General features: G+C 46.3%; 2 protein-coding genes across 7 annotated transcripts; both read right to left on the reverse strand.

The window, feature by feature from the left end:
- Positions 1-3369: 3369 nt before the first annotated feature.
- On the reverse strand, positions 3370-61140 carry LOC149369617 (dietary and metabolic glutamate transporter-like). Of its 6 annotated transcripts, none has more exons than XM_089559097.1 (13): positions 60873-61140; positions 60529-60657; positions 59878-59979; positions 55421-55671; positions 41109-41258; positions 39873-40028; positions 36969-37152; positions 35661-35800; positions 27534-27686; positions 20041-20170; positions 18868-19023; positions 14944-15029; positions 3370-12304 (listed from the first exon to the last, which is right to left on the reverse strand). In XM_089559097.1, exons 3-13 carry the CDS (start codon positions 59885-59887, stop codon positions 12038-12040), a joined length of 1683 nt encoding a protein of 560 aa, XP_089415223.1. In that variant the 5' UTR covers positions 59888-59979; positions 60529-60657; positions 60873-61140; the 3' UTR covers positions 3370-12037. The 6 variants fall into 6 exon arrangements, with proteins under 6 accessions (XP_089415223.1, XP_089415217.1, XP_089415205.1 ...); XM_089559091.1 differs by adding an exon at positions 60236-60336 and having other exon boundaries at positions 60529-61140; XM_089559079.1 differs by lacking the exon at positions 60529-60657.
- A 25835-nt stretch (positions 61141-86975) lies between these two features.
- Positions 86976-115170, reverse strand: LOC149369618 (uncharacterized). The gene is made up of 6 exons (XM_089576021.1): positions 114908-115170; positions 98432-98560; positions 94051-94123; positions 91991-92150; positions 88311-88666; positions 86976-87564 (listed from the first exon to the last, which is right to left on the reverse strand). The coding sequence occupies exons 1-6, from the start codon at positions 115168-115170 to the stop codon at positions 87175-87177; spliced, it is 1371 nt and encodes a 456-aa protein (XP_089432147.1). The 3' UTR covers positions 86976-87174.
- Positions 115171-144179: the final 29009 nt, after the last annotated feature.

Here is a 144179-nt window from a genome sequence, read left to right on the forward strand (position 1 = left end):
CAGGCGTCCTTTTGCGTAGCCCAGAGGGTGATGCCGTCGGCGTACAGCGCGTGCTGGACCCCTTCGACCGCATCCGAGCAGGAAAGGTCCATGCTCTTGGTCTTGTATTCGGAAGTAAGACAGTCTGTCCGTGAGAAACTGTTTCACGTACTAAGTGAAGTTATTGGTGCCGCAGTGAGTTTGACTCAAATGTGTATGACCACGTGAGTTACGTTCTCGAACGCTCTTATCAGATTGAGCGCGAGGACAGTTTTGTCGTTTTGGGGGTGTGTGATGAGGTTCAAGATTTCGCGGTAGAGTTGGAGCAGGACATCCTGTGCGGATCTATGTGGGCGAAATCAGAGCATGGTGTCCGCGATGGTGTTGTGTTGTTCGAGGTACTCGGACAGCCGATCACGCACCATCGTCTCCATCAATTTGCCCACACACACCCTTCGGGATGAAGGTGACAATTCTTCCAGTCAATGGGGAGGCGGTTTCCCCCGTCCAGATCGCATTGATGTATTCTAGAAGGCTGAATCACTGAATCAGGAATCAGGAAGGTTCTCCAATTGTTTGACGGTGACCTTGTCCCGGCCCGGCGTGGTGCCCCTCTTCATTTTGGCCAGGCTGGCCCGCAGGTCGTGAAGCTGATGGGAGGGCTTGTCCAACTCCGAGTTTTCCTTGCCTGCGTAAGAGTACTAGGCCTATCTGCGGGCGTCCTGAGTTGTGCACAGGTAGCGATTCCGTAGCACCTGTGCCAACTGCGCTGTATTTCCTCAGAATGAGTGCATGGCTTTGTGTAGTTGCTTCTGCGTTTCTGTGCAGGTCTGTTTTGGGTTGATGAGGGCTGGACATCTGCCTCGCCGCTGTGTTGTAGCGGTCCACCCAGTTGGAGTCAGCGAGTTGGGCCCTTACTCTGCTGCCTGCCGGGTGAGGTCCGCAATGCGCGCTTTGAGCTTCTTCTTGTGTTCTTCCGCGGCGCGCTTCTCAGAAATGGAGGAGGTAGCCGTCCACGTCCGTGACCACCTCTGTGAGCTGTATCTGCTTCTCGTGTGAGCGAAGGGCGTCATGACTGACCGGGACCAGTTTGTGTAGCCCTGCTCTGTGATGTTCGTGTTGGCGTCGGATGGGAATCGAAAGGGGCGCCTTAGGGGGCATGTACTACACATGAACTGGTGTTGAGGATGCAGTGGTCGCTGCTAAGGGCATACTCGTTCTTGATCCAGTCTGCGTGTTGCGAATGAAGGTGAGGTCCGGGCATGTGCCTCGGGTCACCGAGTTGCCTGCGCGTCCGCGCCATGCGTCCGCGCACTTCCATAGCTCCATAGCTGGCTAAGGGCGTTGAAGTCGCCCACAATCTGCAGGGGGTCGCGACCCGCCTCTTTAAGTGCATGGCTGGCTTCTCGGATACTCCATGTTGGAAGGGCTTGGCTCCGGCGATGAAGTCGGTGGAATTTTGCCGTGCAATCTGTCAAGCCCATGGGGTGGGCTAGTCCACAGGTTGAGTTACACTCATGTGGCGCAGGGCCGTCCTGCGTCACAGTTTGGCCGCAAAGGCCACACTTGGGCGAGTTAGTGGGGCAAGTGTCTGCGTGGTGTCCCACGTACATTCCTTGGCGCAGCCCCGGGAGTCCGCCAGCGGGTTGGACATTGTGCCTTCGGTTCTAAGCCACATGGACTCCGTTTTCACCGACGACGACCTTACTGTTACCGAGGACTTGTCTGACGAAGTTGCCGGAAGCGTCGTGGACGGGACCACGGTGGACAGCGCCTCCGACAGCGATTGTAATAACGCTGGTTCTGCCCCAAAGCCAGCGACCGCCGCAGCGGCCATCGCAGCAGTTGACAATGCGCATGTTCCTCGGGAGTTCGACCAGAACTTCGGTTCGCAGTAGGACGGCGTGGAGGCCGCGATCCTGAAGTCTGCACTCACGAAAAATGTTCTGGGAACGCTGAGGCAGTTCTTCTAGCGGCTATAAATCATTTGCCGATATCTGTATTTTTCTTTCATAGTGCAGATATAACGAAATAGTGGATATAGCGAAGCGATTTCCGATTCCCGCCGACTTCGCTATAACCGGGCTAGACTACGCTAATTTTAATGTGATGTTATTGTGTGCTAGTAAACTGGTAATAAGGTTAGAGGCCTCGCTTTTAAAGTACCTTCGCTGCGGCTTCGATGCGAAGCGCGCTATACTACGGTGCGTATTCCACCAGTCCCCAAGACGGGCGTGTGGCGCTTTGCAGAAACGCGCCGGTAGCGTGGGTCTACCCCATTCGCCAATGAGCAGCAGGGGATATCACTCCGATAACACTTTGTCCTTTCTACTGCGGACGCCGAGCATACAAGTTAGCACCGCTCAAGCTCCGTGTGTTCGCGGTTCCAGACAGAGTCGAGCACTATTATTGACACGCGTACGTGGTCGTAGCAAATGTTGCAGGCAGTTATCGCATCTTAGCACCCAGCGGAACATACTGCGCAGGCCAATTAAATTCTGCGCACATGAAACAATTTCGAACTTATTTTTCCAGCTATCGGCCGCCAAGTAGGGCGGTGTGGCCCTTACACGAGTATATACAGTAGCCTGTCAGATTCAAATCCTAATACCCTAATTGTTGATCAAAAACTAAGAAATGCAGCAAACAGGAACAGCCCATCAGTTTTATTCGATACATTAATTGCCTATCAGTTCTCAATAAGCAAATAGGTTATTAGTTCTGCTAATCGAATTTCGCTAGGGTTTCAATCACCAGCTGCTGCTGTTTAATGAGAATCGAGATCGCACGGTGGCCATTTTTTTAGACCTAACGGGAGTGTTATTTTGCCATAATTTACAAATTATATAACTCATTGCAACCTCTGAATTGTTTTAGACGTTCAAAATCCTTTAGTGCAGTGCAGTGAAACAAAAAAACACACCATCACCACAGTGGTGACCTTATACTGCAATGTTTTCTGTGCTGAAGCGAGTGAAATCAGAAATATGCGCAGCAGTGCCAGTGCACACTCGGGACACTAAAAACCTACACTCCTGTCAACTTCCTGTGGCAGGGCTAGCTAGGCATCCAGGGCCATGAGGAAAGGGAAGGAGACGCATTTGTCCCCATGGCGTGGGAATCGAGTGGGTTGGTCATTGTTCGGGCTAGAGGTGTGGAGCGCAGAAGTCGGAGAGACTGTGCGGGGTCGCTAGGGCTAGAGGTAGCTCACTTCCCATGGCACAGTGACAAAGGCCCGTCCCTCTGCTTTCCTCCTAGCCTCTGCTGCAGTGCCATAGAAAGCCGATAATGAGTGTAGCAGCTGTGCTCCAACTTTGTATGTTGACAGCCACCAGAGGATGTGCACGTGTTATGCATGCCCATTAGAATACAAAAAAATGTCAACAAAGCTATCTTAAATACAGTGCCTTTATTTACAGTTCCTTGTGATGTTCTGCAAATTCGTGACACATTTTGTACATATACAGCAGTTTAAAAACATGGAGAAAAATGTAGTCCTGTTTGTGAGAAACGCACATCCAACACATTTTCCCTCACGCAACATTTTTATTTCATTCACCAGGCTCACATCAGTGGGATAAAACCCCATCAACCCATATCAATGAAGCCAGCAGCTGCTAATAGTAGATCCCCAAAACACTTCCGGATGACGAAATTCCGGTTTTGTGACTGGGTGTCTTAATTCGTGCTCATGCAGGCATGAGCATGCAATCAGGGCTTCCCATTTCTTGTATTCTTCACCTATTTCAGATTTTGAGCGAATATTTCAAGCAGCTTGAGTGTAAAGAAAAGAAACATTACCAAGTCCCCAAATCTGGCTGAAATTTTCCACTGCGCACTAACAACTACAGCGAACCAGAAGAACAGCAGGAAACCAGTTCATGTGTGAACATCTCAGGCTTTCACTTTTACACAATTTTTTAGGCTCATCAATGCTCTGTTCTAGATAAAAAGGACAATTCCTATCTCGACAGGCTAGTCCCTCAATATACCAAGAACCAAGATTCCGAAAAAAATAAAAAGTGGTGTATGACAACAGCATGAAAACAAATGTTAGTTGAGCTTGCATATATTGAACACAGATTATCCCCTCGCAAATCCTGTGCAAAAGTATATAGAAAAGTATCGCAGTATATTGAACCTCAATATCAGTAATTCGATATATTGAACTATGCACCGTGGCCCTGCAAGTGGCACTCCGCTGGTAGTGCTAGCACTGTAAATCTGTGTGACAAGGTGAACATGGGCCATGCTTGAGGATGGCCTTCGATCTGTTGCACTCATTTTCCACGCCACATTGCTGCCACGTGGTTAAATCAACCCAACTAAAGCCTAGCAGTGGCCCTGCCCTGGCACAATTCACTGCCAATGGCACTGTGGAAATAATTTTAACTTTAATTTTCATGAGAAATTTGCTGGTCACATGCTTGGACATCTTATATGATAGGCAGTGGCTAGTTCCAAACAGCTCTCCACTGCGGCTTCGATGTAAAGAAGGTTAGGCCTACCAATGCCTATACTCCATCTCATAAGTTCCTTACAGTGCTATGGAAAGTAGAGACCTCCTCAGCCAATCAAAAGAGCACATTAAAACGTATTTCTCCGCGACTCATCGTCTGCTTGCGGCGTACACAGATACGGTTAGAAAAGAGCCTAAATCGATGCTGTCTGCATACCATAAATGTATGCAGGTTTACGCATGCTAAACGCAAGCATCCTGAGAGATGGTATGCCATCTGTCACACTAGTAATTTTAGTTCAGAGAATGCAAACAAAACGCAATGATAAGCTCAGCCCAGTGGTGCCATCTGGTAGTCAAAATGGGAACCATTTTTGTCAACAAACCAATGCTCCTCTTAGGGCTATAGTGCCAGGCAGCAGAATCGTTGCTCTAAGTAAAAAATAAAGCAAATTTATTGCTCATATGTTTTGTTATGATGGGAGGTGATGAAGTGAAAGCCCAGTGGCCCATTTAGGGCCTGTGAACATACTGAAAACAGTAGTAACGACAACTTCAATCCAAGGTGAGGGATCCTGCTTCAAAGGGGCCGCCATTTTGGAAACAATATTTGAGCGTGCGCAAGAATCGTGCACTCAGGAAGTTGCGTATGCAACGCTAAATTCGGGAAATTGCGTATGTAACATGAGCGTACAATCAAGGATAGGGTGACCGCAACTGGCAAAGGACAAGGTTAATTAGAGCAACATGAGAGAGGCCTTTGCCCTGCAGTGGATGCAGTCAGGCTGATGATGAAACAGTGTTCGGCACATGCGCACATTAAAGAACGCTAGTCCTTACACCAATGTGCCCATTTTATACTGCCGCTACATTCCGCAGAGTCATGACGTCACCTCTGCACTCATCGCAGCTTTGGTAGTGCTGCAAGGAACTACTGGGATGGAGTATAAGCAAGAGGTGCGTGCTGCTAGCATGCCGGTGGCTGGCACATAGCTGCAAGACATGGCTCACTATCGTGAGTGCAATGTATTCTTGCTTCTAGGTTGTAGGTAAGGATACTTACCGCCATTTTTTTTATGTATCGAACCACTGATACATCGAAGTACTTCGCGATCCGCTTTGAGTTCGGTTACTGTCTTTCATGATTATTTGCACTGTAGGCAATTTTCGTTTTGTGTCTAATTGGTCATTTTCCCAGAAGTACTGGCATTATTTACAGGAAATATTTAAATTGGAAAGCTGCAGTCGTATACTTCCAGAACACCATTCATTTGAAAAATCTAAATCACGTGAAACACAAACATATGCCTTAGAATCATGGCTGTGTGCAACAGTGAGCCACCATGACCAGTCAAACCTGCTTTACTCCTCTGTATTGTGAACGTGACAGGGTAGCCAATACTTCCACTGCCTGCAATGCTATCACCAGCTGCAACTCCCAGGTGGCCAGCCTCAAAGCAGTGGTGTAAGCCTTGACAACTAGATTTAGGCATGCTAGTGATGCAGGAAACCGCGCTCTGCACACAACATGACTATGAACAAGATATCTTTGGATTCATGTTTTCACCATGCTCCACTTTCTGTAATATCTTGGTTCATGTTAAGCTGTACAGTCAATTGTACAGCCTTTGTCAAAAGTTTAGAGCCCAAGGGTTTGTTTCTGAGCCACATCATTAGGCTCGAAATGAACTCCCAGCATTCTAAACCTTCCGAAGATAAGATTTCTGCTCCTGCCCCATCTGAAGCGCAAGACTTCCATGAATGCTAAAGATGCCCCACTACATGGATTAGAAGCAAACCCCCTGGACTCTAAACTTTTGACAAAGGCTGTACATACACAAGGCAACTTTAACGTGGCTTTTACATGACCCAAATGTTTTAATGCTTCACCTCTAGAGCTTCAACTACCAGGCACACCACTCCTGTAATCATTAAAACGTCTGTCCCTTTCTCTCTTGTAGCTTCTACAACATTTTGCCAGGAGACAGCTTTTCACCACGCCAGCAGTTCACCAAAATGGTCTCCGTGACAAAACAAGAGAAGGCAAGTTAAATGCTGCACAAAGTCCATCCAGTGCCTTGCAGTCTATGAGCAAACAATTTGGTAAACTGTATACACACAGAGCAATAATTATGCAGCTATGATTGTCAGCACTGCACAAAATGCCAGGTGCAAGAGGAAATGCTATCTCCTGGCTTGAGCAATAACGCTTTCCTTTTTTCCTTTTAGGGCCAAGAAAATGCACAAAACCAACAAGAGATCAGAAAAATGTAACTCTAGGATTGGACAGACACTAAAAGCAAAAGCCTTGAAGATGCACTGCATGGCCACCTTAGTGTAAAAGTGTAAAATGCACTGCCACAAGGTCATCCATCAAAACTAAGTATTTCCTTCAACACTCAGCACTGCTTGCACGCTAACAGCTTGACGTTACTGGCAAAAAAATGACACACTGCAAAACAGCAGCCATCAAGTGCACTCTTTCAGAAGGTTCCATGAAAGTTTTTCAAAAAGATGCATCAATGATTCAGCAGTTTTTTGTGTATTACAGAGTGACTGTAATATTCATTATGATAGAAAACTTCACATGAACTGACACATCAACTGAAATCCCTTGGTGGAGAGAAGTTAAAATATGGACCCCAAATTGTCTTCATTACGAAAATTCGGAGTCCTAAATCTGCCATTACAATATATATGCTTTGATCCTTCTTTTTACTCTATAAGATTGTCACCAACAGTACCTGTGACACACATTAAGCATCAAATAGAAATCGCAGTGCTGGAAATTCATTGACTCAGATGTACTCCAAGTTTTCTGTCATAAACAGCAAAGAGCAAATTTTACGCTATTCATGCACGATGTTTTATAACAGTTCTGAAATGCATTCCAAAAACATTAAGGCTAGCGCAACTCTCCACACATTGAGCTAAACTGTGCTAAGGCACTTGACAGTGTGTGATGACTAGCAATACAGCCTCAACAATATATACAGAAGCAAGCTAGCATGCATCGTTCACAGCTTGCCTTTTGTGGGTGCTACACAGTTAGCAAACAAAGTTTTGGTCCTGGCAGGTGCTGACTGGGATGCATTAAAATCACCCCTCCTCACAACAGTTTCCAGCTGATAATAAGTATAATTGCACAAAACTGACAAGTAGTATATGTATAAATGAAGCTTTTTTCCCATCCAAATGCACGTAGGATGCAGTGCACATTGAACCGAATGGGAGAAAACTTCCTTTACGCATCCTTTTGGTTCAGCAGAAAGATGTGGCAAAATTCCATCACGATCAACTCTACCTAGCTATATACCATAGTCGGAAAAGACGAAAATCAAAATCATGAGCAAATGCATGACAAGCCTTCCAATTTGCACGTGGAACGCTGCAGGTACAAGCTAGCTAGACTGAACAGCAGTGCTTAGAGTTCGCAGCTGAGTCGACAACCAAATGGCACAATGAACACGCAGAGCAGGGATTTATGTTGACACTCACAAAGCACCCTCAAACACACACCTTCACAATTCAGAGAACATTGCACAGGTTATTGCATAGCCACAACAAAAAATGGCTTTGGGCTTGTCTGACTTGTTTGATGAGACAATATATATAGGAGCCCATTCGTTTCAATATATGTACTACCCCGACCAGAAATTCACCGGAAGATAAGATTTATAAGCTTTTGATGACAATACATATTACAGATAAGCCTGCGCATGGTTTTTCTCAAAGGGCTCAAATAATGGTTCAGACCATATTTTAGTCATTAAGTGCATCTTCATGGGTGGTCATCATGTAAATGTTACTCCCCGTTTACGACCACAGTTTAAATCATCAGCCCGTTGTAATGTATCCATAAACCAGTTGAAGAATGAAAGGTGCCCGAGTGTTGAAAGGACACAAACAAGACAATATACAGAAAATAACTCAAAAGTATGATTCCCAACTAAAACAGAGAGGCGGGAGTTACAACAGTGCATTCAGTCAATGGCTGCAAAACAGAATATCGTAAAAAAAGACAACATTATCCAAGGCAAACAAACAACTCCATGATTTGACGATGAGAACAAAAGAAAACTTTGTCAGAAACGAAATATTCCAACTCATTTTTGCATGAAAATGACATGCTCGTCAAGAAGGGCAAATGAAGAAGTGGCACTGACAGCAGAGATCAAGGCCAAATTAAAATGCACAACAGCAGTATGAACACATTTACAGGAGTACAGCTAAACACCCGAGACTAAAACCGGTCAGCTTGCACTGAATGCTCTTAGGAGGCATGAAAGGGTTTCACGTCTCAAATGCAATCTTTGCATTTCATCTTCACGGACCAACACAGGAGAGAAAGCCATAGCAAGTGAAGATTCAAGATACTCGCATGATTTGAATGAAGATGTTGACACGAAAATTTGGCACTGTGTGCAAAATGGAACACAACCCACAAATGCTTGCGATTCCTTCATAGAAGAAAAAGCATGGAAGCTAGCGCATTGAATAAGGGTTTCAAAAAAATATGGAAGCATATTTATGGTTAAGGTTTGGTGCAGATAAAAATCTGCACAATGAGCACAACGTACCATTCTAAAACAACTTGCGTACTTCTTTTGACTCTTGCCCGAAAATTCCCTCTTATAACATGCCAGTCTACGCTTTGACAACTTAGCAACCAGCAGAGCTGTCAGAGCTGCTTTTCTGGGGCACTAGTAGCAGACTATTTTGGACAGCACAGATCACCTTTAAACACAAACACACTCCAGACCTGCCAGACTGTTAGAAAATAAAACGAAATGCTTTGCAGTGATCTGTTGCAGTGATCTGGAAACTTTTTCAGGCACAGCCTAAACAAAACAAAACAATGAAACTCCCAACAGTACCAAAGGGAGGAAGTATAGCAGAATCTAGAAAAATCACATGAAAAAATTCAGCCTGCCTCACACAAAAAAATGTTTTCAGGTATCACGTCAACACATCACAACAATCAACACACTCCTCTGACAACTTCAGCTCGCCACTGGTCTGAGGCTTAGCTGCTTTGAGGAGCTAAGCATTTTGTTACAAAGTGGCAGAGAAATGCTCAAATAAATAAACAAACAAACCACACTTCTATCGCTGCTGCTTGTTTTCTGTAAGCTACCAGTCAGCAATGGCAGCGAGACGTGATGTTTGGCAATAACATGATTGTACACTTACTTCTTGGCACTCACGCGAGCATGCTTCGCATCCCCGTTACAACCGTTTTCCTAAATGCGAGAGAAAATAGTACTAGTTTTCTTTTTCTTTAAATACTTGGGTCACTGTGTATTAGACATTTTCACAGCTGTCACAGTACCCCAGTTCTCCCATCAGACAGAGCTCACAGTCAAAGCAAGCAGCAACACTTACCTAGTTTCACATTTTCACAACAGGTGGCAGCACCTACAGGTGTTACCACACACTGCCCAACATAAGAGAGACAACGAACAGAAGATGACTGGCATATGTGGCAGCAGTTCTACATTACACATAAGCCAAGGATATACCAAGAAGATACTCGAGAATTTTTTGAGCTTGAACAGGTGGCCAGCTTTAAACACTGATATAAAAAAGGGACAACGTAGAAGCCACAAGCTGTGAATGACGTGACATTGCAGAAAAAGACATTTCCTGCCGAACAAACTGCCAAAAGAAACAACAGCTATACTCTGCGACAACTTTTCTAGGCAGTGGAGCCATGGCTGCAGAGCCGAAACATGGCTTTTACTCCTACGTAGTGAATATTGTCCCTTCTTGCGGTCACCAGTTCCCTCTTAACGTATATGTTGGTAACATGTGTTATTTAAGGCATATTTCTAACATAAAACGTGCATTTTCAACATTAGAGGGTCACAGAAAAAAAAAATTGATTCCGAGTTGCGATCATAGATGGCACCAGCTTCTCCAGCAGCACAGCGAAAAAACAATTAGCATGCGAGGCGGCCGTCCAGTGGCTGACTATTGGCACAAGGACACAGAGGCTCCGCCCCTGTGCCTTTCCTTCCACTGCCAAGAAAAGCTATTGCCAAGCATAAATTAATCATGTGGCACACTATAGGGTGTCTACCATACGTCTGGATGGCAAATCGGACCAAAACCCTTGAAGAGAATATGACTGCTGCTACAGATGCAACGTGTGCCTCGAAAAAGTTGCCTTATGGCTCAACAAGAAGGCTCATAAGACTTGCGGTCTGTGATTGTCTGTCTTTTCTGTCTAAGACTAGCACAACTCACCCAATGAAAAGCTTTGTTGGAAAGGACACACCATGTCTGACTCACCACTCTGGGGGCTTGCTGCACACAACCTACTGGTGTGCCTGTAAATTCTTGTGACAATAACGTAGGCAAGCACATGCGCCAAAGGTCAATGACAGTAGGCTGTCGATGTTTATCACATCTTCTCTCTGCAGTCTCCGCAGTTACTTTGTAGTGCTCCCCAGTCCATGATACCGTCATCATTATCATCAGCCTGACTGCGCCCACCACAGGGCAAAGGCCCCTCCCGTGTCTTTCCAATTAACCCTTGTCCTGCGCCAGCCGCGGCCACCATGTTCCCGCAAACTTCTTAATCTCATCCACCCACCTAATTTTCTGCCGCCCCCTGCTACGCTTGCCTTCTCTTGGAATCCACTCCGTTACCCTTAAGGACCAGCGGTTATTTTGCCTTCGCACTACATGCCCTGCCCAAGCCCATTTCTTCCTCTTGATTTCAACTAGGATATCATTAACCCGCGTTTGTTCCCTCACACACTCTGCCCGCTTCCAATCTCTTAATGTTACACCTATCATTTTTCTTACCATAGCTTGCACTTAACGTCTCGAAGTTGCATGTGGGCTACGAGAGACACGTTAATGGAGGGCTCCAGTGTAGTTACAACCCCCTGGTGTTCTCTAGCGTGCACTGACAGCACAGGTCATGGTGCGTCTGAATTTCGCCTCTACAGATATGTGGCTGCCGTGACTGGAATTCAATCCCCTGATCTTCAGCTGAACACCGTAACCACACAGCCATCATGGCAGGTTGCTCCCCAGACCCCTGGACCGCATGACTGGGGGATTGCATGTTCTCGAGACTGTCCACTGATTGGCCAACATGTTCCTTGCAACTCAGGCCCACCCAGGCGAGACTTCCTTGGGAAGCCAGTAACATCGCAGTTTATGGTTACAAAATACTACAATGCGAACACCAATGCTGACTCCATTTAACCTGAAGAAAACCCCTCACATAGGTAGAATAAAAGCGATGCGAGACAAAGCGAGGCATCAGCAAAGAGGCACAGCGGATACAGCCTTTTGCGATATATCTACACGCCTGTAAAAGACTTACACATGCAAAGAATACAACAAACAGTAACATATGTCCACTTCGAAGAAAGCAGATGAGGAATCCTATGAGATGACTGAAATCCACACTCTTGCCTTGCCAATGCCGCTGCCTCTTTGAAATGACATAGTAGCAGACAAGATGGAAGAACGAAATATGAAAGCTGGCTGTCCTTTTGATGCTTTTTGCCCTGCCTCACTTGTGTTGGGCTGTGTGCAGTAAGCACCTCAGTAAGAACATCAGACGATAAGAAGTGTTCTTCAAGAGATCGTGTCCTTTGAGCTGGGAGAAGCTGGCGACCCCAGCAGTGCAACGCTGACTTCCGTAACGCCCTCCTCGGCGGCTGCTGCTCTGCTGCTGCTGCAGTCCCTTGCAGGTATGGGCGGCCCCTTACCAGTGGTGCTCACGGGGTCTGCCCAAGGTTGCCGCTTGGCTGAGCCAAAGAAGGCAAACACAACACCACCGGCAAAGCTTATGGCTGCTGAGAGGTAGAAGATGCGCGCCCACTCCACGGCCTTGTCACCTTTCTGAAAGAAGGAAAAGGAACAGATCATGTATGACTGTGCGAAGAGTTGCTAAGTAACATATGAGGTATGCTTCTAAAAAAAAAGTCGCAGGGTTTTAATGTAGTTAAACCGAGAAGCGTGCGAAAGCATTGTTTAGTCTGTTTAGCTCATGGTTTTGCTTTGCTGGGTCCTTGTCACGTCTAGCGACGATACTAGTTCAATGGCAGCATTAGCTGAAGAAGACGATGATGTTCAATGCACTGCGTGACAGTCTGTTGCAGTTTAAGCCGAGGTGTGATCGGCTGCGGTGATAGCATAGTGCTCTCGTGCAGTGGCCAGGGGCTAATCTGTTCATGCTGCCACAGGTTCGAATCCAAGTCGTGGTAATATTTATTTGATTAATTTATTTATGGTTTGGCCTAGGTCACACTCAAGGTCAAGCTTCACACAAACTCAGTGAGATAGTTAGATCTTGTGAAGTAAAGCTTTCGCACTAAACATGAACTCATGCCTCAGTGTGACACCTTGTTAACACTGGTTATGGATGGAAAATGGGCCACAGTCGTATCAAAAGGCCATCAGGTCGGCTGAGGTTACTATTTATTATCAGAGGCAAATTTCACCAACGAAAAGGGCGCTGTTTTTATAAGTTCAATAGCATCTTTTTCGGACTCTGTTAAGGTGTACGCTTTTATCAGCTGAGGTCTGAGGATTGCTTAATTTGCCACATGCACAATACAAAAATGAAATCCTCTCGAAGAGAAGCATTACACTCGTGTGCATTTGTTTAAAAAGGTAGAGACCCCAGAATTTCTGCTCCAATTTTTTTTTACAGCAACAGCTGTTAATTAAGGCCATGTTTTCCTTCATCGGTGGAGTTGTAACACATGACATTATGACAATGCGCCACACTGACGGGCCACAATGGCAATCAGTGACTGCGAACACAACGAAGATACTCATGATGTCAGCAGTTCCCAGTCTCCCTCCTACGCTTCCGAAACAGCGAGTCGAGGCATCACAACAGGGCAAGTGATCATGTAAAAATCCCGTCTATTTTGCATATATTTAAAACACGCGGCTCATAAGTGGCTGTAATGGCGTCCGTGACAATGATTGCAGGGCCCCTGTCACTAGGTCGAAAAATAGCCTGGCCTCATAGTTTCAGTTCCTGAGCTTCTTCGCTCAGCCGCGACGACGGCAGCTGGCGGCTTGCAAATCTGGTGCGTCGTTGGTCATTTCTTTTTCAGATGCAGTCTCACCCTTCCAACACCAATGAGCATTCACCTCGCTTACGTCCGCATCGTTCTTCAGATGCCAAAATTGTGCGCTTGTCACAGGCTTCAAGGTTTCTCATATGGCTTCTACGCATTTTCAGCTTTTTTTTTTTTCTTGAGCGGGGGAGGACGCAGGGCATTTTATAAATCGACCTTCGAATAATCTGGCCTTTTCTTCCAGTCCATAGAACTCTGCATCAATCAGGTTTTACTAACCATCAAGTTATTTTCAGTTACCACTCATGTCATTTTATGGACTTCATTTTGCATGGTCACATAACAGGTTGGATACTGCTATGCTGTCTAATCAAATAGCATACATTGCTGTGCATACCACGTTTTTTGTTATATGGTGGCAAGTCAGTCTAGGTTTGTTTATCTCAGTTACACATACCCTACACTATTCTGAAAAAGATAACAGAGATAGCATTTACCTGTGTACCGTTTCCTGAAGATTTGATATTTGAAGCCAATTTTTCTTCATATTTGTACTAGAAAATTTCAGTTTTTGCACACCCCTAGATAATAAATATGTTTCCCAGCTGCGTAATTATTTTTTTCCATGGTCCCACAAATAATGCAATAGCGGCGTTGTACTGTATTGCCACATATCATTGCAGTGTCCGTTCGTTCACGCAAGGCCACAGGAAAGGCGTGTTATCATTTTTGTTCGTGACGCGAGAAGCGACCAGACTAATCTCGATTGATCACAGCCATGACCAGCTACATCTACGTGTTTCCAGATTACTCTAGATGATCTCGACCTGTTAACTCGAAGTTTCCTTGCCGGCTTTAAATTGAACGATGCCGCGAGCAGCGGCCATTTATAGTTCGACGACTGACGAGCACGTTTGTTGCTTACGCGCGCTGCCGTGCTGTTTAGTTCTTTTGCGGGCGCAAGTCAGCCCAAATAAAGAGCTTCATTTACAAGACTTGTTGGTGTCTTCCTGACCGCTTGACTGCCGTCAGTACAACGTGACAATATTATGACCACTTCACTTCGGGCAAAGATGGAAATAAACGAACAGCACGTGACGGTCACGGTCGTTGTAAACTGACTTGGCTGTATCTGTATATGCACACTGAAAGCTTGACAGCAACTTTACATTTAGCATTCTACCTTCCGAATGACGAAAACATGCTGTGTGTGCTCTTACCTTTCTACCAGTTATGGTAACAAGTCTAAATGTGGCTGTTAGGAGGCGCCACTTGTTCTTCCCATTTCAGGCACCACAAATTTGTCTTCTTTCATACAACTTCCTCAGCAGCCTCTTACTGTGAGTCTGAGTAATAACCCTGGTGCCACTGTTCATAAAAATTTCCTGCCGCAACAAATTAGTTAAAACAACACAGATCAAAGGACTGACCGAGCAACGCACTCACCGCAGATGACGATATCAGTCCGGCAACCAGGGGAGCCAGCACCCCTGTGGACTGCCCAAACGTTGTGATCATCCCATTTAATGTGGCTGCAATGCAAAGAGAGTGGAAAGTCCCGTTACGCCAGCTTGATCACCGCAGCCGCCATAAGATAGATTGCCGTGCATCAGATTCAAGCATTGCTTTTATGGATCCTGGTACGAGTACTAGTTAAGTCACAGCTGCAAAAAATGTAGTACACAATGAAAGAACTTCTGCACTAACGCTGATGCGGATTCTTCCTTCAAAAACACTCAAGACTGTGCAATGCGAGAATGGGAGTATCAGCACGATGATACCAGCACATTCAATCGCTGCATGGCACTTGTGAGTTCACTCAGGCAAGTAGGTCAACTGTTTACTGTAAAGATCGAGAAGGACAGGAATCACTGTGCATTGCCACTCCTCTGCACAACAAGTAAAACTGGCATCGCAAATAAACAGAGCATGGTGCAAAAATTAAACAGCACCAGCCTTGTAACAGTTAAAGGAGTACATATACAGTCCAACCTCGTTATAACGAAGTCGCATTTTGCGCGGAAATTCGTTCGTTATATCCAATATTCGTTATAAGAATATGCACTCAAATTCCCGCAGAAAAGGTCGCTAATAAACCCAAGTAAAGAGTACTTTAAGATGGACAGCACAGGGTTTAAAAAATGCACTATTTTTTAATTGAACGCGTGGTACAAGCATATCAAACCTCGCCTTGCATTTCGTACTGAAAGCAAGAGCGAACTCACAAATGGGGATGCATGGCCAGGTGCAAAAACTGATTTATTTAAACAACGACGTAATCTCCGTTCGGCGGCACTATTTGACAGGTTATATTTCTCGACGAAATCAACACAGAGCAGCGCTTTCCCGATGGCAGCTGATTTGGCCATAGGTAGGTTCTCGAGGTATCCCCTCAACTTCCTGGCCATGTCAGCGGCCTCTGCGCTGCTGAGAGCTCGCACTTTGCCATATTCACATGCATTGCTGTTTCTAGCATCATCTGCAGAAACCACCTGATCAGCAATTTCTTGGTCGGTCAGTTCGGGCGCCACAGCCAAGTTGTCATCTGCACAGATGAATTCCTCGAGCGTAACATTCGGAACCGCCAGCTGACACCATGTCGTCTCGCCGAAATTGTCCGCTTGCCTCCCAGTTGCATGCGGAAGCTTTCTGCCTACTTCTCGCAGTTCTCGGCGCCAACGGCTGCTTTTTCGCCAGACAAGACGTGGCAAGCAATCCGATGGCGGTCATTAAACCGCTGCAACCAGCCACTGCTTGCATGAAAGTCATTGTGGCCTCAGACGGAAGTGAGACTTCTCGCCTTCATTTGAAGGACGGCACCAGACACAGGCAGGTTACGCTCTATAATGTCCTTGAACCATGCAAACAAGGCATCTTCAACATCCTGTCTTGCTGTCATTCTTCACAGCGCCTGCAGAGTGGGCGTTTGCAATCTTCTGCCTTGCGCTCAAGATGGTTGATAGAGTGCTAGGCGCAACACCGAAGTCCATGGCAATGACTTTTCCTTGTGCCCGCTGTCAACTGCCCTGAATATCTTTATCTTAGTTTCAAGCGAAACTGCTGTTTGTTAAGACGCATTCCGCGACAGCGTCTACAGATTGAACTGCAGAGATAGCGCGCGCGGGTCGGAAATTGCGACGGCGGGGGTGGCCGGGGAGCGGGCGTCGGTTCGATCACGTGCTAGGCAGCTGTTGATGCTAGATTCATTCGCTCTCCCTAGATGGCGTGGTGTGCGGAAGCGCGGGTGATTCAAACACATTTTAGGTGCGGGCGCTTCAAAAGATCAAAATTTAGCGTGTTTTGAAATTTTTTCCTACTTGTTTGCGCATTTTGAGCCCCATGAATACAAAAACTGCTTCGTTATAACCGATACAGTGTCAAATTTTGAATTTTTCGTTTCGTTATACAGATAGAACTCCCATAGAAGTAAAGCATGTCCAACCAAACTTTTCTTTCACTTCGTTATATCCGATAATTTGTTGTATCCATGTTCGTTATAGCGAGGTTCGACTGTAGCCCAAAATTTCCACTTGCCTGCTTTCTTCTAGAAATGGTGCATTAGACACTAGTATACAGAGATCATCACCACCCTGTCATATTAACCCACCAACTGCTAAACTGAATTTCTTCTTGACGTTTTTTCGGTTTTGGTTTCGACAACCCAACGACGACTGTGACATGTAAAGTGCATTTAGGTCCCATGAGGCATAGAAAAAAACTGCAATATAATCGCTGATACATAGTTTCAATTCACTACAATGCTTAAGGCCAACCGGCTTCAAGAGCTGGAATGACACCAAACAACATATCAGCAGTTATGTTAGTTTTTTACATGCGTCACATGATCTAAGCAGACCTTGCCGGTCACAGCCTTCATTCAGTTGATGAAATCGAAACAGTGCGAGAGAAGTTCAATTATAAACTATCGTGTGGCAGCAGGCGAATGCCACATGGTGGCCTATGTATTTTAACATATCATGCACCAGTACAGAGACGAAAACATGCAAATAAAATAAGGTGTCTATAATCCTTAAAGTGACACACTGTGTCCATGTGTGAGCATATGAGTGCCGCTTTGTATGCAAAAATACCACTGCCCTGAACCTACAATATGCCAACTAAATTAAGCACTGTCTTGCATTTCATTCTGATGTAATAGTACTTCACAATGCCTTTTCACGTTGTAGTGGTCACTGTAATAAAAAATGGAGGGGACACTTAAACTCCACCTTAATGGTATGACATGACCGCATTAATGGGTTCATGCCCGTACATGCGGAATCAATCATTCTCTACTTTACATTCACAAATCATGGGGGAGTCCTCATGCGACTCCTGGTACAAAGGTGCAGCGGTTAAAACTGCCAGATGTCACGGTGGGCAGGTTGTGATGATGCCATAGAGTCACTTCGCTGGGGATTTCCCACTCATGCCACTGCCGCCGACGTCGTGTCTCCCACCAAAACGGGACCTTTAATGCTTTTGTGTTAAAAGCTTCGTAGCAGTAGTGGTGCCAGTTTTTTTTTTTTTTTACGACTAGGGAATCGAGCACCTTCGTCAACCTCTAGTGCTTCTGTGCGTAACATTAACAGCGAGAACTCACAATGGTCACCCAACGTAAACAGTGAAGACAAAATGGTGACCTTCAACGACTCTCTTTCCTGCCTGTGTCCTCCAGGTTAGCTCTCACGCACTACTGATCAAATGAATCCTCATGAACTTAAACCCTTTGGCAGTTGGCAAACCACTCTGGTGCATCAATATGACTAATCATAATGAACACTACAGTGGTAGCTTTCCATTGGGCTGCACCACACATTTCAAGACCTCAATCGGCAAGAAGTGTTCACGTGAACATTGTATCACATTGCCTATGTGGAGGCCAGTGTAAATATGTGCAATCCCTGTCAAGAGTCTTCAGGTCACTGGGCTTTTTTATCTGCCATGCATTGGAGCATTCAAGGCATTCAAGAACTGTAAACTTCTCCAAGGTGAGGAGTATCCTTGTTCCACCAGCCTTTCAAGGCCCTTTGGTTTTTAAGGGTGGCGGCGTGAGGGCTTCACTATACGGCACAAAAGCAGACCATGTGGCCTGAAGACGCTTGACCCAAGATCGTACGCGTTTCTTTTTCTTAGCACCTTGCCACTTTGGAAATTTCTCAGCTTTTGGAACTTTCTAATCCTCTATGTCTTTGAGTGTGGAAATCAATGAACAAATTGATGAGCGAGTGAGTTAATGAAAGAATGAATGAAATCTTTGTTACATAAGACACACAATGCCTGTGCAGCCATTACAATGCAGCGACATGTGTACAATAACTGCGCAAACGAAGAAATAAATGACATTGATAAACAACTGCAGTCACACACCTGAGTACATGGGGGCCACATCGACAACCGCGGCGGCGTTGCCCGCAGTGAAGGCACCCAGGGTGACCTTGCCCACCACGAGCAGCACCAGCACAACCCAGCAGTTGGTTCCCACCACGGTCAGGCAGAGAAGGCACAGCGTGGGACCAAAGTTGGCTGCGGGAGTCGCATATTGGACAAAACTCTTAGGTCAAGCATCCTGTGCAATGCCTGAAATATGCTGCAGAGTCACAGCTTGTCTGATCAGTGGAGTAACACTGCTCTACAAACATTTTTGAAGACAGTGTGATTTACGTTATAAGAGGATTCTGGTGTGGGCTAGCTGGTTCATACTTTCAACGAAAAACATTAACACAGCGCAATGGAACGAGGGCATTCTGTTCCTCGTTCCGTTGCGCTGTGTTAATCTGATTCGTAGAAAGTGTGATTTAAGAAATCTTACCCAGAGCAGCCTTTGTGCTTTGCTAAACAATGCAGTTAGCATACAAAGTTCTTTGATGAACATTAGAAAAATGTATCTCAGAGAAATGGCTGACCTGAATAACATGTCAAGAGCTCTGGCTGACGAACGAGAAAGACAACCACAAAGACCAGAACAAAAGAAAAACAATTAAAAGGAAAACAGACATTTTCAGTGTGGGCACACATAACACTTTTGAGGCCCCAAGGCAGAGGGTTTGTGATTCGAAATTGGTGGGCTGCATTTTTTAAACGGTGCTCGACCATCTTCTCACCAAATATTTTATGGCCCTAAGGTTGTGAGGCATTATATCAAGGACACATATCCGCTAAAATTTCTCCCAACAACGGTGTGCTGGGTTTTAGCACTTTGCAGAGACGGAAAAAACGCCCGTAATTTGAATTTTTGCTACCGGAAGCAATTTACATTTCAATAACCAATGTTTTTTTACACATCCTGGTGGAAACAGGCACCGGAATGGGGTGCGTACTACCCACGGCTCGGGCAAAGCCATCCTAGACCCTCTAATTTCAGATGGTCGTTTCTGTCAAAAAAGCTCCACTCATTCGCGACAATACACAGTAACACAAGGTTAAAACAAACTTGAACGACGCAAGTTCTGTTGGGCCACACATAAGTCAGCACGTAAAACCTCAATGCTCTCATTAGCATGCCTGAAGGTACGTGGCATTGCAGCCAGAGAGTCCCCTCACCAGTGAGCTGAAAGATTTTCCTAACGAGGGTAGTCTCCAGGCCACACCGGAGCAGGCAGTCCGCAAGCACTCCGGAGCCCAGCATGGACACAATGGTGAAGGCGAACACAAGAGAGCTGAAGTTGGCATTCTGGGTGGATGGAACAGTTGGCGCAAGCCAGGTCAGGTCACAACACGTGTGCGGAGGAGAGAGAGACAACAGTGCCGAGAGCTGGGCCAATCAAACACACTGCCACGCGTCACGAAAAGAACAGCAGACATGCCCTTGCACTGCCTGGTGACATCACACCTTTTCCTCCAGTTGCTGCCAAAACGAAACAACTGCCTTTGACAGCTATAAGTATGCCAAGATGTTGTGCGCCCTTAACCCTTTCAGGCACTTTGTACACAATTGTGTAAGCGGCAAACTTACAGCTTTTTCTGAGAAACTGGAGCACTTACAAGTGATTTCATTACTTCACGCAAATTGAAAACCCTTCTTCATGCAAATAAGTTGCTTTTTTGTACCATGTAGCGAATGAAGTAAATAATATTTAACATTAAAGTGAGCTAGGTAGCACTTCGTCCGCCGGTTTTGTGCAGACAGATTTTGCCGCGAGCGAGAACATCGATGGTTTTTGCTCAATTTGGAGCGTAATGTGAGTGTTCGAAACACAAAGCGATTCAACGATCCCTAGGGTGTTTACCTGACACATGAGAACATTTCAATGTTATTATTTCTAACAAATCTGACACTTTGTACGGAATTCTCCACATCGTTGTAAACATTTACCGGCTGGTCTTTCACGTTCAAAAACGGACAAATTTCCTTTCTTGAGGCCTGAATATACTACATAGGTGAAAATATAATTGATTTCAGTAAAAACGAAAAATTGCGCCTGAAAGGGTTAACAAGAGAACCAGTTGCGGGGCTACATGCATGCAGTGATACTTACATGCATGGGGGAATACGTTTTTTTTTTTTGCTGGTCCAGACAAATCGAAAATCGGTTATAATGATCGGATTTTCCGGTTTTCTCAATATCATTATAGGTGGAAGACACTGTACTTGAACTCCAATTGAATAGTACATCTCTTCTTTATGAAACAACCCGCATTTTTCAAAAAATTAGCATAGAATGATAATATTAAGGCACAAAATTATACACACCCTGCTTTGTAATAACGATTGGCAGGAACAGTCCGTAATAATTTATAAGAGGCTGGCGGAGCCTTTTAATGGCAGACATAATGTAACACCTAGTTATCCCTAATCAGAATTAAGGCAGAGATATGAGCAAAATGCATTTCGGCACACGACTCGCTGCAATCACAGCTTGGCCAGCAGTTTGGAGCAATACTCCATGCATGGACACCTGTACCAATTGGCGCTCATCTGGACTGTTTTTGCACCAGTTTCGCTGCCAAAGGTGTAGCGGAAATCAGCCGCACCTTCACTTTAACGTTAGATTATTGTGCCGTTAACAAGCTGTCAATAATTAGACCATTTACGATAAAAAAAGGCTAGTTCCAGAATGGTTTCCGCTCCAGATTCGGCACAAAGCACATTAGGCCACGCAACATCGAGCAAATAGTGCACTGTAAAAACGCTGCCTTACACAATACCCGCAGGTAGCACGCCATCGCAAGATGCGCTCTGCCTGCATAGGTGCAATTTAGTCTTGCTTTTGCTTTTCCACAACAAGTGAAAATTGTGATAACGCTTTTGTCCTTTCTGATAAGAACATGTAGGACACGCACCGCTGCATAATGATGAAGCCTTCAAGTGCCAATAGTTAAAGGTGGAGTCTGAACAGAACTACTTTATGTTAGCAGCATGGTTGTATAACATCATCATCATCAGCCCGACTACGCCCACTGCAGGGCAAAGGCCTCTCCCATACCTCTCCAATTAACTTTGTCCTTTGCCAGTTGTGGCCACCGTACCCCTGCAAACTTCTCAATCTCATCCACCCACCTAACTTTCTGCTGCCCCCTGCTACGCTTGCCTTCTCTTGGAATCCACTTCATTACCCTCGAGGACCAGCGGTTATCTTACCTTCGCATTACATGTCCTGCCCAAGCCTATTTCTTCCTCTTGATTTCGACTAGGATGTCATCAACTCGCGTTTGTTCCCTCACCCACTCCGCCTGCTTCCAATCTCTCGATGTTACACCTGTAATTTTTCTTTTCATAGCTCGCTGCATTGTCCTATATAGTTGCAACAGCCCTATTCTGACACATCATCCAAAAAATCAACTTCAGTGCACGTATGCTCCTACTTAGCACGCAAGAATATGAATGTATTTACTTGTTTTGCTGACACTGCAATACTTCTTGGCAGCACAGTCTCAGTACAGATTCTCACAGCATCAAAACACTAGGCTGCTTTTATTAAACAAGGGAAAAAATATAAAGCAAAACCCTGCGTTATGTTCCCAGGCGCTGCATTTTCCCGGCTACTGCTTTTTTGTGAGCCGCTCCTGCTGTAGCTTCTATAGAAACCGATGCGATACAAGCTAAGATGTTAAACGGCAACTCTACCAGTGTTTTCGCAGGGTATATCGCAGATATTACCTCGCACTGGTGCTTTGGGCAGCGTGAAATTTTTTGCAGCTGTTTGTGTAGTTTCATTGCTGCTGTGACACGAGTACAAACGACGAAAAACGCAAAAATGTAACTACACTGCAACAGACAGTGCTTGGGCAGTGCTGTATGAGGTGCAGTTGCATTGGCTGGCTCCGAGGCTTTTGTTCTGTCACCCGCTTTATTCTCGTCACTACACATTACGCAACGCAATTACTGTGCAGAATTAAAGCGGCTGCCGTGAAGGTAGTGCAGAAGTGTGCGTGCCGCAACTTCACCTGCTCTGTGCATTCTCCCTTCACGCTACTATATCTCCTTTCCAGCGACAGCTACTCAGGCAGACAGAGAGCCATTGCAGGGCGTTTCAGATGTTCTGCACATGCAGACCAACTGCAGGAGCCACAAAGCCTTGCAGACCGCAGAAAAGCATGTTGCCCTTTTTTGGCTGGGATGCGTTTTTTCTGTGGTCCCGAGAAAAACTTAACAGCGGGGTTCTACTATATTTTTACGCTCAAACTAGAGGGTTGTTCACATTGTGCCACCATTATGCACGATTTCCAATTTATGAAGCATGAATTATATGACAGTTTTACGAGTTTTTTTCTGTGGTCCCGTGACAAACTTAACAGCGGGGTTCTACTATGATTTGATACTCACACTACTGGGTGTGCCTGTCACACTGTGCATCATCATCATCATCAGCCTGACTACACCCACTGCAGGGCAAAGGCCTCTCCCATGTCTCTCCAAAATTAACCCTGTCCTTTGTCAGTTGCCGCCACTGTATCCCTGCAAACTTCTTAATCTCATCCGCCCACCTAACTTTCTGCCGTCTCCTGCTACGTTTGCTTTCTCTTGGAATCCACTCAGTTACCCTTAAGGACCAGCGGTTATCTTGCCTTCGCATTACATGCCCTGCCCAAGCCCATTTCTTCCTCTTGATTTCAACTAAGATGTCATTAACCCGCGTTTGTTCCCTCACCCACTCCGCCCTCTTCCGATCTCTTAACGTTACACCTATCATTTTCCTTTCCATAGCTCGCTGCGTTGTTCTTAACTTAAGCTGAACCCTCTTTGTTAGCCTCCACGTTTCTGCCCCATAGGTGAGTACCGGTAGGATACAGCTGTTGTATACTTTTCTCTTCAGGGATATTGGTAAGCTACCATTCATGATCTGAGAGAACCTACCATATGCGCTCCACCCCATTCGTATTCTTCTAGTTATTTCCCTCTCATGATCCGGATCTGCGGTCACTACCTGCCCTAAGTAGACATATTCTCTTACTACTTCCAGCACCTCGCTACCAATTGCGAACTGCTGTTCCCTTGCTAGGCTGTTGAACATTACTTTGGTTTTCTGCATGTTAATTCTTAGCCCCACCGTTCTGCTCTGCCTGTCTAACTGATTGATCATGCTTTGCAGTTCTTGTCCTGAGTGGCTTAGCGAGGCAATGTCATCAGCGAATCGCAAATTACTCAGGTATTCTCCATTAACTCTTATCCCCAACTGTTCCCATTCCAGTCCCCGGAATACCTCCTGTAAGCAGGCAGTGAAGAGCATTGGCGAGATCGTGTCTCCCTGCCTGACCCCTTTCCGTATTGGAATTTTATTGCTGACTTTATGGAGAACTATAGTAGCTGTGCAGTCGTTATAAATATCTTCCAATATTTTCACATAACACTCTTCTACACCCTGATTCCGCAATGCCTGCATGACAGCTGAGGTTTCCACCGAGTCAAATGCTTTCTCGTAATCAATGAAGGCTATATATAAGGGTTGGTTATATTCTGCGCATTTCTCTATCACCTGATTGATAGTGTGAATGTGGTCTATTGTCGAGTATCCTTTACGAAAGCCTGCCTGATCATTTGGTTGACTAAAGTCCAAGGTTGTCCTGACTCTATTAGCGATTACCTTAGTAAATACCTTGTAGGCAACGGACAATAAGCTGATTGGTCTGTAATTCTTCAAGTCCTTCACATCTCCTTTCTTATGAATTAAGATAATGTTAGCGTTCTTCCAAGCTTCTGGTACTCTCGAGGTCACAAGGCATTGCGTATAGAGGGTGGCTAGTTTTTGTAGCACAATCTCTCCTCCGTCCTTCAACAAATCTGCTGTTACCTGATCCTCACCAGCTGCTTTCCCTCTTTGCATTGCTCCTAAGGCTTTCTTTACTTCCTCCTTCGTTACTGGCAGGATGTCCCATTGCTGTGCTTGACTGCCTCCCTCAGTAACTTGATGATTACATTCGCTACTGTATAGATTTGTGTAGAACTCTTCGGCTAATTCAACTATCTTATCCATATTGCTGATGACATTGCCCTGTTTGTCTTTTAGCGCATACATCTGGTTTTTACCTATGCCCAGTTTTCTCCTCACTGATTTTAGGCTACCGCCGTTCCTTAGAGCATGCTCAATTTTCTCCATGTTAAACTTTCTTATGTCGGCTACCTTGCGCTTATTTATTAACTTCGATAGCTCTGCTAGTTCTATCCTGTCTGTGGAGTTAGACGTCCTCATGCTTTGGCGTTTCTTAATCAGATCTTTGGTCTCCTGAGATAGCTTGCTGGTATCCTGTCGAACCATCCTACCACCTACTTCTGCGGCGCACTCTGTAACGATAGCTGTAAGATTATCATTCATTGTTTCAACACTGCGGTCGTCTTCATCAGTTAAAGCGGAAAATCTGTTTTGCAGCGACATTCTGAATTCCTCTACCATCCCTCTTAATGCTAACTCGTTAATAGCCTTTCGCTTCACCAGTTTCCTCCGTTCCCTCTTCAAATCTAAGCTAACACGAGACCTTACCATTCTGTGGTCGCTACAACGGACCTTACCGAGGACCTCCACATCCTCTACGATGCCAGGGTGTGCGCACAATATGAAATCTATTTCATTTTTAGTCTCACCATTGGGGCTCTTCCAAGTCCACTTCCTGTTTGCTCGTTTGCGGAAGAAGGTATTCATAATCCGTAAATTATTTCTATCTGCGAACTCTACTAATAACTCTCCCCTACTGTTCCTAGAACCTATGCCATAGTCACCTACCGCCTTGTCTCCAGCCTGCTTTTTACCTATCTTTGCATTAAAGTCGCCCATCAGTACAGTGTACTGTGATTTTAATTTGGTCATTGCCGATTCCACATCCTCATAGAAGCTTTCAACTATCTGGTCATCATGGCTTGATGTAGGCGCGTAGGCCTGCACCACCTTCAGCTTGTACCTCTTATTAAGCCTAATTACGATAGCTGCCACTCTCTCGTTAATACTGTAAAACTCCTCGATGTTGCCAGCTATATCCTGATTAATGAGGAATCCCACACCTAGTTCTCGCCTATCTACTAATCCACGATAGCACAGTACATGCCCGCCCTTTAATACTGTATACGCCTCTCTGTCCTCCTAACCTCACTAAGCCCTATGACATCCCATTTAATACCGGCTAATTCCTCCAATAGCACTGCTAAGCTAGCCTCACTTGATAAGGTTCTTGCGTTAAACGTTGCCAGGTTCAGTTTCCAATGGCGGCCTGTCCGGAGCCAGAGATTTTTAGCACCCTCCGCTGCGTCACAGATCTGACCGCCGCCTTGGTCAGTTGCTCCGCAGCCGCTGGGGACTGAGGGCCGAGGGTTAATTGGTTTGTTCATAGAAGGTTGTGGCCAAGTACTACACCAGGGTGGCCAAATCCTGTTCTGGTGAGGAAGTGCGTTGTCGGTTCTGGTCACCGAAATCAGGCCGCACTCCAAGCCTGGTTATGCAATTCCATCGACACGCAGAGTTTTTTTTTTTTTTAATCCGGTGGAGAATTGCGTGGCACCGGGATTCGAACCCCGGTCCTCTTGCACGCGAGGCGGATGCTCTACCTCTACGCCATCGCCGCATCTGTGCAACTGTGCATCTGTGCACACTGTGCAACTACCGTATAAACGCACGTAAGGGCCGCACCCGTGTATGGGCCGCACCCCGTTTTCCCGAAGGAAATGTTTAAAAAAAAATAAATTCGTGTAAGGGCCGCACCCGAACTTTCCATGACCCAAGCGGGTATCAAGAGCTTCCAAAAACTGTCCATGGATGGCGCGCGAGGCAGCAGCCATCATCATCATCGTCAATTTTTTTTTTTCCCCGCGTCTTCCCGCTATCTACATCGGCATCAGTATCGCCAGCTCGACTTTTATGGCGTGTTAGCGCGTTCTCCGTAGTTGTGGCTTTCGCGTGCTGGCGCTGAGTAATGCAGTTTTAGCACGATGGGCAAGCACGTTATCAGCTACACGGCTGGGAGTTAGCTCTCGAACGCGGCAAGCGTGCGGCGGACAGCGAATTCAACGTGGCCGAGAAGTGCGTCCGATGATCGTGCTATCAAAAGGGTGCATTGAGAAACACAAGCTGCAAAAAGCGTGCTTTCCGAGGCGAGCCGTGCGAGTTTCCCGAACTGTAACAAGAGCTGCTCTGCTATGTGATGGAAATGCGGAGCAACAGCTACGTGCTGACAACGGACATGCTGCACGACTTCTTGAGGGATGAGCGTGCACCAGAGCACAGCACCAGCTCAGAGTCGAAATACTCCGCGAGTGACGATTGAACGTAGAATAAATGCCGCTCATTCCCTGATTGGTGTGTTTTTGCTTTAAAAATTTTTTTTTTTTTTCGTACGTCGCATGTATGGGCCGCACCCCAAAAATTGGCCCCCGAATCTCGAAAAAAAAGTGCGGCCCTTACACGCGTTTATACGGTATTATGCACGATTTCCAATTTTATGATGCATAAATTATATGACAGTGTCGTGCGGTCCCCTTAAAGTAGTATGACAGGGGTTCTACTCAATATATCCAAAACCCTGAGTCCCCCTCGTAGGCGAACTACCTCTGAGCGGGTGCTGCAAGCGGCTAAGTGCCTCTCTGCTCAATTTCAACTCGAGTGAGCTCGGACCTGGTGCAGCGAGAGCCCCAGGACGCTCTGGACATAGGCGGGCAGCTTGGTGAAGAGCAGCATGGAGACCCACATGTTGGTGAAGCGGGCCACCACCAGGGCCCAGACGGGGGCAGAGGTCAGCACGGCTCGCCACGGCATGGGGCGCTGCTTCTGCAACATTTGCAGGCCACCACATCCCATCAGAACTTTGCAGCCCCAGTCATGCACTGACGCCAGAATAGCGTACAGTGGGACTGCTGTCAGGCACCTGCTTGAGTAAAGATTTAGAATGGGGCTACTGAACCTATTCACTTTTTGAGAACCTCACAAGCTTTGAAACAGTGTCGACAAATTGTGTCATCCTTGCCCCAGCGTAGACAGGCATCTAATGGGGAATGCAGGCCTACAGCCCCTGAAGAAATTCAATTTAATCCAAATCAGCCGCTGCGGTGGTTCAGTGCTTATGGCACTCTGCTGCTGACCCGAAAGGCACAGGTTCAATCCCAGCCGCGGTGGTCGAATTTCAATGGAGGTGAAATTCTGGAGGCCCATGTACTGAGCGATGTCAGCGCACGTTAAAGAATCCCAGGTGGTCAAAATTTCTGGAGCCCTTCACTACGGCGTCCCACTTAGCCTGAGTCACTTTGGGACGTTACATCAACATAAACCAATAAACCTTTAATCCAAATAAATTCAGCTTATTTCTCTCAAAGTTGACTCGATTGCCTTCTGGGCTTTTATGAGCTGCTCAAGCAGCCTGATAAAACGGACTCAGTAGACAACCACATGGATGCGTGTTTACACCAGGACAAATTTACAACACATTTTGCACCAGTAATTGCAAGTTGAAGGACAAGTCGACACAGCTAGGACAAAAGAACATGAACGAACACTGAAGTAACAACATGGATCAACCACTGCACACCGGAAAATTGCAGCGCAGCAGTAACAAGGACGAGACGAGAAGGACGCAAACACAAGCGCTGACTAACAACTGTGTTTTATTGCTCTGAGCCAGCCTATATAAGAACTAGGTACAAAACAACAAAACAGAAACCCAACACATCACCTCACGCATTCTTGGCACAATTATCGGAATTGTCTCCCGTTCCTCCAATCTTTCGTCCTATCTTTGGCGTTCAGAAATGACATTTCTTTTTCACTAAGGCGCACAGAGGGGTTGCTGACACACTCATCTGCGCACTTTGATATTGCCAGAGCTTCTGCTATAAACCTTGTGGTGGTGTCCCGACACTTGCGAATTATAACCGTTCTTTCAAGGGCAGGGGTGCAGCCCTTGGCACTGGCTACAGTGTAAGGCGAGTTCCCCTGAGTTTGGGTCCCTTAGGTTCCTTTTGTGCTCTTGTAGCCTTGTGTTCAGGCATCTCCCTGTTTGGCCTATATAAATGTTGCCGCACGACAGGGGAATTGAATATATCACATCTTTTTCGCAATCAATTCCCCTGTCGTGCGGCAACATTTATATGGGCCAAACAGGGAGATGCCTGAACACAAGGCTACAAGAGCACAAAAGGAACCTAAGGGACCCAAACTCAGGGGAACTCGCCTTACACTGTAGCCAGTGCGAGGGCTGCACCCCTGCCCTTGAAAGAACGGTTATTATTCGCAAGTGTCGGGACACCACCACAAGGTTTATAGCAGAAGCTCTGGCAATATCAAAGTGCGCAGATGAGTGTGTCAGCAACCCCTCTGTGCGCCTTAGTGAAAAAGAAATGTCATTTCTGAACGCCAATGATAGGACGAAAGATTGGAGGAACGGGAGACAATTCCGATAATCGTGCCACGAACGCGGGAGGTGATGTGTTGGTTTCTGTTTTGTTGTTTTGTACCTAGTTCTTATATAGGCTGGCTCAGAGCAATAAAACACAGTTGTTAGTCAGCGCTTGTGTTTGCGTCCTTCTCGTCTCGTCCTTGTTACTGCTGCGCTGCAATTTTCCACCAAGATCACAATCCCAAAATACTGCACACAAAAATTAAATCAATACAATACAGAACAATAGAACAAACTAGACAAGATACAGCATTTTTCCACTAAAAAAAAAAAGACCTTCGATCTCATTGCTTTAAGCCTACCCGGTGCGGATGTGAGCTGATTGAGTATTAATGGAAGATTTTGCCTGGAATCAATAAATCTGGGCTTACAGAGTGTAGCAGTTGGTTCCTGAAACAAAACAGGCTCATGATTATAATTAGGGGTGTGCGAATATTCGAAAGCTTCAAATACATTTCGAATATTATATTTTTAGTATTCATATTTGATTCGAAATACAAGTATTCGTGTTGTTCTGAATATTCGACCCAACGCGAATATTCGTATCTAGCCGAATATTCTATTGCGAGCACCGGCGTTCCTTTCGGTCCGCAAGTCCTATCGATAGAGACATAACAACATGGCGGCGCCCAGAGCAATGCGTAACGTTGGGCCATGACGTAGCTGACTGCACTGGTTAGCTCCTTTGTGGGTGTAACTGCGAAGCTGGTATAGTCAGAGCTGTCGCACGAAGTACCTTGCAATACGTGCCAGGTCAGTGCCAACTGAGAGGGCATTTTCTGGGGCTGGAGAAGTCGTTTCAGCTAGAAGCGAACTACTTTGGCCTGACCATGTGACGCGGCCGATTTTCCTTCACGACAACCTTTTATGTTCATCCCAGCAACGCGCTTTTGTACTTATGGCAAGCTAGCCTTAATCAATGCTGTGAACTAGCCATCTTCTCTGATATTTCCACTCTTCTAAGAATAATGTTCAAGACCTGGATAGTTTTTGTGTAGCCACACACACCTTTTGAGTTCATTTAATCATCGATAGTTGAACTGCGATGTTCTTCGGTGCTCAAATAAATGTTTTGTAGTGGTTAAATGCGTCTGTCCTTGATTATTCGATATTCGGAAGCAAGTATTCGCATTCGATTCGTATTCGAAAATTTTTATATTCGCACATCCCTAATTATAATATTGTTGTGAAAATAAAAACAAACAAAAAAGAGGTGCTCGGTATGTGGGAATAACTTGGGCTACGAAACTATGAAATCCAGGTCAAGATCTCGCTCTGGACAGCAAACAGCCCTGTCCTTCTTGCATAAAGGGCCAGTCAAGAGCGGAAAGTGGTATGCGTGCCCCATAGCAAGCTCCATGATTGTGTGCATAAACTGGCCCATGTGCAGAGAGCCCCCATTAACTCGCACTTGCACCTCTCTCTCAAAACGTCGGTCAAGCTTCATAATCATCATCATCAGCCTGACTACACCCACTGCAGGGCAAAGGCCTCTCCCGTGTCTCTCCAACTGACCCTGTCCTTTGCCAGTTGCCGCCACTGTATCCCCGCAAACTTCTTAATCTCATCCGCCCACCTAACTTCCTGCCGCCCCCTGCTACGTTTGCCTTCTCTTGGAATCCACTCCGTTACCCTTAACTCTTTCGCTACCGCAGAAAAATGGACGATTTGGAGTGTACGGAAAGAAATTTTTTTTTCACAAGAACTAATACACCCAGCACATATTGCAATGCATGAATTTGTAGCTTATTAGTTACACTTCTGAATGAAACAAACAGAAAACTTGTGTGTGCGAAAGTAAATGAACATTTATTTGTGAAATTAGCTAAAAACACAAAAAAAGTATATAGCAAAAACAAAAATTACCGGCTGCACTAAGCCAGAACTTGATTAGAGAAAAACTGGAATATACAAACTGTTGCACATGTTTATAGCTGTCATTATTCACAGTTTCAGCTATAAGAAAAATTTACTGCACTTTCTATGGCCTGTCAAGTCAGGGGTCATGACTGTGGTGCCACTGTGAAGAGCAATCAGGGGTGAAGATGTGAAGCAGAGGTAGACTGACAGGTGCTTCACATAAGGCTTTATCTTTGTTCCTCCCTTGTTCTCTGATAGCCGAGCTTGCAGTTTCTTCTCTTTTTAATTTTTTTCGGTTGGTGTTGAATGGATTCTATGGGAGGATTGGGGGCGTGGACTTCATTTCCCTCATCATACCCGAAGATTTCTCGAATGAGCTGCTCCCTGAAAGCCAGCTGATAAAATTTGGCATTTTAGGCAAGCTCTAAAACATCAGAATCAATGAAATAAGTTTTAGCGATGTGGTTCGAAAGCCAGGACACTTTCCAAGTTTTGCCAATAGATGCTGCCGCCACTGAATCATCCGGGTCCGTTACGTGCAAAAAAACAAACAAAAAAAGCGAAAAACCAATTTTGAGAAATGATTTTTGATAGCTAGAATAGATTATTCTGGTATTTCAGTAGAAATATAGTCGCGGCAGGTCAACAATTCCAATGTATATGATGATTCCAATGAACATCAGCATCTCCAACAGATTCACATCTTCCCATGAGCCGTCACGCCGAACTTGCTGAAAATCTTCATCCATGCATACTTATTAGTGTTTCCGCACACGGTCTTCATCATTTCCGCCATGAAGAGCATCAAAAAAAAGTCGAGACGTCGAGCTAATCTCCGAGCGCAGCTCCGCAGCGATGTGCCGATATGGACACCTAGCTGTCGTCTTGGTTGAAAAACGCGACGCAACCTTGAGCATTTGGCAAACTGCCTTCGCCATACGTTGTCAAGACCCTGAAGCACAAAAATAAACCACTCTCATCAATTACAAACCGTATGAACCGCAGAAAACTCACAGCGAACGAAAACAGAACTTACATGCAAGTACGCGCTGACATTCCAGGCTCCCGAGGCGAAGTCTCGCTGTCGAAACCGAAATCCAATGTTTGTACATTGTTGCCCGACTAATAACCGCTGCTTTCGTCGCAAAAAACGAAACCGAAACCAGCCGACGTACTCGGTGTCAGCTTTCGTTTTCGAGGAGCGCGCGGCGACGCGGACGCCATTTTCTCCGGCTGACGCCGCTGCGGCCGTTCAAAGTTTTATTTTTCACGGCGCCCCCTCATGTCAAAACACTGAAACCAAGGCTGCAATCGAAAGAGCAGTTGTTGAGCTTGCTAGCTAGATGGCGGAGCACGTAAACGATTCTCCAAAATGAGCTTTTTTGTGCGGGCGATTTGAATCGATCATATGCGATCGATGGCCTATGGCGCGGTAGCGAAAGAGTTAAGGACCAGCGGTTATCTTGCCTTCGCATTACATGCCCTGCCCAAGCCCATTTCTTCCTCTTGATTTCAACTAGGATATCATTAACCCGTGTTTGTTCCCTCACCCACTCTGCCCACTTCCGATCTCTCAACGGTACACCTATCATTTTCCTTTCCATAGCTCGCTGCGTTGCCCTTAACCTAAGCTGAACCCTCTTTGTTAGCCTCCACGTTTCTGCCCCATAGGTGAGCACCGGTAGGATACAGCTGTTGTATACTTTTCTCTTCAGGGATATTGGTAAGCTACCATTCATGATCAAGGTCAAGCTTACTGGAGCATGAACTCCACACGTAAACCCCAAGTTTGTCACTGCTTTTCTCGAATGTTCCTTGAGGTGGATTTTGGATGTTGTGAAGTCAGTCAACTTACATGATCACTACAATGCACAAAAATACACAAGCTGCGTGCTAAAAGTTTCAGTACCTCATTTTTCATCTGTATTCTTTGTTCTGAAAGTTTTTCTCCATATATGTCTTTCAAATTTCAAGTTTATCCACTCAACACAGAATTTAAGGGGGGACCCTGGTCTTTGAAAAAAAATTTTTATTAATGAAGTCACAGTTATGAAATTTCCAGGCCACATGTAGTTTTGTGCGCTCATTCTGGATATGTCATTTAATTTCGTGTAAAACAATTCCTTGAGCACTTGTGCAATTTTTATGCAAGTATTTTAGGAAAAATTTTGCAGAAAATTTGCTGCAGGAAACTCGCTGAAATGCATGCCATTGGGTTCTCTTGACACCAAGGAATGCAATAAGGGTAAAATTATCATCCTGGCTATCATAGAACTTGAGTTATAGAGTTTTGAAGTTGTTGCTTCAGAAATAAGAAAAGTGTGTACTATTCCTGTTTGTGAAGTGGCAGCTTCAGTACCCTGTAACTCAAGTTCTATGATAGCCAAGATGATAATTTTACCCTTATTGCATTCCTTGGTGTCAAGAGAGCCTAATGGCATGCATTTCAGCGAGTTTCCTGCAGCAAATTTTCTTATATGCTCTCTCCAAAAGACTTGCATAAAAATTGCATAAGTGCTCAAGGAATTGTTTTACACAAAATTAAATGACTTATCTAAAATCACACACAAAAATACATGTGGCCTGAAAATTTCATTACTATATCTAGATTAATAAAAAATTTTTTTCAAGACCAGGGTCCCCCCTTAAACAAACAAAGAGGATGGTTTATGTCCTCACCACAAACTTGGGAACAAAAAGAACTGTTTTTCCAAATAGTGGTTACATAAAGGTCAGAGTTTCCGTCTCACTCACTGTGCATTTCGGAACACACATGAATATGGAGAAACTAACTCCAGCTGGAAAACCACTTTTCCGGCTGCAGTAGAGTAGAATCTCAATGACATGAATCTGACGGGCTAGCAAAATACCACACAACTGGTGGCTGCAGCATCAGTGATGAGCAGGCCATCCTTAGTGAGCACTCTCAGGAGTGCAAGCATGGCGTCTTTGATGTCTTCTATGTGCAACGAGAATTTCTATGATAACCACAGACTCGCATATTTGTTGCAAGTGGGTAGAAAAAAGGACACACACACACATATATCTGCTTAAACCCACTACTATTGCATTGTTTAGTGAAATTTACTCGCAAGGCCCAGAGAAATAACTCGACAAATAGGTGAATTACTACTTCAAAGTGGCTATCACTGCCTTTCAGATTAGGCAAAGAGTTGATGACGTTGTGTCTGATATAAATTTGATGCCTCTCCTATTTTTGCCACCACAACCAATATTTTTGGAGAGAAGGATAGTGCCATAATCACTGCATACTAAACAAGTAGACTCCCTAAGATGAACTTAAGGGGACCAAGATATTCGTCTTGCCAGAAGCACCCCCAAAAAGAATAACTGACCACACTGTCAAAATATTTGTTAAGTTTGTCTTAAAGGGACACTGAGGAGAGCACTATTAACATTTTTTTATAGTAAAATCCGATAGTTCGGCATGTCATGGCTTTGTTGCCACTTGGCCGGCAGCGAAAGATGCATTTATTCTAAGAAATTTGGATTCGAAGTTGAAATAGTTTTTCCCGCCGCTCTGATTCAAACTTGGGATTCTGCTATGACGACACAGAACTAAGTGACGTGAAACATGACATTCACATGACGTAACGCAGACTCCGTGATTTCTGGTGCCAGCAGTGCGGCCTAGCAGCAGCCGAAAAGAAAGCTACCGCCGGCCGCAGTTGAAGGAATCTATCGGCTATTGCGGCCGTCGCTACAGTCGCTTCGATTACGTTTGCACTGGCGTTTTGCCAGCGTTACGATGGATCTCGTTCTCGAAGTCGTCAACGAAGTTCTCGCAAATAGACACCTTTAGCATACCGTGTACCTTGTTACCGCTAGCGGAATACCGGGAGCCCGCCTACCGCCGGAAAACGGGCGCTGATTTGTCCCGATGCTTCAGGAGCGCGCATAGTAGCCGGGCACGTGGCGCCATCTGGCGACATCAAGGAGATTTGCGCATGCATTGGCTGCGCCTCAGTGATGCATGGTTTCTCGGTTCCTGGTGTTGCTAGAACCATTCATTCTAGCAACACTGTTTTGTTCTATGATCTCATCACGCTTGTACTTGCGAGTTTGGCCTGTGGCGGCGATACCTGTATTTTGGTTCTTGCTCTTTTCTACGTTACAAGAGCTTTGTTGTCAGTATGAGTGGCGTTTTTGTAATCAGGAGCTGGTATTCTGTCGATACAAGCCAACTTCAATTTCTCCTCAGTGTCCCTTTAACGAGAGTCCTCTGTATCTTGACCTATCTGCCAAACAATGCTGCTCTCCTTCTCTCTACCAATTTGTGCCCATCGCTGTGTGGGTGATCAGGAATGCAGTGAAGCTATACTGTCTTTGTCACTGAAGCCCGAGTCGAGTTTCTTTCGTTTTTCTTTTCCCCAACAACACACTGAAAAGAACAGGAAACAAAAAGAGTGCCACTGCAAAACACACGACAGCGCGAGAAAAAAACAAGTGGTAAAAGGAAGGCCGCTCCTCACCACAGTGCTGGCCTTGAGTGGGGCCGTGCCATCGCCTGCTCGGATCTTGCGAAGCTCCACGGCTGTCACCTTGGGGTCGCAGGCGGGGTCGTCGAAGGCCAGGAAGTACCACAGGGCCAGCCACAGGAAGCCCAGCAGCCCTGTGGCAAAAGCAGCGTAGTCACAACAGTCATTCCCCTTGCTTACGCCCACTACTACCAAGCAGTCACAACGTGACCACACCCTCATTCCTACAAGGCATGCATGTGGTATCAGAATGTTTTGCTGAGAAAGCAACACTACTGGAGCCTAGCTCGGCTCGTCGCGTATGCTCGTGGCGGTGCGACTTCCAAACGACCTTGAGTGGCCGTTGCCCAGCAACGTACGATCTTGTGCCTTTGCCTAGCAACCTGAGTTACTACCCGAGCTTACACGGGTTACTCAGGTAAGCTTGTGTAAGTTCGAACGAGCGTCGTGCCATCTGCGCGAGAGGGTGCTTGGGAAGAGCAACACGGGTCGCAAAATCCCGACGGGTGGCTGGGATAGAAACAGCCACCTGCCAGTGCAGTGGCGCATCGCTTAACCGCTGCGCCACTGCGCTGGTACAGATATATGAGGACTCACAACCGTCTAGGAATCTTAAGTAGGAATTACCGATTCAGCATGCATGGACATTAACCCACTGAAGATACCATGCCACACTCCTGAGGCGGAGTTTAAGTGCCCCCTCCAACCAGAAGAATGAACACCTGCCGTCGCAGGTCTGCTAGATTTCACTATGTTAAGCCCCTATCATTTTTTTTTGAAGTGAAAAGCTTCACTACGCTAGTCAACACCACGCTTCGCGTGAGCCGGAGGCCAGATTTGCCACTTCTGCACATGCCAGAAACCGAGCGACGCCACGCATGGCGCAGGTGGCCGCCGTCGCCGCCGCTGACCTTTCGCTGCCGCCACTTCTCCTCCTCACCACCGTTTGACCTTTCACTGCAGCTGTGCGCAGTGCGCATTTGAAAGGAGGGGTATATAAGGCGCGCTTGCCCATAGAACAGGGGCAGACACTCGCCACGGAAGGAGAAGAAGAAGCAACAGTCGGACGGCGCAGAAACACAGATCTAGGAGTGGTAGATTGGGAGTTGGCTGAAAAGCACCGGGAGCTTTTCGCTTTCAGATATTTAGGCTTAACCTTAGCTAAGCCACAGCCAGTTTTTTCCTTAGGTCAGAGATTCTCAGCCTTTCCACAATCGAACTGGAAGCCAAGCCCACATGTCCCGTCAAATTCCGCTACTGCCTGTACAAATAAATGCTGGCCTCACTCCAGACGGGGCTCACCGGACATGTAGAAGGCAAAGGGCCATCCTCCGGCCACCGACAGGGCTGACAGGTGACCAAACATGAGTGTGGCCACCACGATGCCCATGTACCGGCCACAGAACAGCAGGGCCACAAATGTCGACCGTTCCCGCTTGGGCGCCCACCTTGCCACCAGGGCCACTGACGAAGGCATGCTGAGGCCCTGGACAGAAGGCAGGCCACTTCAATCAACCCCCCGCCCCTGACCGTTTTGTTATATTGTCACCGACAAGCGCAGCAGGAAGCGTGAAGCACAGCCGTTTTCTAGGACGAGGCACGCTGAACCGCCAAGCTCATGCAAGACAAAGAAGACGCTCGGCCACGCGCTGGGAGACAAGGTTCGGCCACCAGGTGGCGCCGGCAGAGTGTCAGCAGTGTGGCAATATCGAGAAATTTATTACCAAAAACGGCTTTCGGCTTTCACTTCAGATCCAATGTTCCCAAATGGCAGTTGTACGGATAGTGATAATGGGTTAATGTCCGTATATGCGGAACTGGTGTCAATCTCTGCATTTGTACCGTAAAACCCACTTATAACAATATTGAAGTGAAGTGGAAATACCATTGTTATAACCGGTAATTGTTATAACCGGGCTGTGCCAAAAGAAAGAAAAGATGACAAACTTTAGAGCATTTATTGACAGGAAGCACCCGGAGGAACTTGATGGTTCTAATGGCTGTAAAAGCTCGTCGATTCGAATTTCAGGGGCCCGGAAAAATGTTAAAACTATCGAATGACCCTGAAAAACTAACAAGAACCCATTGCACCACGGTATTTGTTTGATGAACGATTAGACTATGGTTGCTAGCTTTTCAGATGAGAATGGCGCGACGATTATTTATTTAATTTTTTTTTTCACATTTTCACAGATGCTTTATTGCATGCATACTGTCGGGAGCGTCGAAGGAGAACCGCTACTGCGTTAAACCTTCGCAAGTGGCAGCGTCGCATGTGAGGAGGCTTCACTGCAGAAGCAGCACATGGCATGTGACAAGCGCGCAGTTTCGGTGCACTGGAAGAACCGAAGAAAGAACCACGTGAACAAATGCGATCGCGCCAATCAGCGCCCGGAAGGGCTGGTATCAGGGCTCGATGAGCTGGCTACTACGAGCTTGCGCGAAGCTCAGAAAAGAGAAATGGAAACTGCGCGGTCTGACTGATTTCGAGAAGGGGCCGTATGCTTGAGTCAGGCCTGGCATTGTACGCATGTCTCAGGTGCACGGATCAGCCTGCAGCATAGAATTCAAGTCTGAACAGGGCTACTTGGTCGATCACTTGCTGTGCCAGTCATGTTTGGACGCACGCACCTTTCGAGAGCACGTTTGAATTAACTGGTAAGAGACCTGTAACGTCCGAATTAGCGAGCGTACGACAGCATAGACTTACATGGGCATGCACCAGGAATGTGCTGGCAGTTCGAATTATCCGGATTTAAAAATTAATGTACGTTAAATGACAAGCTTTTGCTATTATATTACAACTTGCAAAGGTTCCTGTTTGTAGCTGTCCGCACTGGTGACAGCTGTCATGATAGCCTCGTCAGTGAGGTCATCATCTGTCACGACTGCATCGTCAGAGTGCAAGAATTCTTTGCAACCATTACCATGCATCGATGACCAAAGCACCGTCATCACTGCACCAGGTATTTCACAGATGGGGTCTTTGCTAACAACTGCTAGCTTAGTCTATCTTGATAGTGCACTGCAAGACATAATGCTCAAAATGAGCATAAGTGAACGGGATCAAACCAGACTCATCTGGCTTACCCCTTTGACTCAAGCATAAGTTCTGCTAATGATAACGCTGATATTGTGGCCAGATTACATAAAGGATCACCACTGCTTAAGTAAATCAGCTTAGGTTTTGGCTTCATGCTTTTTACTTTTTTATTTTGTCTTGCTCAGTTTTTTGAAACACCACCCAAAAGAACTGACCTCTGAGAAATATAATGGCATCATTAACTAAAAGTGCTCAAGCAGCCTTTACAATGAGCCTTCAGGGAAGAGATTAGGAGGGACATCCGTGTGCCACGTGGGAACAACATGCTAGATGATGCCACCAAACTCCAGCTTCAAAACACAGGCTACGCTGCCACAGTAAAGGGGCTTCCGCCATGTTCTTTGTGGGCCAATTAATGTCAGTGCAAAAATGTAAGCATGGGTTTAACACACACGGTTCAACAGTTGATCACCCAGAGGTGAGATAAGAACTCTGGTGAGATAAGAACACCGCCATTTCTGCCAAACAGCAGCAATGTCTGGAGCATGGGCAGCTTTCTGCAACCTCAGTCGTTAGTTTGAATTTTGGGTCGAAAAAAAGTGGTCCCGTTATTGTGGTGCTCCGTACTGTGCACCTGCCAAAACCGGACAGTGCATCACGTGAAAATACCCGCCGCGATGGCTCAGTGGTAAGGCTCTCGTCTACCGAGCCGGAGTACCCGGGTTCGAACCCGACTGCGGCGGCCGCGTTACGATGGAGGCGAAACCCAAGAGGCGCCCGTGTGCTTTGCGATGTCAGTGCACATTAAAGATCCCCAGGTGGTCGAAATTATTCCAGAGATCTCGACTATGGCACCTCTTTCTCGCTTTCTCCTTTCACTCCTACCTTCCTCCCTCCCCCTACGGTGCGGTTCAGGTGTTCGGCGTGGTTCAGGTGTCCGGCGCGGTTCAGGTGTCTGCCGATATATGTGAGACAGACACTGCACTATTTCCTTTTCTCAAAAAACCAATTTACAATATATCACGTGAAAGTGGGAAGTATATTGCAAAATGTGGTCGTTACAGAACTTGGCTGCATGGCAGTTTGCAGTCAGGGAGAATGGGAGCATTCTGTCTCCGACACTATCAAGCTCCAAGAAGACAAAGAACAGCCTGACGACTCACGTGCACGAGGCCCAGGAGTACACGGTGCACGACCAGGGGTGCCACACCCAGTGTTGCCACCCACGGTGTGGCCGAGGTGAGGCCGGAGGATGCGAGCAGCCCCACCAGCAGAGTCCACTTGGCACTGAACCGCTCGGCCAGCCGCCCGCCCAGCACCTGTGCGACATGTGACGGGGGACGACTGACCCGTCAGCCAACAAGGCAAGTGGTGCCACGTCTCGACCTCCAATAACAAGAGCACTAAACTTCAGGCTGAAGATGTATTAGTGCAGCGCATTTTCTCAATATACACGGTACATTTCACGCACAGTATTGGCAGTGAAGATAGCTATGAATTCGTTTGCCCTTAAAAATACCGCACAGCCGATTACATAGGCAGTGCAACTCCTTTCGAGTTATAAATTGTGATGACAAAAAAAAAGACACGCTAACTAAACGCACAGTCTGACATATGCATGCTTCAGTGACGTAGAGTGGGGTGCTGATGCCAAAGGTTCGCCACACATCAGTGATGTGCCGGAGGTTTGCACCAGAGATTTTTGAGTCAATCCAACCACTAGCTTCATTTGCCCGAGTTCTCTGTATGTTAGAGTACAGCATAGCGGGTACTCTGTGGAAATAAAGAATGGTCCTAATAAATCAATATGTTATTCCCCACACAATGCAGCAATCAAGATAAACACCCATTAACCAATGAAAATGAAAAGATAATCCTCTCAACTGTTTCGAGTTAGGTAGCGGGCCTATTACACAGAACAGGCAGCAGGTAGGCAATTACTGTACATCGTATATGGAGTAAAGAAAGAAGAATATATAACAAAAGTGCAATGCCAGAGACTTCAGTGCCTGTATGCAGTGACAGCCTTTAAATGCAGATTTCTCAATACGAGAGGAAACATCAGAGTTGTCTCAATAAATAATTATTAACGAATGAGCTAAAATGACAAGCACGGGTGCCCAGACGTACGACATCCCATTAGTCTTCCATGCCTCCATGACTTCCATCACATCCTTGCCATACTGATTCTTCCCCCCTACCCTGCCTTTCCCTCCTCCGTGTGGGACTGTAAATAACACCCTAATATGCTCAACATGCCCGCATTTCTATTCTTTTATCCAGTCTCGTGCCTTCTTTTCAAGAAATAATTTCTATCCTTGGCGGATGAGTGTTTCATCCCATGAGCAGCTCCTCACATACTAGCTTTTTTTTTTTTTCACAAAGCCACACAAGCTCACCTGGGGTGTGATTACTCCGTAGAAGTACGCTCCTAGGATGACACCTTGCACTGAGGGTGACCATGAGAATACAGGTGCTCCTGCACCCTCCTTGCTACGCCCGCCTTCTGAGGGTGAGGCAGGCATGATGGTTGTGAAGGTGTCAACAACCTGGACAAAAAAAAAAAAAAAATGGTGAGATGATCACTTCATAGAACTATTAGCCGCTCACTCATTAACGGTACTCTTGCTACATGCACATTCATGGTGCACTTGGACAAGGTCCTGTACATATCACATGCAAAGTAATCAAGTTTATAAAGCACCACATCATTAAACACCAGAACCACTTCCGACGCATTATCCCCAACTTAAGTTCTCACCCACCCCTGAAGACAAGGGATCAATGTCATCCTTGCCAGACAACTTAGCTACATTTTGCTTGGTCGTAAACACACTGCCTACTGACAGTGAGGCTAATGTTAATATTCCATAAGCAAGGTACTACTGAAATCTAACAGGCAACAATTTTCAATACACTGGCACTGTAAACATGAAGGCACAGAAATTTATCCATTATAAATGCTGAGAATCACACAATTCATGCATATGAAGTGTGTTCCCATAGCATGGACTGTTTTAACAGCAAATGACAGAAAAGAACTGCACCCTGGAACAAGAGAAAATGAAATGTTTCCATCTACAGTTAAAAAGCAAATTGAATAAATTTACGCGTAAACACCATGTCTTACCGGTATGGCAGTTGAATGGTGAAATTAATGCCGCAGTCATTAACCACACTGCTCAACACTTTCTCAGCCATCAATGTCTTCCTTAAGCAACAAAGGTACGGCAGTACCAGTATGTACAATGGCAGGCGCTGATCAGGTAAGTTAAGCAAAAAGTGCTGTTGCAAAAAAAGCAATGAATTTAGCTACAAATGCGCAGAGCCTACTAAACAGTGGGCAGAGATTGGAGAGCAATACATGTGACAACAGTGGGAGTTCATGAAGGCTCCAGAAAACAGTGCAGCACTAGGGCGGTCCCGCATGCTTGCAGAAAAAAGTGTAGTACTGGCTCTCCACGTACATGGATCAAATTTAAAACTGAAACTTGAGGAAACATTTAAGCTCTGTAATAAGGGTATGTCAGCAATAGTGACAATGGGTCCCTTCAGCAGCCTGGGGTTCTTTTTTCATACCACTTTGCCTAGGTTCTGCCTACATGCCCGTATATGCGGAATTGGTCATTCTCTACTCTACATTCATAGATCATGGGGAGTCTTCATACCACTCCTGACACAGAGCTGCAACGGGCGAAACGCCACTGCCCCACCTGTGGCTGTTGCAAACACAGCTGGGGCTTATGAGACCCAGATTGCTCTTCCTAGGCAACCAATTGCGATCAATTATTAATTTAAGAGTCACCTGCCATGATGGACAGTTTGCTCACAATCTAGTGGGCATGCTGCCACCTTCCAGGGTGAGCAAGTGGTGATGATAGTCACAGGATCACGTGACCTAGGTGGTAGATGGGCCACCTGCTTTTTCACTCATAACGTTGACAACGATGACACCAACAACACCGGATTTTCTGCAGAACAGGAGTCTTTACGCTACTGCGTTAATATTAAAGCTGCACTTCCTGCGCAATAACAATTATTTCCATGCTATTTTTCTGCAATGCTTTCAAGTCTTCCCAAAAAAAATTTAGCCACGCTGAGTGGCTATAGTAAGCAGCCCATAATGGAGCAATTAGAGGGGCACTTAATCTCCACTTTAAGGGTAAGACGCGAAAGCTAACGGGTAAATGTCCATATAAGCCGAACTAGTCATTCTCTAACATTCACAGACCCCTGCAATTCTTCACACCACTCCTGGCGCACAGTGGTGCAGCGGCTAAGCCTAACGCCACTGCCCTGCGATGGCAGGTGCTGGCACCTGTGAAACTTGTGCAATCGGGGTTGCTACTGCCGAGCCACCTTTCGTGACCAATCGTCAATTTAACCGCCACCTGCTACGGTGGGCAGATTGCTCACAATCCCATAGAAAGGTTGCAATGACGCCACAAGCATTAAGGATAGTTGCCGGGCCAGTTGGTACATGATCTCACCGTAAAACAGCGCGCTTACACGGGACGAAGAAAGAAGACACGCACACACACAGCGCTGAACTTGCAACTGCATGGTTTTATTGCATTGCTAGTAATAAATACCAGAAAGGAATACAAAAAACAAAACAAAAAACAAAGGAAGGCGAGGAAGATATCCTCCTGTCGCATCATGTCGTCAAAGGTTATTCAAGATATTGAATCTCTTTTCTTGTCAGTGCCATCGATGGAGTGCTAACGCATGACGCGCCTTTTCTATCTATGATGAATGCTTCATATAGTTCACGTTTGTGTTGATGATTATACCGCCTCAAATCTGGCTTCGTCCAAGGTTAGGTGTGCAATGACAGGCAGATACGTGTTTTGCCAGCGTGCTGCCGTATCCCGTGTGGATGTTAATGGCGTGCTCTCGTAGACGGTCGTTTATGCAGCGTCCACTTTGGCCCACATAAGATGCGCCGCGTGACAGCGGTATCTCGTAGATTACCTCCGTGTCACAGGTGGTGAACATTTTTTCATGGTTCTTACTGCACCGCCCCGGTTTAAGGGCATCTTCGTTCACCATTCTGCAAAGCATATTGAGCTTTCTGGGTGCGGTTAGGATCAAATTCACTCCAGCACGCCCTACTATCTTCTTCAACGAGTGGCTGATCCCGTGCAGATACAGCATAACAGCCATCTTCTCTCTTTCTTTGCGTGGCCTCATTGGGAGGCTAGATAGGCGGAGATCTTTCAGGAGCTTGAAGCCGATCCCTAAAATGAGGGCATCCGGGAAACCCGCTTCGCGTAGACGGTTCAGCTGAGATTCCATGCTAGCTTGCTGTCGGTGATGACACGATCTTTTGAGGGCATTGTTCAAGGCGCCCAAAGCTATTGCTCGTTTGACAAGCTTCGTATGCGCGGAAGAGTAAGGCAAAAGGCATTTCTTAGACCTCGGAGCATAGCACCAGCACAGATGGTCCTCCGAGGTCTAAGAAATGCCTTCTGCCTTACTCTTCCGCGCATACGAAGCTTGTCAAATGAGCAATAGCTTTGGGCGCCTTGAACAATGCCCTCAAAAGATCGTGTCATCACCGACAGCAAGCTAGCATGGAATCTCAGCTGAACCGTCTACGCGAAGCGGGTTTCCCGGATGCCCTCATTTTAGGGATCGGCTTCAAGCTCCTGAAAGATCTCCGCCTATCTAGCCTCCCAATGAGGCCACGCAAAGAAAGAGAGAAGATGGCTGTTATGCCGTATCTGCACGGGATCAGCCACTCGTTGAAGAAGATAGTAGGGCGTGCTGGAGTGAATTTGATCCTAACCGCACCCAGAAAGCTCAATATGCTTTGCAGAATGGTGAACGAAGATGCCCTTAAACCGGGGCGGTGCAGTAAGAACCATGAAAAAATGTTCACCACCTGTGACACGGAGGTAATCTACGAGATACCGCTGTCATGCGGCGCATCTTATGTGGGCCAAAGTGGACGCTGCATAAACGACCGTCTACGAGAGCACGCCATTAACATCCGCACGGGATATGGCAGTCTGCCTGTCATTGCACACCTAACCTTGGACGAAGCCAGATTTGAGGCGGTATAATCATCAACACAAACGTGAACTATATGAAGCATTCATCATAGATAGGAAAGGCGCGTCATGCGTTAGCTCTCCATCGATGGCACTGACAAGAAAAGAGATTAAATATCTTGAATAACCTTTGACGACATGATGCGACAGGAGGATATCTTCCTCGCCTTCCTTTGGTTTTTTGTTTTTTGTATTCCTTTCTGGTATCTATTGCGAGCAATGCAATAAACCATGCAGTTGTAAGTTCAGCGCTGTGTGTGTGCGTGTCTTCTTTCTTCGTCCCGTGTAAGCGCGCTGTTTTACGGTGAGACGCCACAAGGTCATGTGGCCTAGGCAGCCCGACTGGCTCCTAAGTTGCTTCTCTGAGGATATTTCATAGATTTTTCACTCACGGTCAACAACGACAGGTGCATAACCAGCCAACCAGAGTGTGCGTTATTGGCCTGTTGTGTCAGCTGTGCCAATGTTGATGTGCAGTTCGTATTTACGCTACGTCATGGTGCCATCAGCAATTTTGCATGGTTTTCATTGTCTCTGTGCGTGCGTGATGGCAGCCGCAGAACCTCTCCTTTTCCATGAAACTGGAAGTTACCAAGCGAGTTGAACAAGGTGAGAAGAAACCTGCAGCCACAGCAAAGTACAAGATTTCGAGTAGCACGCTAAGTACTATTTTGAAGAATAGGGCTGACGTTCGGGCTAGCCGAGGAGACCTGCCACTCGCGACGATGGACTTGCATGCACAGCTGCGTATGAAGATGTTGGGGCGGCTGTGTACAAATGATTTCTCCACGTTCGATCTGAAAGAATTCCCATTTCCAGTCTCATGATTGAGCAGCAAGCGAAGAACTGTGCTTTTTTTCACTACATACCCGACTTCCACGGTGGTTGGCTGCAGCACTTTAAAGGATCACTGGCGAAACCCATGCCTTGGATGTTGACGCTGTGAGCAAGCGGACTGAAGAAACTTTGGGTGACATCACAGCAAGGTAGCAACCCAGTGATGCTTTCAACGCGCAGATAAAACTGCATTACTTTGGCAGATGCTTCCAAACAAGACGCTGATGCGTTATGATGATAAGTCTTTTGGTAAAAAATTGAACAAGGCTAGAATATCAGTGCACGCTGCTCGCAACCAACATGGATAGATCAGTAAAGCTTCGACCACTTGTGATCGAAAAAAGCAAGTCCGTGCAATGCTTGCAGAGCGCACTTTCGGTTCCAGTCCAACTGAAAAGTGTGCATGACCTGTGTACTTTATGTCAAGTAGCAGAAGTCTTTGAACGACGACCTGGTAAGCCAAGACGTCTGGCACTCCGTAGACAACCGCTCTGCCCACAACTACAGTGCCAGTTTCAGCAACATTGAAGTTCACTTCCTGGCGACGACCGCTACATTGGTGCAGCCCTTGGATCAGGAGATAATCCACACGATGAAGGCCGGTTATAGAAAATATCTAACCAAGAGGCTCCTACAAAACTTGAGGACTGGAAGAAACCTACAAACCGACCTTCTAGGCACCGTGCCTATGATGAGTAGGTTGTGGAATGATGACAAAAATGACACCATACAGAGCTGCTTCTAACATTTGGTCACTGCTTTCCTGGAGAAGATGGAGAAAATTCTTTGTCAGGTGAGCTTGACGAAGCCTTCGCAGGTGTTAATGATTTATGCACCAAGTTGTCTGAATTTCCACATGCTATTTGTGATGGGACAGCAGCAGGCAATGTTGTGTGTACAGACGCATGACGTTAGGAGCTTGCAAACGAAGACATCTTTGTCGAAGTCACGGATAACCAGGTCACCACTGATGCAAACTGTGATGAGGACTTCAGAGAACCTGTGCCCAAGTGCTCTGACTAGCTCTGTGCACTCAGCATGCTTCAACACTAATGTGCATCAGTAGAAGGCTATAGTCTCTGCTGTTTTGCATCCATCGATAACATTGCAAAATGTTTTCTCTACAAAGCAATAAAGATGAACAGAAAAAATCTCATGGCTATTTCTCTCTGTAATCTGCACACAGTAAGTGACTATCATAGAAATACATTTCTCAATCTCAATGTGTTTGCACGTTATTAAATTTATGGCTCCTTTAATCGAATTGCACACTGTATCGAACTTGTAGGCGATTTGGATATACGCGGGCTTCACTGTGGTGCTGAACTTTCAATGTCCAATCACCAGGCACGTCACAGATAAGAACAAAGAACACAAAGATAAAGCAAACGGCACTTCCTTATGTTGATGATGCTTTTAGTTTTACACACAGCAGGTCCCACAAACATGAATGGCCTCATAAAACTATATTTTGCCAGATAAGACATTCGCCTTTGCAGAACGCGTTCTTATCTAGGCTTCAAGGGGCGCAGTAGATGTGCCGCACCTTCGAGCTCTTGACAATGAAGACATAACCTTGAAGATATATATGGTGCAATTTGCATGAAGTGACCATCACTTGAATGGTGGCAGCTTACGTTTGGTAGTGCCTACCACACATCATTTAGAGGGGTACTGAGGCGGCAATCTTCATCCAAATATGGTTCTCCGTAAAAACTGATTTTCTGCCTCTTTCTGGCCATGTTGATGTTTGCCCGGCAGTAATTAAAGGCTGAACTCCATGTACGCGAAAACTCACGCGAACGCGACAGCGGCAAGCGACGAGCGACGCCGTCGCGCGAAGCGAAATACCCGTGTCGCTTGTCGTGTCGCTCGGATCTGCACTCACAGAAAATTTTGCTCGTCGCCCGGAAGTTGCCAACGCGATTAGCCAATAGCAGCTAATCTGGCAGCGTACGTCACTACCGAGCCTCTTGCCGGCTATGGCAAAGATGGCGCTGGCTCTGGCCGGGAATCTTGCTTCACCACCGATTCGTCGTTGTCGCTACGCTGTGCCCCACGTTCACGGCAAACTAAATGCGCACGAAGCTTTCTCTTTGTCTGAACTTGCCTCAACCACAAAATTTTAGCGCCAAAACACCGCAGATTTTCAGATTGCTTCTGTGTTTGCAGTGCTGCTAGGCTTAGCGAGTATCGGTCGTTTGACATCAGAAAGCGCGCGAGGTTCAAACAGGTGTGCGCCCCACGTTCAGGCAACACGGCGGCGCCCGTGACAATGACATGCAATGACAAAGCTGTAAACACATTTTATTTGGCATTTTTCTGCCCAAAATTTTAATCCTTGCATATAATGTGACTCTTGTTAGAGGCGCAAACAGCTTTGCGGTGTATTATGCCAGCAACACTGATCGTCGTCTCCATTTCACGTTCTCGTTGTCGCAGCGCATGAAGCTTGGCCGGTGGGCGACAGAGCAACAGACAGCCGTCGTCGCCGCGCCGCCTCGTCGCGTCACTTACTTTATCGCGTACATGGAGCTCAGTCTTAAAAGGAGCATTTAGTGACAAGGAAATTGGATTTAAAAATCTTCCCAGCAGCAGATTCGAACTCGTGAAATGCCTCTGGGATCTGGGCCCAAAGAACGGCCTACATTTGACTTGCAAAATTTGACAGTGATGGCGTCATTTGTATTTTTTTTGGTCTTTTCCAGCTTATAAAACCTCCATTCTTGGCGAGAGTGCTCCCTTTGTGATTAGAACACATACCAGTACTCTATCGATACAGGCCAATATGAATCTATTTGTCCTAAGTGTCCCTTTAAAAGAAAAGCACAGGCAGTTTCAAAAATTGTTCGTTTATTTTTGAAACATTATATATTTGAAACGTACTTGTTCATGGTTTATGGGGGTTTAATGTCCCAAAGCAACTCAGGTTATGAGGGACGCCGTAGTGAAGGGCTCCGGAAATTTCGACCACCTGGGGTTCTTTAACGTGCACTGACATCGCACAGTACACGGGTCTCTAGAATTTCGCCTCCATAGAAATTCAGCCGTGGCCGGGATCGAGCCCGTGTCTTTCGGGTCAGCAGCCGAGCGCCGTAACCACTGAGCCACCACGGCAGGGAAAACTGAATACCTACAATCACTGCACATTATGCACATCTAGGTGCATTTGTTTTATAAAAAGAAAAGTATCATCAATTAGGTTTTAAGAATATTCATGTTTTCAGCACCACGGGAAAGAGCATCAGCAACCTCATCAAATAAAGCATGATACAGAAGCTTTTGAGAAACAAGTTTGTTCTTTCTTTTTAGTAAGCGAGGGTGGCAAGTTGGAAGGTGGGCTCATACATGGTAATATACCATAACTTTAGCGTCTCTTTGATTAACAACACCTACCACTAAATATTGCCACAACGCATTACTGGCGCCACCTAGTAGTCGCGCTCAGGAGGCTGGCACGCGCTCTTCTTCGCCCGAGAGGAGCTCGCTAGTCGGTTCGCTGGCCGGGCCGTTTCCGCTGGCGCTTGGACGTTGTGGCAAATATAACCCTGCCTACCTGCTTCTGTGACATTTTGGTGGAGCTTGCTGGGTACATCCCATGTCCGAAGAGCTTCTGGGTGCCTCCGAAGCCCCACTACACACCGTGGACACACCTGTGCACAAGGCCAGCCGCCGCTTGAGAGGCTTAGCCCCCGAGTGTGGTCCCCTTCTTTCCTTACCGCGAACCATGACGACTACAGAGGCAAGCCAGCCCGTTCACCTTCCAGTAAGTGCCCAGCCGCTGTTCTTCCATGCTCCGCGTATGCCCACGCCGTTCCATGGCGACAAATTTGAGGATGTTGAGGACTGGTTGGCCAACTACGACCGGGTCGCTGCGTTTAATGCGTGGGACGAGGAGCGAAAGTTGCGGAACATTTATTTTTCACTTGAAGACGCCGCCAAGATGTCGTTCGAAAACCACGACACTACCGTCACCACCTGGCAAGATGGTGCTGAGCGGGCTTACGCCAGTCGCACCCTCTCTTGTGCCGAAGCGAATTACTCTACTACCGAAAAGGAGTGCCTTGCAATTGTGTGGGCGGTGACAAAATTTCAGCCGTATTTGTATGGTCGGCCGTTTAGTGTGGTCAGTGATCACCACTCTCTCTGCTGGCTAGCCAACCTTAAAGATCCTTCTGGCCGCTTAGCCCGCTGGAGTCTCCGCTTGCAGGAGTTCGACGTCACTATTGTGTACAAGTCCAGCAAGAAACACAGTGACGCTGACTGTCTATCCCAAGCCCCTATCCCGTGTTCTTCACTTGAAACAGATGACTCCGTTTTTCTCGGCGCTCTCACGACGCCTGATCTCGCTCAACAACAGCGAGATGACACCGAACTGCGGCCCCTCATCGATTACCTTGAGGGAACCGCCTCATCGCCACCTCGCCTTTTTACGCGTGGCCTGTCGTCGTTCTGCTTGCGCGACGGCGTCCTTTACAAGAAAAACTACGCTTCCACAGGCATTCAGTGCCTGCTGGTGGTCCCAACGCCACTCCGTCCCGACGTTTTGCAGGCATGCCACGACGAGCTTTCTGCCGGCCATCTCGGTTTCTCACGCACCTTGGCTCACGTACGACAAAAGTACTACTGGCCCAAGCTTGCTGCTATTGTCCAGCGCTATGTTAAGACGTGCCGTGATTGCCAACGTCGGAAGACGCCGCCTCTCAAGCCGGCCAGTCTGCTGCAGCCTATTGGTCCTCCTCGAGTACCCTTTCACCAAGTCAGTATGGACTTGCTCGGGCCGTTCCCTACGTCATCATTGGGCAACCGCTACATTACAGTCGCCATTGATTACCTCACCCGCTATTGTGAAACAAAAGCTCTTCCCAGCGGCACTTCTCCTGACATTGCGAACTTTTTCATCTTTAACCTAGTCCTTCACCATGGTGCCCCTGCGGTCGTTTTAACTGACAGAGGCACTGCATTTACTTCAGCTCTCACCCAGGAAGTTATGCGGCTCAGTGGCACTTGTCATCGCAGAACAACAGCTTACCATCCTCAGATGAATGGCCTTACTGAGCGACTCAATAAGACCATCGCCGATATGCTTTCAATGTACGTCGACGAAGACCATAAGAACTGGGACCAGGTACTACCGTATGCAACATTTGCGTATATAATACCGCAGTCCAGGAAACGACCCGCTCCACACCGTTTCGTTTGGTGTACGGTCGCGAAGCCGTTACCATGCTGGATGCAATGTTACTGCCCGATGTCGCCCTCCCATCAGTTGCCGGCGCTGACCAATTCGTCCAGCATGCTGAGGCCACCCGTCAGCTAGCTTGAATGAGACTCCGGACGCAGCAGCTTAAGGATGCTCAATGCTATAACCTTCGTCACAGGGAGGTAATTTACAACCCTGGCGATCAAGTCTGGGTTTGGGTTCCTGTTCGCCAGCGGGGTCGCTCCGAGAAGCTTCTGCGCCGCTACTTCAGCCCATACAAAGTGCTGCACAAACTCAGCGACGTCACCTACGAAGTGATTCCGCAAGGAACTGTTCGTACGTCCCGACGGCAAACACAGTCGGAAGTCGTACACGTTGTCCGGATGAAGCCCTTCCACGCCCGCTAGGTCAAGCCTACGGTTCTGCTTGACCTCGCCCCGCAGCATCGGGACGATGCTTTTTCCACCGGGAGGGGCAATGCCGCAACGCATTACTGGCGCCGCCTAGTAGTCGCGCTCAGGAGGCTGGCACGCGCTCTTCTTCGCCCGAGAGGAGCTCGCTCGCTAGTCGGTTCGCCGGCCAGGCCGTTTCCGCTGGCGCTTGGATGTTGTGGCAGATATAAACCTGCCTACCTGCTTCTGTGACAATATTCTTTCTCTCTTCACCTATCCAGTGCTTTGTCCATCATGAGTTAGACTTTGTCCTTCTTTAGAAAGTACCAATCATGCTGGTGGCGGAGCAGGTCCACACGTTTACTAGAAGCAGTTTACTAGTAAAGCTTACTAGTAAGTAGTTCGAGTAAAGTAGGTTACTAGAATGTGCTGCAGAGAGCAAGGCCAAGGTAAAAGTGGTATTGCTCAGCTTAAAATGCACAATTTGGCTAAGCTTCTGCATAACTCACACAGTGCCCATGAGATTCATTTAAAGAAAACACACCACAAGTGGTCAAAAGAATTAAGCTTCAGCTCCTCAAAAAGCAGGACAGATGCAGAAAAAGGTCTTTTTCTGTGAGAGAGGTCATTCTGATCAAAAGATGTTGATCCCGAGATAAATTTATTTATTATCCTTTTGATTTTATTATAAAAACATAATAGCAGTCTGCCCATTCAAAGAGACAAAGTAGGAGAACCAAGTATCCCACTTAGGAACCAAGCTAGTTGTTTGATAACCAAAGGCATATTGAAAAAATGTGCATGTTTTCTTTTTCTCAATAAAAATGCCATGTTGGGAGCTTTCCTTAGTGTCAGGTGTAGGTCGCCCTTTGCTTTCTGCATTCATACATTTTTCCTACCTTCACAAATTTCTTCCACTTATACAGTCATGCCCCATTGATATTAATATGATTAATATGAGTCTGCATCAGGTGACACTGAACAAGCTTGTGTTTCTAACAATAGCGCTGCAGCAGTGATCTTTGGAGCCCTAACTCCTGCCCAGCGCAACACACCAATGACTCATTGGCAAAACGAGCTTGTTTGAGTCACGAACAGATGGCAATACCAACATTGAATGAACGCTTTTCACGGGCCCTTTGAAACTTACTGACCTATACCATGATTTCATTGCGTGATTCAATATTTGTAGCCGCACAGCTCGAATATGCGACATGACCCAGCGGTGACCCACAATGCAGTAACTAAAAGGGCAAAAGGTGTAATTACTAAAGTGTCTAGTGTTCTATTTTAAACTCTGTTCTATTTATATCATCATCATCATCAGCCTGACTACGCCCACTGCAGGGCAAAGGCCTCTCCCATGTCTCTCCAATTAACCCTGTCCTTTGTCAGTTGCCGCCACTGTATCCCCGCAAACTTCTTAATCTCATCCGCCCACCTAACTTTCTGCCGTCCCCTGCTACGTTTGCTTGCTCTTGGAATCCACTCCATTACCCTTAAGAACCAGCGGTTATCTTGCCTTCGCATTACATGCCCTGCCCAAGCCCATTTCTTCCTCTTGATTTCAACTAAGATGTCATTAACCCGCATTTCTTCCTTCACCCACTCCGCCCTCTTCCGATCTCTTAACGTTACACCTATCATTTTCCTTTCCATAGCTCGCTGCGTTGTTCTTAACTTAAGCTGAACCCTCTTTGTTAGCCCCCACGTTTCTGCCCCATAGGTGAGTACCGGTAGGATACAGCTGTTGTATACTTTTCTCTTCAGGGATATTGGTAAGCTACCATTCATGATCTGAGAGAACCTGCCATATGCGCTCCACCCCATTCTTATTCTTCTAGTTATTTCCCTCTCATGATCCGGATCTGCGGTCACTACCTGCCCTAAGTAGACATATTCTCTTACTACTTCCAGCCCCTCGCCGCCAATTGCGAACTGCTGTTCCCTTGCTAGGCTGTTGAACATTACTTTGGTTTTGTACATGTTAATTCTTAGCCCCAGCGTTCTGCTCTGCCTGTCTAACTGATTGATCATGCTTTGCAGTTCTTGTCCTGAGTGGCTTAGCGAGGCAATGTCATCAGCGAATCGCAAATTACTCAGGTATTCTCCATTAACTCTTATCCCCAACTGTTCCCATTCCAGTCCCCGGAATACCTCCTGTAAGCAGGCAGTGAAGAGCATTGGCGAGATCGTGTCTCCCTGCCTGACACCTTTCCGTATTGGAATTTTATTGCTGACTTTATGGAGAACTATAGTAGCTGTGCAATCGTTATAAATATCTTCCAATATTTTCACATAACACTCTTCTACACCCTGATTCTGCAATGCCTGCATGACAGCTGAGGTTTCCATTGAGTCAAATGCTTTCTCGTAATCAATGAAGGCTATATATAGGGGTTGGTTATATTCTGGGCATTTCTCTATCACCTGATTGATAGTGTGAATGTGGTCTATTGTCGAGTATCCTTTACGAAAGCCTGCGTGATCATTTGGTTGACTAAAGTCCAAGGTTGTCCTGACTCTATTAGCGATTACCTTAGTAAATACCTTGTAGGCAACGGACAATAAGCTGACTGGTCTGTAATTCTTCAAGTCCTTGACGTCTCCTTTCTAATGAATTAAGATAATGTCAGCGTTCTTCCAAGCTTCTGGTACTCTCGAGGTCACAAGGCATTGCGTATACAGGGTGGCTAGTTTTTGTAGCACAATCTCTCCCCCGTCCTTCAACAAATCGGCTGTTACCTGATCCTCACCAGCTGCTTTCCCTCTTTGCATTGCTCCTAAGGCTTTCTTTACTTCCTCCTTCGTTACTGGCGGGATGTCCCATTGCTGTGCTCGACTGCCTCCCTCAGTAACTTGATGATTACATTCGCTACTGTATAGATTTGTGTAGAACTCTTCGGCTAATTCAACTATCTTATTCATATTGCTGATGACATTGCCCTGTTTGTCTTTTAGCGCATACATCTGGTTTTTACCTATGCCCAGTTTTCTCTTCACTGATTTCAGGCTACCTCCGTTCCTTAGAGCATGCTCGATTTTCTCCATGTTAAACTTTCTTATGTCGGCTACCTTGCGCTTATTTCTTAACTTCGATAGCTCTGCTAGTTCTATCCTGTCTGTGGAGTTAGACGTCCTCATGCTTTGACGTTTCTTAATCAGATCTTTAGCCTCCTGAGATAGCTTGCTGGTATCCTGTCGAACCATCCTACCACCCACTTCTGCGGCACACTCTGTAACGATAGCTGTAAGATCATCATTCATTGTTTCAACACTACGGTCGTCTTCTTCAGTCAAAGCGGAAAATCTGTTTTGCAGCGACATTCTGATTTCCTCTACCTTCCCTCTTAATGCTAACTCGTTAATAGCCTTTCGCTTCACCAGTTTCCTCCGTTCCCTCTTCAAATCTAAGCTAACACGAGACCTTACCATTCTGTGGTCGCTACAACGGACCTCACCGAGGACCTCCACATCCTCTACGATGCCAGGGTGTGCACACAGTATGAAGTCTATTTCATTTTTAGTCTCACAATTGGGGCTCTTCCCCGTCCACTTCCTGTTTGCTCGTTTGCGAAAGAAGGTATTCATAATCCGTAAATTATTTCTATCTGCGACCTGTACTAATAACTCTCCCCTACTGTTCCTAGAACCTATGCCATAGCCACCTACCGCCTTGTCTCCAGCCTGCTTTACCTACCTTTGCATTATATTATATATGATCCATTTACTTTGCAAGCCTTGAGTTGAAAGCCATTTTCAGTGCATTATACACGAGCTGTGGTGAATTCAGGTCTTTACATTGTTCTCAATGAAGAAAACGATGTTTACGCCTAAGACGTGAATAAAAGGAGTAAGCACAATAAAAAAATTTGAGAAAAAGTTTTGCCGGAAACAGCCACAATAGTATAGCAAACACAACGAGCAAAATACTACCTCCGGGCATGCAAGATATTACACATCGCAGTCCTTATTCGCGTGATGCCTTGTCAGCAGATGTTTTCTTTATTTGTGCGTTTCATTGAATACACTCGAGCTCAGATGAGTCATCCAATGGTTATCTACTGAGCTTACTGTACAACAGAGACAAAGTTTTGAGGTTAATCTAACATCTGTTAGTAAGAAAAGTAAAAATAAAAAAACTACCGGGTTTGTTAAGGATAAGTGCGATCACAGAGGACATCAACGCATGCAAGTGGGATGCATGCTGACCGCGCTCTCACCTTAGACTCCTCAACGTCCCTTTCTGTGGCAGTGTCAGATGAGATCGGCTGTTTTACGGCTGTGTCGTTGTCGTCCTGCAGCCAAATGTCGTCACCAGGAATGAGAGCAGTTGCGTTAGTTGCATTATGCACGGCTGTTGCCCTGTTAGTCATAGCCAAAATGGCGATGCCCAGGTCAAATTTGTGCGTCGACAAGATGGTGTTGCCGACAAAGAGCAGGGCAACGAGAATGTAGCGCCCCGGAACACGACCTGTTAGAAAAATAAAAAAGGCCATTCACAGCACCATTACACACTGAAATGCAGAAGTGAGAAACCAGGAACAGTATAATATAACGATTACAAAATGATTCAGCTTCAGTTTTGTATTCAAGCACTTTGTTATTGTCTGAAAAGGCTTCATGCTGCTACAATCGCTGGGTCTGAGGCAAGAAAGAAGCGCCAACACGCAGAGGAAAGCCCAGTGTACAGTGACACTAGGGATCCTCAACAGTTGTTTATTACATTCTCTACACATATGATCTGCCTTTCTAGCAGCTAGCAAATGTTTATTACTGGCCCACATAGGCTACCTACCATGCAGACCTCCTTTCCTCAATATACGGATACACTGTCATGCAAGAGCTGCTGTATGGTGTACTATCACACATGGAAAAAGTATCCAGGAAAATCTGACCCCTCACTGCTGCGTGTAGGTTGTGTTGCTCAAGAGAAACTTATGTACAACTGCATACCTAGAAGGCTATAGAGTGAGAGGTTTCTGGGATTTATATATCTACTCTGTGCCAAAAAAAAAAATTGCCGAATGATTATAACACAATCTGACTGCCAGGTTATGGCAAGCGAAGCAAATGTTAGTTCAACGCCTTTGTTGTTTGGCACATGCTGCGTGAAAACTCCAATGACACAAAAAGCACTCAGTAAAATAACATACACCACAACAAAGAAGCTCATCAATACACTTCCCACTAGCTTCATTAGGAACAAAAGAAAAAAGAAAGCTCCACAAAAATTTATTTTTGCATTAATCTGAAAGCACTTCGTGACTTCAATTCTACATACATTCCAAATGATTACAGAGTAACATTGGTACAAAGAGGACGTTACACTTAAGAACAGTATTTAGCTGCAAATAATACGCAGCTGACACCAAAACAAGCTGTACATGCAAAGTTACATCATTTCTTTCAGCTCTTGGCAGACCAAAAAATGTCCTCTACTGCACAATTTTGCTGCGATGAGAAAGGAGGACTGCTGTAAGCAATGAACTCTTATCCTTCTGAGGCCAGGCAATGGAAAATGTGTCCAACATACTGGACAAAGGAATCCCAAGTGTGGCAGCCACGGAAACAGGTATGGTCCTGCAGGGTGCGGTTTCTCAACTGCTTTTAGAACCTGTGCAGCCATCTAGTGAGTATGATCAAAGTCGTGCCATTAAAAGAATGTAGACACCGAATTTTTGCTCGCGTGTTTTCTTCATTCAAGTGATGTGTCAGGCAGTAGCATACATGGTACCTACATGATATTCCCCTACAACCACTCAATAATTCGTAATTAAATTTGTTCTTGACCCTGTTTCAGTTTCAGTAACTGAATGATGGCTGCAACATGTAACAATGTCTAGGTCACGCGCAAAAACTGCAATATGATTACTGATATGTAGTTTTAATTCACTACAATGCTAAGCCAGCCTGTTTCAAGCACTGGAATAGTCAGAATCAATGTATCAGTAGTTACATTGCAGTTTCATTCATGCCAAAACACTCCTGACACATCACAGCTATTGTTCGGTTGAGACCGAAACAGCACGAGAGAAGGAATTCAATTATAAATTTTCTAGTGATCATAGCGGAATACCAGATGGTGACCCATGTACTCTAATCCCGTATGCGGCACTACAGAGAAGAAAACATGAGCTAAAATGAAGTGTCTATATTCTTTTAAAGGCCCCAACCTTCTGAGGAGAAAAATTTTAAATCTGGTAAACTCATAACAATCTGCAGTGTTCTACAGGAACATAACAAACAAACAACGAATATATGGCTAGCTGTCAAAAACATTCCCCACATACTTCATATGTAATTTCAGTTTTATTGAAAGGGGACAAAGCCGCCGCGGTGGCTCAGTGGCTATGGTGCTCGGCTGCTGACCCGAAAGACGCGGGTTCGATCCCGGCCGCGGCGGTTGAATTTCTTTGGAGGAGAAATTCGAGGCCCGTGTGCTGTGCGATGTCAGTGCACATTAAAGAACCTCAGGTGGTCGAAATTTCCGGAGCCCTCCACTACGGCGTCTCTCATAGCCTTAGTCGCTTTGGGACGTTAAACCCCATAAACCAGCCAACCAACCAAAGGGGACAAAGCTGTACAAAAGTTTGGCATCTGCCTATTGCTCACTTTCAGTCCTGGACGGCTAGTACTCTATAAGAGGAAGTTCCCAGAATGGATGCTGGCCATCAGTTCAACTAAAGACATTTGATGCGGTGGCATAACAGTTCAAATCAGGATCAAAATCCGCCATCCGATGTTACGGAATTCGCTGACTAGTCTAGGGAGGCCATGTGACCTTGTAATGTCATTACAACCTGCCCTGATGGGACATCCTAATTGGTTCAGAGTGGTCATGTGACCTTGTGACGTCATCGCAAAATGGCCACCAGATTGTGCACAACCTGCCCACTGTGGCAACCCAGTTTCTAGATAGCAACCTAGAACCATTAGAGTCCACATCAGGAGCAACCCAGGACCGTCTGATGTCATAAACTTTGCTAACTGGTCTACAGAGGTATGACATCACGAGGTCCTGTGACCCCTAAGGAGCCAATCATAAGCTGCTAGCCAGAAGAGGCAAATTCAAAAATGAACGAAATCAATAATAGATACATAGTGTATTATTAATGATTAGTAGACTGATCAAGAATGATAAGTTGTGGGAATAAGACGGAAATAACAGATTAGTGGTCTGTGAACAATGGCCATCACGCTACTACCACCATCAGCAAGAGAGAAAGAAGAACTGCATAAAAACCTCAAGGCGTGCTACAAGCAAGCGCATTGAAGTCGCAAGCTGTGACAAATGTGAAAAAACTCTTAAGGTGATATAAGTGTCCCTGTAAGTTTATTTTTTCTCTCATCACTCTTAATATTGCTTTCAAAAGGCACCAATATTGGGACATGCCCCAAGGTAAGATGTGAACATGCCACTAGAGCCACAGCACTTTACGCGTTCACTTGCTCAAGTAGGAGCGGGAGCAAGCTTGTCACGGCATCAGCAGAGCTTTTTTTTACCGAATTTTGCACCAGATTCTGGCTTCAGAAGAAGTCAGATGATTATATAACCCCTTCCCATAACTGTGTTGTTCCTACTGATGCCGGCAGCAAAAAGAAATAAACAGCGAATATGGCACATACAAAATTCCATGGAAAATGTGGATGTGCATGAGTTTTCACAGGATCATGGAAAACTAGGTGCCCTACTCATTAGTTATTTAGTTATTAGTTATTAGCACGTTTCATGGTGCTGGTCAACAACACAAGACAATTCACCTCTTGGCACTCATAACAGTGCAACACATGGAAACACCCATTCGAGCAATGAGGGCTCTAACTTTAGTGTGTGCTGTGTACTGAACATTGATTAGCACACAGGAAAAGTTTTAAGCAGCAAAAAATATTTCAGTCATGTGTACGGCAAATTTTGAACACTTTAAAACAAATCATTGATGTAATCTCGAATGCCAGGCCCCACAAGCATAGCATTTTTACCAGTGGAACATTACAGACAAAATTTCAATCAGTTGCTGTTTAAACCTGTTTTTGAAATCAAATATGATCACGCTTTTCAAACAGGCACACCCTGCACTCTATATATATATATATATATATATATATATATATATATATATATATATATATATAAATGTATATATATATAGTTTTAAACACAAGCAATAGGAATAGGAGATACAAAACCCTTTGTTACGCTTTAAGAGACCGGATGCAAATCCCCATTCTCACCCCACCTAAAGAAGCAAACTGTGGCCCGTTTAATGTCAAAAAGACATCTTGCTGAAAATTCGTCAAGTGGCATATAGTTTTCTAATAATGAGTAATTTGCTGTCAGCGTTTCCATCAGTCAAAGTAATTCAAACAAACCTAAATTTTAAAATGGCTTCTAAAGAATTCAATTCCTATCTCTCATATATGATCAAAATAAGGTACTTAATTTCTATGCATCAAATGTGCAAACATATAAAACACAAAATGCAGGGCCCTAATTCAGCATGCTGGCGGATTAACAAGCAGAAGCATCAATTTTTTTCACAAGCTGCATAGTGCAGATTAATTCGATTACACTGAAGCTTCGAAAGAACTGACAGCTCTGTACAAGAACAACGGTAACGAAAGAAGCATAAACAAGAGCTAATTGTGCATGCATAATGTCACAGGTGCATCAACTTACATTTTGCCATTATAGAGTCGCGCAGGTTTCACATGTAAAACAGCGGACGCTTGCGAACCCGGATAGACGTCGCGCACGAAGCAGAGGCAAGTCATAGGAAAACTGCAAGGAAGAAAAGATCATTCTTCATGCACGTACTCCTCTGACGCACCGATGAGACCAAGAAAGAGGTAAGCCTGACGAATTCGATTTGTATTTTTTTCCTCTCCCCACAACGTCTCGGTCGGTTTCCGTCTTTCTGAGCCGACACTCGGTTATCTCAAGAGCGGTTCGCGGAGATAAAAATTACGCAAAAAGCGACGCACCGACCGGGGTCAGTCAGCTATAGACAGGCACAAAGAGCGTTAAATAACATCACCGGCTGTTTTGGCTGCCGTCACTGTCGGCGTCCAGTAAACGAAAGCACGCGCGCGGTTGATCAACCTCCGCGACGGCCCCAGCAACACAACCGCGCTCGATCTGTAAGCGCGCGCGCAAAAAAAAAAAAAAAAAGATTCTGTACTGCACGTACACTGCATCACCTTTCCAGGGAAAGGTGATGCGCTACACTGCGTCATTCTACACGCGCGCAGCTAGCAAGCAGGAAAATAATGCAGAGTCACACACCGCAGGTGCAAAACCCGTTGCATATAATAACGCGCGACCGCGTACCAGATTAGACGGGAAGCAGCTGAGCGGCTGAATCGCTTGATAGAATAACCGCCGTCGTAGCGGTGTCGACAATCACAGCTCCGTCCGGTCCAAGGCGGCACACGCGGCCACAGAGCGGCAGTCGCTCGGCTGACGGGATGAAGCGAGGCAACAAAACGTGTCAGGCAGGTTGGAGTTGGCAGCTGCTGCTGCCGACAAACACCACGCTTCTTCGTAGGCTGTTATCAGGCCGCACGCTCTTACATTGCACCAAGCCAAATTACCGCGACACGGCTATCTCGGCAAGCAGGCCCTTGAGGCCGTCTTGGACAGCACGCTTTGCACTATGACCAAAGCTTGCTCACGTGCGATGCGTTGTTATGAATCCGCGCGGGCGACGGTTTGTGGCCCAAGCTTGGCAGTCAGTTTCCGTCCGTGCGTCGATAGTAGCTGGACAGTGAGTGAAGTGGTCGCGGCAGCGGCGAGTGTCGGGAAACGCGACACGCCATGAAGCTGCCTCCAAATATGCACCGCGACTACGAGCCAAGAATGCTGAAATCGGAATTCAGTCGCACCACTCACTCCGCTACGGTCGACAACACCACAAGTCACCAAGTGTGCCCATGAGGAGTACAAGGGGAGGGAATGAGAGAGAGACAAAGGGGATGGAAAGGGGTCTAACGTCACCATCACCCCCTTTTGCCACTAGATGACGAAAACGAAACCGAAACTACCGTTCAGGTCGGTTTCGTTTTTTGTGCGTTTCCTGCAAGTTCCGTGCAGTGTTTCGGGAGGGAATATGTTTGTGCGGGTCAGACCATCATCACACCGGCCTGACCAGGGAAATAGTTGAAGCGTCACTTATAGCACGGGTAGATGATGGTTGTGCTAGCAAACCGTCTGAGACACAGAGAGAATTACGATCGGAAGGTCAGGAAGGTTAACTAGGCGAAGCCCAACAGGCTCTATCAAAGACACAAGCTGGATTTCTTGGCGTAGGTGGTACGTAACAATTTTGTCATTTACTTTTTCTTTCTTTCCACTCGTGAACCAGAGGTATATTTGTATGCTTTGATACAGAAATAAACCTTTGTTGAAAGTAGTCCCTGTCCTCTCCTCTTCCTCTGTTGGTACTGCTTTTTGTGTACCGTGTTGTGTGTCGTGTTGTCTTTGGGGTTGTTTATAGTGTGAGTATAATGTTTATGTGTTTGCGTACTGCATGGAAGGAATTAAATGAGAACTCCTGCTATGAAAAAACCAAGTGGATTATAGTTCTAGTTTCGCTTGTGCAGCCTCATCCAAATTAACGGCTGCAGCGTGATTCGTAGGAAAGGAAACGGAACTGGGGCAATGGTTACGCATCCTGAAATCATTCCCAGTACTTCATATCGCCACTTTATCCTTCTTTTCATTCTACCACTCCGCACCGACCTGTACTTACCACCATTAATCGCCATTTTGCGCCCTCCTTCCCCCTTTTTTTAGTTGTTTAATATATGGTACTACTTTTACGTTATGCCCAAGCGAATAAGGTAAAAGCAGTTGCATCTCCTGCTGCGGCGGTGGCCTACACGGACGCCTGTCTCACGGAAACCGCAGGCTCCACAGCAGCCTTATTCCTCCCCCCTTGCCTCTCTACAACCAGCACTCCCACAACAGGTCCAACACCTCCCCACCCTCCACTTTCGCCCTAGAAATACACGGGATCGCCGATGCCATCCCACACTTTGCCACCCTACCTCCCGCCCCCGCATACGTTGTCTATACAAACTCGCAGGCAGCTCTCCGTGCCTTCCACGAAAGAGCCCTCCCGATCGGCATTAGATGCCGCCACGCCCACGACCGGTGACCCTTCGGTGGATCCCATGGACGAGCCCACCGACGGAGCAAGCGGTCAGGGCTTACAAACGCACTGTCGACGAATACTACACGACGCAAAAATTGGACTTAGCTGATTTACCACCGCCACACCCATCCTTATCGATCCGTGAAGCTCGCATTCTTCGCCGAATACAGTTTAATCTCCTACATACAATAACCAAACTTTATCTGTACCGGTACACTTCCACACCGCAGTGCCCAAACTGTCCACACACATATGCAGACATAAAACAGTGCCTTACACAGTGCCACGCAGCCTTCCAGTCATCCGCCTATACTTTCCCCCCACACCCACCGTGGCCCATCTGGCTCGTCTCCCTAGATCTAAAACTGCAACGTGCCCTAGTCACCTTAGCCCAGGACCTATTGAACGCCTAACAGAAAGGCTGTTTTAATAAAAGTGTCACACCACCACCACCTGCTATCATTTCTCAGGAACCCTGAGCTCTTCTCCCTTCCTTTCCCGCTTTCTCCGAACCCGCCCCAATTTTCTTTTTATTGCGAAAGCAATACTACTCCCAAGAACGGTCTTTCGCGCAGCGGCGGCCACTTGGCACGTTTGACATTTACAATGACCCCTGACGTCATACTATGCCTAGTGATATCACAGCGTGACGTCATACCAGGAGCGAGAGACGGGCTACCAACTCGGCTCGTCGGGTAATGGCGGCCGCTTGGCACAGCGCGCCGCGCTCCTCCCACTAGAGGAGCTGCATATACAGTATAAAATACCTGCTTTCGCAACCTACCAGGCTTAACCAAAGCTAAGCCCCCACCAATTTTTTTAACTTGTATATCTTTTTTAATCCCCTAGTTTTTTGTTCTGCTATGCTGCTTAATCTCTTTATCCGAGTTTTTCAGGTCAACGCAGGCAGTCATACTAAGCCACTTAATTGTCGCAGCTGGGCACACAGCCTTTCAAGCCTATGTTCGCCATCTCTCAACGCTCCATGCCCCCGGATTTGTTTAGTTGAGCTGGCCTTTTTCAGAGCGAAAACTCTCCTCCTCCCGTACAAAGCTGAAGGTCATGTGGCTACAAAATTTGACCTTCAAACCAGGAGGAACAGAGGCTTGGCTCTGACGTCATGCCACGTGACACGCCACAGCTGCGCCCTTTAAGCCGACGGCGCTCGCTCCCCTCGAATCACGTGACTCTCGAACTATCGAATCACGTGACTCTCTGCGCCTCGCCACAGCTGCGCATGCGGAGCCGAAGTCACTCGTTCGTCTTATTAGGTGCAGCCGGTTCGAACCACTGCTATTTTTTAGAGCGCAGCTCTTAGGCGCCCGTTTCTACGTTTCCCCGCGTCGCCGTCGCCGTTGTCGTAACCAGTAGTGGGCAACCTTTAAGCTGCGATGGAGCGAGAGCTTGGAAAGGAGAAAGTAAAAGCGCAACCTCCTCCCCCCCTTAGCAACTGGCGCGCCAGTGGGGGGCGCACCTTCGCCAGACGTCTCGTTGGAGTCGATTAAGTGAGACGCATGGCTCCGAAGCGGCCCAGTGATTCCGCGCCAAACGGTTCGGGGATGGTGGTGGTGGAAAACATTTATGTACAGGTATAATACAGGAGGTTATGCATGAGCTGACCCAGAGGGGGCCAGCCCTTACAAATACTAGGTGGAGGTCCCTAGTTCGGGACCCCAGTGGCATCGGCCGCCGCCCAGGCTCGCGCGACCAAGGCCCGTTGGGCCTGCAGGTCAGAGCAGCCGAGCAGGGTCGCCTCCCAGTCCTCCCGGGTTGGGTTGGGGTGAGGGGGGATAGCAGGGTTGGAGGGGCAGGCCCACACCATGTGGTAGATGTCCGAAGACTTCTCCGCACAGTGCGGACAGCTGCCCGAGAAAGAAGGGTCGAAGTGTTTCAGAGCTGCCGGGCACAGCAAAGTATTAGTATACAGGCGGAGCAGAAGCCGCTCCTCCGCCTTTGAGAGACCTTTACACGGGCGGGGATAAAGACCATGGCCAGATTGATAGAGTAAAACGATGTCTTTGAAGGTGTAAGCTGGAATAAATTCGAGTTCCTGATCGTCAGGGTCGGAGGGGAATGTCCGGTGAGAGAGCGCGCGGGCGGCGGCGTCAGCTGCCTCATTTCCCTCAAGGCTCATGTGAGCGGGAGCCCAAACGATACGCCGGTGCGCGGGCTCACCGGTGTAGACGCTGTTTTGAAGAATGCGGTAGGCTCGATACGGTACCCAGCCCTGCTCGACGTTCCGACATGCCCCTCGCGAGTCGGAAATAATAGCTTTTGAATTGGAATCAGATGCGGCCAACGCAATGGCGACCTCCTCCGCGTGTGTTATGTCACGGGCTCGGAAAGTAAGGCCGTTCACTGTTTTGAATTGGTGGACGACTGCGGCTGTGTACCATCCCCCATGGTGGGGGCCTGAGGCATCCACGTAGAATACGCCGGGTTTCGATCCATAGTGGCGGGCCAGGGCTTCCGCCCGCGCCAGGCGCCGGCCATTATGGTCCTCACGGTTCATGTTCGCGGGAAGAGGGCGCACGTGGAGGGCGCATCTCCACTGGGATGGAATACGTACGCGCTCTTCCATGAGAGTGGTGTGTTGGATGTGTAGTCGGGCAAGGAGGCGGCGACCCGGCGATGTCTTCGAGAGACGTGTGTATTGGTTAGTCAAGTGGGCTTCCCGGAGCTCCCGAAATCTGTTCACCATGCCTAGCGGCAGTGGGTTGACCAAAAGGCTTTCGCCAAGCACACTTTATAACTTGCAAAGTGTCTTCGGTACTGTTTTTGAGGAAAGGAAATGCGCAGTAACTGTCTCCCACAGCTGCAAAACCAGTAGAGCGGGTGGGGGGGGGGGGAGGGGCTGGAAAGCAGAGGGTAAAATTTTAAGTCGGTTTTTGATGAGAGGAAATGCGCGGTATCTGTCTCACACATCTCGGTGGACACCTGAACCAGAGGGAAGGCGCATAACTTCCCTCTTCTACGTGGCGGTAGCGACAGATGTGCGCTGCATGCTTTGGCAATGACAACGTTGTGCCAGAAATGCTGCCACCTGCCAGGATGGCAGGGTGGGTGGGGACTTCAATGTAGATATGAGGACGAGCGGGAATTTTTTGCCACTTATGCGGGAGAACGTCCCGTTCCTCTCGCTCGTAACGGCTCCCACAGCTGTGACAACCTCGCGAAATACTTGCGCGGACCTCGTCTTTGAGAACCAGGCGTTGGTGCAGCAAGTCGAGCATATATCCATCTATTTCTCCGTCCACAGCGCTTCCTTCGTGACGATAAGAACTGTTAGTGGAGTGTTTCTTGAAGAAGGAATATGTGTGAAAAATTGGCTGGGGCTTAGAAGCGAAAAGTTGCGGTGATCCGCGGTAAACACGCGCTTGTGGCGATGGATGGATGGATGGAAAAAACTTTATTGTTCATAAATTTCTAGTGTTTTTGACCCTCACGGGTCACTGGGCGCCGTGGTCGATCCTTGGTCCAGGATGCCGCACTTGACTGCTGCCATCGTGGCTTGGCGTACAAGAAATCGTTGCGCTTCCTCGTCCTCGCTGGCCAGCAAGTGCTCCCACTGCATCACACTCGGGTTGTTTATTCTCGGCTCTAAGTCTGCCATAGGGCAGGTCCATGTGACATGCTCTAGTGTAGGTTTACCCTGACACCACGGACATTCGTCTGCATATTGTGTAGGGAAAATCTTGTATAGTTTGTGCAGGTGTGGGTAGGTACCTGTTTGTAGTCTGCGCCAGTTTACCGCCTCTTCTTTGGTGAGCCTTTTGTGTGGGGCTGGGTAGCGAAATTTCCGCTGACCCCTGTAATGATCGAGTATATCTGAGTACGTGGGGGTAACTGGGCCAAAGGTGCCTGTGGTGCAAAGTGCTGAGTCTGCTCGGTTGACGTACCCTCGAGCTAACTCGTCTGCTGCCACTTTGCCCCTCATCCCCTTATGTCCGGGAACCCACACTATACTATGTTTAGTGTTTTTTGTGTCTTCTCGTCGTGTGTAGAATATGATTGGCGATGCTGTCGATCCTGCCTCTTGTGTAGTTTCTACATGCTTGTTTGGAGTCCGTCACTATAGTGAGGTTGTGTCCTGTTGCGTTGCCGTGCGATATTGCCAGAGCAATGGCGGCTTCTTCAGCAGCTTCTATGTTTGGGTTGTTTATCGTTGCGCTGGTTATTTCTTGCCCTCCTTCGTCTGTTACAACGGCGATCGTTTTGCGTTGGTATCGGTACTTTGCTGCGTCCGTGTAGACTACGTTGGGATTGTCGCTGAGTTCCCTGGTGAATGCTCGGACTCTGGCTCGTCGTCTTTCATGATGTATATTGGGATCCATGTGTTGAGGTATTGGTCTTACCCGGATGTTGTTTCTGTCTTCATTATTAATCTGTTCCTTGTCTCTTTGTGTGCCTAGAGGTAGCCGTAGTTTCTCCAGTAGGTGTCTTCCCGTTCTGGTTTGAGTGAGTCTGTCTAATTGCGCACTACGTTGCGCTTCTCGTAGTTCGTCGAAGGTGTTCGATACTCCCAGGGCCATTAGTTTTTCGGTTGGTGTGGACATTGGAAGTTTGAGTGCCGTTTTGTACGCTTTGCGTAGTATGGTGTCGATTTGCAGAGTCTCTTGCTTGTTTAGTTAGCGTGGTAGGGGAGGCTGTACGTTACCCTGCTCATGACGAGGCTGTCTATGAGTCTTAGGGTGTCCTGTTCTCGCATCCCCTCCTTTTTACTGCTGACTCTTCGCACGATTTTGGGGAATTGCTCTGTTGTATTCTTAACAGAGGCGATGGTTTTGCTGCATCGTCCTATGTTTTGCTGCCATATTCCAAGTACCCTGACTTCCGTTTTCTCAGGTACTGTCTCGTTTCCGAGTTTCAGGGTGATTTGGGAGTCGTATTTTCGTGTACCTTTTTTGATTCTTACGTATTCTGATTTTTCTGCTGAACACGATAATCCTCTGGCCCTGGCGTATTGTTCAGTATGGTCGATCGCTCTTTGTAGCCGCTCTTGTTTAGCTGCTAGGGAGCCAGGGTTTGTCCATATTGTTATGTCATCTGCATACATTGCGTAGCTGATGTTTTTTTATCTTGTCGAGTACTTTCGTGAGTCCTATCATCGCTATGTTGAATAATAGCGGTGATATTACTGAGCCTTGCGGGGTACCCTTGTTTGGCACCGTGAAGCTCTTCGATCTTGTATTTCCGATGCATATCGTAGCCGTTCGTTCCGTCAGAAATGCTTTGACATAACGGAAGGCTCTTTTTCACGTTATTGAGACCTTCCATGATGGCCGCATGTCCCACGTTATCGAAGGCTCCCTTTATGTCGAGCGCTAGCACTATGTGTTCGCCGATTCTTGGTATTTCAGTGAGGACATCCTCCTTTAATTGTAGGAGTACGTCTTGCGTGGACAGTCCCCTTCTGAAGCCAAACGTGGCATCAGGGTAATATCCCTCGTCCTCCATGTAGTTTGTGATCCTTTCATTAATCACCCTCTCGTATATCTTCCCTAGACAGGAGGTTAGGGAGATTGGTCTTAGGTTTTCAATTTGGAGTCTTTTACCCGGCTTGGGTATCATAATTACCTCTGCATGTTTCCATTCCGCCGGCACGATTCCTTTTTCCCAGATATCGTTTAGGTACTTGGTAAGCTCGGCGATGGCCGTGTCTATGTTTCTAATGGTAGCGTTATTTATTCGGTCCTTTCCGGCTGCCGTATTCTTTTTTGCTTCCCCTATGGCTGCCCTTACTTCCTCCTCGATGATTGGCCTATGCATCTCGGGGTTGTTTTCGCCGGTGTATTCTTGGTCTTGCTTTGGGTGCCTGATTGTGCCGTAGCATTTTCCCCTCAGTGCTTGTGTTAGTTCGTCTTCCGTTCCAGGGAAGGTGGGGAGTAGTCTTTTCATGGACTTGCCGCTTTCCGTTTTGGTTTTTGTGGGGTCTATCAAAGCTCTTAGTATATTCCAACTTTCGGGCCATGCCTAGTGTTCCTCTAAGTGTTTCCGTGAATTGTTGCCAGTTTTGCGTTTCGATGTTGTCTGCGTGCTCTGATGCCTTCTTTGTCAGTTCTGCAATCTTAAGCTTGAGTTTCCTGTTGTGTTTTTGCTGCCTCTATCTCCTGATAAGGCTTCTTCGCGCTTCCCATAGGTGAAGAAGGTGGCTGTCTATGTCTGGGTGTTGTTCCGTGCGAACGATCATCTTCGTGTATTTCTGTCTGACCTTCGTAAGCTCCGTGCTCCACTCTTCTATGTTGGTTATCGGTTTTATTATTTCGTCGCTGTGGTTTCTGAAGGCTTCCCAGTCTGTGATTTTGGCAATCCCTAGGCATCTCTTCATTTCTCCTGCGGCTATTTCTAAGTTAAGGATGAAGTGGTCGCTCCCTAAGGTTTCCATTGTATTTTCCCATTGGATATTCTCGTTTTTTGAACGTCAAACGATGACGCATAGCGCGCGGCAGCGTGCGCCTGTTCTATGGGCAAGCGCGCCTCAAATACCCCTCCTTTGAAATGCGCACTGCGCTCGGCTGCGGCGAAAGGTCAAAAGGTGGCGAGGAGGAGAAGCGGCGGCGCACATGCGCAGTAGCCTGCGCCGTACGTGACATCACTCGTGCTCCGACATACGCCGGCTCACGCGGAGCGCGGTGTTGAGCGTAGTGAAGCTTTTCGCTTCAAAATAACAATTAAGTTGTCTGTAATTGTACATACATGCCTTGCTCGAATTCTTTGCCTCAGTATATCGACAGCTGATGAGCTGCGCTCAAATTTCGCATTAGGAAGTAACGTAATCGTCGGCAATTTTTTTTTCTTCTTTTTACTGTTTTGCAGGCCAGCTGGACAATCCTCTTCACGCCCTCCTGCACCTCACAGGGCCTTTCTGGTCGGATGGAAGACCTTATTTAAACCTCGCCAGTGATGAACGCTTCCCAGACGAAAACAAGTCCTCTTGTCGAAACATTGGCAATCACCCTGAATCTCTTTCCTCCCTTGTTCACTTTGTGATCATCGAGAACCATGTGACTAACCACTCTCTACCATGGACTCGTTTGAAGCGTCGTTTTTCGCCAATTCTAAGGCACATGACCACTGCTACTGATATTACAGGGGGCTCCAATTCAATAAATGCAGATCTAGTGATATGACAGACTATTAAGAACGTGTAAGTCGGATACAATTTAAGTCGGCAGTGAACCTCGGCTCGCTTTCAGGGCTGCCGAGCAGAATTCCCCAGTGACCAAAATTAGACCGCTGCTAAAATTTTCTTGTTATCTGAACAAAAAGGTAATCTCGAGACGAAATTATAAGCTCAACTATTTTTGATGGCTCTGGATTATTCCATACAGTAGGATATTAAAAAGCTGATTTTGTTCCCTGTCGGGATTGGCCAGCGGAGTAAGAGAGGACGTCGTGGACCGTGACCCACTGTTACCAAGTGCATTTTTTCTGAGCTGTAGTTATTTTCCAAAAATATTCTTTAACCACGTGTTCATTTTGTAAAATGACCTAAATTGAAAAGCAGACATCTGTTATCAGTATAACATTTTTACGAAAAGTGTGTTTCAAATGAAATCAGACATGCTCATCTGGTATGTAACAGTGGCGCCCTGAACGAAAATTTATAAAAAAATGGCGCGAATTTCTAATATTTTTGTTGCAAAGTGAATAGGAATAATAACTGTTCTGAGGCTTTAAATAAATGAGGAGGGAGAAATCGTTATTATAGAATCATTTATAACTACCGTAAGCTTTATTTTGTAGACTGATGACTAAGGGCAGCTCTTTAAATACAATAATTGCATTCAGTAAAGAAGTTCCAGTACTGCAGTTTGACTGAATGATTGCTACAACCCTAGAACGAGGCGGCTTTTCCCCGACAAAGGGCCCCTTCCAGCCAATGAAGTCGTCCGATTCTCATGAATCTGCTAACGGGGTCTAGGTGCACTGAGGGGACTATCCCTTTCATATGCCGCTTCCTTCACTGTCAGGCTTACAAGCTGATGAGATTCATCCGACGCCATTGACTTGGAGGGGGTCCTTTGACAGGGAAAAGCCACTTCGTTCTTGAGTTGTAGACGACTATAGCACACAAAAAACGTTTATTCTAGACATAATGGATAGAAAGGAATTTTCGACCAAAATAAACGCTTTCAAGAGGCCCTTTACCGTCAGGATTCGATCTGTCCTAATGATACACCTAAAGGAAGACTTCAGAGGGCGCGTCCCATCTCTGCCCTCTGAAAGGCGTCTTGAAGGCGATTGAAGCTTTGGTGGGCTTTATGGCCTCGGTATGGATACATGGCAGAAGAGCTGGCTTTATTGTCAGCCCTACTTAAGACATTTCATTGCTGACAGAAGTTTCTGCGGGAAAGCATCCAATTTTGGAGGGCTTTTCAGGCTTGCGGTGTACGGGGCAAAAGACGGGTTCTATTGCTGCGAAAGAGAGAGAGAGAGAGAGAAAGAGAGAGAGAGAGAAGTAGCTCTTTCATTAAAAGCAGACATTTTACCCACGCGTGAATATTCGCTGACATGCTACTCTGTGTAGGGAAGGGAATAGGGGAGTAAAGATGGAACAAGGGTGGTAGAAGAGAGTGCGGTCATTGAAGAGTGTTAACGCAATATTTCACTGCATGATGGCTTCTTTGGATGAGACGGAACTCATATTCTGTGCATGTGCAGCGGGGTGATCAAGCGTTCGGGAAACTCAGAGTTTGTCTAAAACACCAATAGCGTCTAAATAGGCAAATAAGAATATCATTGCACGTAGCTACTGTCTGTGGCAGCCTAAAGGACCTAAAAAATTAAGGCGGCACTTTGGCTCTATAAAGTACTGCAAGGCGAAAGCTTTTACTGGCTCCGTTTGTTTGTTATTTATTTCTTTATTTTTCATATTTTCTTTTTTTCATTGTGTTTTTGGTTTATTTGCTTATTTCTGTTTATTTTTTTCCATATTTTTTATTTTATTTTTATTTTTGTTCCTTTTCTTATTTTCATTATTTTTTGTTTCTTTTCATATTTTTATTTTTATTCCTTTTATTCTATTCATGAAACCCATGCATTCACTAGATGCGCCTTTATTCATGGTCAAACCTTGAGCCTTCGTGGCGGAGTGGTAGCGTCTCCGCTACAAATGCCAATGGCCCTGGTTCGACTACCAGCCTCGACACCGTGTCTTTTTAAGTAGTGACGCCGAAACGCGGACAAATCTGCCGACACAGCTGCTAACGACAGTATGAGGCTTTAAAGGCTTTCGCCTTAAATAGATTCCACTGTGAGTGGCACTTGGGTGACGGAGTGCATGCATTGTTCATAGTGAGCACGTTCGTTGGCGTACGCTGGACAAGCAAAGATAATATGAAGTACAGTCTCAATTGAGACGCAGTTGTCACAATACCAGAGCTTAAAGTCTGCCTCCATTGAAGGGGTGGTCTGTAGTGATTCAAGCACAGCTTCACAGGAAAATAAAGAGAGAAAGCGGCTGGTGGCCTACTTACACATCGTTTTATACAAAGGGGAGAAATCATTTTTAAAGGTCGTTGTTTGTCCAATTTATAAAGCACAGGAAACAAGCGATCCACATTCTCTGCAAGTGTGCTCGTTGTTGTTGGCTCGGTGTTGTGCAGCTTTTGAGCCGAGTGACCAGCACTGGACTGACTTGTGATGTAAGCCTATGAGCTTCCCTTTTTCTTCCAGCCTTTGTGTAGTGCTGCCCACTTTTATTTTTCTCCGTCTCGAGTTTTAGAAAACATGTTCATGATTGTTACTAAAAAATCACAGTGAAATTTTCGAAGCGATAGAGTAGGAATGTTCTGATCCCTCTGACAAGAACAAAAAAAGGTTGTCCGCTTCAGATTCGTGCAGTCTCTGTAATACAGTACAGAGGTCTCAGACCCCTTGCCAATGTTGGTGGCTGGTCTGAGACCCCCTGCGAACCCCCTGACCTTAAGCACTGCACAATACGGACTGCCTGCTTGCTTGAAACGGTATCGTAGACTGTTCGTAAATGCAACGCTGAGATGAAGGCGATGATAAATTGTTTCTAGATGACGCGGAAGTCCTAGTGGTAATCTTGATTTGAGCTGTAGGTCGATGGAATGGAGAAAGGGGAAATGATGACTTGGGGTGTTCCAGCGGTGGTTGTTTTCATCCTGGATATATCGTTTTGGTGAGTTGGGCCGCGTCTGATTTTGTGAAAATAACGCGCTCATAGTTACGGTGCGGTAGACCTTTCCGGGCTCCTTCGTCTGTTCTCTCGTTGGTCAGAATGTCGCTGTGAGCTGGAGTACATTGAAAAATGTACAGTGGCCTTCAGCAACAGAAAGTGGGTGCAGGTGCCCAATTCAGAAACTGGCTGGTGATTTGTCTTCTCCAGTAGGTTGGACAAGGTGTGTAGCGCTGCTTGCGAGTCCGTGAAGGTTACCCAGCATCCTGGGTTATGTCGCACGATACAGGAGACAGCTTCTTTTATTCCGTATAGCTCTGCTATGGTGGAGGATGTCCTACGCTTTAACCACCATGAAAGCATTTGGCCTGATGAGGGCACATAAAGGCCCCATGATGAGGAGTCGGGAGAACTTGAGCCATCAGTGAAGATGTGTGTGTCTTGCGAATACTGCTCGGCTAAATAGTTCAGGGCAGCTTGTAGCAGCGCAGCGTGAGCATGCCGTTTTTAGCTGTGACATTAGGTATTAACTGTTTGATTACAAGAGGGGAGATGTCCAAGAAGGAAAAGTTGTAGCCAGTAGCAGTTTACGTGGCTGATTGATGGCAGGAAGATGCAATAGCTGCACAGCTTGACCAAAGCCGGAATTGCTGTGGGTTATATGGAGTTGGTGCAGGAAATATTTATTCCCTTGAAGTACGTGACGTAGATGGGTTAGAATCGTTACCTGAGCGGCGATGACTTCGAGAACTGTTCCCGAGGTGGAGGAGCTGTTCGGGAGGCCAAGACAGATCCGCAGGCAGGTGTTTCGCGCTGCCCTGTTTAAGATTCATAATAGATGACAGAGGTTTCTGCAGAAAGGCATCCAATTATGGAGGGATCATTAGGCTCGTCGTTTTTCTCAGTGGGCAGTTGCTTGCAGGCGGCAGCCCCTTCATCTTTGCAGCCGCAACGGTGCACGCCCGAAACGGCGTGCGCTGTCTTCTGAATTCGTGCATCGAGCATGATCCAAAATGTGCAGGTCTATCATTGGGGTGCTAACTTTGGGGGCCCCTGAGTTCGCACGTAACCCTTGCCGCTCGTCTGCCGTGTTTCAAACGCGGATCCCTCGTCAATTGTTCAGCTTCTCTCCACGACGGCCATCGGGGTATGCGTGAGCTCGTCCTGCTCTTCGCGGCACCGCTATGGATGAGTACCCTGTGGACCTCCCCTCGTCGCCCGGTACGCAGTAAAGAAATTTGCACCCTTAAAGGTGCTAATGACTGCACTTTTTCCACACTCTTATTTTTCTTTTTTTTTTTAAAGGGTGCACTGAGCACGTCAGCACTTTTAATGCACTCATGCACCCTTTAATGGTGCACGGGTGCAAGGGTGTTGCAGCTCCTTCAGGTGCAAGGGTGCATAATTGTGTACCGGTGTTCTTTGAGTTGCCGAACAACATTGCATTTGATCAATCAAGCGTGATTTTAAAACGATGTGAGCTATTCGAGCTTTCCATTGAATGACAACTCCAGCCTTGATGCGGCAGCTATGACTGCGATTTGCGCCCTCATAATGCGATAATTAACTAAATAATTTCAGGTGAAGTGCTACGCATCACTGACTCCAAATAGGGGTTCGGTGAACTGGTATATATATAAACTTAGAGAAAGTATGCGCTGTCAAGTAAGTACTGCGGGTAGCAGTGGTGTCTTTTGTGTTGAACACTGTCCCCGCAGCAGCTTTGTATGACTCATTCTAGTTAAGCTTACACCTGTTTATGTTCCTTTTGCAAAAATATGAGCCACATTATAACATCGCGTTACTGTGCGAGTGAGTTTGCGGAAAGTTAGGCTCCTTTAAGAGGCTGTTTTTTTAATATATTCAATAAAATCACGCAGTGAACGTCAAGCAGACTTCACAAATGTGACTCCAAAGCATGCGTGTTCAGAAACACCGTGAAAGACACATCTAGATATTATAATTATTTTTGGAGATGCCTTAACTATAGTGCAAAGCTAGACATGTCGTTGGAACCTTTTCGTAGAAAATGTTTGGGTTCCCTTCAAGACTGCAACCCCCCCCAAAAAAAAATTGATCAGTGCCTTTTAAAGCAATACAAACCTATAAAACTGTAAAGCAGCCCGAAAAAGGGTGCAACTCTAATGATCCCACCCTTACTATGGCTGCGACAAGCATACTTTGCACCCTTTTGGTTAGTCGGAAAAAGGGGTGCAACTGTAACGATCCCACCTTTACTAAGGGTGCAACTAAGGGGTGTGTGCTAACACAAACTATAAACAGAGCCCTCCACGACAACAAGATTGTTATAGTTGTGTACTTAGATGTAAAAAAGGCATTTGATACAGTTAATCATGCAATTCTTGTGGATAAACTCTTCAAGTATGGGTTTAGAGGGAAAATATCAGAATTTTTCAATAGTTATCTTTCAAACAGAATACATCATGTGGTAATGAATAACGTTATCTCTGAGGCGCAGGTCGTGTTAAGCGGAGTCCCGCAGGGATCAGTTTTGGGACCAATTTTATTCTCGTTATACGTGAATAATTTTCCTACCATATTAAAATATTCCCAAGCATTAATGTACGCCGATGACATAGATTTAATATTTATAGGAGACACGATAAACGAAATAAACAATAAAATAAATGAAGAACTAGAAATTCTCCTTAACTGGTTCACTAAGAATAATATCTCCGTCAACATTCAGAAAACTAAATACACTGTATTTAGCTCAAGGGGAAAAAAGTTAAACTACAAGGATGTTGCATTGTATTTAAATAGCGTGCCACTACAAAGAGTAAATAATTTCAAATATGTTGCTGTACATTTTGACTATGACATGCACTGGAAAAATCAAGTAAAACAGGTTTGCACAAAGTTAGCTTATGGTTGTCGTGTTTTACTGCAAGCGCGAGAATGTTTCGATTTTTCAATCCTTTGCTTTTATACAGAGTCAACTAATGTATTGCATACAGTCATGGGGTAACACGTATCCTACATATCTCGAACCTGTAATTCGATTACAGAAGAGAGCAGTAAAAATTATTTCTTCAAAATTATCTGAATATAGCAAACCCCTCTTTAAAACAACCCGTACTCTGCCTTTTCATTCCATATTCACTTTAAAGGTAGCGCAGACAATTCAGCAAATCTTACAAATTAATGACCCACTTCCGCAAAGCCTATTTATCAGACCTAAAAGGGAAACTAGGGCGGCGCCAAACATTTCAACTTACAAGTGTGTCGCAATAGTTACGGGCAAAGACTAATAGAGTTCAGTGGAGTTTTGATTTGGAATGGTATACCTGACGATATTAAACTGAAAAGAAACTTTGTGCAATCTTTGAAAACGTTCCTGATGAATATGTAAAGTTATGGTGTATTGTTTTTCTTTTTGTGAGGATGTGTGTATTGTGCACGCTCGTTCTTGTTTATCTCTAAATTGGTGAGAATGTGACTTTTACTTTATGAACGCATGTGTCGTGTTCGCGTGCCGCATTTAAATTGTACATTACTGTGATGGACCTGAAACTAGCCTCTGGCTATGGGTCCTATAGCATTGTGCGTACTGTACCGTTGTAAATGGATTTTCGTTTGAAAAAAAAAAACTACCATTCTTTGAACCATTTTGGGAGGGTGCAAGGGTGCGAGCTATAGTCACGGCCATCGCCCAGCGAGCTCGCGCTCAGCCCTCCTTGCATCCTGCGCGCCGCAGCTACGCACGGTAGCGACACAGTCCACAGTCTATGTCAACCTGGTTTTAACTGTTTCAAGCGAAAATAAATCATTATGCCAGCTGTAAGTGCTTAGTTTAACATGAAAGTATCAGATGCACTTTGTTTATTGTTTTTATGTTGATGCTTTGTTAATTTTCAAGTTTAGGAATTTAGTGGTTTGTTTGGCCACTTGACGTTGCAGCCGCTAGCGCTTGCTTGCTACGCGCGCTGTAGTCGGATACAACTTAAGTCTGCAGTGAAGAGGAGTCTGAACTCGTCTTTTTGCCGCGGGAACTCAATCTACGCGTTCCGAGCATTCTTAGAAACCTCGACTTATTGTCCTGTGTGGCCAATTTCTTAATTAAATCGAATTAACGTCCGGCTCCCGCCTTTATTTTTTGAATTCTCCCTGTACGGTGGGCAGAGTAGACCAACGCATGGAGTGCCTTTCAGCCTGTTCCGTGGAGGCTTTGCTTTCGCTTTATTTTCTTTTTTAGGTTTCCGTGAATAAATAGTTTCATTCGCAGATGATACAGCCGCAGAATAAGCCCGCAGAAATAAAAATACGCGCTGACTATTTGCTACTACGGATTACTACGCATTACTCCACCGATGGCAGAGCGGCAAGCCGCCACGGGACTGGGTGAAAGGCACTCCACGCGTAGGTCGACTCCACCCACCGTACGGGGAGAATTAAAAAAATAAAGGCGGGAGCCGGAATTTCATTCAATTTAATTAGGGAAATCTGCCACACAGGGCAATAATTCTATGTTTCTAAGAATGCTGGAAATGTGTAGATTGAGTTCCCGTGGCAAAAAGACGAGTTCAAATTCCTCTTCACTGCACCTTTAAGTCTGCAGTGATGCTCCGCCCATATTCACGACCTCCATAAAGATTTCCTCCCCTGCAAAAAAAAAGGTAGCCCTTTATTAAAACTTTTTTTGCCATCTAAACAAAAAGCTCATCACAAGAGAAAGCTATGAGCTCTAGAATTCTGACACCTGGTTTATTTAATTTAAACATTAGAAAGTTGATTTCGTTTATTATTGCGATCGGCCAGCGGAGTAACACAGTACGCCGCGGACCGTGGCCCAGTGTTAGCAACCGGTGTTTTTTTTTTTAAAGTTCTATCCTATTATAGTACCCTAATCAACCTATATAGTACTATTCACGAGCGCGAAGTGAACGCTGGGAACGTTATTTCGTGCTCTTTGCTCCACGCTGGTTGGTTCTTCACGCTGCTGTTGGGAGTTTCCCCGCGATACCTTTTAATAACAGCGCTACCTTTTAATAACAGCGCTGCGCTGAGATGCGAACCTCGTTTTCCTCAAAAGTACGCCTTCCATTTCTCTTGTGCGGAGAAAGCATCAGCCTTACTGTGGCTAAGCTGCTAACGCGCCCAATTCAGTCGTCGGCTAGCGCATCGCTCCTTTGGTTTGCAAATCACAAAACAGTGTCAGCAAGTGTTTTACTGACCAAAGAGTAGCGTTGAATGTATTAAACAGGGCGTTGGCATCCGCCTGAGCTTCCGTTAAGTGGGTACAGCTAGGTTGCTCTCGCTTAAGAGCTGCTTTCTTTACGAATTCATAGTTCTGTGGCACCCCAAGGACAAGGACGTAGACGGAGTGACAACAACATTAGTGCTCCCCTTTTGCACTTTTCTTTACGAATGCGGTCAAGAAATACCCTAGTAAAATCCTGTCATCACATGTTCTGGCAGCGTGACAAAGCTTCGAAGCATCCAGCTTTGTTTAAACGGAAGCGCAGATTTTTTCCCTAGACATTGATTGAAGTCTGTGCTCGATTGCATTCTGGCCGGGTTTTGTTCTTGCCAAGGACTCTCTCTTCTGGTCACTTGAGTGCTCCTAGTCTCCTTGCTGTGATTGCCATCTGTGACACTCGCGTTAAAAAGGCTTTGGTTACCTTACAATTGCGGAATGAAATCTGCAGTATTCATTATCAAGAAGTAATGATAAAATCCGTCGCGATGGCTGTGTGGCATTGGCGTTCGGCTGCTGATCCCAAGGTTGCAGGTTATGGGTTATTCGATGCCGGCCGCGGCGGCCGTACGTCGATAGAGTAGAAATACAGAAACGCTCGTGTGCTGTGCGAAGTCAGCATATCTTAAAAAAAAACCCTGGTAGTGCAAATTAACCCGGAGACTTTCACTACGGCGTTCCTCAAAGTTAGTGTGTCGCTTCGGGACGTTAGACCCCACAATTTAGAAGTGATCATGAAGCGGAAGTTCTGCTGCTTTTATAAAATTCAATGACTGCATGCATAAACCAAGCAAACCACTCAAGCAGTATATAGTTATATGAAGCGGAAGTTCTGCTGCTTTTATAAAATTCAATGACTGTATGCATAAACCAAGCAAACCACTCAAGCAGTATATAGTTGCTGACTTGTTTTTTGGAGGTCATGATGAAAATATGGAAGAATACTTTGCGGAATAACTGTGATTGCTTGATTTTAATTGACTTGTGCGGAGCTGCCCTGAGCTATTTCTTCTGATCTGTGGCCTTTTAAACGCCTGACTGCTAAAAGTTTGTGGAAGCTTTGTGATTTGCCTGAGGTCTGTGGTTGGTTCTTGACCCATAGGATAAAAAGGAACTGAGGGAATCTTAACAATTCGGGTGTGTTGCTGCACTGACTCGCCGGGCTTTTTGTTCCATTACGATTGAGAGACCCGGCACTGAGGAAGTATACTCGCACAGGAATCAGCTGACTCGAGAGGTTGTTGAGGCGAGGGAAATTCTTAGGTGTGGCCCTAGGTGCGCGAGCGCGCCACCATCAGCTTTACTAGATAAAGAATTGAAATTATTGTATTGGGAGCTGATATGACAGTCGGATTTGTTTTTCGGCACGTGTGGCATTTCAAAGTTTCTATTTGTGATGTCTTATCCTTATTGTGAAAGCATATATATTTCTGCTGATCACAAAAAAATCCATTTGAAGTTTGCGCCTGTGTGTGTGTCCCCCTTTCATGTAATGTCTTGTGTCTACGCAATTATTTCCAAAAAGGTGTGCCCGATGCGGCGAGAAGGACGTCACAAGAGGACGAGGGATCCCGCAGAGAAGTGAACGTCCCGATGGCGGCGGTCGTACTTCTCTGCTGGGCTAAAGACGCAGGGAGGCGGCACAGGCAACCCGGCGCGCCACGTCGGCTAGTGCGCTGGCGTCTTGTGCGCACTCTGTGGTCGAGGTGACAGCGATCTGTGACGCTATAAAGAGCACGCATGCGACTGATCTCTCGTTGAGTCTAGCGCATTACGCGTACACGTTTTAAACTACTTCGGCTGGGTTCCGGGTGATGACGTCCGGTTTGAGCAACGACTGCTTTCAAAGCTGGCCAGAAAGTCGGGGCATACGTCATTAGGGTTAGGGTTGTCATACCTACCCGCCACGGTGGCTCAGTGGTAAGGCGCTCGTCTACCGAGCCGGAGTACCCGGGTTCGAACCCGACCGCGGCGGCCGCGTTTCGATGGGGGCGAAACGCAAGAGGCGCCCGTGTGCTGTGCGATGTTAGTGAACGCTAGAGATGCCCAGGTGGTCGAAATTATTCCGGAGACCTCCACTACGGCCCCTCTTTCTCTCTTTATTCTTTCATTCCTACCTTCCTCCCTTCCCTTACGGCGCGGTTCAGGTGTCCGGCGAGATATGCGATACATATACTGCGCCATTTCCTTTCCTCAAAAACCAATTTATTGACAATTTTTTATCATACCGACTGTGGTCAGGCCCGCATCTATAGCGAGTGAACTCACTTGATAATACACCCATTTCCGCGCAAGGCTACACAGCATGGTCCCAACAGCTGCTGGCACACCTTTCCTCGCATGAAAAACACATCCAGCTCTCAGAGGCGGTCACGGACGTGGATAACCACCTTCTACACCTCTGGGAAGCACGTCGCAGCCTCGTACGCCGTTGGCGACGCCAGAAACACAATAGGAAGCTTAAAGCTCGAATTGCCGAGCTTACCTAGAAAGCGGCAGAGTACGCGGCCCAACTCGCCGACTCCAGCTGGGTAGATAGATGCAACACGGCCGCGCGACAAATGTCCAGCCGAAACACGTGGCGTCTCTTTCTAGCCCTAATCGACCCAACCCAAACACGAACCGAAACACAAAAACATTTGCAGCGAGCCCAGCACGCTTTTCCTGGCAACACGACTCAACTGGCACAGAAACTTCGGGACCAGTATCTGTGTACAGCCCAAGACCCCCGTGGATCTGCGTACTATTATGCAGGCAGAGAGAACACGGAGCTGGATCAACCTTTCCAGCTCCATGATCTGCGGGCGGCTCTCGCCAAAATGAAACGGGGCACTGCGCCAAGACGGGATAAGGTCACCGTCAAGCTTTTGACGAACCTGCCCGACTTGGCATACCAATCCCTCCTGGAATACGTCAATGCGATTTGGCGCGGGGTCACCCCCCTGTCAATAGAATGGAAAACGGCTTTGGTCACTTTTATTCCTAAAGCTGGCAAACCAATTGACACAGATAACCTCCGCCCCATCTCTCTCACCTCATGTGTGGGCAAACTAATGGAGACGATGGTGCGGGATCGGTTATCTACATATCTTGAAAACAAACAAGACTTTGCGAGCACCATGTTCGGATTCCGCCTACACAGATCCGCACTGGATGTCCTCCTGCAACTCAATCGGGAAGTCCTTGACCCCCGCGAATGCCCCCATCATGACCGGGTAGTACTCGCCTTGGATCTTGAAGGGGCATTTTACAATGTAACACATGAGATCATACTCACTAACCTAAGTCACACCGACTGTGGCCTCAACACATTCCGATACATAAGCCAATTTTTAATGGATCGTCAATCCTACATTCGAATTCAAGATAGAGACCATGGTCCTTACCTACTCGGCACGCGGGGAACCCCTCAAGGCGCGGTACTTTCCCCGTTGCTCTTCAATCTGGCCATGATGCACCTGCCGGCCCAGCTGGGTGGTGTCGCCGGCGTGCAGCATGCCCTGTACGCCGATGACATCACTCTGTGGGCCACGCAGGGCAGCACAGGGGACATTGAAACCAGCCTGCAAACAGCGGCGACGATAGTAGGCCGCTACGCCCGCCGCTGCGGTCTTCAATGTTCCCCTCAAATTTGTGCACCTCCGCCCCTCACAGAAGTGCACAACTAAAATATCTCTCTCTCTTGAGAGTGGTCCCATACGCGAAAGTGATGAGATACGGGTACTCGGACTCTACATCCACAAACACAGGCGGCCAGACACTACATTGGCCAAACTCCGTAAGGTGGGGGACCAGGTGTGCCGCATGGTCCACCGGGTTTCCAACAAACGCGGAGGGTTACAAAGTAAGGATGCCTTGCGGCTGGCAAACGCCTTCGTAACTAGTCGAATTCTCTATTCGACTCCTTATCTCCACCTACGGAAACAAGAGGAGGACGCCCTTGAGGTCATCCTTCGCAAAATTGTTAAACGTGCCCTTGACCTCCCCATCACTACTTCAAACAGCCGGCTTATGGCTCTTGGGGTGGTGAATACTTTCCGGGAGCTCCGGGAGGCGCACCTTGCAAACCAGTACACGCGCTTGTCGCTAACGGAGTCGGGTCGCCGCCTTCTTGCTCGACTCCATATCCAACACACCCCTCCAATGGAAGACAGGTTTCGCATCCCGGAACTGTGGAGACGTGCCCTCCAAGTGCGGCCTCTTCCAGCAAAAATGTCACATGACGACCATAATGGTCGGCGCCTGGCACGAGCGGAAGCGCTAGCCCGATATTATGGCAACAAAACAGGTGTATACTACGTGGACGCCTCCGGCCCTCACCACGGGGGATGGTACACGGCCGCGGTAGTTTACAACAGCAACACAGTTAACGGCCTAACTTTCAGAGCCCGCAGTGCAACAGAAGCAGAAGAGGTCGCGATTGCTCTCGCGGCCTCACATTCCAATTCAAAATACATAATCACCGACTCGCGAGGGGCCTGTCGGAACGTCGAACAAGGCTGCACTCCCTTCCTAGCCTATCGAATATACCAAAATTGCATACGGGATACGGACCCCGCTCACCGTTACCTCATATGGGCCCCTGCTCATCAGGGGTTGGCAGGAAACGAGGCGGCAGACGCAGCCGCCCGAGCGCTCTCTCACCGGGCTGTTTTCTCCTCCCCATCCGATCAGGAACCCGATTTTAATCCGGTCTATACATTCAAAGATATTACAACATATTATCAAAATTGTCATCGCCTTTACCCTAGCCCATGTAAAGGCCTGAAGAAGGCGGATGAGCGGCTCCTTCTCCGCCTTCTCACCAATACATTGCCGTGCCCGGCAGCGCTAAAACATTTTGACCCCTCCTTTAGCGGCAGCTGCCCACACTGTAGTGCAGTGTCTTCTGACACTTATCACATGGTGTGGGCCTGCCCCTCCAACCCCGCTATTCCCCCCATCCCCAACCCAACCCGGGAGGACAGGGAGGCGACCCTGCTCGGCTGCCACGACTTACAGGCCCAACAAGCCTTAGTCGGGCGCGCCCGGGCGGCGGCAACCGCCACTGGGGTCCCATACTAGGGACCTCCACCTAGTGTTTGTAAGGATCGGTCCCTTACAGGCTGATCCAAACATACCTCCTGCTCATTCGTAATAAATGTTTTCACCACCACCACCACCACCGCCACTGATTGCAGCATGTGTTTTGCGGAATGCTCAAGAGCTCGCATATGTGCCGTTGGTGCGCGGTGATGATAAGAAGGAAGCAGCTCCCGAACTATAGACAAACGCAACGCTCAAGAGTGAGAGCTGGAATGATGTAAATGGAGGACGGTGTTATTAGTTTAATCGCAGGAAAACACTGCATCTATGCACGTTATGGTATTAGTGAGCAAATTTCTGCTTTTCCTTGCTTTGTGCCTTTTGTGCGATAGAACACAGGCTTCTTCGTTTCTTCCTCCGCCTTTGGTCCTTCATCGCGACCCGTTTGTGAGGCTGTTTTTATGTAGAAGCGCTTTGCGTAGGCGTCTACGTTACTGTCCTTGTAGTACAAGCCTTCGTTCCCATTCTGGAAGTTAAGCCAACGTGCTTTGGTGCAACGCGGGTTCGATCCCGGCCACGGCGGCTGAATTTCGATGAATACGAAATTCTAGAGGCCCGTGTACTGTGCGATATCAGTGCACGCTAAAGAACCCCAGGTGGTCGAAATTTCCGGAGCCCTTCACTACGGCGTCCCTCACAGCCTGAGTCGCTGTAGGACGTTAAACCCCATGAACCAAACCAAACCACAAGTACTCTAGTCTGTGAGCTAGGTGGTGCTTTGGTGCCAATCATTTGTGCAAAAGCAGGTTCGGGCCACACACCAATGTGCATAGACAGGGCTGTATGCTTTGGGCTGTGGAGTTTCATTGCGCAACACCGCCGTCCTATTGAGCCTGCAGCACTGAGGTTACAGAGGACATCAAAGTCCCTACAGCGGTGTAGTTTCTCGGTTGCACGTGTGTGCGTCCCCAAACAACAGTGACGCCCCGCGTACGTGGCTTTGTTGTGGAAACGTTATAGTTGTTTTCGCTTTTGCGTGGTGTTGTAAGTTACGCCTCCGTATTAACACGCAACCTAACGCAAGAGTGGCATTCTTATTGGCAGGCTGCAAGAAATTCATGATGATAGTCGTTTAATGCCTAGCGCATTTCTTCCTTGCTAACGGTATCACCGACAAAAAGAGCGTTCCTTTAGTTAAGTGGCACATGTATGGCTTCAAGGTAAGCGCTGATTACCTCAAGTACTGTTGCAAGCAGCTTAAGGTGATCTACAGAGTGCTCAGTGACGCCTACGCTATTATGCCGGTAAACGAGATAACTGCCATTTGAGGCCTGCCAGCACCGCGTCAACACATACTTGGACATTTCTGCTGCTGAGCACAGCCTGAAAGGGACAACCGTTACAGCCAGGTGTCCGTCGAGCGTGATGAAGGCGATCTTCCGTCTATATCGTTTGTCGACTTTAATTTGCTATTAGTTGGTCTTGAGGTCTACTGACGAAGGACACTTAATTCTGCACGGACACTCTAAAATGCCGGAGAACCTTAGAAGGGGTAGGTATCTTTCTTTTTTATGCGAGAACTCTTGCGGGTACAGAGCAGTGTGCTGTGGCGCGTTCATTTCCCTAACCTGTACGTCTCGGAATTCCTGTTTGAAAGTGCTATTGCTGAATTTAACTAGACATGCACTCTCTAGTGCTGGGAAAGATAGAAACAAATCGCTGACAGAATTGCTTTTCGTGCTCTTTACAATTGCTACCGTTTGTATAATGACAACTGTTTTTTCGTTAGTCCCGTATTTTTCCATTTATCTTTGCATTCATACCGACTACTCCGGATCGTCCAATATGTACCTTGCATTGTTGTTATTTTTTGCCTGTGAATTTTGCCTTTTAATCACCTTTTGTTTTTTTTTATTTTCTTGAACTAAATTTTGCGTTCTATTTCTGTATTTATTACTTTGGTAATTCTACCATTTTTGCCCCTTACTCAGTTACCTCAAGCCCTGTAACGTAGTATTTTGAGTAAATAAATAAATGAGCAGTTCTGGCTGATTGTGAGTAAAGTTAGCTGTACATTTACATAGGCGTGTTCAAATCTCTCCACAAAAGGAAACAATGTGGTACAATGTCTGCGCCCCCTCTTCTCCATGGTATCTAGGGTGGCCATTGCCAACCTTGCTCCCACACCTCCACTGCACGCGTCTATGAATATTGGTAGAACCTCTCCTGGCGTTTTTTTACCATCCCCATTCTGAGGAGCATCATGTTTATCAGACGATGTTAATGCTATGGCAAGTTCTACAGATAAAATGTACAGAAAGTGATGAATCTGCACCATTCCACCAAGAGACAAGATCCTTTAAAACTGCATTCATGATGCCGTTTGAAAATGAATTCTTCTGGTTTTATTGAAGCTCAAACCATTTTTATTCTCGAACAACCATTCAGATATCATACACACGGTTACAGCACACAACGAGTACAGTCGCCAAGCGGCACACAACGCATTCTCCACAGCTCTTGGGGTTGGCTGCCTCCACTGAAGCACGTGCATAGAAAACAGAGTGCCGGGGAGGCACGGTGGTTTTTAGCCTTGATGTACTAGCGGGGACAAAAGTGGTGTACTCTACGCGGCGGGAGCCGAAGCAACAGAAAACTGAAGCATTTTGGCGACCTAAAACATGAAATATTGAAACGAGCCAAGCGACATGCCTGCTGATAATAAAGGTCACGCAGTGGCTGTCTCGATCCCAGATGCAGCCTATAGATGGCGTTGCAAAGCAGTTTTTCTGTTGCTCCGGCTACTGCCGCGTGGAGTATACAACTTTTGTCCCCGATAGAACATTCTATTCGCTTTGCTTGCGCACTGTGCCTGTCCAGCTCAAGAGACAGTGAGAAAGCGGTCGCGCCTAAGCCAACACTAAAGGTAGAAAGAAATGACAATATAACGATGAACTTGAATGGAGTTATGTAGTACTGGACTGGCGGTATGCAGACGTAAGGTTGCGTGCTAGTGACGGCACTGAACCGCACGTCATGCGGGCCAGGTTTCCAGTCTTCTGCGTACCTCAGAGGCCACAAAAGGGTGTATAGCGACTCCCGACTTTGAAGTCTCGCGCCTGCGCGAAGTACCGGTCGAGGGAAGCCAGCTAGTACGAAGAACCAACGTTTTTCGCTCTTCACACTCGTTTGCCTATGTATGTGCTCCAAGGACTCAGAAGTAGTCGGCTTGGTCATGCAGAGAACCGCACCATAACTTATTGCATGGCTCGGCGCTTTCTTGAGGTCAGCAGCACGGCCTCCTTCTATAGAGGCTATCTCGACCGTTCGAAGCTCGGAAAGCATTCGGCATTTGAAGTCAACAAAGCCATTGCAAAGGCACAAACATGTGATCTTGGTGATTACGCAATGTCTTTTGATGTCGGGAGGGACTGTGCAGCGGGGTTGCGCTTACTGACCTAAGAGAGTCGAAGCAACTTATAGCCAGCATCACATCCCAGCAAAGGACTTTCTTCCTGCCCGGAGACGCCACATCGGGCTGATACAGCCTAATATCTTATAGTCTCATCTAGACATTCGTCTTGCGGTGGGGTTAGACATCTGGTTTGGTTTATTGGGGTTTAACGTCCCAAACCGACACAGGCTTTGAGCAACGCTCCGGAAATTTCGACCACCTGGGGTTCAATAACGCGCGCTGACATCGCACGGTACACGGTCCTCTAGAATTTCGCCTCCATCGACATTCAACCCCCGCGGCCGGGGACGAACCCGTGTCTTTCGGGTCAGCAGCCGAGCACCACAACCTCTGAGCCACCGTGGCGTGGCTACTGGACGTGTGCGTGTGAAGCTTGGCGTGGTGGTACGATAGTCAATAACGCATTTGCGAGAAAGGGTCAGTAGACAGGACGGGTTAACTTTAACTTATTCGGGGAGGGACCTCAGGTAGCGGTGGCTGAGCGGAGAGCCTAAAAGCTTCACCGCCGCCGCGGTGGCTCAGTGGTTATGGTGCTCGGCTGCTGACCCGAAAGACGCGGGTTCGATCCCGGCCGCGGCGGTTGAATTTCTTTGGAGGAGAAATTCTAGAGGCCCGTGTACTGTGCGATGTCAGTGCACGTTAAAGAACCCCAGGTGGTCGAAATTTCCGGAGCCCTCCACTAAGGCGTCTCTCATAGCCTTAGCCGCTTTGGGACGTTAAACCCCATAAACCAAACCAAACCAAACCAAACCTAAAAGCTTCACCCTTACTACTTACTCCAGTTTTCTGGTCAACACGACTGTACCTCAGTCAGGCCGTCACTCAATCGCTTAGCGGCCAAACACGCACACGTGCGCTTTGCAGGCGCCGACGCAAACGAAAGTCGTTGCCAGTCCAGCTGTCAGTCTCGTCCACGGCACGAAATCCGGTAAACGTCACTGTGCTGCAGCGATCGCTCAGCGCTTCCAGAAGTCGTCCTCTTCGCTCAGGGCGACGTAGTAGGCGTCGTTGGGCGCGACTGTCGACGTCGCGTTGTCCAGTGCTCCCCTGAGGTCGCCGAGGGCGGCGCGAAGGCCAGTGGCCGTCTCGGCCATCTTCTGCAGCATGGGCGGTACCCTCTTCTCGAGGTCAGCCGCAGCACGCGACGCCAGCGACGCGGCGGCCCTCAGTGGCTCGTACGCGTCCTCGGTGAAGACGCGCAGCTCCAGCACTCGGGCGGCGGCCGCGGACTCGGCCAGCTCGGTCCTCAGGTCGGGAAGCTTGCGAGCCTGCGCGTCCAGCGAGTCCGCCAGCTCGGAGACGCGCGAGAGCGGTACCTCGGTGTCTCGGCGTACGTTCTCGGTAGCCTGCACGGAACAAGGTCGTTTCAAGTTTCATTCGAATATAAGTTATTTCCATTTAAAAAAGAAAGAATGGGCCACCAGTATGGCACACACATCTCGCCTTTAAGACCTACCGTGACAGCAGACTCCAGGTTAATCATGGCTTCTGGTATATCCTCAAACTTTTACTTTTTCGCGTTTCGTATCCTGCAAATGCTACCTGCGCAGTCGGAGATGAAACTCGGGAACTATTGACAAGAGTCAAAATTCCATGACCGTTTAGATAGCACACTGGGAATTAGTCGTGAAGCAATTCAGGAACGGATGAAGGAATCGAGCTATTTTTATCTTTTAAATCCTGGACAGCTTTACTGCATGATTAGCCTATATCAATGGCAGTAATAAAGGTATGGCTATTATATATCAGCCGAGATCATCAGGAGGCGTGGGAGCTGATTTATAAATTTTTGAAGGTCATTTCATCAGGTAAACATCTAACTGATGGTGAGTATAGACTTTCTACGGATTTGATTTTGAGAAATATACAAAGGATTTTCTCTCATTGAAGGTGCAAGCATAAAGAAAATGAATAGAGATTCTGCAATCCACATTCCGATTAAGGATGGTTGTCGCTTTAACCCCAACTTAAAAAGGGGCATTCGGTACATCTTGGGAACAGCACGACAGGAAGTACAAGCGACATCGGCATTGCCAACATCGTCAACAGTACCCCCCTTCTAAAGAGACTGCGCAGGGTGGCCGGTACGAACCTGCCTGAGGTGCTTGGCTATGTTGGTGCGCGTGGCTCCGAACAGGTCGAAGATGCCCCGCACCTTGTCCTGGCGCCTGTTGGGGCCCGCCTGGAAGGAAGAGGAGGCGCCGGAGACAGTCGGGGACCGGTGGTTGTTCTTGAGTTCGACCGCGTGCAGGGGCCTCACGCTGGCCACGCCGCCAGCTCCGCCAGAGGGCGCCGGCTGCCTCTCCCAGGGCAGCAGGGTGGGCCGCAGCAGGTGCGCGGTGCCGCCGCCGCCAGCGCTGGGCGTCTTGCCACCCACGATGACCGGCCGGCTGGTCTGGATGTTCACTGCCGGCCGCGCGTATAGCACGCCGCGCTGCTCCAGTTTGGCTGCACGCGCGACGTGTGGATGCTCAGAGACGGGCCTTCTTAACAACATTCTTGAAGATCAAGAATTCGCGATAGCATTTAGGTTGCCTGCTATGGTGTCTAGAAGGAGTGTCCTGTGATCTTGTGGTTTTGCCACCAAAATTCCGGTTGAAACCGGTTCCATTGCCCTTATACGGTATCCGTGAGTCATAAGATCAAAATTTTTGGTATGGGCTAGTCGGCGGCTCATCTTAAGGAAAGTAATATACAGCGCAAAAAACAGGGACAGCAGAGAAGACACAAACAATTGGACTGGCGCTGAACTAATGACTGAAATTTTTATTGAAAACGGCAGAGCTTTAAATACAGACAGGCCATCACATTTCCAAGAAGATAATGACTCGCCATAAGATTGTAACGCCAGCATTATATATATATATATATATATATATATATATATATATATATATATATATATATATATATATATATATATATTACCAAGAGTCATCATCTTCAGTAATGTAATGTAAGAGTCATCATCTTCTACCCTCTGCTGAATGGATATATGGGTCTGCACTAATCCAACCAACTAATGCTTTAATCCACCCATTATTACACATTGATTCATTTTCTGCAGTGGGCCTACTTTCGGGGTCCTTAGGGATTTTTGGGGGTGGCCAAACTTCTAAATCTTGAGTGTTCATCAGCCACCGGCCATGATGGGCAGGTTGCTCACCATCCGATGGCCAGGTTGCCACCTTTCATAGTGGGCAGGTTGTGATGACGTAAAAAAGTCACGTGACAATTCTCTCGACCAATCAGGACGGCCCATCAAGTCAGGTTATGATGATGTCACAAGGCCAGATGACCTCCCTCAACCAATCAGAGAATTTCGTTACGCAGAAACCGGAAATTACATTAATAGAACGGTGCTCACAGCGGTCGTAAAAATATGCTATCTAATAACCGACAGCCATGAACTATAGCTCACCTGAAATGGCAGAACAACGGCCTAAACCCACCGGTGGCTTCGTACAGCTTCGATAGAGAGCAAGGGGCGTTAACGGGCTAAAGATAGGCAGGAGAGTGCAGATAAGCGCGCTTTTAGGCATTGCAGGCGTATACGAGCCGAGGGACGTGACTTTGTTGCACCTCAAAGACAAAACATTTTATTCATGCAGCAACAACTACCCAGCAGGCAGACATAAAGGCAATAAATTCCTGACTCTGTGTCGGTCCCTTTCCGCCATCCCCACACACATCACTGAACAGCAGTGGAACGATATATTACAGTCGTATCGCTTTCGACAACTTTTCACCTGTAACCCCCGCAATAAAAGTAACGGACGAAAACAAGAGAGTGAACACTACTAATTTATATCAGGAGAGATACACAGCTCAGAAAAAATGACATTAGTGCAGAAAATGCTGGAAAAAACACGTGCAACAGAAAAACATAAGTATAAGTGAACTTTTGTTTGTTACCTACTTAGCTCCGTGTAAAAAATATAAACGCTCGAACTTGTGTGCACAGAAGGCATGCGTTTGTGTTTCTTATACATGTATGCATGCGCTGAGACACTTATCATAGCCCTACGGATTGTCATAGCCGTACCATGTTGATTCAAGGATTCTGGAACCTGGTATGTTAATTTTTGTGTTAAAAAGCGTATACGAATCATATTTGCTATAAGGTTTATGCTGGAAGTTATACTGGTCTCTTCTATGGGCACACTTCTTTAAGAACAATGATTTATTCTGTTTCATTTGATAAGATATTGCTATTGGTAAATTTTATACAAGGTATTTGGGATAGTCAGGACTCGGTGATTTTGAAATATAGGGGCGGGGTGTGCTAAGCGTGGAACATTTTCTATTCGGCGCAAAACTATTTTCTGTAACCCAGGTAAGCCTCTAAGATAGTAGTGCAAACAGGTAAGATAGTAGTGCAAACAGCAGTGTACTAAACTGTAATATATATATATATATATATATATATATATATATATATATATATATATATATATATATATATATATATATATATATATATATATATATATATATATATATTCCTTTAGACAACGTGGTAGCAGCTCTTCTAGTTCGTAAGAGATTCGGATCGTTCATGAGATATCTGTATTTTTGCAACATTTGCAGACCAGTTTAGGTGCTCCTGAAGAACTACACCAAGGAACTTAGGTGATTTAAAGCGTAGGGATGATGCCTATTGTATCATCCCTACGATCCGATTCTGAGAGCTTTCTACTATCGCCATATTTGTATCGTGTTTACTTCTCTTGCTTTGAGCTCTGAAAGTGTTTCTTCTCAAGCGTCATCACCGCAGGGACGTTCCACTCGAAATGAATGAGACACAGGGGGCAGGCGCGTGCAGGTGTTGATATCGTCGTTGACTCGCAGTCTTGTGGTTACGTAGAGCCACCGGCCGCTTTTGGCTGTCATTCCGTCAGCTGGCTCTCGACTGTACCAGTTAACCGACACGCTGTAGTATAATGCACGCTGTGTGAAGAATGGTAAAACGGTATGAGTGCTCCTCCCGAAACGACACCGGGGGTCTCCAGACAGATAGTACTCGAGCCGAAGTGGGCGAATAACAGCGGATGCTAAACGCCGCTCCTCTCGGGCAACCTGAGTTCACAGCGTTTGAGTTAATGCAAAGGTGCTCTGATTAACTGCATGTTATGGACATGGAAAATGAGGCCGTGATGGCGAACGTACCTTTAAGGCAGCGCTGACCACACCTCGCGGGCGAACAAGCCCTGCACCATTCCAAGGTGCCAGCCTCATCTTCCCTGTGAGTAGCTCGAACAGATGGTTCAATCAGGATTGTGACCAGTCTCTGGGCAGGTTCTACGCGGCGATGGCGACTTCCGAGGGCATTACCATAATGCGAGTGGCCGTGCGCGTGATATTCTTCGGCTAAGTGAACAGAGGTTGGTCAAATGTTTTTTTTCTTTAAGTACGAAGTTTCTGAGAAAGCCGCATAGTTTTGGTGTGGTATGGCTGCGCTCGGGTGGATGTCAGTGAGTAATTACTCCCTTATTAGTGAACAGAGGTTCCCACATCAAAGGTATATATATATATATATATACCCTGTCCACCGTCACCGCTGTCAAAAGTTCAGTTCGGCCCAGGTTGGGAAGAAGTCGTCGTGCTTCTTTTAGCACGCCGCGCACCATGTTTCCCACCCACGTGAAATTACTGCTTTAGGCCGTTATTACGCGTCTTGGAGTGCTATAAAAGGAGGTTATGCTGCTCGTAGGCCTCATTTCACCGACTCCCACGGCGTGTGCCCCAGCTAAGCAAGACCTCGCCTCTCACCGATGATGCGGTCCGAGCTGTGCGTGGTGTAGTTGCGCAGGTCTCCCAGCATGTGGCGGAAGAAGCGCTGCTCGTCCCTCAGGTCGCGCAGCTGGTCGCCGATGGAGGCCAGCTCGACGGCGGAGGCACCCGCGTCGCCCGAAGACGACGTCGCGCAGCCCTGCATACGCATCATCATCATCGTCATAATGTACGACCTCTTAAAGAACCCTAGGTGGGGTATTACATAAGCGGAGGGGGGGGGGGGGGGCATTGCAAAAGGACAAAAAGTACTATCGGGGACAAAAATGGTATACTCCACGCGGCGGGAGCCGGAGCAATGGAAAACTGCGTTGCAATGCCATCTACAGGCGGCATCTGGGATCGAGACAGCCAGTGTGTGACATTTATTATCAACAGGCATGTGGCTTGGCTCGTTTCAATGTTTCGTGCTTTAGCTCGCCAAAATGCCGCAGTTTTCCGTTGCTCCGGCTCCCGCCGCGTGGAGTATACCACTTTTGTCCCCGATAGTACATACACAGGTACACTGTGGCCATCCGGTAGTAGAAGTAAGATCAAAAAGGGTGCACATAATACTGATAAGGATGCAAGAAGTAACTCGGAAAAAAAAAGTTGATAAGAAGTGCAGCTGTGGCGCACGAGGAGTAGTAGGCAATGTGCGTTATTTGCGGATGTTAACGCATGCAACCAGGGGGCACTGCAGGAGCTGCTCCGGCTAGTGATTTCTCTATGTCCCCATTATAGTTACTCTCAAACCTGAACAGTGGTTTTTCAAAATCACTATTCTTGCCCTTTGGCCTATAGAGACTCCAGGGCTTTCGAAATCATAATTTTGAGACGCACAAGCAAGGGTTTCAAGTCATATTTCTCCCTGAGTTACATGGCAGTAGGGCTGCACGAAAAGTATTTTTTTTTCCCAAACCGAACAAAATACGAATAGCGTAGCTTTGTTAGCGAATCCAATGCAAATAGTTTACGTCAAAGCGTAATCGTATACGAAACAAAGATTTTTAAGAATATGCGCGATTTGTGCGAATTTTCTACAAAACGAGATATCACGCGCAAAAGCGAAACGCTAGCGTTGGCGCTGCGGTACAGCGCTATTACTTATGCAGTTATAGCTACAGATGTTAAAAGACGCAGCACTGATCTCCACTAGGCAGTCGCAATACGAAATAAGTATATTAACCGTCACTGTAAATTCGCTATTATTAAGTATATTAACTATCACTGTCATATGAAAATGAGAATAGGAAACTTGCCTGTTGCTAATGCGGAAAATAATAAATCAGCGCCATATCTCATGGCCCGAACCGGGCCAGAGCTATGTATGAGCCATGGTCTACGAGATAAACATTAACAACAATTCACCGCGCCACGAGGCTGAACGCTTCATCCTGCGCATACCGATCGCGCCAGCATAGGACGTGCTGTCCGCATGGTCACCAAATTTGGAAAAGTCGTCGAAGAAAAATACGGGGGCCTAACTTAAAGTTCGTGACAGTTGCCGGAAAAGTGTTTGAAAGCATTAGAACCTGTTACATTCGTTTCGAACCATTTTGAACATGCACGATTTGATTCGTTCGACGAATCGAATAGAAGCAGATTCGATTCGCTATTTTAAATTTTGGAATATTCGCAAACCCCTACTTGGCGACATTGCTCTTCCTGCGGGTTAGCCGTGTCCACTGTCGGGGACGTTAAGAAAATGAAATGGCCTAAATCACGAGAAGAAAATAATTCCAGAGGTTCGATGTTCTAAGAAAGCAAAAACATAGAGACAGAAAAGTGCTCAGAGATATGATCAGCATACAGCTCTATGCGCTTGCTGCCGTTGAAGCCTTCTTGGTTAGAATTCGAATGCCAGCTAATAATTTAAATCATATTTATAGCAGTGGCCATGCTAAAGAGAGTACGAGGCCAGTCGAGAATGAAGGAGAAGCAGTTTTCAAGCTCACCATCGAATTAAAAATTTGTATGCCATGAGCAAAAAGCGGTTATGCCCGAAGAGACTACCTGAGTTACAAGAAAGTGTTCGTTGCCTTTTACAGCCTACTCACCTTGCCTGTAGGGTAAGCAGTCGGCCTAAGCGGGAAACGTGTCAGAGGTCCACCACCGTTTTCGGCAGTGTTGCTGTGGGGAAAGAGAAAGACAGAACACATACGTAAATGACAGACTTTCTTTCAGCTATAGCTGTTTGCTTAAAATGCGGCCTTAGTACAGCACCTTCATGCTTTCCACCGCACCCAGGAATACGACAGCAGTACGGACTCGAAATTAAAACGTACACACATTTGTTGCGAAAAACTGACAGGGGGACTTAACCGCTCATGAAGCAACGCTGCAGATGCGTGGAGAGCGCGCAATTATTGCTTTGCGATTGAACTTAACCTCACGTGTACAGGCGTGTCATGGAATGTAGAGAACATCCACACTTAACGTCAGACATTTAGATGCGAGTGCTCACGTGCTTCTGTCCCTTTACCTTTGCTTTTTGCCCAAAGATAGCTGCATACAAGACGCACCTGCCAAATGACGATAGTTTGTTGTAATACGGAAGAGCACGTTGTAAACAAACAACCTCCGCTGTCCAAAGCCAACGTTATCGGGAGAGCCAGAGTGTGGGCCCCTTAGATAATTCGCCCAGTGATCCGACATGAACCGGAGATCATTGCGGGAGTGGCCGCCTTCATCGCGAGGGTCGGTTGCTCAATATAGATATTGCTGTCGTTTATTACCGGAAGCTCCTGAGAGCTTCGTCTCTTTTCTTTGGCCCCATAGAAACGGCACGGAAAACAGGACCAGTCAAGCGGAGGACGCATCAGGTCTCAGCCAGAACAATGAGCGGCGCCGGTTTCCCGCGTCTAAGTAGTCGCCGTGTTGCGGCTGCAGCAGTTAGCAGCTCGTAAGCGTGCGGAGCTAGCTATATTACAGCACAGTGGAGCAATTAAGCGACTGCGTTTTTCATTCGCAGCCCTTCATTTTACCAACGGTCGCAGCAGTTAGTCACTGACCGCTTTATACCGCTGCAGGCAAGCCTGTGACATGGTTTACTGCTGTTGCTCCGAGGCACTCCCGGCTCACCCTTTGCATTTAACTCGGCATAGAGATTTAATACTCCTGTTAAGCGCGCAAAATAAAGTGCATTTACGAAGAGTGTCACTTCATAAAAGTGCACTCTAGCAAAGCTAAACGGCGTAACATAAGTGCACTATTCAAAGTGCGCACTCATGTCGGAGTGCGTTCACAGAACACACGTTGAGGGCTGAATGCGTAGCCTCGCCAGCAGCGACTTCAAAGGCACAATATGTATAGTGCATAAAAAGTACTTACAATTTTATTTTGCATGCTATAACACTGTTTTAATAAAAAAAATTTCTTCGTTATAGCTACAAGCGAAGCAACAAAACAAAGGAACGAGATCAGATACAACATCGCCGCCCGCCGCCATCTTGTTTGTTGCCGAAATTCTGGATAGTCTTGGCTGGTCTTGTCTATTCTTCTATTCCAATTTTTTTTCCATCGTTAAAAACTGTTGAACCTCGTTTTATTTGCGCTGTCACGTTAAGCAATCGAATGTTATGAAGCCTTTTTCTTTTCCATCGACCTCTTCAGAAATTCCGCTCATTTTCTGATGACATTTTTTTTTGCTACGAGTGCACTTTGCTTTCCCGTTCAGCGCCGCGAAGCCCAAAGTGTCACTCGGGATGCCGAAGCGCACTCCCCGTAAGTGCACTTAACTTGTTGCGCTTGACATGGGTATAAGGTGGTGTGCTTAACGCACTCGCGGCTTGGAAAGATGCAGCAGATTGCAAACGGTTTAAAAGAGAGAGAGACGCGCCTTGCTTCGCCGGCTTAAAAGTTAAGGAAACGTCTGTCCTACAGAGCAAAGCTGGAGCTCTGCTTGAAGCGTTCACTTGCAAAGGCATTCGCTGAAAGGAAAGAAATTGCCAGTTTTGATGACTGCTTCGATCCCACAGTGTAAACAGAAAGGAGGAAAAAAGGGAGTGAGTTGTCCTCTAGCGCATTCCCTTTTTTAAAAGGGGACAGCGATAGAGGAGAGTTTACTCTTTTTTACTCCCGTACAGGTGTGTTCGTGTTCAGAGTGCACTACCCTGGGCTCAGCGGCCGAACGACGAAGCGACTGAGCCACCGGGGTGGATGCAGATGAGTGCGGCTGAACTGAAGCTATTACGGATGTTCAATACAACGCTGTTTTCGTCGCGGTTTCAGGAAAGAAAAACTCCGTTACTGAGTCACCACGCAACACTATCGAGCGCGCGCTGTTAGCGGTTGGAGTATAAAATGTTCCGACAGCAGCCCGCTGCACAAAAGATACGTGAATGCATTTCTTGGGATGGAGAATCAATAAATTTTGTTTAATGTTGTTTTGCACCGCTACTCTAATGTTCTTTCTTTTTCTTTATTTCTCGTTTTATATATAGGGCTTCAGTTCTCTACTTGATTGCATCCCATGCTCGGCATTCAGTGCAGACAGATAATTTTTTAAGACTCCTTAAAGTTGTTTAAGACCTTCTAAACAGCCTTGTGTCAAATTAGATAGCTTTCTGAAACTTCGTTTACTGTGTTCATGCATTTCTTTCTTGAAACCTAGCGCTATTCTCTGTAAACTTTGCGAAGTGAAATTTTTACTTACGTGCTTGCTGAAATCATATTTCTTTCATTGACTCCCCATCTCTCCTCCCTATATGATGCCTGAAAGGACCCTTAGGACATATAAATACATAAATAAATAAATAAATAAACAAATATGTAAATAAATAAATAAATAAATATGTAAATAAATTTTACACGCACAACCCAGCGAAACCTCGCCGCATCTCGTTCCCAAGAGATGGTGGACTTTTCCTCCGCATCGTCGTCTTGGTGTTGTGTGGCTGGTGAGGCCCCCGTGATGTGTGTATTTCAAAAGACCGCGTATCTCATTATAGTCTGATTGGTAAGCGGCTCAGTGCTGCCATGACAGTGTCGCTGACACTTGGTGCATAGATAATGAGTACAGAGTTGATTTGTTGTGTGCTACGCTACATGTCCAAAATGCGCACTTATTGCACGGCAGAAGTTCACACGCGCTATGTCTTTGCTGCCCTTTTTACCCTCTTGTAGAAAGTATAAATAAAAAGGCTTTTTTTGCCAGTGCAACTTTATCATAACTGGCGCAGCGGTACCCATCCAGTGTGCCCGTTATTTATGTTAGGTTTACAATGAGATTTTCTTTTCTTTTCCCTAGTTTAGCCTTGTAGTCTTTTGGAAGCAAACTTTGAAGCTTAGAAATGTTAACGCTCGCCTTCTAACTAGTGTATCGAAAGAATGACCGTGCTCAATGATGGCCATGTTAATAGCAGCTCCACATTATGAACAAGTATGTATACATTGTCTACTTCGTCAACGCTAGCCTCGGGAGCGGTTTTGACGAAAAGGGAACTATCTGAGTGGTAAAGTTAATTTAATCAATTAATTTAAATGTTGCATATCGGCGCTTCCTTTATGTTGCAGAAACACCATATACGCAGAAAGGCCGTATAATTCAAGTCTCCGACAAAACTAGCCACTAGCAGGCAGGCGAAGCCACAAAGTGTACATTTCTTGGACAACGCGTTTTAATATATGAGGAAACCTGAACCAGAACAAGATTTATGAACAACGCTTGATGTTGTATGAGCATGGTCCAATGCTCGAAATGCAGTCTATAAGCTGTATTCCTTTAAACTATTGTGCTGACTAAAGTTTTTTCTTCGAAAACATATCGTTCACGGCTGGGGAAGGGCATTAACCCTGACAACATTCTTATCCGCTGCCTTAAATTCATTCATTGCCTGCGTTGTAACTGGCCAGCCGTGATAAAAATGCGTACTCATGCTTTTGCAGGAAAAAAACACAGATGCGCCAAAACCTGCTACGAAAAACTGGCGGAGCACACAACATAGGTTACCTTCTTTCATGTTATCTAACTTTTCACGCTACGCCAGCATTACTCCCATGAAAAACACCACTATGCTACCGAACCTTTTTTTGCGCCGTGAATGTTTTTGTCTACGACTTTTTCACGGAATTTATTGCCATAATCTTCGCCTAAATGATCACATTTTTGTTCGCACTTCATACATTTAGTCCTGTTATGATCAGATGTTTAAAGTTGGTGTACCATTCTCTAGAACTAAAATGTATCGCGATTCTTTTATTCCGAGAACTAGCGCTGACCGGAACTATCTTCCTCCCTCCATGTTACAGACTTGAAGACTGCTGTATTATCTGTCGTCTGCAAACTTATATTTTTTTTTTCTATCGAGCATAATGCTTTTTGTGATCTACCAATCCTTTCTCTGATGCCTCCGGGCCTTGAAAGTACGTGAAGTAAATAAACAAACGCTTCAGACCCGGAGGAAAGTTCACTGCCCTTGCAAATGCTTCGGGGCTTACGTTTCTCTGAGCAGAGCCCTCTCTAGGCGTCCGATGGCGATGTCCATGCGGCTCAGCCGGGGTTCGAGGAGAGTCACCTTACTCACCAGAAGCTCCACGCCGTAACGCAGCTCGGACAGCGTCCGCTCCCTACAAAGCAAAGCAGAGAACACGCAGACGTTGGAGAATTGTTTCTATTATAGCCACCAATCAGTTAAGCAGCGTTAAAGAAATGATACTCGGCTAGAACGGCTACATGCTAAATGCATAGAGTAGACTTCGTAGTTAAAAACAACGATCAAGAGAGAGAAATAACAATACAAAACTGGCGTGGCGCTGCAGCTTAGCAAATACATTTTTTAGGCCGAAATTTGCGGAAATGCCGAACTTAGCCGCAATACTGAAAGAACACATTTGAAGCGTGCTTACAGCGCACAGCCCCTGGGCAAGTACGCAAACTTAGCACTGTAGGGAAAGAGAATTTTGATCAGGCGAGTTTTAACAAGGCAGAATTTTACGCGAGAACACGATGCGAGAACAACGAACGTGCTTGTCACAGGACATAACACGAGCAAATAGCACGGGGCACTTTGTGCATTGGGAGGAGAGCGCACTTTTTGGGAAAAGGACAGATTCATTCTCAAACATTGTAGGCCTTGTTAGTCGTGTAACTTTCTGCTAGAAAATGAAAAGAAGACGGGACAGGAAGAAAAAGAGGACAGGAGAAAGTTTCAGATAGTGGAAGTGTCCTCCGTTACTAAAATCGTCGACGTTGAATGCCTCGTCGCCAAGCTGGTGGTTACGTGCGGATAATAACACCGTTTCGCTCCACGTCGACGTCGCTTACTAGTAACAGATAGTATGATGCACTTAGCTACTCTGAGTTCAGACATGGCAGACACATGCGCCAGTATTATCCTCGCAATATTATGCGATAGCACAAGAGCCCAGGTGGGACGAAAAGCCAGGGGTGTCGCACACTTGCTACCTGCCAAGGTTAGTACACAGAAGAGCCAGCTGTGATCTGCCACCTGTCACGGTAGGCAGGTGTAAAAGTGCAGAGAAATAAATCTCCCTATCCTGCTCTAGGGGAGAGGAGGCAGAGACAAGAAGCTGGTTGCTATGAGAAGAACCCAGTGACCTGCCAAGATTGGTACATGGTGTGTAGTAATGCATGACGTGAGCTTTGTATGGCTTGCGTGGTCATGTATGACAGCTCGCAACGACGTTCCTGTGGTATAGTATGTCACAGCTAAAGGAAATTAGATGCCCTCCAAGTTTTTTAGCTTTTCACTACCACTCAGCCGTGTGACAACCACAAGCCCACTGCGTGTCGCCTCCACACGCATACCGCGACGTCGTCCCAAGCTACAGTCTCGTCGAGGTGCTTTCTTATTTCCACATACCGGGTATTTTCTCTCTGACTGCCTCTTTCTGTCTCCCGCTGTCGGCACCATATTTTATCGCGGTATCCTGGATATTCCTGACGCAGAAAACGCTCGCACTTCAAATCCCAGCCGTTATTGCTCCTTAGTTCCTCCTCTACTAAATGCATCCTTCCCTTCCTGCATGCCTCTTTCTTTCGCGCTCTGCTTTGTGGTTATGGTTTCATCCTTGAGAATGGTCACGTCGCAGGTCCTCTCTGGAATTATGTATATTTATTCCATCATACATTTTTTAGAAGAAATTACAAGCTAGAACGAAGTGCATGGGACGACAATTTAGTTTGGGAAAGTAAGCACACCTGCCGTATTTAATGTTATATTGTAACTTAGCTTCTTATTTTTCATACCTAGTGCTTCTGCAGGGAAATCTACATGCATGTCTCTTAACTAAGCCATGTTCGCTGCACATAAAAGGGGTGTAACGTAGGCCTAAGAACTTTGGATTCTGTCAACTTCCGACGGGTTGGGACACACCTGATTAGCCTCTGCGGAACCTTGGATCGTGCCCTCCCGGCGAAACCGCACGCGACAATAAAGTATTACCTTAAAAATGCAAAACACACGCTAAACGCTCATTCCTCTGTTGTCCTCTGAAGCCAAGGAGCAGATGAGCTTAAAAAAGACTCTTGCACTTGTCAGGACAAAATATTTCCTCTGCGTGGGGTTTTTACTGCGAAACCACTAATACGGACACCCACCGCTCCGCCACTTGAAGGTCATTCTTTGGAGCCACATGACCTTGAGGTTTCGCGCGTGAGAAATAGAGCTTCCGCTCTAAAACTGTCGTTACGCATGTATAAGCCGCGAATTCACAGACAGACGTTTCAATGAACATAGTAAATATGGCCGTCCCTTTCTGCTGGATGGATGCGTAGATTTTGTCTTTAGATAAGAGAGCTCAGTTCCGCCAGAAGCTGACACGCGAAAACAATAAGTGCTCATTCCCTTTCAGACAACTTTACATTTTAGGCATAATTAAATGTTTCACATAGCAGAATAATAAATGTTTGCGCAAAAATGAGGAAACAGGTAAAAATGGCGGTGAGACTATTTTGATGTTTTAGAATGATGCAATCGAAATGCCCGAAGTTAATGAACATATGAAATGCAGCAGCAGAAACACGAGCAGCAAAGCGATTTTCAGCATGCTTCTCAGCAGTATAAATCGAATATAAAATGGCGTTTACAGTGCAGAACGCTAGCTCATTAACAGTATGAATAGCAATGCAAATTGGCTGTAATTTAAAGGGCAGGCCAACATCACTTAACCTGTTTCCTTTCTTTTTCTGCTTTTAGTAATTATTAATTTAGTTCAAGTAACACAGTGTTATAGGCCAAGTTTAGGCAGCATGGTACACGAACATCACGCAGCGAGAGAGTTTTCGAGAAGCGAGGCGTACGCCGACGAGGTAATCGCGTTCTGCATGTCAGGACACATTGCGGGTTCATATCGCTGCAGGAGCGACGTGTTTTTACTCTTCTCATGCAGGCGCATGGTTACGCATCGAAGTAATGCTGCGACATGATTTTCTGGGGCACTGATGTTTCTAGTTAGAGCCTATTGAAGTTGTAAGTGACTTCCTGCGCGCATATTATCGGTACTTCTCTAAGTGAGCACGTACAGCGGCGCACTTCCTTGCACCAAAGCGACACATCGACGCAGATGCTCGCTACGTTCTACAGGCAACGCTTGCGAGCAAAAGTAGGCTCCCTAGGAGGAGGAAGTGGAGGAGGAGGAATAAGAGGAAAGGCAGGGAGGTTAACCGAAGAATAATCGGATTGCTACCCTACACGGGGTTGGGGGAAGGTGGGGGGTAGGGGATAAAAAAAATGAAAGAGAAAAGAAAGTAACAGAAAATTGAAGTCACATGGAAAGTGAACGTTCTTTAAAGTCACAGCCTGTCGTGAAGGCCAGAAGTTCGTAAGAAGCGGAGCAGTGCCTTGGAGGCCTTCACCGCTCCCTATATATCTACAAGATCAATGGGCTTGAGCACGAAATGCCCAGAAACTATGAAAACAGTGTAATTCCAGTTTTTTTATATATAATATAATGCACGCTCCACAAGCGTGTGTATATACACGAGGCCGGAGTAGATTATACACATTTCCGACAGGCGCCCAAAGCCTTTGAAAAAGATTTACTCGGATATTCCACAAAAAAAAAACAAAGAAAACTTGGAGTCGCTTAAACCGCCTTCAAGAGTAGAACGCGATATCATAGGGTAACATAGAGAAAACTGGATAAGAGAGGACACTCCCGTAGGCCCCTGCGGCCGGCTTTTGCTCACAGCGCACCTAGCGTAGGCGGGGAAGCGCACCAGCCTTAGAGACGGGCCGCCGCTAGCCGCCTAATCTCGTAGCCCACAGTTTCAGAAGCCATGCCCGCATCCTCTTCTCTTTTTTTTTTGTATGTGCAGCGCCATCTCGCGCAGGCGTGGAACGCCGAGCTCGGTCGCGAAAGTAAGACTTCACTCTTAGCGTTTGTGTTACCCTATGGTGATAGCGTTATCAGCCCTCGCCGCTACCCGCCCCGGTTCACCAGCGAAAGCTGTTCTTCCGAATGTGAGCTGCGCAGCGCCGCCTACCAGTCCTCAGTAGTTGGGTTATTGATTCTTGGTATAGCTGGTTTTTTTCTGGCATGCCCATACCATATTGTATAAGTCAGCCACTTCACCGCAGAAGGCGCAATGCGGATCATACGAATTTGGAATCATACAGCTGAATTTGACAGAATTTATATAAGTATTCGATTGCAATTTCCTTAAAATGACCCCTTGCTGCCTGTTTAAAAATTTTCTGCGGTTCGGCATATGCTTTCCTCGTTCATCTCAAATGTTAGAGTATATCTCTGTAGCTTAATAGTGGTTTCTCCATCCCGGAGGTGCCGAGATTGGAACTGTGTGGGACACTGGATCCTGAAGATTTATTACCAGATTTATTCGTCTTGCACGTCAAACCCCCCGAGGACACGGGCAAGACGAATAAATCTGGTAATAAATCTTCAGCTGAAAATCAGCGCTCCTGTTATTGGTTGGTTGGTTGGCCTCAAGTAGAATGGCACATACCCCCTACGGGGGAGTGGCCAAGACACAGGCAGTGAACTGCTGGAAAGAGGAGCGTTTATAGAGGAAAAGGAGTAGTAATAGGGTATAGGCTGACAAATTGGACGTATGCTTGTTTCCGTCTTCGTGTTTTTCGCGGTGTTTAATATAGACACCACATCTACTCAAAAGCCACATTGCATTCTTCAAGTCCACCTCTATCCCGCTTAAACGAACGAGCGTTTGTGGTCTATGGATAGCGTGCCCGCCTCGTAATCCAAGGCACCTGGGTTCGAATTTCACCTAATTCCCCCCAATTCACTTTTCACCACATTACTTTGCATATTGTCATGTGCCTAGCATCGCGTGGCCCCAGTGCTTAGACGAAACGATAACCCACGTGAGGTGGTGTGGTTGTGACGTCGTGGCCCTTTAGAATAGTCCTAATTTTTCAGTCACGCTAGCGGCAACACCGACACCGGTTTTTCTGCGATTTTTAACGCTGTCACTTAAAAAAAAATGCAAAGACAACTGCTTTGCAATGTGCCGAGTTTAGACAGACACGAACAAGCCAAGACTTCTCACGCAAAAGGACCGCTTTATAGAGACGGCTTCGCACAATCCGCGCAAAGTGACACTGCATGGATGACACGTGCTGTACGTTTTACAGATTTCAACAAAAAAGCGCTGATTATGAAGGCCTTTTTGTTTGGACGCGGAATGCTCGAATTAGTGCCATGATATATCTCTTTCATTCGTTCTGCTGTTTCATTCTTCACTGCCTTCGTTGTTTTTTAAACTCCTGCAGGCAGCCTGCGCACCCTACTCGGTGACACATTGTAACCACAAGTAAAGACTTCTCTTTTACAGTGTTCTATTGAAAGCGCTTTCTGTGTAGGACTGAATGATTCCTCATATTGCATAAAAACGTTCAGTTTTTTTAGTTTATGGGGCTTAACTTCTTAAAGCAAGTCAGGCTATCAGGGACGCCATAGTGGAGGGCTCCGGATAATTTCGACCACCTGGGTTTCTTTAACGTGCGCTGACAGAGCACAGTACACGGGCCTCGAACATTTTGCCTCCATCCAAATGCAACCGCCGCGGCCGTAATCGAACCCGCACAATTCGGGTGAAACCGAGCACGGTAACTACTCAGCCACCGCGGCGGTTGCATACAAAAAAAAAAAAATAGCACTCACCACTTTCTTTCGGCGCATACCAATCGGTGATTCGAAGCATAGCCCTCAATCTGCGGAGCACAAAATCCGTCTCAGCCAATAAGAACTGAGGATTTGAATTCAAATCGCGCAGCCAGACACGCTTCTCGGTTAACAGAGCAGGAAGACGATTTGATTTAAATTATTATGGGGGTTTAACGTCCCAAAGCGACTCAGGCTATGAGGGACGCCGTAGTGGAGGGCTCCGGAAATTTCGACCACCTGGGGTTCTTTCACGTGCACTGACATCGCACAGTACATGGACCTCTCGCATTTCGCTCTGCGGATCGCCGACTAAAATACGCCATTTGTTTATCGTCACACTTATCTTGCGTCCTTAAGTACAGGTGCCTACATACTTGTGGAGAGTTCTCGAGAGGCTTGCTCCTCAGTGTGTCAGCGACGCCGCCCGTAGGTCTCTCGGTTCGAGATACCGTATCTGTGAGCGTGCGCAGAATGTGCGATCTCATCGTTTCGCGTCCCTGTGGCGGTCTATGGCTGCGTTTTGTTCTTTGCCTGATAACGAAACACATGCTGCGTTTAATTATGCAGGGCGCACGTAACCGATGTGGCACGCCACAGTTCCAGCCCGTCGCTCGAATTCTCAGCTCTATGGCTCCAAGAAGCCATCTGGCAGCGAAAGGAGCGTGCAACGGGCGGCTGCCACTCGGATGGTGGCGGCAAGGAAGCATACTACGGGCACGCTTGGAGACAAGCTCTCTCGATCCCAAAGGCCAACGGTAGGGTGGCGCTGAGGCAATGCTCAGCACGTCAGCCGAGCAGTTCTCCTCACACGAATGAATAGTCGTCTGTAAGAACTCGTCGAAAATACTTCAGCGATTACTTTTACTTTGGGGCTTTCCTCCTTGGACTTTTCATCGACCATTTATACGTTATACATGAGAATGTTGGTCGATTTCGGCTTTTTGCCCAACTTTGGCAGTTCTAGTTGTTCTTCCTCATTCGCACGACGTGCTTCAAAATTCCTGAGTGCCTTTGATTCCCTCGGCTGGAAAAAACTGAATGGATGCAGTGACACGCTGATGCATTTTTGTGGTCCCTAGTGTGAGCGCCAGTAGGACTGGTGGCTCAGTGGCTTCGGCAGCTGACTGCTGAGCTCCGCGGCGCGGGATCGAAGACGGCCACATTTCGATGCAAGTGGAATGCAAAAGCAGCCTTGTGCTACGCAGGAACAGCACACGTTAAGAAAACACAAGAAAACATGACATGGCATAATATGGCATAACATAACATGACATAACATAATATAACATAACATAACCTAACATCACAAACATAACATGATATGACATAACAGGACATAATATAACATAATACAATATAATATAACATAATCTTAGATGTTCTAAGTACTTTAAAGTCCCGTTAGGCTGGATCTCGGCAGTAGATTTGCAGTCGCTTTCCTGCTTAAAAGTTTCATCTGATACAGAGGTCCTAGCTGACAAGTAAGCTCAGTGGCTATAAACTAAGCAAACAAGGAAAGGCGGCAAAGAAAAAAAGATATAGAAGAAGCTGCTTTTGCGTTTTTTTTGAATGACCTTCTTTTCCGTTCCATTCGTCGAATACCTAGCACTCCTCGCCATTTGGCGGCTCCTATTGAAATAAAATAAGTATTACAGGCCCAGTAAAAATAACACGAATCATATATTCACCACACACAGACACACGTACAAAAAAAAAGGGGAGGGGGGAGCCGCACTGACATTAAGAACACTGAACGCGATGAGAATACTACACCGATCGTTCTGCATACCTTCTAAACGGTCATTAATGTAGTGGAGGAAAAAAGAACAGAAACAAATGGCAGCCTGACGAAAAGCGGTTCGGAGCTTAAATAGATGGCATCTGAAAGGAAACAGGTCACCTTGGGTTTTGTTGTGTTTAACGCCTAAGTACATCGTTCATTTCGAACGATGGCGCGAATGCCCCATTCTAAGCATCTCGGTCAGCGCCTGGGGAAGTAACGCCATTCATTATGTTTGCAAGTAAACTGTACTACAGTTTCGGAATCGTTTTTTTTTTCGTGAGCTGTATGAGGAAGTATTTTTAAACTTTTCACGAAATTTGCCAGCACAGAGCAATCGCGGCAAGAACGGCGGCCAAGGTGGCGTCCTTTATTTATTTAAAATTTCAATACATCCTGCAGTGCCGAACAATTATAGCAGGGGAGTGGGTACAACAATAAAGTGAGGGGCAGTAAAATAAAATCACATGAGATAAATATAAAGAAAGGGGCGAGGAGGGGAGACAAAGGAGCAAGGTATCAAGATAAATGAAACAGAAAATACACGAAAGTAGGAGAAACAGTACATTGAGTCAACGATTATTGGCTTGAAAGAACAGTAAAATAAAAAAAAACGGATTAGCTATAGAATTAGATCTCGATGAACATTCAGAACTTCAACCGGCAACTTGTTGCTGTCAGAAATAGTACGTGAGAAAAATAGGTACTTTTCGTAGTCCGTTTTTCAGGTAATTTCCCGTGTTTTAAAACTGTGCTCCCTCCTGTTAGAAATATAGTGGGGTGTTTTGAGGTACTCTTCCTTATCGATGCCTGTCGTGTCGGTGAATAATCAGTGCAGTAGTTTGAGCCTTTGTTCCTGGGTCAGTAGTTGAACATGGTTTTTTAGATTCACATCGATGTATTGTTGAATGTCGCCGGGATTCAAGTACGGAAGTCTGTATAATGTTCACAACGCTTTCGAATGATTTTCCAACACAGTTGGTGATGGCTATCGGTCTGTAACTGCTAGGGATTGGGGGTTTTCTGGGTTTAAAAACGGTGCTATAGCTGCTTTTTTCCGCGCTTCAGGTACTTCCCAGTCACCCATATTTCATTAAAGAATATCAACAGTGCCTCAACGGCAGCTTCCGAGAGATGGGCAAGCATAGCGTAATGCACATTGTCAGGGCATGGTGCAGTTTTTTTTTTGGCTTGAGGATAACACTCCAATTCCTGCAATGTGATAAGTTTATTGCAGTCCTCATGCGTGCCTGCTTGCTGCAGGGGTAGTTTTTGTTTTTCCGCTATTGCTTTGTGCTAGTTGGACGAACTTGGAACTTCAGCAAAACGCCCACCCAATACATTCGCCTGTTCTTCTAACGATGTTTGAGTACGGTGTGTTCACAGCAACGGAAATGTGAAAGGGGTATGGGCTCTAGTGAATGTGCGAGCTTGTTCCCACATTTTCTTTGAGGGTGTGGAACTTTATGCCGGACGCATATTTCTTCCAGGAGGTTCTCTCTGCATTTATTCGGATGCACCGCGCTCTAGCCGTAGCCCTCTTAAAGATAAGTAAGTCCTCTGCTGTAGGATAACAAAGAAGAGTGTCCCAGGCTTTGTTCAGCAGTTTTTTTGCAAATGTTCATTCTTGTGTCCACCATACTTTCTGTTTCGTCTGTGCGAGTCCTGTTGTTTGTGGTATAGCTAGTGCTGCGGCTTATATTATGTATGTAGTAAGTTTTGCACTAATTCAATCTATGATGAGCTGTTCACCAAATTCAGAGCGGCATTTGTTCTAAAAAGTGACCAGTCGGCGAGGTGAATTTTACAGCGCCGTGGTCTTCTGGGGATGACTGGGGTAGACGATGACAGCAGTTAGGTGACTAGTTCCCGCGGGGTCATATAAGACATCCCATTTAAAATCGATAAAAAGAAATGGTGATGCGCATGTAGATCGATGAAGCGCATTTTTACTGAGCTTGGGCAACAATATGTTTTTTTCTTGTATTTGAAAGGCAGACGTTATTTGCGAGGATAAAAGCTTCTATTATTTCGCCTCTAGAGTCCCAGCGTTCGCTTCCCTAAAACGGGGAGTGAGCGTTAAAGTCGCCAACTACCAAACATGGCTGGAAGTTCATCGATCAGAGCTTCTAAATCTTGGACTGTTAATGTGATGTGTGGGGGGAAGATATACAGAACATACTGTTATTGTTTTGCAGCTTACGATGCTGACCGAAACCGCTTCAAGATTTAAGTTCGATTTCTTGAGCAAGGACGCCTCTTTGAATGACAATTGTGATGCCTGCTGACAGTATACTTACCTGCTTTTGATCACGTCGGAAAGTTGTAAAATGTCTCAGGATATTGACATGTTGGGTACCGAGATTGGTTTCCTGTAGACACAGAACTACAGGCAACATTGACCCTAGAGTATGTGTTATGTCACTGCAATTCCTCAGCAGTCTTCTACAGTTCCACTGTAATAAAAAAGTCATGTTTGTATGTTTTGAGTGCAAACGGAAGAGATTTACTTCGGTTTTGGGCCCGTAATGAGGGCTCTGTCTTTTTTGCGCTCAAGAGAGCTGTTGGAGTTATGTCCATCACCTCACCATAGGTACCTGCTAGAGGATCGCGCAGAAGCCGCGGTTGTGGGAGTTTCAGTCCACCCCCGGCGGGGGGAAGTCTTGCGTGGTTCCGACCAGTGGACCGGCGCTCCCTGCTTTGAAGATGGCAGGGCAGCCTGCGCTGCGTCCGCCCGGGCCGCAGATGGCCCTGCGCCTCAGGCTCACTTAGTGTGGCCTGGGTAGCTGCCGAAGCTCGGTGTGGTGCACCGTTCCGTCGCACCAAATCGGCGAAATTTGTTCTTCTGACACTTTGAACAGGAATGTAAATTGTGCCCGTCTGAATCACTGACGTGCTTCTTCAAAAGTTATATTTTCTTTTGCTTTTATGGTTATTACCTTATTTTCTTCCAGGTCTGACACGACCTCGGGTACGCGGGGTGCTCCCCTTCACAGTTGGCGCACAGTGGTGCAGCGTTGCAGTTCTCAGATTCATGATCAAGTGATGCACATTTGGCATAGCTTTTGTGACTGCGACAACTCTGAGAACCATGGCAGTTGAAGCAGCGTCTAGGATTTGGGACAAAGAGTCGTCCTGTTACTTTCAGATGTCCTGCTGTTATGGATTCTGGGAGCTGGCTAGAGGCAAAAGTGAGGACTATGTGCGTTGTGGATATTTTCTTATCATATTTACGGTTATTTATTCCGCTGACTTCAGCGACGTTTTTTTCTTTAAGACCTTCCAACATTTCTTTTTCGGTGAGAGTTAGGAAATCGTATTCTGAAATGACACGTTTGACTGCCTTTAGAGAACGATGCGCTCTAACATAGACAGCAATGTTTCCAAAGTTTGTTACATTCGGTGGCTTCGAATATTGCGCTTGGTCACGGATCTGGAGCAGCATGTCGCCGCTGGCTAGTTTTGTCGCCTTGTAGACAACGCCCATGACGTCATTCAGAGATTCAGAAACCATGAAGGGGATATTTCTGTCCGGCTTTTCTGTTTCTTCACTATGTATCACATAATACTTAGGGAAAGCTGGTTATTTCGTTATGAACTGACCCGTTACTTCGGTCCACGCTACTTTGTTAGGGCGATTATTTTGTGGAAGAGGAGGAGCCATGGAATGTATGTGCTTTTCGGCCATGGTGCCAGCCGCTCACCAAGGAGCCCACCGAGGGGACGGGGCAGGAACTTGAAAGCAAGTCCTGCCCTCGCCAGCTGTACACCTCAACTATAAACATAGATCACGTAAGGCAGGGTAGCTCGCCACACAAGGTTAACCCTTGCCGCCTGGAAAAACGAAAAAGTCAGTAAGAGAGAAGATAGGGCAGTTGTCAGAAAGAAGATTGGTAAGTGAAAGATGAAGGGGAGGACAGAAAAAGGCGACTGCCCATTTCCCCCGGTCGGGTCAGGCCGGAGGTGCCGTCTACAGGAAGCTGGGGCCAAAGTGGTGCGTTGCCTCCGACGAGGGGCCTTAAAGGTCCAAACGCTCGGCATCGGCTCAACCACCAGGATCCCCTTTTCCCCGGACACGGCGATGCCAAGCACGGCAAAGCGCGGGTTGAGAACGGTATCGCCTAGTTTGTAGGTAGATTATTTAGGGATCTTAGACTTGGTAAATGTTACCAGGTAAGGTTTATTGGTATTCAGGCCAAGTTTCCAGGTTTGGCATCAGGCGGCTGGGCTGTTCAGGTCCTGCTGGAGGGCATCTTCTACATCTTGTTGATTACGAACTGGTCTGTAAACTACGCAGTCGTCTGCGATTAGTTCTATAGGTGAGAAAATGTTTGAAGTGATATCATTCATATAGATTAAGATAGATTAATTTAGAATAAGATTAAATCTCGCGCTGATCCTGCTCAGCAGTCAATGTGTTCTCTCGATTTCGCAGCATCGACATTTCACTCCGCAGATGCAAGCGATAGCTTTGTGGCGGAAAGATGATGTCAATTCGTCTTATTTTAGTTTGGACCGAGATGACTGCTCCATCCAGCCCGTATGTTGGCACGTTGCCAGGCTGTAAGCTTCGTTTCCGAAATTGTAAGGGCCATTCACTACTTTCCGTGCCTCTGTTAAAGTACGAGGCATGTTCTGAACAGTTATGTGCCACCAGCAGTGTAGAGGACACGGTTCCATCATGGAACTGGAGTGCGGAGCAACCAAAAGCCCCCCAAAAAACCAAAATTTTTTTGGTGGCCGGGAAGTTGAGCATCAACTGTACTGCAACTTTGAATACTCACTCTAGCATAGGAACTCACAAAACGAATAGATTTTGTATTCTCCTAATTTTCGACTCATCATCATCAGCCTGTCTACGCCCACTGACTGCCGGGCGAAGGTCTCTCCCATGTCTCTCCAATTAACCCTGTCCTTTGCCAGGTGTGGGCAACATACCCAAATAAACTTCTTTATCCCATCCGTCCACCTAACTTTGTGTCACTCCCTGATATGCTTGCCATCTCTTGGTATCCAGTCCCCTTCCCTTAACGACTATCGATTATCTTGCCTTCGAATTACATGCCCTGCCTATGTTCATTTCTTCCTCTTGATTTCGACTAGGATGTCATTAATCTACGTTTGTTCCCTCACCCACTCCGCCCTCTTCCGATCTCTTAACGTTACACCTATCATTTTCCTTTCCATAGCTCGCTGCGTTGTCCTTAACTCAAGTTGAACTCTTTTCGTTATCCTCCACGTTTCTTACCCATAGGCGAGCACCGGTAAGATACAGCTGTGGTATAATTTTCTCTTGAGGGATATTGGTACACTGCCATTCATGATCTGAGAGAGCCTGCCATATGGGCTCCACCCCATTCTTATTCTTCTAGTTATTTCCCCACCATGATTCGGATCAGCGGCCACTACCTGCCCTAAGCAGACGTATTTTCTTACCACTTCCAGCAGCTCGCTATAAAGTGGGAACTACTCTTCCCTTGTGAGACTGTTCAACGTTGCTTAGGTTTTCTGCATGTTAATTTTTAGACCCACGGTTCTGCTTTGCCTGTTTTAGTTATTGATCATGTGCTAGTATTTATCTGAATTGCTTAGCAAGGCAATGTCCTCAACGAATAGCAGATAACTAAGGTATTTTCCATTAACTCATACCTCCAATTATTTCCAATTCAGGCCCCTGAATATCTCCTGTAAATGGGCAGTGAATAGCGTTGGCGAGACCGTGTCTCCCGCTTTACAGCCTTCCTTAATAGAAATTTTATTGCTGACTTTATGGAGCACTATGCTAGCTGTGTAGCCGTTGTAGATATCTTCCAGTATTTTTACATAAGGCTCTTCTAACGTCGTCAAACAGCGCACAAAAACACCAGGACACTAAGGGAAAACGGCACGGACAAGAGCGCACTAGAAACTGAAGCAAACCGAAATACACTCAATCCCTCGGTGAGAAAGCTAGCATCAGTTCCGCACATGTCGTAAACATAAAACCAGAAAAAAACAGAATAAAGGCGTATCATTAAAACCGCTAAGAAAAGAAAAAAAAAAGCAAGATAAAACAGCGAAAGCACCGAAGCGTGGCCTTGTGGTAGAGCATCCGCCTCGCATTCGGGAGGTGCTGGGTTCGATCCCCAGTGCCGCCGGGTACCCACCGGTTTCTTTAATGGGTACAAGATTTCCTCTGGCCTGGTGCTCGGCTCTTCTAGGGTGATATGCTTGGGAAAAGGGTCTTAGACCAACAGTTGCCTTGACGGATGAGTGATAAGTTCCCCCGCCAAGCAACCATAAGTCCGCCTCGTGCGGCATAAGCCCAATTTGTGGCCCTTTTTTTTTCACTTCTCCCAAACGTACACCCCTAAAGGAAGCCGAGCGCCGGGCCGGGGGACGCTTGTACCCTTTTGACCGGTGGGTGCCCGGCGGTGGGTTGGTTTCGAACCACCCACCTCCCGCAGCCGAGACGGGCGCTCAAACCACTAGGCCACGACTGCGGTCCTATACACGTTCCTCGCTTTTGCACATAGACGTTATGGCCGTGACTAGCTAACGTAGATTCGAGGTAACATTTCAGCAGGTCGAAGAAAGAGTCCACCGACAGCTCAGCTCAAAGCATTACACACCTGGTTACATGCTACAGTTCACCGTGGACACTGGCTGCGGTGAAGATCCGGTGATCCTGATTGCTTTCTCTGCATTTGTAGTGCGGGACAGTGGAATGAATGTTGACTTATTTGCTTCCGAGTTCTCCTTGTCCGTATTACATAAACCAACACCTTCTGCCCTACACTGCTGTACCTTACGTGGTTCTCCGGTGGCTCATAAACGAGTACATAACTTGTTTCGCTTTAGAGAACCAAGTATGTAATAAATGTCTTACTTCAAATTCTAGAATTTCGGTCTTCAGTCCTTACGTTAGAGACCCTTAAAGGTCCTTTGTTTTTCCTTTAATTTATGGTTTTTGGTTTACGGGGGTTTAACGTCGAAAAGCAACTCATGCTATCAGGGACGCCGTAGTGAAGGGTTCCGGAGATTTCGACCCCCTGGGGTTCTTTAACATGCACTGACATCGCGCAGTACACGGGCCTCTACAATTTCGCCTCCATCGAAATTCGACCGCCGCGGCCGGGATCGAACCCGCGTCTTTCGGTTCAGCAGCCGAGCGCCATAACCACAGAGGCTTTTGATTTGTTGAATCTCAGTACGAGGTGTGACAAGAGACCTTGAACAGTGGATTGAAAGGAACGCTGGGCCTGCGCACGCGTTCATGTGTCAACTTTGTTTTGCGTTCTGATTCTGAGTTCGACTGAGTGACTGCGCCAAAGTATGTGTTAGCCAGCAATAATTTCAACTTGAAAGCAGAGAGCGAGAAAGCTCATTAACACGTGAGCCGCGCGTACGCCAAATTAAACGTCGCCGTGTGTTCCTCGCGGAAGAAATTGTAATAGTTAATTACTGGAGCGAAAGTGCTGCATTTACCACTGCGGCCCCCATCAGATATAAACACCGGGCACGCAAAAGATTGACAGTAATCGTAAGCTGATTTCTGATTAAAATGTAGTGGATGAAAATGACATTTCCTGTTGAGGCGGGAGATCAGCGTTATCTCGTCACCAACAAATTATTCTGGGGCGCGCTTCACTTCGAACCAGGCTCTGCATCGTGCAACATAAGGCATAGTCCGGAATCGACGACCAGCACTTTGCAAGTCTCATGTGATCTTGCGGTGATCACCTGAGGCTCAATCCAAACGTGTTTCACTCGTAGCTGTGCTGCGAGCCAGTAAAATATATACACATTTATCGGTTGCATTCAGGTTCCGCCATTTTGCTTTCTCAATTTTACGGGAAGCCAAGGGACGTCCACGCCACGACAAAACTCACTGCAGGCACTACCTGGCGAGATCACTCTGATCACTCAAGACTTTCTTCGGTGAGGAAGTGAAAAAAATAAACACATTATCGCATCGCTCTGCTCCACTGACCTCTCCATCCGGTTCTGTCACTTTCACGAGAAAGCAAGAGATTCAGAAAGTTTGAAATAAGTGTGCGCCTAACAGACGCAAACGGATCATAAAATGAACGGAAACGTCGGGACAAGGGCGCAGTTTTCAAGTTATACAGGGTTATACACGGCTGTCAGTTTTACACCTCTTGTTACTTGCGTATTTTTCAACATGTAAGCTTTTTTTTTGTTTGTTCTTTTAGCTTTTGTTCGCGATGTTATTTAATTTTAAGTTCATGATGATGTTAGCGCCTGAGAGTTCCTCTTTCATCTCGGCCTCTCCATATCGCTCCAGCCCGCCTTGTTTCTGTTACAGTTTTGCCCAGACGTGCCCATCTGTCTTCTCTTTGCTCTTGCTCATTCACCTTGTGTTACAGATGTTATTCAGCTGTTATAAAAGCACGCCTCGCTGAATGTGCCGTCATGAAAATCGCGTCCTTGGCAAGTTCTTTTGTTCATTTTATGCCTCTGTATTCGTCTATTAAGCGCACACTTCTACCAAACATCATGAATCAACTAGTCTTACCGATACAGATGCGACCGTTTCTCATTGCTTTTGCGCTCAGCTTCGCGACAAAAGTGGTCCAGCTTGAATCCCCGACAGTATTTCTAGACGCTAACGACGAATAAATATGCGTGCGTTACAGGGCTCCCACATGACACAGCACGCGCACTGCGAGAGTGGTGAAGGCTGCCTCCATCCTCCTCCCTTCCTGATCATTACCGACAACTATCTGCGCTTATTAGCCCCCTTCGAATGCGCATCCACTGGCGTGTAGCGCCGTAGACCAATTCACAATGCTGCGTGATGCATCACTCATTACTGCATTGCTGCTTCCCATGGGAATTATTAATTCTTCCCTGAAGCAATACGGTTGATGTATTCAGAGTTCCTGCCGGTATTTTCATTTAATTGTGCTCTTTCCGATCACTACAAAGGCGGGCCTCATGAAGCGCATGAAGCTGTTACATCGACCCGCACCCGCGGCATCCGCGGCAACCAAGGAAAGAGCAATGAACGGGCGTGTAATACGTACAGCGTCTGGCCGTCCGCATGCTTGTAATCGGTGCTCCGCGTCGATGGCTTGGGGCTCGAGCCAAGGGCCGAAGGCGCTGGCGTCGATGGCGCTGCCGCGTTCACTGCTCCACACCAGGCGGAGAGAAGAAGCAGCGAGGCTGCGGCGACCACTGAGAGACCACACATGCTGGCGATGTGAACTGTCTCCTGCTGCTCGACACTCGCAATCCCAGGGGAGGAGTGGCGTATGCGCGGGACACGGAACTCTTCTTCTTCCACCATCTCCGCCTCTCGGAGTCGTTATATACTCGCGCGGCGGAGAGGGGAACGCTGACCTTGATTCTCGCCGGTCCCTCCGGACAGCGGTGGGTCCCCCTTCCACTCGCCACCTTTTGTCCGGCCGCCGGAATGGTGCTACCTCGCTGTCACCGAAGGCGGGCGCCCGAACCTCACTGTGCGCTCTTTCTGCTCCCTTGTGCATTTGCATTTCCCAAAGGAGAGCTGCGTGAAGCCGCCGGGAACAGGAGCGTGCCGGGCTGTTGTTTCCGCGCCAGCGGCTCCGTGGCGGACAACGATCTTCTCCGGCATCGTCCCCGCGTGCTTTTGCCGCATGCCGAGATTCGTCGTGCGATAAAATAGAATTGCAGGTGGTCCGAGTGAGTGTGACACGAGCACGGCCTACACCTCCCTCTCCCTATTCCACTCTCTTCGCCGAGGTTCGGTGACGTCGGCGTTTCCCCGCCGTGGCCGTGAAACGGTGTCGTGTGATCGGTGTTGCGGAGGGAACTGAGAAGCTGAGAAGTGTACAGAAAAACAACTCGTTTGAAACAAGTCTACTTTAGTGCCTAACCCGTCTGCGTGCTTAAAGGGGGCTCTAGTGACGCTTAACCAGTCTCTAACCTAATGCGAATCGCGCTGGTAGACATTGATTTGTGCCCCTCCTCTTTACACACCTCACCATCCTTCTTGGATGCAGGTTGGTGCTTACAGCATTGTGTTATTAACGCGATAGGGTTAGAACCTGTATGGCGGAAAAAAGATTGTCCGGCGTCGGCATCGGCGAACACGTTTGATGCCTTGCAGCCGGAGCAACCGCGCGTTCCGGCAACCTAAACGGCAACCTATGCTTCATTTCAACCTCCCCACGGGATTGTGAGCAAATGGACCACCGTGGCAGGCGGCAGTTGAATTAATGATCGGTTACGAGATCCAGGCTGCTATACCTGGATCTCAGAGGCCCCACCGGTGGCAGCACCTGCCACCGCAGGGCAGTGGCGCATCCATTAACTGCTGCACTACTGCGCCAGAAGTGGTATGAGGACTCCCAGAAATGTATGAATGATGTAAAGGCGAGAAATATCAGTTTCGCATTCATCGGACTTAACGTATTAACGCTATCGCGACATACCTTTAAGATGGAGCTTAAATGTCCTTAAGCAAAGCGGAATGTTGGGCAAGTTGGATAACGTTCATGATGTAAAAATAGCGCACAGGGAACACAAGGGACGGAAAGGGACGAGGGACGGATGTGCGCTATTTTTACATCATTAAATGTCCTGTCCAGTTTTTTTTTCTTTTTAACTCCGCTTTTTTTCTGTACCTACTGTATTGTTCACTTTCTGAACAGAAACACAAGAATTCATAGTGATCTCTGCAGTATGTTGCAACATCCCGCGTCCGTCTGGTAAAGGTACATGTGGTGCTATATGTGAAGGTTTGAACCAATTGATTGCCCGATTATGATACAGCCCTGTGTTTGCTTATGTCGGTCCTATATACGGCGGCAAATTATATCTTGTTCTCACGGTTTTAATGCCAAAAATGCTGCAAGGGGAAGTCAGCGTTCCTTAATTAAAAAAAACTACGGTTATGGAAAGAAACGATATTTCTCACTTTTTTTCTACCAGATGAGTCTAGGATGGTCCTTAGCGTACAATGGAAGAATTCAAGATAAATAAAAAAGTTTTGAACGGCAATCTTCTTAAAGGTATGACTACATTAAAAATTGTTTTTTTAGAAAAACAGCCAGACCTGCACAAAACATCCAAGAGCTGAATTCCTCGCACTGTTCTTGTCCAGAAAGTGTGCCTTACTCTCAAAACACACGCTATATGCACTTTATAGTAAAGACGGTTTTTCTACATGTGAGGTTCAGCGAAAGAACGCGAACTGAAAAAAAAAGGGAAAGAAAGAAAGAAATTCTAATGTTTAGCGTCCCGAATCATACATGCGCTTTGAGGGACGCCGTAGTGGAGGGCTTTAAATTAAATGAGACCGGCTTTCTTTAACGCGCGCTGACATCTCACAGGTCACAGACCCCTTTTTGCGTTTCGCCTTGATCAAAACGTGGCCGCCGCGGCCATGATTGAACCAGGGAACTCCTGCTCCGTAGCCGAGAGCTCTAAGCACTTGACCCACCGCGGCAGACTTGAGAAAAAGGAATTCAGTGGAAGTCCCAAAAGGTTCACATTTCATTTTAAGGTCCGATATTTAAATTTAAATAAATGTATGAAATTTTCTTAAAAAGTCAGTTTTCTTAATCTGGAATTTCCTTCAGGGTAACCAAAACCTTAAAAATTTGTTTGTTCAAAATTACCTCTTGCACACGCTTTATTACGCATAGTGTTTCATTTTACAAGTCGGTCATTTTTCATAAAATACTTGCCGACGATTACGTTACTTTCTAATGAGAAATTTGAGCACAGCTCATCAGCTGTTCCAGCTTTTCGATAGATTGAGGCAAAGAATTCGAGCAAGATATGGATGTACAATTACAAACAACTTATTTTTCACCCATATTCCATCTTCAAGAACCACTCCTCTAACAGTTCTTGATTACCATGACGAAAGCTTTGCGGTCGGAGAAATAGATGGATATATGCTCGACTTGCTGCATGCACCAATGCCTGGTTCTCAAAGACGAGGTCTGCGCAAGTATTTCGCGAGGTTGTCACAGCTCTAGGAGACGTTACGAACGAGAGGAACGGGATGTTCTCCCGCATAAGTGATAAGAAATTCCCGTTTGTCTTTATATCTAGATTATAGTCCCCACCCACCCTCCACCAAAGCCATAACATGCAGCGCGCATCTGTCACTACCGCCACGTAGCTTAAAGCACGATTGAGGTGTCCCTCTGCTCCAAGAGGGCAGTTATGCGCCTTCCCTCTGGTTCAGGGGTCCACTGAGATGTGCAAGACAGATACTGTGCATTTCCTTTACTCAAAAACCAATTTACAAATTTTACTCTCTGCTTTCCAAGCCCCCGCTCGATTGGTTTCGCAGCTGTGGGAGACAGGTACTGCGCATTTCCTTTGCTCAAAAAATACCAAACAGACTTAGGAAATTCTAAACTGTGCTTGGCGAAAGCCTTGTGGTCAACACACTGCCGCGTCCCCGAGTCACTAGGTCGCATCGGGGCCATGCGTCTCACTCACTCTACTGCAACAAGACGTCTGGCGAAGGAGCGGCGGTGTAGTTGGATGCGCGCGCGCTCGTTCTACCTCTACTGTGTGACGTCACGCTTGCTATGCACAGCTGCATCCCCCACAGGCGCGCCGGTTGGTAAGGTGGGGAGGGAGTTGCGCTTTTACTTTCTCTTTTCCAAGCTCCCGCTCCACTGCTTTCGCAGCTTAAAGGTTGTTCACTGCTGGTTACAACGGACAACGGCCAAAGTGACGGACAACGGACAAAATGGGCGCCGAAGAGCTGCGCTCTAAAAAGCTCTAAGCTGGAAAAGCATCATTTTTATGGTTTGGTTACAGGACCAGCTACCTCTCCTGACTGACTAAGCCGCTGCGGAGGCTCAGTGGTTATAGTACTAGGCTGCTGACCAGAAAGACGCGGGTTCGATACCGGCCGCGGCTGCCTCATTTCGATAGAGGCGAAATGCCAGAGACCCGTGTACTGTGCGATGTCAGCGCACGTTAAAGAACCCAGGTGGTAGGAATTTCCAGAGCCCTTCACTAAGGCGTCTTTCATAACCTGAGTAGCTTTGGGACATTATATCCCCATAAACCAAGCATCTCGTTACTAGGCACTCGTGTGCTGTATAAACCTAGAGATTTGCATTCCTGGCAGACCATCGAGGGATTTGACTGGGCCAATTAAGTTCGAAGTGTGCGTTAAAATGAAACATCGAACCCGCTTCATCAAAAAGGCTCTTGAGGCATGCCACTTTACGCTGGATGTTTGTTTGCTTTGTCTTCTCTGCATGCTCTAGTTTTCCGCGCCGGTGTTTTCACAGTGAGCTAGTTCTGACGGCTTCTGATTACATTTCTGACAACAAGCAATCACTTGCGAGTCAACGCCTGCGGAGTGTTTTCTTTTTGCTCCAGCTGGATGGCGCTATTTCCTTTAATTGTGCCGTTGTTAGCATTTGCAATTCATTAGATGCCAGTTTGAATAGAGGGCAGACCAAATGCCGAAGCGGTTTCCGCAAAATGTCTTGCGCCTATTGCGGCGCGGTAGGGCAGCTCGGTAGCCATTTGCAGATTTTTATTCTTCAGACAGAGATCAACGCCGGTATATTCCGTAAACAAGATGCGGTGGCACTGCTGTCGACGTCTGAGGTAACGGCTGGCGGTACTGCCGTTAGCAATGCATGTATACAGAAGTATGTTAAATAGTTTTCTCAACATGTAATGGACCTCTGAGGTCGGGCCTTGCATAACAAAAGCTCAGTACACCCCAGATCGAATTGTGCATTATGGAAGATCATTTAAAACCAGATTTATTTCTGAAACACTACAATATGAGCGTGCCGAAATTGCGCCTGGGTTGGAGTTCCTGCAGTGAGCGCGGCCGATATAAACAGATGCAACAGGCCGCTTGTTAACGGCCTGGCGAGTATCTCTTAAGAAGAAAAAAAAAAAAGTGTAAAAAGTGTAAAAAAAAAAAAAAGTATAAAAGTGTGCCAGATCATTTAGAAGACACCTTTCTAAAAAGTATCGGTAAAAGTGCGTTGTTATGCGGACGTATACATCCCGTAGCGTCTAGGCGCTCAATCTGCCGGTTGTTTCTCCCCGAATCGCACAAACTTCTCCAGTAGTTCAGGCTGCTGCGAGCGGTACATTTGCTCGCAAACGCAGTCGTTCGCAGTCTGGGCAGCCCTACAGAGAAAGCAGTTTTCAAATGGCATGATAAGCGAATTGCGCACTGCCACAGACGACAGTGCAGACGCTAGGCCCAGTGGTCTGTAGGGTCATTTTCTTTGTCCGTGTCCATTTTTTTTGGGCGCTGTGGTGGAGCATCTGGAACCAACTAGCCCATCAGTTCGTCTGGATACCCCCGCCACAACAGACAGACAGACAGACAGACAGACAGACAGACAGACAGACAGACAGACAGACAGACAGACAGACAGACAGACAGACAGACAGACAGACAGACAGACAGACAGACAGACAGACAGACAGACAGACAGACAGACAGACAGACAGACAGACAGACAGACAGACAGACAGACAGACAGACAGACAGACAGACAGACAGACAGACAGACAGACAGACAGACAGACAGACAGACAGACAGACAGACAGACAGACAGACAGACAGACAGACAGACAGACAGACAGACAGACAGACAGACAGACAGACAGACAGACAGACAGACAGACAGACAGACAGACAGACAGACAGACAGACAGACAGACAGACAGACAGACAGACAGACAGACAGACAGACAGACAGACAGACAGACAGACAGACAGACAGACAGACAGACAGACAGACAGACAGACAGACAGACAGACAGACAGACAGACAGACAGACAGACAGACAGACAGACAGACAGACAGACAGACAGACAGACAGACAGACAGACAGACAGACAGACAGACAGACAGACAGACAGACAGACAGACAGACAGACAGACAGACAGACAGACAGACAGACAGACAGACAGACAGACAGACAGACAGAGACAGACAGACAGCCAGGCAGCCAGGCAGGCAGGCGGGCGGGCGGGCGGACGGACGGACGGACGGACGGACGGACGGACGGACTGACTGACTGACTGACTGACTGACTGACTGACTGACTGACTGACTGACGGACGGACGGACGGACGGACGGACGGACGGACGGACGGACGGACGGACGTATAGCCAGGGCGGTGGCGAGTGCTACCTTGCCTGTAAATTAAAGTGGTTATTATATTTATTTCGTACTTTCCCTTTTTTACTTTCAATCATATTCTGTTCTTATACTAAGTTATTTTGTAAGTTCTTACTAAGTTATTTTGTAAGCTCTAAGTTTTATTATTTTGATTCCTTGATGATTCGTGCACTTTCACCAATCTGCGTTTACACCATCAGTACTTTAGACTTCTCTGGCTGGCCTTACTGTCCATGAGTTAGTCACGCTTTCACAATCGCTAAAATCCGAACATACAGGAAGGTTCACCTTGTCCTCTTCAATATCTGGATGCATAGCTTTACAGTCTACCGGAACATGTGTAATGTTTTATTTACTGCTCCCGCATGCCACACAAATACTGGTATCACCTTGTTCCTACTTGCTTCTATATTGCCTGTCTCTAAGGCGACCTGATCTAGCCTCAAATAGAAGTGCACCGCCTTTTGAAATATCAAATAGCGCTTCCATCTGGATTTCGCTGTTTCCAGTTCTGCATTCAGGCAATGTTTATTTTGTTTCTTTTTTCTTTCTCTACTTAGAGGCCCCGATTTCGCGGACTTCATCTTCCACGTTCGCGATGACTTCCTTTCTGTTGTTGTTGCCTGTGTAGCATGTGCTGAGCTTTCTTGTCCTTTTCCTCTCTCGCGTTTCCGCGTTTTTAGTGCGCAAGTTCCTGAAGACTGTGCTGCCCGCTTTTCCTCAACCATGCTGCTTAGTTTTGCTTCAAGCGATATCTTGCTCTGCGCTTCCAGCACCTCACAGGACAACCAACTAACGCCCCCTGTACTACTCCGCTTGTTGAATTTCTATGAGCCCCTAGAGAAAATCTTCCCGCCGTTCTTTGGTTAATCTCTAGTCTTTGCAGCATATTGGGTTTCAGGCAGAGTACTGCTTTTGCAAATGTCAGCCTCGATACTGTTACACCGTTCCGAAATCCTCGCCTTGCCTCATATTTACTGCATCCTCATAGTGTTCTATGCTTTATTATGGCCCGTTCCTCTTCCAATTCGTCTTTAAGCGGTCTTCATGGGTCTTTAAATATTCCATTTCTTAATCAGCCTTTAACACACTCGCGCAGACCCGATATTTGTAAACACGGGGGTGGTCTATAGTCAGTGGAAGTAGCTACAATGACGCTGCAGTATTGTTGGCGGTCTTGCAGGGCTTGTAGGAGCACATTTTATTTTGTGCTCATTACGAGTAAAGAAAGTTGAAAACGTTAACATGTAAAGAAATGATTTCAGCCAAAATTATAAAGTGGAAAATAAACTGAATGTAGGATATTATTTTTTGTTGTAATAAATTAGGCATGCTCTGCACGGCTTTTTTCTCTCTTTCCCCCTCATTTTTATTTTGTGAAATCAATGCATACCAACTTGATTGGACCTATAGACAGCTCGGCTACTAAAAAGGTCCAAATAAAGATATTCACAAAAGAAATGGCACACATTCAAACAACGAATACAAAAAAAACGCTTACTACTACAATCTCGCCATCGCAAATATGTAAAGCGCTGAAATATTTAAAAAATGGCGAGTGCAAGAGAGGAGACGAAAAATAACTTTACAAATGCACAAAACTAACATAAACGTATTTAGTGCCAAAGTTCCGGACAAACAAGAAAAATGCTTTTCAATAAGGGCGAAAAAGTATGTTTGAGTTTGATGTCGTCGGGAACTTCTTTCCATATCTGTGCACCATGGTATTCTAATGGCCTTTGACCATAACTGTTGTTACATGCCTGTAGGAAAATTCTATTAGTGGCGGCTCTTGTTTGTCTCAGCGGTTATCTATATAGTACAAGAGAAAAGGGATCATTAGTTTTTGTTACTGCGTCTATCACTTGAGCTACCTTTAGTTCGTACGCAACTGATACCGGTAATAGTCGCAATTGTTGAATCAGTGGTCGGCTAGGGTCGGTTGCCTTTGCGAAGGTTATGGCACGAGCTGAACGTTTCTGTAAAGGTATAATTGGTCACAAATATGTTTAACAGGTACCGCCCCATGTCTCAAGACAGTAACACAACTGACTACGGACAAACGCGAAATAGAATGTACGCAAAATCGGCGCACGAAAACATTTCCTTGCCCTTAATAAAATATGACAGCCATAAGCTGATTTAGAACCAACATTTGCATTTTGTTGCTTCCCATGCATATCTGATTTGAAGGCGACACACAAGTACTTGGTGTGGGAAACATTAAGCAAACGCGTACCTTTTAAAATTAGAATTAAATGATTACAGCTGATGTTCTTCTCCCTTAAGTGAAATAAGGTATACTTTGTTTTCTCGTTGTTAAGTGTGAGTCGATGTTTACGAACCACTGCAAAAGTTTACTAAGTTCCTCGGTAATTTGGTACTCTAGTTCCTCTAATCACCTGTAAAAAAGAGCGCAGTGTCATCGGCGTATATTGCAGCTTCAGAACAGCTCAGAAACGATGGCAAGTCACTAATGTACATAGAAAAAAGGAGGGGCCCGAGTACACAGCACTGCGGCACGCCAAGTGTGATTTTCTGAGGAATGGAGATTTAGTTTCTAAAAACAATGCATTGCTCTCGACGATAAAAGTAACTCTTGATTAAATAATAAATTTTTTCCTTAAGCCATAAGTTTCTTTTTCTGTAATAATATAGAATCGTCAACTGTGTCAAAGGCTTTTGATAGGTCGAAGTAAACTACTACAGCCAGTTTGTTATGAAATGCGGAGTTTATTAGCTGCCTAAAGACCAGAACTGTCATGGAAGTGAACCTTTGGGGTTGGAAACCATGCTGATTAGGACAGAGGATATTGTACTTGGTTAAAAAGTTCTGTATTCGCTTACAAAGCACATTTTCGAATACTGTATTAATTGCACTTAATACCGAAATTGGCCCATGGTTTGATAGAGTGGACCGCTCCCCGCGTACAAAGACAGGCGTGACTCTGGCGGCTTTGAGTTCACGAGGACGTACTCCACTTCTCAAGGAATTGTTAAAAAAGATGCAACAAATGATTGCCCAAGATATCAATGTTTTTTTATAAGCCTGACAGGAATTTTGTCTAGGCTTACTGGTTTGGTTGTTGAGAGACTGCTGACTGCTGCTGCCATTTCTTCTATTGATAAGTCAGGCGATGCTAAAATATTGCTCATGTGCTCAGGCATTCTTAACCAGGTGACATGAATACGAATCCGTGAAGCCAGCGAAGGCCCTATAGAGGCAATATGGGTAGTAAGTAACTCAGCCGTATCCTTGTCACCTATTTCAGGCAAAACATACGTCCACTCTTGAACGAAGGTTCATTGCGCCATTAACTATGTGCAACATTCTTTTCGCATTACCGCGAGTCTCCTCTACAAATGACGAGTAATATCCTTTTTGTCCTTTTCTTCATAAGAGACACGAAAAGGTTGCGGGTGGGTTTAAACTGGATTATATAGTAGTCATTTGATCTTAGTTTCTTCCATTTATGGTACTACTTGTTGTTTTCTTTCAGTATGTTTAAGATATCAGTTATCATCCAGGCACATGTTGGCTGACTCTATTTTTTAGGGGTCACTGTAGAGCTCCGGGTAATGGCGGTTTTCAGAACTATGAAATATGCGAATTGAATATTAACAGGCTTGTCATAGGCAGAAGTAGGTTTGTTCAAGCGTTTTACGCAGTGAGACGTAATTAATGTTTATTTATTTATTTAAGGTTCCTTCAAGGCCCTTGGAGGGCATTAGAGAAGGCAGTGATCGGTTACAAATTCGTACAGAATATATACACAATGGGTTATTTAAAACAATAGCTAACGCTTGTATTTAGCAGCATCATTACACAAGATTTCGAAGTGAAGAGAATACAAAGCAAACAATATTGCAAAAAATTATGAAGTAATTTTATGTTAGTCCGCATTTCGCTGTTTGATGTCTGTTTTTGCTTACGTAGCTCTTTTGCAATGAAGCCAAAAATGGGCAGGTGGTCAGCAACCATATGAGCACAAGCACCAGCTTAAAAACCGGTGTCAATGTTACATAGTGTTGCATCTATTAAAGTGCTTGAGGTAATAGTGATAGGGGTTGGTTCTGAGATGAGATTACGCAAGGCGAACGATTCGAGGAGAGCGGTATAGTTATTCTGTGTGCCATATGGTGAATCAATAATAACGTCTTCCACAATGATTACAGTGCAATTCCCACAAAATAGTTCAGCAAGAATAGTTTAAAATTGTTCACGAAAGGCTGTTACCAATTGGTTAGGTTTCCGGTATAATACCCCAACTATCAGACCACCCAAAAGTTTCATAAAAAATACTTCAATACAACTAGCTCAAAGAAGTTCCACGGTCAAAACCTGGTAGACAAGTCTATCTTTAACAAAGCTGCCTTCTTCCACACCTCAAAGAAAACAAGCATGAAACTACCTACGAACGCTATCAGGAGGTTGCTATCGCGTGCTGTCACAAGCATTCCATGTCAACCTAGCTACGCTAATACGAGCTAATGTCACTGCAGCGGCGGCCTAGTGGTTAGAGTACCTGCCTCGCATGTCAGAGGTGCGGCGTTCGATCCCCTATGCCACCAGGTACCTAACGGTGATACAATGGCAACAAGGATTTCCCCTGTCTTGTGCTCGGCTTCTTTAGGGTGAAATGCTCGGTAGATGGGTCTCTTATCCTACCTTGAATAGACGAAAACACTTTGTGCCATGGCGCTCTTTGGCTGCAGATGCCCTTGCGCCATAGAAATTCATCATCATCAGGAGTTTATATCTGTGAAATGAAAAGAGCGCTGAATGAAATGGACTGCTGAAGACAGGCGCCCTTGACACGCACACTTTGAAATTCAAGCGCTTCGTTCAGGGCGTGGAACATAGGTTATTAAATCTCCGGATGGGACTCAACAACTTCCGGATTGAAAGTTCTTGCCTCTTTCGAGCAGATGAGAGCTTTAGTAATAATTTGGACTTAACAGTTGGTTTGCTTCGAAGTAAGCTAACATTGAGTGCTGATTTCAGATCACCGCCAACATACTTGTGTGATGTCATGCCTTACACACGTTGAAGCTCTTCTTGAGACCCTCGATTCCCGTTAAGTGGGGGTCCGGGAGAAAATCTAGCACTCGCTTTTAAGCTGCTGTTTGAGCTATCCGATATATAGAATGGCCCGTCATGATCGTTGCGTCTATAACTGAAACCGATCTTCGCATCTACAAACGAAATTTCCGGGGTCAGGTGGAACAGTTGATCAGTGCCTTTAATGTCACTTGTATTTCGAGTCATGAGACTATAAGCAGGAGGGCTTAAGCTGACACAAATATTGCGAGAATAAAGATGTTGAGCAAAAATTTACACGGAATCACGAACACGCCGCTCTCGGAACGCTTGACATGATACAGAAATTTCCTCTTACTCTTATTCATCACCCGTAACATATTTCATAAACCCAGACTCCATTTATATCATAAACTCCTTATGATCTAGGGTGCACCACGGGGAAGTTTTGATCCACGTGTTTTAGTCTTGCACTTGAAATAGTTCGTCTGCTTGGTTTGACAGCTTCCTCAGGTCTCACATCCGTCCAGAGATTTGATGGCGTTTGCTATCTTTTTCCTTCTTTTCACGCGTAGCAGATGAGGCAACTGAATCGAGACGAGCCGACGCGCCCACTGTCCCCCGGTATCGCGCTCCTCCTTTCACGGCCCCTCGAGTAACAACAGCCCCGGCGTCATTCGGCGCACGGTTCCGCTCCGGCGGTCAGGAACGACGCGCGAGTCCGAAGCCGGCGAGGCGGGAGACAGCTGATTGTATCAAGTGCGCCAAGCGACGCGAGGACGCCGAGACGCGTCCACCGAGCGCTTTTACTGGGTCAGCCTCGACAGCTTTGGGACGCAGCTTCTTTCGCCGTGGTATGCGTGCGGATCACGGCGCGTTTATTTTGGATAAGGCCCGATTTCAAAGGTCAGTAGTGGGCGATGATCCCAGGTAACCAGCGGCCTATGCGTAAAGTGGTTTTTCCTTCAACAGAACATGTAGCGTTGTGAGGCTGCTGTTCATTCAGCTCTCCAGAAGTGTTCTTGCGACTAGGCTTAACACAGCCACCTCGGAGGAGGCTATTAGATGTCTGTATTTCCCTCGGCGTCTAAGGTAATCGGACTAATTCTATTACTAACGTTGTAGCAGCCATAGCAACACCTTCAAGTATGGCGTGTATGTGATTCTGAATTTAGCTGAAAGGCCTTCTTCGAACATTTTTAAACAACATACCAGTGTGTGAATGCTATTTCCTTGTTGCGCTTGTTGGATGATTGCCCAACAACGACAGGCTTTCCAGAGCGCGTGATTGCCACAGGGATCGCCGTCGTAGCGCGTATTGCTTAGCGGATGTGTTGCCTTTGAAATAATGTAAGAAAGGTGTGGTGAAGAGAGAATAAGCTTCTCCCATGTTTGATGAGAACCACATCCGCTGAAGATGAAAAGAGGTATAGTATCAGGCATTACCGCTTTGCCAAAACGGCTCGAGTGGTCTCACTTTTGTCACTGCTTGTTAAAGGCGCTGCTGGCATTTAGCTCTCTTTTAGCTCTTTTTTAGCTCAAGAAAGCGCACAAGTGGGGACGGATAAATTCTGATCGTCATTCAACTAACCCCCGAGCGAAGTCTAGTAGAAATCAACACCGCGTTTTGGGAAAAAAGTATACCTAACTGTGACATCGCCATCGGGGCGTCTAGAATGCCTCTTTAGCCTACGATTTTCTTACACAATTGATGTTATTTATTAACAGGAAGAAACGATGAATGAAGCCAGATAGAAACTCCCCGATTTCTTGCCATTGCCGCAGGCGAATAGGTGAGAGCAGAAGAATGAAGTTGGCCCGTATCGATAGGGTACGGCGTTGTAATCAAAAAGAGCCTACTCTAACCGACAATGGAGCGTTTATAATGTAGAAAAGAGCAAAAAAAAAACTGAATAGAGGCGTCGCCATGGCCGGCTGATTCCGCAACTAAACTGCGTGCCTCGAAACCGATTCTTGGACGAGGATCCAAGAGGGTAGGCTATGGCGTCATTGACACTGAAACGGTGGCAACAAAACCTTGTCGTTGTAGACGTTCCGAGTTTCAATAGACTCTCGGGAAAATCCTTAAATTCAATTTTCTCCACTCTGAATGCGTCGTTTGCCGCCGGACAAACGCCAGCATTGTCAGAAAGAGGCAGATAATCAGTTTTTACTGCGAACGACAACAGGATGGAGTTGTCCTCAGTGCGCTTTAAGCTGACCCATGCACCCCAATCCCCACCCCTCCATTCACCCCTTGAGAGGGTCCTCTCCAAGGCACAGCCCAACCACGTGACTGCATAAAGCACTTTGTCCCTAAAGGCACTCATTTCAGGAGCGTTAGTTCTTTCGAGCGCAGTCTTCCTGCCTCACCTAAGAACCTTCTCGAAACTCTGCTATGCAGCCATCAGCTGATGTCACGACCTATCCGCAAATATAGAGCTGGAAAATTTGCCTGTCCGCACACAACAGCAGACTTTGCAGCAATCTGTGCCAGTTGGTACTTGGTGCAAGGTGGATTTCATGCTTCAGTCAATGTGATGAGAATTAAGAAATAGTTGTTTCAGCTATTTGAACTGATGCATTTGTGATTAGTGGTAGATGCTGACAGGGCTGATCTGCAGTCAAGTACCAGTACGGAAGAAAGGGTGACTTTGGCCGTAAAAACCTTCGCAGAGTCTCTGCATAGGAATATCAACTCAGCTGGCTTCTCCCGATTTTCACTGGCTGATTTTAAACAAGAGAAGGGATAAGTGCTAATTCTCTGGCGATTGTGAAAATTTCTGTAAGGGAGTGTTGTCATGGTGAACTCAACATTTCACGGATGTTCTTTCAGTGCTTTTGGTCGATCAGTTTTGAGGATATTTGAATAAAACATCATTCTGTTGTGGACAATGGGGAAGCCTTCGTATAAGTGACAGAGCCTTAAGAATGAAAGATTTAAGAATGAAACAAAAATTGCTATTTTGAATGAAAAAATGGGATGGACTCTTCGACCCCTGGTCGAAACTAGATCATTCTGACTGGAAGAAAACAAATGAAACAAAGAGAAACTGACGCAAGTGTAGACAATGCCGAGTTTACAGAATAGTTGCTGCGCACAGGTGCGATGAATCCTACACTGCCTCAGAGAGTGCGTGCCAAGAACACAAAAATTCCGCTTTCGACACAGCACCCACAGAAGAACATCAAATATTTCTCAATGCTTTGTGTTTGGCCGCGCAAGAATGATAGCCAGTTGAAGCGTCGAACGTGAATAAATCATGGACGAACGTTATGTGACCGAATAAACGCAAATTTCATCTTGAATTTTCAAGGGTCTGCGCAGGTGTCCCCTGACTGGTCGGTCACAATCCATGCGTGGTTGAAACGCGGCTGCGTGCGATTCGAAAGCTGATGGCGAAAAGTAGCGCGAGGGAGAGATGATAGACGTGAAAAACATGCAAAACGGGCGCTAACTCGAAACTCAAATTTGTTGCAAAAAGTGCGCACTTCAAAGGTCGAAGCCTAATGTGGCGGCCAATGAAGTGCCGGTGTGACGTAGGAGAAGGCTTCGGGAATTAAGTCTTCCCAATGCGTTCAGCAAGGATCGGATCGCAACTTCATAAAAGGCCTTCCTAGCTAGCGCTCCATGAAGCCCATTCAGCAGGCTACGAAACAGGTTATCGGGCTAACGATTCCAATTTAGTGGCAAAAGAGTGCTTCCTCCGCCCTGCACTGAAGACCAGCTCTTGCCAGGCAGTGAATCATTTGCCCTTCAGCAGCCTATTAGAGCGCGCGCAAGTCAGTCTGACAGGACGGTTCCGTGTACACTTTCATCACCGGTCAATCGTACATGTGAAAATCATTCAGTTCTCCATATACCTGAGAAAAATCGAAAGAACGCATGTCAGAAGCTTGGCGCTGTATTACGGCAGGGGAAAGAGAGAAGCCAAATACATGAACTGACGAAACTTTCAGCCCTTTTCAATGCGGGTCTCACACGTGCTTCGCCAATGGGAAGCGCAGGCGGCCATAATGATGTCTGCGTGGGAAAACGAGGAAGCAGGCCGGGTGCCAGGAAGTTCGACGAAAACTGCGCATAGCCGCTCTTCGGTTTCACCGGGGAACGAACCTGCTTGGGGCTGTCGATGACCCTTGGCAGTTCCGTAAAAGAAAGAGAAAAAGTTCTACATGGCAGCCGATTGAAAAAAAAAAATGAAGGGAAATGCAGTGATGGCCGGAAGCCATGATTTGCTGTATGGCATGTGCTGTTCAACAAACAGTGTTCACTGAACCTAAACTACGCACATGATGGTCTCTAATATTGCGTACGCAAGACATAGTACGCGAGGCAGCTCTTGGCTAACGCACAACCAGATCTGAAAGATTTCGGTTGGACGCTCAGTTTTCGTACGCTCTCAGCTGCAGCTCTGGCTGCATGCACGAAATACAAAAAAAGCTTGTGAAATATGTGCTAAGTGCTTCAAGGACCGGTTTTTCGGTGTACGCGCGCCACTTTGAAGTCTGTCGCTGCCTTTGCTAGGCTTCCTGTAATAAAAGTGGACTCACATGACACGGAGTACAGCATTCAATGTACGGCTCCTTTCAGCTCCTCCTCCACGACAGCCGGCGTATCGTGGCACCGTTCACCCGACGCTGTCCGGTGCAATGAATCGCCTTAGAACACCTTTGATTCGGCCCTGCTGGCTGTATACGGCCCGTCTGTAGACAGTACACGAACACATGGATACGGCGGCTCACGGTCAAATGTGGAGCGGGCTGCATGCCGCGGTTAAGAAGAGAAGCGAACAGGTGCGGCGGACAAGCATCGAGAAGACTGTGGCGTAAACATATCTCTATCTTCTTCAATATAGTTGTTACCAGTTTTTCTTTACAAAAGTGCCCCAACAAATATTGTCAGCAGTGTCATTCTTTTGAGAAAATTGGTCGCATTCTGCAGTAAACGGCAAAATATCATGGCAGCCTTGGACTCGAGAGTTCATGTAAGCAGTCTAGAAAAAAGTGAAGCGAAAACATATCACGCGGAACCTCTTCAGTACTATGTTCCATAAGTGGACGTTATGACTATTTGAATTATGTGTCATTGTTGTGTCATTAAACGGCGTAGTTAGTATGAATATATGGCTCAGGTAAAACACTTATAGCACTTCGTAAAGCGCAATCGGTTTCGACGCGAAAAACCGCACTGTCGAAACCGTATGAGTAGAAAACCAACGTGAAAACACAACCTGAGAAACCGCACGAGTTTTCACGTGGACGAAGGTCTGCTATAGCTGAGAATAATGGCACAGGAATGAACAGGCAACTCTCAACATCTTCAAAGCATAAAAGGTGTCACATCTGCCTGAACTGAGCTGCTATTTCTTTGTTTTGTGCCGGGAAGGACTGAGAGATTGGTACAAATGATGAAGCTCACACTTTGCTGACTATGGTCCGAGCCTTGTAGACTAGGATTTGGTGGAACAGCAGGCACAAGAGGCTAACACGACTTGTTGCCTGAAGCAAAGGGCATACGAAGAAGACATAACAAACATATCAGCTGCAAATAAAATAAACGGAATTGCACAAAATTGCAAGCAGTAAGACAGATAGCTTGGCAAAATAGGAGTAGAAAATCAATAACAAATGCAAGAAAAAGAAAACTTCTTACATATAGAGAGAAAGGGTTGAAGTTATAGCATTTCCTTAACTAGGTTACTAACGAAGATTTTTATATTTCTTTAGCTCACTACTCTTATTAAATGGGCATTGAATCGCGTATTGTAAAATTTGTAGCCCAACAACTGTTCGGATCTTCCGCATTTTTGTGCGGTGAGCTCGAAGTTTGGAACTTCAATAAAACTTGGGTTGGGCCTAGTTGGTACATGATGTTGTGAAGGTGTAGGTTGCGCAACCACCTATGCGCCTGTGTGCGTCTCTGTCTTTTCTTCGTGGTTCGTCTCGTGGTTGCGCAACCGACACCTTCACAACATCGAAGTTTGGCCCCTTTTGAGGGGCTATTTGACGAAATATTTTTTATTATTTCCGTGATTATGTGTATTGCATGCGTCCATGTAAGGTGTACCTGTCAGCGTGCAGTGTTTATGACTTACCTGCGGGGCTTCCTTCGTATTTGAGGCATTCCATAGTGTGAACAGATTTTTCTTTCTTGTTTACTTTTTGAACGTTTATGTAAGTTTGCATTACTCGAACAAGGAAATAGAAAAAGAACCAAAGCTGAACTAGAGGAAAACGTACTTTAGATCTTAATTTGCTATATTTCAGAAGGAACGCACTTGGGGTGCCCTTATACTGGTATAGCGGCCTATGGAACATTCTCGCCTGCCATTTGCGAAAATCCGGCCTTTTTGTAGACAGCATTCATGAATAGAGAGAGGACTGCTCTAAGTATTGAACTAGATCAAGCTACGAACTACGACAAAATGTAATAGTTAAGTACCGATCAAGTACAAATTATGGCTTAGAGAAATTAACATCCGTAATACCAGAACTTCTAAAAGAATAGCCTGAGAGATTGAGTCTGCTGCAGAATAGAATTCCCTAACACAGTTTAAGCTTCAAGTCACGGGAATTTCTTTTTTTATGAGTTTGAGAATCAGGAATTGCTTAAGGGAAAAAATAGCGCACAAGAGAAGACGGGACAAGCATGTCAAGTATGTCATACCAACATGCCCAAGCCTCATCTCTTCAGGAATTGCTGCCCGAGCCTACATTCTGATGTCAGTCTTGCCCCGTTTATTTTGCCGTGTTTATTTTTCAGAACTTCTGAAAGAATACCCTGATAGATTGAGTCTGCTGCAGAATAGAATTCCCTAACACAGTTTAAGCATCGTGTCACGGGAATTTCTTTTTTTTATGAGTTTGCGATTCAGGAATTACTGCCCGAACCTACATTCTGATGTCAGTCATGCCCCGTTTATTTTGCCGTGTTTATTTTTCATTAATGTTTACTCAGTACAAATTTTATGTTTTCCTGTGAAATTGAGATACATGTCTGGTATGTTTTTGAATGGTATATTTCAGTATTCTCTTGTCTCGCCTCCTGAAAATTAACACTGGGAAATGGCACGTCAGAGATGGCGTTTGCTGCGAGCACTGGCAGGGCGGCATCGACATGTCAGGCTCTTGCGGGCCCTTTGTTGTGCCTGCTGATGCAATTGAACGATATTGTCTCAATAAATGAAAGAAAGAAAGGAAGAAAGGTATAAAGAGAGAGAGAGAGAGAAAGAAAGACAGAGAGAAAGGAAGGAAGGAAGAAAGAAAGAAATAAAGAAAGAAGGAAAGAAAGGAAGAAAGGAAGAAAGGAAGAAAGAAGGAAAGAAAGAAAGAAAGAAAGGAAGAAAGAAAGAGAGAAGGAAAGAAAGAAAGAAAGAAAGAAAGAAGAAAGGAAGAAAGAGAGAGAGAAAGAAGGAAAGAAAGGAAGGAAGAAGCAAAGAAAGAACCTAGACTGGTAGCCGAGTCATCGCGCCAAATGTGCCTGCCTTGCTATCGCGTGCAGCCTCCTTTTAACCCCTCCAAATGGTGCTTCACTCACAGCCCAGTTTGCCGGCAGCGCACGCGATAATGGGCCGGAGGGAAGACGAGCGCAGGGCAGAGAAGAGGGACGCACCTTTTCCGCCGGCTCAAATGGCTCGGTGATTGCCCGTTCCTGCTCCAGTTTTTCATCGGGTGCAGCAGGTGTCGCCGTCGGCTGTAGCCGCGACAGGAATTAAGGCTGGAAGAATAGAGGTGAGGAACAAACAAAGCTGCGAGGGGAACGGCGCCCTCTTGTTTCTTCCTACCCGCCGCACGGGACGAAGAGCGGAGGCGCGGGGCGCGACCCGACCGCCGTGGCTAGGTGGGCCCCCACTGACCCTCCGCGCTGTTTACGTCGGAGCGATTTCGTGCGTGCGCTGGATTCGGGTCTGGACACGTCCAGGCAGTGGGGCGAGGCAAGCTCGGTTCATTATTTCTGCGTTTCAGAGCGCAGAAAACAAACAACGGAACTATGATCACCGCGGGGTGCAGCTTGCTCCTTCCGACCAGGATGGATGCCTCGGGGTCTCAAATAACGCTGCTTGGGGCTGTTACGAATGAACAGGAAGTGTATGCACGCACACGTAGCTTTTTTTTTCTCTCTGTACAGAGACTGTGCAACGAAAAGAGCGTTAAGTTTTGAAAATCGTCTCCGAAAACAAAACTACCTAGGTAGAATCGAAACGTTACAACGATATTACTTGGTAGGAAAAATATACTGCTCGGTAAAATATAATTGTTCCTAACAAGATTTTGCCTTCCCGTTTCTAAAGCGTTGCAACTAAACGCTGATAAACCCTTATCATTACCTTATTTAAACATTTAAATAACATAAATGCAAGATTCTCTAAAATGATAAAGCAACAGTGCAAGAGCACGGAGGCCTAAAGAAAGGTTGTTCATCATGGTTCAACCATGCTTAACTTTTTACAGAATAAGAGACAAAACAATATCACCAACACAGAGCGCTCTGTGATGATGTTATTGTTTTGCCTCTTATTCTGTAAAAAGTTAAGCTCGGTTGAACCATCACGAAGGCCTGCCAATTGTGCAAAAAAAACGGCTTAAAGAACGCTTTGCAAGAACTGACAATGGAAAACGCTGTTCAACAAAACACCACGAACTACACATGCAACTCACTCAATTTCGAACGGATACCATGGAGACAAGCTTCATAGTCATTATCCAAGGGTGCCCCACAAGTGGTAGTGCTGAATGGGTAATAAGCAAACTATTCTGAGATAATATTAGGACTGTGCTCGTGCAAGCTATGGCACACATTGTTGATTGGCACAGATTTGTTGATTGAGTGTGACGAAGAACACGAAGATGTCAGTGGCACTGAATGGAGCACTCGTTCTAGGCCCGCGGCCATTCAATCATCTCCAGTTCATCGTTCATGGCGCCTCGTTCTTCGGCTGGCCGCCACTAAACATGCACTGCTAGTTACAAAACTTCGTAACTCTGAGAACAGTAGGAAAAATTCAAGGACACCATGCTCAAAATGTATTTGTAATATTGCTTTATAGCTAAGATTTGAACACAATAAGGTTCAAAGCACAATAGTATAAAATGTTTAGTTTGAATGTTTATTGATTTATTTATTCTACCCTCAGGGCCCGAAGGCATTACAGAGGGGAGTGGGGATACATAAAAATTCAGCATAAATAGAAACAACAAGGAGGAGAGAAAACAAAATAAACCAGGAATACATACTAAGTGCTAACACCGGAAGGCAATGACATTAGAAATGCAGTGGGGATACATTAAAACAATGTGTTAACAGTGAAAGCAAACTTTATACTCAGAGAGAACCAGTAATGACTTTTCGAAATGTTATAGTATCAGAAATATCGGCGATGTCGTGGGGAAGGTGATTCCAGCGGACACAAGTTCGTTTTAAATGAGCCGTGAAAACATTTTGTGCGACAAGATGGGATCCCAACTTTACGACAGTGATCAATGCGTGCTGATATGTAACATGGTCTTGATAGTAACTATTCTTTAAAAAAGCTGTTGGGGTAAATTTTATGAAGGTTGAAGGTTGAAGGTTTATTTCCGCAACTGGTTGTTGCGAGGACACAATGAAAGGCACAATGAAGCTATTGATCTGTGGTGGGAAATAAAAGGTAGGAACAAACTTGATTTCATGGCGGTCACAGTGCTTGTTCGGGGATAATAAGAATAAAACGGCAAGTGCGGTTCTGCACTGCTTACAAGTCTGAAACGAGTGAATCGATGCCAGGGCTCCAGACAGATGCAGCATATTCCAACTTTCACAGTACCAATGTTTCATAAGGTAATAATTTTATTGAACTAGATGAACGTGAGAAATTTCTGCGGTTATACCCAAGCATGCGATCAGCGTTATTTATTATGTATTCAACGTGAGTGTTCCAAGAGAGGCTAAAGAAACGCAAACACCCAGATATTTATAAGACACGGTTTCGTGGGACACGTTGTTAATATAAGTAGAAAGGGCATTGGAGAGACGAGAAATGCGTAGATGCGTACACTTATTAATGTTTAGTTGCATGTTACAAGTATAACAGCAGTCAAAAACCTTGTTAATGTCGGACTGAAGATAAGAAGCATCACTGTTATCTTTAATTTCGCGGTAAATAACACAATCATCGCCAAAGAGATTAATTGAAGAAGAAATGTTAGCCGGTAAGTCATTTATATAGATGAGAAAGAAGAGGGGTCCAAGAACAGATCCCTGAGGCACGCCGGAGCGGACAGGCAAAGAATGTGAGTTTGTATTGTTCGCTGTTACGAATTGTGAACGGTTAGAAAGAAAGCATTGTAGCCATGCAAGGACATTAGCATCTATATTAGGACTGTTTAATTTAAGAAAGAGAAGCTCATGAGAAACCGTGACAAACGCTTTCGAAAAGTCCAAAAATATTCCGTCTGCCTGAGACCCGTGATCAAATATGTAATCAAGGTCATGTGTGAAACATATTAGCTGAGGTCCGCATGAAAAAGACTTACGGAAACCATGCTGGGCAATGCTGAAAAAGGAGTTAAATTCTAAAAAGGACATAAGATGAGAGTATATGACGTGTTCTATGATCTTGCACGGAATACGAGTGAACGATAGGTCGCAAATTATCCGGATAATGTTTATTTCCGAACTTATGCAGTGGAATCACCTTCCCAATTTTGCAATCAAACGGAATACGACCTGTTCCGAGAAACTTTTCACACAGTTTAATAAGAATTATGGAACAATAATGCTTTGTATTAGTTAGAAAGTTAGTTAAGGTAATTATTAGACAAAGTATTAGGATATGTTCGAATTTATCACACTAAAATAGTGTTCGAATATAGCATGTAGTTTTACTGAAACTTACATATAGACTTTATAACAAATGTTAATGTTCGGTGCCACTTGGGATGACCCCATCGGGAGCTCAAATTTCGGCCGCGACAGCTAAGGGCAGCCGTCGAAGTGCCGAAACGTTTTACGAAGCTTCGCTTTCTTTTTGTTGTCTAAATACTTGTTCCTTCCTGAAGTGACGGCACGATTTGCACTTTTGTTGAGTTCCAATCTTCGGACGAAGTGAACACGGCTTCTTAAGCCGTACTGGGCTGCTCCTTTTGCGAAGTTCTCAGACAATGATAGTTGCCCTCAGCGGCCACACAGTTCAATTTACTCTGTCACTGTTCGGTCTTATTTCTTGCGTTATACATGGTGAGACTCTTGCCAGGGTGCGGGGCTACTTAGTTGCAATCCTGATATGCGTAGAAACCGGAAATACTTGCAGTGCGCTCGCATTGCGAGGCCGGTGCAGGAAGTTAAGGGTGCGGCCAAAATAGAATGGGGCATTATATGACGTTCGAGCTTTTCTGACGTGGTACATACATAAAGTAAGACGGCTCTTTTAGGTAATGCACAAGCGCACCGGTGGAATTCGCAAGTGCACATATTAAGCACCTCATAATTTTCGACAGGTAAACCATGAAAGGCATCGCCAAAGCGTGCTACTTTTTTTTTTTCGTGCAAGTTGTACAAGTGTGTTCTGCATTACTCCGAGAAATGGGATAGCTGACGTTTGTGTGAAAATGAGCTCGCGGCCAGTGGAGTTTATGAAATTACGTCTTCCTTTCTGCCACTGTACCACGTGCACTTTGTATAACAAGGGGAACCAGCGCAGGTGCCTCGAAATTTAAGAATAGTTGGCATGGGTGTGCCTTCTGAATTCGTTGATACAGTTCGTCTTCGGTACGGCCAATTCCACCGACATGTCGTGTATGCGGGGGCGGGAAAGTGCTTCTATGTTTACGGCAGGTGATGAAGACAAACGTAAATCCTTGCGTCTTTTGCTGGTCTTATTGCTTTATTACTTCCTGAATTAGGAGATTCCTCGTGGTCCGTTCCAACGTTGCAGTGACAAATTTTGTTGCATTGTAATTTCCGGTGGATGGCTATTACTTTTCAGGCCATTGTGGAGCATATCGCAGTTACACGTAAAGTTAGTGTGTTTGGAACAATACCTTCTAACGCGAAGTAGCCCGCTGTACTAGATATCGCCTTGCAGTGTTTTGCGCGGATGCATTCGAAACAGAGGTGTTGAACACCCTCTGTTGCATTCCGGTAAAGACGCAATGCAATGTCAACAACGTCAGTGCGTAACTTCTAGTTGGACCGATAACGAAATGGAGTAATGGACGTCATTGATATAATCAACGAGGTTTGAGAATCCTGCTTTCCGGTCGTGCAAAGTGAGGAAAAAATTTTATGAACGTTGGCTCAGGAACGCTTACCAGGATGTTCAGCCTCTGAGTGACCAATAAGTGTGCAACGAAAAAGTTGGGCCTCTCTTTGCGTCCACCAACGTGGCTCTCCGTCGTACAAAGCACGCCCCGTTTAATTCGGAGCAATTGATTTGAAGAATGAGCTTTAATACGACCGCTAAATGGCTGTATTAAGAGGCTTATTTGACCACGAGTGGTTATAACTGCCGCGCCTTTTGTCCATATACCGTCCTTTTCCTGGATATCGAGCTAGCTCACCTCTAACGCCAAAAGTAACCAAAGGAAAGGACATGCATGCCATAGGCACATGCAAAGAAATGATGCTTTATTTTTATGCGAAGCATACTACTTTAGCTACCACTTCAACCCTTCACCGTGGTTGTGCGCCTCCAAATCACGTGATACATGACGTCACACCACGAGACACGATGACGTCACGACAGTGGAGAAACGGGGGCCCACCTCGCGCCGTCGCTGTGGTTGTGCGCCTCTAAATCACGTGATACATGACGTCACACCACGTGACACGATGACGTCACGACAGTGGAGAAACGGGGGCCCACCTCGCGCCGTCGCTGTGGTTGTGCGCCTCCAAATCACGTGACACGATGATGCCACACCACGTGACACGATGACATCACGGCAGTGGAGAAACGGGGGCCCACCCCGCGCTGTCGCTGTGGTTGTGCGCCTCCAAATCACGTGATACATGACGTCACACCACGTGACACGATGACGTCACGACAGTGGAGAAACGGGGGCCCACCTCGCGCCTTCGCTGTTGTGCGCCTCCAAATCACGTGATACATGACGTCACACCACGTGACACGATGACGTCACGACAGTGGAGAAACGGGGGCCCACCTCGCGCCGTCGCTGTGGTTGTGCGCCTCCAAATTACGCGACACGATGATGCTTCTCATTCTCCAGGCTTAACCAAGTTAAGCCTCAGCCATTTTTTGTTTAGGTATGACGAAAAAGTGGGAGGCTGTATTCAGCCTGTCGACGTGCTTCGAAAGTTTTGCGACGATAGCTCTTATTACTCACGGAGTAGGGAAGCAGGAGTTATTAGCAATTGTAATTTGTAAACTGTCGACATGGGATACGTGGGACGCCGTGGTGGAGGACCAGTTATTAATTTAGAATACCTCGAGTTGTTTGACGCGTGCTGACATCACGCAACACATCGGCGTCTTGTATTTCGCTTTCATCGGAATATGGCCGCCGCGGCTGGGATCGAATCCGCGACCTTGGAAATAACCGCCAAATGGCAAAAAGCACTAAGCCACCACAGTGGGTGCAGGAGTTATTAGGTCAGCGCATACGCATTTTCGGCGACAAATAAAACCTCCCTGACAAAGGACCGAGAAATACTCATCCTCATCTTCATCAGCCTCAATACCCCCACAGAAGCGCAAAGACCTCTACCGTGTCTCTCCAATTAACCCTGTCCTTTGCCAGCTGCGGCCATCGTATCCCCGCAAACTTCTCAATCTCATCCGCCCACCTAGCTTTCTGCTGCCCCCTAAATCACTTGACATCTCTTGGAATCGACTCCGTTTCGCTTAAAGACCAGCAGTTATCTTGCCTCCACATTACATGCCCAGCTCAATCTCATTTCTTCCTCTGTATTTCGACTAGGATGTTATCAACTCGCGTTTGTTCCCTCATCCATTCCGCCCGCCCCGGTACATTAACGTTACACCGATAATTTTTCTTATAGCTCGCTGCGTTGTCCTTAACTTAACCTGAACCATTTTCGTCAGTCTCCACGTTTCCGCCCCTTTGGTGAGTACCGCTAAGGTACAACTGTTGTATACTTTTCTCTTGAAGAATATTGGTACACTGCCATTCATGATCTGAGGGAAGATGACATATGCGCTCCACCCCATTCTTATTCTTCTCATTATTACCCTCTCATGATCTGGACCAGCGGTCATTACCTGCCCTAATTAGGCATACTCCCTTGCTACTTCCAGCATCCCGCTACGAATTACGAAATGCTGTTCGCTTGCGAGACTATTGAACATTTCTTTGCTTTTCTGAATGTTAATTTTTAGCCCCAGCGTTCTGCTCTGCCTGTCTAACCCAATGATCATGATTTGCAGTTCATGTCCTGAGTTACTTAGCAAGGCAATGTCATCAGCGAATCGCAAATTGCTTAGGCATTCTTCATTTACTCTTATCCCGAACTGTTCCCAATTCAAGCCTCGGAATACCTCCTGTAAACAGGCGCTGAATAGCATTGGCGAGATCGTACCTCCCTGCCTGACACCGTTCCTTATTTGGATTTTATTGCTCACTTTATGAAAAGCTATGGTGTAGCTGTGCGTTCGTTATGGCTATCTTGCTATATTTTCACATAACACTCTTCCACACCTTGATTCAGCAATGCCTGTATGACTGCTGAGGTTTCCACTGAGTCAAATGCTTTCTCGTAATCAATGAAGGCTATACATAGGGGTTGGTTATATTCTACGCATTTCTCTATTACCTGATTGATAGTGTGAATATAGTCTACTCTCGAGTATCCTTCACGAAAGACTGCCTAACCATTTGGTTGATTGAAGTTTAAGGTTGTCCTCACTCATTTAGTGATTACTTTAGCAAATACGTTGTCAGCAATGGACAGTAAGCCGATCGGTCTGTAATTTTGCTCCTGGTAAGATCGAGGTCATAAGCCGTGGCGTATACAAGGTGGCTAGTTTTTTTAGCATAATCTGCCCTCGGTACCTCATCAGATCTGCAGTTGCTTGATACTAACAAGCTGCTTTCTCCCTTTGCATTGTTCCTAAGGCTTTCTTTACTTCCTCTTTCGTTAGTGGCGGGATGTCCTATTGCTGTGTGCTACTATTTCCCTCATTATTGTCCTGATTACAATGGCTACTGTATAGATTTGTGTCGAACTCTTCTGCTACTTTATCTACCTTATTCATGTTGCTGATGACGTTATCCCCTTTGTCTCTAAACGCATACATCTGGTTTTTACTTATGACTAGCTTCATCTTCGCAGCTTTTAGGCTACCAGCTTTCTTTAGAGCATGCTCGACTCTGTCCATATTAAATTACTTTATGTCGGCTACCTTGCGCTTATTTATTAACTTCGATAGCTCTGGTAGTTCTATTCTGTCTGTAAGGTTAGATGCTCTAACGCTTTGGCGTTTCTTGTTTAGGTATTTCGTGTCCTGAGATAGCTTGCCGGTATCCTGTCGAGCCATCCTGCCGCCTGCTTCTCCGGTGCACTCAGTAATGATAGCTCTGAGATTATCGTTCATTGTATGAACACTAAGATCGCCTTGCTCAGTTAAAGCCGAATATCTGTTCTGCAGTGAAATACTGTATTCCTCTACCTTCCCTCTTGTCGCTAACTCGTTAATGGGCGTCAGCTTCACTAGGTTCTTCCTTTCCCTCTTCAAATCTAGGCTAATTCGAGACCTTACCATCTTGTGGTCGCTACAACGCACGTTTCCGAGAACCTGCACATCCTACACGATGCCTTGGTGTGCGCATAGTATGAAGTCTGCTCCACTTTTAGTCTGACCATTGGGGCTCTTCCACGTCCACTTCGCGTTCTATCATTTGCGGAAGAAGGTATTCATGATCCGTAAATTATTTCTATCTGCGAAATCTACTAATAACTCTTCCCTGGTATTCCTAGAACATATGGCATAATCGCCTACAGGCTGGTCACCAGCGTGCTTCCTGCCTACCTTCACACTGAAATCGCCCATCAGTACAGTGTACTGTGATTTTACTAGCCATCTTTTACTGTCAAGGTTATCCCCCTTTGATTGAAAGGAAGACGCAGCGTCTTGCAACGAAGAGAAAAGCGGGTTGTTGTGTTAGGCACGTATCACCATTCGTTGTTCGCGTGGTCGGTACAGTGTACAAAGTACCCTTGACATGCCGTAAGGTGTAGGTCGGCCAGTGTGGACACTGCTTGAATATGCAGCTGGGGAAGCATGCGAACTGCCTCGATAACGGTGATACATAGAGCAATTTGGTGCTCCACTGCCGCAGCTGTAGAGAGTGCAAGAACGGGCAGAAGTACGGAGAGTTGAGCTAGTTGGTGCATGGCAGGACTGAACAGCGCACACAGGACGAGGACACAGAGAAGAAGTGACAAGACACGAGCGCTGACTATCAACTGAATGGTTTATTGGAGTAACATGTATATGTACAAAATAACAATCTGACAACCAAGTGCGCATGATTCGCAGACAGGATCACTGTCATCAGGCAGCTTCGTTAGATTTCGCGGGGATGAATGATTACCGAAGGGATGTTTACGCAAGTCTCTTAATTTTTGTGAATGAGGTAGGCTTCTTTTAATTCTCTGGTCAATATTTCTCTGTGCTTCTACAAAGCTGATGCATGTTTAAACAAAGGCATACAAGGAGAGTGTAACGGGGGCTTATGGCTGCATTCCTTATGGTGTAGTGCTAGGTTCGATGTGGGTGCTTTTCCCTATGAGTTTTCATGCTCACGTAGCCTAATGTTGAGACATATTCCTGTCTGACCGTTATAATTCTTGCCGCATGAGAATGGAACCCTGTATACAACCCCTTTTGCGCACGGAAGAAAAGATACCTCATGTTTTACCTGGCATTTTCCATGTTACTCCAATAAACCATTCAGTTGATAGTCAGCGCTCGTGTCTTGTCGCTTCTCTGTGTCCTCGTCCTTTGTGCGCTGTTCAGTTCTGCAAGAACGGGTGTTGTCCGCTGGTCACAAAGACGAGTGCTCAAATGTATTGTCTTAGAGGAGTGATTGAGACTTGCATGTTAACAGTTTCCCGCCTAAAGATCGCCACGTAGCGCGGGACTGCCATGATTCGTTGTTGGTTCTTGTGTATATACCGAAGTCTCTGAAAAAATCTTTATTTGAAATTGATTTTTAGAGGAACGATTGATACTTGCATGCTAAAGTTTTCAACCCGAAAGTTCGGCACGTGGCTTGTGATGCTATGGGTTGTTGTTGTTTTTGTGTATATATTGGTCGCAGAATAAAAAAAATCTTTAGTTGGAAAGCGCTGTGTGCCCCCTCCCTCTCTGTGACTGTGTTTGCTATCGCTTGATTTCTTTCAAAATGAACGTGTGCCAACTTGCTCAATTTTCTTTCCTGTTGCACAATGCTTGTAGTTTTAAACTGCATATAACAAGGTCAGGAGAATTCTGGGAGGGGAAGGTTCCGGTCGCAGCACTTATATTGCAATGCGAAGATGACGGAGCGACATCTGCTGCTACTGCTCTCGTTTTAAAATAGTGCCGTTTAGATTCCTCTCTTTCTATAGATATGCAAAGAGTGAAGTGGATTCTGAATGGCTTGAAATATGAGTGGCGTGCAGTTGCCCTTTTTTGTTCAATAGCTGCTAACAATTAGTAATGGTTGATGAGAATGTGGATATAAGGTCAAATCATCATCATCAACCTGACTACGCCCAATGCAGGGCAAAGGCCTTTTCCATTTCCCTGTCCGTTGTCAGCTGCGGCCACCGTATATCCGCAAACTTCTTGATCTCATCCGTTCAGCTACAACTTTCTGCCGCCCTCTGCTACGCTTGTCTTCTTTTGGAATCAACTCCGTTACCCATAAGGACCAGCGGTTGTCTCGCTTTCGCAATACATGCCCTGCCCCTGTCGAATCTTTATGAGGTCAAATAAAGTCTGCTTACAGATTCTTACATCAATCAAAGTTGCGAATGGGCAATAAAGATGTGCCTAGCTGTAGTATAAGTTTAAGTCGCTCAGGTAAAACCGGGGCAGCAGAAATTAGCGAAGACGCAGGAAGTTCTCACTGAGCGTATTTGTCCTCCAATTTTAATTATCTTTGAGAGTTTAACAGATATTAGTC

The sequence above is a fragment of the Amblyomma mixtum genome, chromosome 1, assembly GCF_055824585.1.
Source record: "Amblyomma mixtum isolate Tamu chromosome 1, ASM5582458v1, whole genome shotgun sequence".
In the NCBI taxonomy this organism is placed as follows: domain Eukaryota; kingdom Metazoa; phylum Arthropoda; class Arachnida; order Ixodida; family Ixodidae; genus Amblyomma; species Amblyomma mixtum.

Bases quoted from the DNA above. Each gene is read 5' to 3' on its own strand.
- LOC149369617 (XM_089559079.1), bottom strand. The intron at 27,687-35,660 runs GTGAGGAGCGGC...CAAATGTTGCAG, and splicing joins CACTCAAGGCCAGCACTGTG to AAGCAGCGCCCCATGCCGTG. The intron at 12,305-14,943 runs GTGAGTGCGTTG...TCCTTCTTTCAG, and splicing joins GACTGATATCGTCATCTGCG to AAAGGTGACAAGGCCGTGGA.
- LOC149369618 (XM_089576021.1), bottom strand. From the start codon at position 115,170: ATGGTGGAAGAAGAAGAGTTCCGTGTCCCGCGCATACGCCACTCCTCC. The intron at 88,667-91,990 runs GTGAGAGGCGAG...TCGCGCGTGCAG, and splicing joins CAGCTCGGACCGCATCATCG to CCAAACTGGAGCAGCGCGGC. The intron at 87,565-88,310 runs GTTCGTACCGGC...TGTTCCGTGCAG, and splicing joins TAGCCAAGCACCTCAGGCAG to GCTACCGAGAACGTACGCCG.